Genomic DNA, 136986 nt, shown 5'->3' on the forward strand with positions numbered 1-136986 from the left:
TTGCCTCCAGCCTCTGAGGAATTACAAACCAACTGCCAAGGCCAGAGCCCCCTCTCTAGGACCCCATGGTGGCTGGTTCCTGGTGTGCTGATGGACTCCTTGAGAAGGGGCTGTAGGACAGCAGGCAGCCTTAGGGGGGAAACGGGGAGCTAGACATCTCAATTGAAGATGGAGGCCCAGAGAGAACCTGGAAACATCAGGTACCAGAGAATAAAGCAATGACCATGTTTTATAAGTGGGGAGTCTGAGGCCAGAGGGCCAGGGACTTGCCTCAAAGCCAGTGGCTGTCTGGGCTTAGCCTAGGACCTGGCCCCAGACTCCTTGCCCAGGCCTTTGTCCAAGGTATTGGCCACATCTTAGCGGGACCAGTGCAACAGGGAATCTCATCCTGCCCCCAGGAAACTGAAGCCGGCTACAGATGCCAGGATGGGTATGGTGTGACCTTGGGCCTCTCTCTGCCTCTGTCAACTTCTGGAAAGTAGATGGGCTTCTGAATTCCTACCCTTCTTAGTCTTCTCAGAGCTATTGTGACAATGTGAATGGAAAGTGATTTGCAGCAAGAAAAGCCTCATCAACCAGGGCCCGGGGCCTTGTCCCCTCTGTGACAGGACATGGCATTGTCCTTTTCTGGGACTAATTAGCTCCCATGTCATTTTGCCCTGTTTCGTCTTCCTTCTGCCTCCAGCATAGCAAATTCATGATAGGTGGTAAAAGGAATGAATCTCTACTTGCAGTCTCTGTGAATGTCCCTGCCCAACCTCCTCCTCCCCTCCCCTCTCCTCTTTATGCAGGTGTTCCCCTTTTCTGTTCAAGTTCCCCTGGAACCAAGTCTGTGAGCTATTTTGGGGTCTCTCTGGAGGAACTTCTCTGTCCATGTTGTCATGCATTCAGCACGCAGTAGGTGTTCAATAAATGTAAGTCCAATTGTGTCTGGGGCTGTATTCATTCTCTGATGCATCCGGTGGAAGTATCTTAGCTCATACATTTTTCCCCACTTGGGGTGCTCTCTCCCCTTGACTCTATTCCTTCAGCACAGCCCAGTCAGAGCTCAGCTTGGGTTCTGTCCCCTCCAGGAAGCCTTCATGGCTTCCTTTCCTCTCCTTTGAATTTCACTTAGCAGTCAGAGGGCTGACGTTCCTCTGAGCCCCCTAACTGTCAGCAACTGAGCTCAGGACTGGTCTGGTCTCCTGTGGTGTCATCTCAGAGCTCAGCATGGAGAAGGGATCAATGGATGAAATAATGATTTAAAAATCTCTTGCTGATCCTGAGACAGGCAAGATGAGGAGCCCCCATCTACACTTCACACAGCCTCCCAGAAAGGTGAAGTGCTTTCCCCAAGGTTGCACAGCTGACCCAAGCCTGACAGTAGCTCGGGTTTCCTGCTCATCTTCTATGCTGCAGCCCTCCCAATCCTAGGCTCTCTCTCTGTAGAGTGTGACTAGGTTAGATCCCAGGGGACCCTGTGGGCAAAGAGTTCAAGCGTTCAGGGTTTCCTTAGGACTCAGCAAATGAGTCATCCCAGCCCCACCCAAGCAGAGTGACTGCCCTTTGCAGGTTGAGAATCCCCCCATGTCAGCTTCACTGGACCTAGTTCTTGAATTTATTACCACACTAGGCTCCAGAGCCCCTCTCTGAGCCTTCCAAGGCACTCTCCTCTCCAAAGGCCTTGCCCTCTGTAAGGTCCACTGAGCCTTGGCAGGGAGCCTGCAGAGGTTTGGCAATTTCCCTGAGGTCACCCACCAGGTAGTCCCTTCCCCACCTGCCTCCAGTTCCATTTGTCCATCAGAGGTGTCTCAGTGTTCCAGAAGTCTTTAGGCAAGTCTGCCTTCCCAGATCTCAGTTTCCCTGTCTGCAAAAAATGTGTGTGTGTAGACAGGATGATCTTGGAGGGCTTTCAGTGCTGTGCCCCTTGACCTTTTAGGGATGCAGGTCATGGAAGGGAAGGTAATACTGTGATTTGCCCAAGTTGGTGAGCCCACCTTGATGTGTGACCTTGAACTTGGCCCCATCCCAACTATATAGTGCTGATGTGTGACCTTGAACTTGGCTCCATCCCAGCTATATAGTGCTGTAGCATAGTCTGGTGGGGGAGAACGGTCTTCCTAAGTCTGTAGCAGCCTGTGATATCTAGGGCCCCTTTATCTTGGCAGACTCCCTTTTCGTCTGTTCCCCCCTTCCTCTGAGGCAAGTGGAGGAGCAGCTGGGCAGGGCTGACATGACGAAGCTCAGTCATTAGGTAGTGGGGGAGGCCCCAGGTTCTCTCCTCTACTGTAGCTTCTGCACTGGCAGGGAGGGGAAAACTCCACTTCAGGCTTTGCTGTTCCCATTTTTCACTCCCCTCCCCCCCCCCCCCCCCCACTGACTATGAGACACAGGAAAATCCATAGGCCCAAGATTCATTTTCTCCATTGAGTCAGCAGAGGCCACGCTCTGCTTTTGAGGGGCCAGCAACTGGCTTTTAAATAACTCTCTGATATTTAATACCCTCCTCCTCCACTCTGCAGCCTGGGCCTCTGGGGAAAGGCTAGAATAAATGAGCTGGATGAGTCCTCTCAAAGTCGTAAGTGTTCCTGCCTCCACCTCAACCCACCCTCCCCCACCCAGACTCCCAGGCCATTGGGGAAAACCTGATTCTTTATTAGCCTTGCACTGTGCTTTACAGTTTTTAAGTGGTGTCCCAGTCTGGGTTTGTTACCCCCAGGTTAGAATTGAAACCTGAAGTTTAGAGAAAGGAAGTGACCCCATTTTGCTTTTGGTCTTGGCCTACTAGTGGATGGCTGTGTGACTGTGGGCAGGTTCATGTCCTTCTCTGGGCTTCTAATCCCTTCACTGTGCTACAAGGTGGTTCAGCCGGTGAGTTGCTGCTGGTCCCTCTAGCTGTAAAGTTTTCATGAGTTGCTGCCCTGATCTAGGTCTCCTCTCACGGAACTACTTTTTGCCTCCACACTCTTCTTCCTGGGGAAGCTGAAAGGCAGAGCAGACTTAGGCTCAAGGCCAGCCAGGGTTCCGGTATAAACTCAGTTGAGTCAGGGGCAGGAGTTGGTAGGAGGAAGGGGAAGGAGCAGGGTTGGGGGTTTTCCTCTCCTCTCCTCCCCTCCCTTCCCATTTCCTTTCCTCCCCTTTTCTTCCTATGTTTTTCAGGTAGAGGTTAGGACAGGTCAAGGGCAGTAGCCTATTTAAATCTTGATGTCCTTAAAGCTCAAGGTCTCTTCAGCTATAGATGCACTTCGAGGAGGTGAGAGCTAAACTCTCTAAGCTGCACCAGGTTCAGGCTCCTGATAATGGAAGTTAGTGAGACCAGTTCTCCTGGCTTCACCACTGTTCTGTGTCATTCGGAAAATAGGAATTGATACCTCTGTTGGTTGTAAGAGTGATGCTTGGGGGCCACCCCAAATTAATGATGCAACAAGCCTATTTTATAGGTTTTCTGATTCCCAGTTTGGTGCTCATGCCACTGCCTTGCCGTATGCAGGAAGTTGGGGGCTGAGGAATGGGAATGGGAGAGGCAAATGGGTTCTTGCTTAGATCTAGAAGTGACCTTAGTTTGTTTGGCTTCCTTGTTAACTCGGGTCCTCATGATCCTCCTCAGCTACTCCAAGCCTTCTACTTCTAGAATTATAGGATCTTGGAATCAGAGCACTGAATATAAGAACCACAGAGTTTGAAGGCCATAGAACCATGGTCTGTTTGAATCAGAATGTAAGACTCTTATGGTGGTAAATGAAACACTTAGAACTTGTGGAAGGTTGTTATATTAATGTTCCCCTGCAATGAATCCTGCCTATTTCTATCTATACTTTTATGATGTCCCTTCCCACACTGACTAGTTTGGCCAGTTGAACTCCTTTGGCTATTGAGACATCAGCAAATGTGATGCAAGCAGAGGATTTAAAAGTGCTTGTGCATTGGGGCTTTCCTTCTCCTGGTCCCCTGAGATCTCCATGTGTAGATACCCGGGCAAGCTTCTTAGGGGAAGAAACCAGAAATGAGCCACCCCAGCTGAAGCCCTCTAGACCAACTGGCTCCCAAGTGATCTTCCAGCCAGCTGCCTGAGTGACCATAGAGAAGACCAGGAGAACTATCCGGCTGACCCAAGCCCAAAATTGCTGACTCACAGAATTGTGAACAAATAATGTCGATGCTGTTTTAAGTCATTATGTTTTGGAGGGGGGTGGTTTGTTACACAGCAGTAAATAACTGATTCAGAGGCCTAGAATTAGAATTGTAGAGTCTTAGTCACAGATTCCATATACCCCTACAAGCATGTATCTTGGTTCCTGGCAGCAGAGACTGGAATCTTTGATGTAGCAACTGAGGACTAGAAGGGCCCTGACACCTCTAACCAGTGAGACCCACTCCTTTTCTTTATCGACCGATGGGGAGACCAGTTGACCCACTCACCCTCTTACAACCTGGAGCCTTCCCTCCACCCACAAGGTCTTTTATTCTTTGGCATTTTGTTCATTCTGTCACAAGGTCTTCTTGTCCTACCCCTGGGCTGGCTTCTCAATCCCTTCCCTCTGCTTTAGGAAGCTGTCTCATGCTGATCTGCTTGTTTTGGTCTTGGGGGCTAAATGTGTATGTGGTGGAAACTCGTCTTCATATTTATCCCAGTGCCTGGTACAGTGTGAGTTAATGAACATGTATGTCCTGAAGAAAACTACCACCACCACCACCACCAACCTTCTCGCCTTTCCTTGCTGTGTCCCCTTACTACAGAGTTCCTGGATCTGTCCACGGTGCTGAATGTCTTTATCCTTCTTGCCACTGCCTGCCTCAGAATGGCTACTTCTAGAAGGTAAGAATCATTTCTGTGTCCTAGAATTAAATCTCACAATCAATGCCCACCTCTGTCTCCTTCCCTCCCTCTCCCTGCTTCCCTGTCTTCCTCTCCTTACCTCTGTCCCTCCTCTCTCCATCTCCTCCTCCCTGCCCTCCCCCATCACTCATACAGATCATTAGGCTGCAGTATTTAATGAAAACTAATATGTGGTGATGTATACTAATTAGGATTAGATTAAGTGGTATGCATCAGAATGCCCAAAAACAAGGGTCTCTTAAAGGATAAAAAAATAAAAGTTCATTTTTCATTTAAAAAAAAAAGTCCAGATATAGACAGTCCAGAGTCTGAATGGTTTCTCCACATTCATGAGAACCAACACTCCTTCTAGCCTCCCATTCTGCCTTCTCTAGGGTATAGTCCTCATTCTTTGGTACAAAATGGCTGCTAGAGCACCAGCCATCACATCAGATAGCAAGTGGAGACAGAAGATAAATAAGGGGGCCACTTCCCTTTTATCCAGCACTTTCACTTACATGGCCACATGTAACTAACTTCAAAGAGCATGGTAAATAAGTCTTTTAACTTGGAGGCAATGTGCCCAGCAAAAGGTTGTAGTCATTACTATTGAAAACGAAGGAAAAATAGCTATTAAAAAGTAACTGGATATCTCTGACAGTGGTATTGATGGCGACAGTGACTGTGGCATCCTAGTTGTGGTGTTGACGGTGGTAATGCAACGGTAATGGTGGTGGTAATGGTAGTAGAAGGGGTGATAATGGTGATGGCGGGCATGATAATAGTGATGGTGATGAACAAAGAGATAATGGTGAGGATGGTGATAATAAAGCTGGTGGCCAATATAAGCTTTGGTCCAGGAACACAGACTCACTCAAGCATCAGCCTGGCCCAGGAGAATACCAGAAGATGGACCCAAGAGACTGCAAGGCATCTGGAGCTTGGAGTCTGCTCCAAGCCACAGGGGCACTGCTACTTTTCAGTGCATCAGCCATGAGCCTCTTGCCTTCTTAAGGCCAAGTCACCCCCGAGCAAAGCATGAATCAGATTCCTCCCATTTAGGCTGGAAATAACTCTGGAATGAAAACTTAAGGCCTCGGGGAAATGAAGCAGCAAGAGTGATACTGGACTTCCATTTATTAGACAATAAACACTGATGGAATTTGTTGTTGCAGTCAGAGTTGGCTTTGCTGTGAAGTACACAGGGAAACACGTGGATATGTAGTCTCAAAAACAGGAATAAACGGTTCCAAGGACAGACATACAGAGAGAGTTACAGATTTGCAGAAAGAAACAGCCCATAGTCCTGGAGACGCACAGACACATTTAGTATCCTAAGGAGGCACAAGGCCGACCCCTCTCCCCAGAGACACAGGCCGTCCAGCCATCTTATTCCATGGGACAACTTTCATTTTACCCCTGGGTCCCTTGCACTGAAGGTACCAGGGACCAGAAGTGACCTTGATGAGGGGCTCAGAGCTCAGCAGCCAATCAGAGAAGGAAACAGTGTGACCTTTGATACCCATCCCACCTGCAGTGAGGTTGCGCCGGTGTTCCACAGGCGTGCCCCAGGCCGGCCCAGGTTCTGTGGCTGAAGGTGACCAGAGCAGTGGGACTTGGGTTGGAGGGGGTGTGTCCTCCAGGATGTCTCCCCCAGGGGCCCAAGGACACACCTGGAAGCCATTAGCAGAGGAGCCATCAGGCAGCAGGTTCTGGCTCCAGGTGAGAAGGCGTGATGAAAACATGTGGCAGCCTCCTGCCCGCTGGAGATGGAGGGCGGAGGACACCTTGGCCTGAGTAATTCCAGCATCACTCCCCTGGCACCCACCTAGAACGTAAAGGTCACCACAGGCTTTGGTTCTCAAGACGGTTGGTGAGCCCACCTCCTGAACCTTTGACACCATATTTCTTGACCATTCACGGTGACACTTCTCTTCTAGGAAGCCTTCCTAATGACTCCTCTGCCCTCTGCCTCCTTTGTCTCTTTCTCTGCTTCTGCTCAGGGCTCCTCCATGACATCCCCCTGACCTGCCTACCCTTTCCACTGATGTGTGATTCCTTATAAGTGGCACCCCTGCCTGGCTCTAGCTACTGTGGCCCTTCTCCTCTCCGTCCACTGGGAGCAGCTTTACTTCACCGTGGTTTCCATTGTTTCTTAGCGATTGAAGATGTTCAGGTCCCACCTTGGGTCTTGGCCCCATTTGCTGCTAATCCCTGGCCTTGGGACTCCTGACTCACTCATTTCCCATCTCTGGTGTGCTGGAGCTCCCAGCTCATGAAGGAGCCTGCGGTTAGACCATCTATTACCGCGAGACTAGGCCCCCAAAACTGGAGGTTCTTGCCACCCCAGAGCTGCTTCTGCCTTTCTAGCCTTACGTTGGTCTTTTATCAGGATGGTCTAGTGCTGGTTTCCCCCAGTAGGTCAGGTTCTAAGTCCCTAGATTTCCCTAGCTGTGTCCCAAATGATAGAGAAAGCGTTCAGCTTCAGGTGCACTGGGTAGTTTCCCCCAGCTCTATAAGGGCACAATATCCCTGGGGATCATTAGGAGCTCGTCACTCTCTGGAAGTCTGTGGGTGGGCAGGAAGACCTTGAAAGCTGGCCAGAACACTGATTACTGGACGCCCCACATATTCCTGGACTTAAGACAGGAACCTCAGGACAGATGGGTGGACAGCAGCCTGCACAGTTCCCTGTTGGGCCAACCCCAAAGTCTGTGCCTCAGCAGCTCCCATGGCACACCCAGGATAAACAGCTCTCACCTCTCCTTAGTGCATTGCCTGCCTATGGTGGGGGCTTCAGCTTGGCTCTGCCAGTATGTCCCCAGCACTGCCCTGGGAAAGGAAAAAAGAAGCCAGTTGGAAGTTCAGAAAAGGAAAGGCTAAAAAGGAGCCCACAATCGGCCCTAATTAGCCACTGGGAGAGAGAAAAGGAGGTCAGAGGCCTGAGTCTACTTCTGAAAGAAAGCACCTGGCAGGCAGAGGCATGGCTGGTCTGTACCCCCACACTACACAGCACGAGGCTTGGCCCCACGCAAGCCCATCCGACCCTGGCTCTTAGGACCCCCAGCTGGGGAAGGTCTCGACATCTACACGCCTACCGGTAGAACTGTCATGGCCCACTCCTCTGAAAGAGGCAGCTGGCTATGGGGAAAGAGGGAGGAAGACGGGAGGGAGGGAAGGCAGTCAGACGTGAGTGAGCATCCACTGTATGCAGTGTGCTGAGTTGAGAGGTTTACATACATGATTGTATTTAATTTTCACAGTGGTCCTGAAATGGAGGTACTTTGGCCTCAAGTTTTAAATAAAGAACTGGACCCTCAGGTTAAGTAGTTGACCCAAGATCACACAGCTTAAAAGGGGCCGAGTGGAGAGTCCAGCTTAGGCCTGTGCTCGGCAGCCTGTGCTCTTGGTGCTATAAAATGAGTGCTTGGAGGGCAGAGCCCTCGCCTGCATCATCTCCTGTGCCCCAGTGCTCGGCCCGGGGAGGGGCAGGCACGTGGCAAGTGCAGAGAAGAGCTGTTGTACTCAACAGGCAGGACAGGCTGAACCAGGGAAGGACATAAAAAGGGGGGGAGAGAGGGATGTTGGAGGCAGTACAGAGACAGATCACTTCCATCCCCTGGGACATCATGCAGGGGACCCCTGGGGCAGCTTTCCTGGGGCTGAGGACAGTGCCGGACTGAACACAGCTTGTGCCTGGCCGTGGGGGAGGCAGGGGAGGACGAAGTGAGGGAACAGTGCATTTCTCTTTCCCTCTTTGCCACTCCTCCTACCCTCCCGCCCACCCCAGATGGTTAAGCTGAAGCAGAAAACAAAATGAAGAACCTTTAGCCCCTGCTGGAGCCAAGCCACCTCTGCTTAGCTCGGACAGATCACCAGCAGACCAGCTGGGCCAGGGCCAGGCTGTGGTCCAGAGCGGGCTGGGGGGCATTGAGGAGAGGATACACTAGGCCTCAGAGCAAGGCCACTGTGGGCACAGCACCTTTCCATGCAGGCTGAATCTTCTGGCTGAATCTTCAGGGGCAGCAGGATGGGGAGAGGGAAGAGGACCCTCCTTTGGCCCCGCCTGTGAGCACCCCAGCAGTAACTGGGGAGTAGGAGAGAACACATTTTGGGTGAGGCAGACTTTACATAGCTGCTGTCTTTACAGCTTTACATCCTCAAAGGTAGTGCCTCTCAGTCCTGATTTTAAAGATGAGGAAACTGAGGCCCAGAGAGGGTAAGTAACTTGTCCAAGGCCACAGCGTGAGTAGGAGGAGGACTGAGATTCCACCCCCAGCCGTTTGGCTCCAGGCCTGCTTTTAATCATCATCATCTCCTGAGAGGAACAGCAGAAGCTTGCCTGTCTGCACCCACCAGCAATTAGGGGCCCCTCGGTATTGTGAAAAATGTCAGTGGAGTGTGTCTGATTAGGCTCATCAGTGCCCAGCATGGGACACATGTGTTTTTAAGATGGATCACCATTATCCTTGGCTGAAGAATTGCGTGGGGTTTTCTAATTACAAATTATTCCTGCTGGATTTCATTATGCTCCCTCTTGTCTGGCTTTTTATGTTCTCCATCTTACAAAACTTTGAAAATCATAGTTGGCTAAGCTTATTTTCTTGGTCTTAAAATATACAGCTAAGCTTTTATTAAGGCACAATGTTGTTATATTTTTAACAAGTGAATGTTTGACTCAATATTACAAGAAGGCAGCGATTATTTGAAATTCACCATTCTACATTTATAACAAGTCGGAAGAGCAGGATGGAAATTTACCTTCCTGTAGAAAACCTTCATTCATTTGGAAGGCAGATTTCCACCTCCCTGTGGTAGAGGGAGGTTCTCATTTAAGTGTTTTGCACTGCTTTCAGCCAACGGCCAACTGTTGTAGGCAAGTGGCCTGTGTTAGATCATTTCTAAGTGAGACTTTTCACTGAAGACTAAAAATTCTTCAGACTTAACAGCATTAACAAAGACAGAAAAAGAATGGCTTGTATCATTGAAAAAAGAAGACAAAAATGCAGTGCTCACCAGGACCCAGCAGAAGTTTACTTAAAGGAAGTCAGGCTAATCTCCCCTCTCTCTTCCTTTGGGAGACCCTGAGTGATAAATCAGGGGTCTGTCAGAGTCCTAAGAATCTTGATTTCAAAAAGGCATTTGGAACATCTCCCAAGGTGTTTTTATGGCAAGACAAGGGGCGGGATCAAATAGCGATACTCTAGGGGAATCCCTAGCTGCCTGGACAGCTGGTGGAGGAAAATTGATTAGTGGATCAATGGCAGTCTGGAGGGCAGACTGTAGCTCTACCCATGGCTTAGTCTTCCGTGCTGACATGCTTGGTCTGATGTATTTTTGAAGGACTTAGATGAAACCAAATAAAACGTGTATCAGATCTGCAGGCAGAAGGGTGACGATGTCAGGTGGCAGGACTGGGTTTCAAAATGATTTGGATTGACTTGATATGTAGGTGACAGCCATAGGTTCAAGTTCATGGAAGTAAATGCTAGGTTCCTATTACGGCTCAAAGGTTGGGGTGGGGAGAGGGAAGGGAATTATTGAGCACATACTGTGCTCACATACTGTGCCATAACTTTTGCATAAGGTAGCTTAGTTATGAAAACTCTTGGAGGAGGACATTGCTCTCATTTTTTTAAACATTTCTTAAGTTTATCTATTTTGAGAGCGAGAGAGTGTGAGAGTGCCACCAGGGGAGGGACAGAAAGAGAGAGAATCCCAAGCAGGCTCCATGCTGTCAGCGCAGAGCCTGATGTGGGCCTTGAACTCAGGAACTGGGAGATCATGGCCTGAGCCGAAGTTAAGAATCCAATGCTTAACCGACTGAGCCAACCAGGCGCCCCTGTTCTTGTTTTATAGGGGAAGAAACTGAGGCCCCGAGAGGCTGAGCATTTGCTTGAGGTCACAGCTAATAAGCAGAGGAGCTGAGGCTGGTCAGACTCATAGGCCCACCTTCTCACAAAATGTCCAAGACAAAGGAGACGGAGCTTAACGGCAATTATGTGCAAAGAAAAGAAAAACACACGTTTATGTGATGTTAGTCCCATATTGTAATGCTGAGCCTTTTCTGAGCCTCTCTTTTGGGGCCACCCTGGACCCGGGCTTGGGGCGCAGAGGGAAAAACATGTCCCTCCTAAGCAAGTAGAGCTGTTAGGGGAGGAGAACCCAACACAACAACAGGCAAATTGGTAGCGCCTGGTGTCCTCCATGCCACGGGAGCCCTGGGAAAACGGGACTCCTGCTTCAGGGAGTCCTGGCACACTGCACAGAGGAAGCAGTACCTGGCCTGAGGCCTGAGGATGACTGGCTTGTCTGGGAGCCCAGGGAGCACATGGCTTGCAGGTCCAGATGGAGTGTACCCGTCTGGGCACTTCATTTCTTTCATCCTTCAGCTCTGAGCCCCACTGTAAGGCCCAGGAAGACTCTGGGCTGAGGAGATGGGGAGGTTTGCCCATTCTCCACCCCCAGGTCCCAGACCAGGAATGGAAGAAGAGAGCAGGAGGGGAGCGGGAGATCTGGAAGGCATCTGGGAGCCAGAGTCAGGGCTTTTCCTCTGGGAACGCTGGGAGGTTCTGGGACCTTGGGCTCCAAACCTGCCGGTTACTTTGTAACCATAGGCTGTGTCCACAGCTGTTCCTTCAAGGGCCAGAGATTGGTGCTCAGGGCCAGGGAACATGCAAAGAACAGATGTCCTGGGTGTCATTTGGAAGAGAAAAGGAGGGCAACCCAAGTCTTTGAACTCATGGGGCATCCATGTGAATAGCACGTGCAGAGGCCTGAGGTCAGGGGACAAGGCTTGATGGGCCAGAGATGGGAGGGCAGGAGATGGAGGAGGGGGGTTGCTGAGATACAGTTGGCGAGGTCTGCAAAGGCCAGGCCTTGCAGATCTTGTCAAGATTTTAACCTTTTATCCCAAAGGCAAGGAGAAGCCACTGAAGGCTTTTAAGCGGAGAGGTGATCTTTCAGGATCTTTCAGGATCTTTCCTTTCAGGAAAGATCACTGTCACTTTGTGACTGGAGGGGGCTGACTGTGAGAAGACAAATGCGGTGCCTGGGGTACAGGTGGGTGACAACAGCACTGGAGCTGGGTGGTAGTGTGGAGGCAGGAGGGGTGGTAGGCTTGTCATTCGGGGCCTGGTGACCAGATAGTGAGGCAGAGGAGGGACGGCTCCAGGATGTCTGGCCTGTGGATGATGGGACCATCCATCGTGAGCAGAAAGACCAGGAAAGGGGTGGGCAGAGAGCGTGAATTCGGCCTTGGTGCTGATGAATTAGAGATACTGAGGCATCCAAGTGGAGATGTTGAATGGACAGTGGGATATTTGTCTGGAGTTCAGGAGCTGTGTCAGGGCTGGAAATGCAAAGCTGGCGTTGTCAGTATTTAGGTGGAATTGAAGCTGCCTGCTTACTGAGAGCCCCCATGGGTCCGTTGTCTGCTCTGAGAGGCAGACCCCCCCCACCCAACCCTGCCCCAAAGCTAGCTCAGGACTGCCTCTGGGCTTCCACCGCTTTTCCCTGCAGCGTTTGGTCGCGTCTGTCTCCCCACTTCAGTGGCAAGCTCCATGAGGGCAGGAACCAGATGTATCTCTGCATCCCCATCAGCACAGATCCTGGCACAGAGGAGGCATCAGTGGCAATTTGATAGTTGATGCGTGAAGCAGCTCTCAGAGGAATAGGCTGCCATAGAAGGGAATGAGCTTCCTGCCCCAGAAGGCACATGAGCATGGGTTCTATGGGGCTGTGGGGAGTAAGGGAGATTCCTATACCCAGCAGGTGTCCTCTGGGGACCCTCTCTGCCCTGGATTCTAGCTTCCCAGGACCTGAGTCATTTCCCCTAGGGAGTAAGGAGTGTCATTTCCTCTTATCCCTGAGTCCAGAGTTTGGGCTGGGACTCTCTGTGGTTTCCTCCTCCTCTGGAGAGGTTTCTGGAGGCTGTGCTGACCTCAGCAGGTGCTCCCCTCCCCCACGAGCCTCTCAACTCTGGAGCTCCACCCAAGCGTAGATGCCTTGCTGGGGTTTGCAGAAGCTGCTGAGGTAGCTTTGGCCTCGGCTGCTAGGACTGGCCGCCTGCCCTGCCCAGGCTCCTCGACCTCAGCCTTGGCCTGAGCCCTCCTCCCTCCCTAGCCACCTCTGCTCTACCCCACTGCATTCTTTACTGCAGCAGCTTGGTCACTGCAAGAGCCAGAGTGGGTCTTAGCCTGGAGATTCTGGGAGCTTTATAGGAAGGAGGCATACCTGGAACCTGGAGGAAAGGGAACAGATTAGTTAAGAAGCTGGGAAGGGAGTGGGAAGGGGAGGGGTCTGGAAAGGGGCTAAGGAGACACAGAATGTCTCCATTGCTTTGGAGCACCTTCAAGAGTATCTGGCTCCCTCATTTAGCTCCCTCATTTCTCAGAGAGAAACTGAGGTGCAGGGGAGGCAGGTGGAAAGACTCCTCATGGGGGAGATTGGAGTGGAGGATGCATGGGGCATAAGGAAGCTCCATATGATTGGGGAGGTGGAGAAGGGGAGGGAGCAGAGGGCCCTGGAGGCCAGGGAAGGCCATGGTAGTTGACTGTTCCACCTGGAGTAGGTGTTGGAAAGGTATGGGAGTCCTGGGACAGAACTTTCTGGAGTCAAGGCTGGCTGAGACTGATTTCCTCCTGTATGAGAATCAGCCCCGCTCTCCTGTCTTTTCTTCCCATCTCACTGGGAACTTCTGTAAAATAAGGACCCCCTCTTCCATCTGATTGAGACATTTCTAAGGCAGGGAATAGTCTGGAGGCTCCCTGAGATTGGAGGACTGCCTCCCTCACCAGACTGGGGCCAGGACAGGACTGAACATCCATCCTCCGTCCATCCACAGCACTGGGAGCTGGAGCAGTGCAGGGAAGAGAGGGGACTGGGGGCTTGCCCCTCAGATACGGAGACGCAGAAGGCACCTCAGAGGGGCTTAAATTTGACACAACTGACCAGCACTGCCCCATTCAGAGAGGAGAAGGCGAACCTTAAAGCCTGTGAGATGAGAGATAAAACCAACAGAGAGAATTTCAGCTCCGGGGGCTGAGTCCTTACCTTACAGCGTAGCAGGGCCTGATAAGGTACACGTTGTTAGAAGAGGTGGGAATGTTGAGTTGTTCTCACCCTGGCTCGGAGCGCTCAGCCTGAGATAACTGTGGTGACCGTGGTCCATGCCAGCTGGGCTAGCTCTGGCAGCAGACACTGCAGGGGACTGCCAGGCTGCCCCAGAAAACCCAGAACTACGTTGACTTCCAAACCACTACAGGACAGGACTACAGGAACTTAAAGAACCAAAGCACGGCCTTGCCATCTCTTTGTTAATATAATTTTATGCCTGTTTTTTTAAAGTTATTTTGCTTTTTTTTTCCAGAGTGTGCTCACTGTAGAAAATTTGAAAAATGGAAGGTAAAAATAAACACACCTATGATCCCACTATCCAGAGACATTTTTGACAAATTTCCTTCCCGTCTTTTTTCTAAGCGTATGTTCTCCATAATTGTGTTAACACTGCTCTAATCTTTAAAACTTTTACTTTTATTTTTTTCTTATGATTATTAAGGGAAAGCATGCTGTTAGTTTAAATCTTTTTTTAATGTTTATTTGCTCTTGAAAGAGAGAGCGAAACAGAGCATGAGCGGGGGAGGGGCAGAGAGCAAGGGAGACAGAATCCAAAGCAGGCTCCAGGCTCTGAGCTGTTAGCACAGAGCCCGATGTGGGGTGAGATCATGACCTGAGTCCAAGTCGGACCCTTAACCTACTGAGCCACCCAGGTGCCCCTAGCATGCTCTTAGTTTAAAAAAAAAAAAGTATAGGAAAACATGAAAAAGGAGGAAAAAAAAAAAACCTACTCAATAATCCCATTATCCCATCAATCATTTTGTGAAGACATTGGAATATTTACTTCTTGACATTTTTCTGTGCCCCCACATGTTTTTGTTTTTGTTTTTGTTTTACATGTTAGGAACCATAAGTACAGTGATTGGTTTACAGTTTGGGAGACAGCATGATGTCTTTATAACAACAACAAAAACCCACCTGTATTCAAATCCTGGCTCTATCACTCATTAGCTGAGTGGCTTTGGAAGTTACTTTCACCTCTAAAACCTTAGTTTCCTCAGCTATCAAATGAGATCAACCATTATCCAGTTAGAGAATTGCCTTGCAGATCTGTGTATATAAAACATCTGGCAGTGCATCCCATACTTAGTGAGTCCTCAATAAAAATGTAGTGGACACTTGTCACATTTTTTGCTGCCTAAAACGAATCCATTTTTATATTTTGAATGAATCCCCCAGGAGGTGAAGCCTTTGGGAGCTAGGACCCCACCTTCCATTTCAAAGCCGAAGGGGGCCAGATAACTCTCCCACCATCACCCCCTGGCAGTTTGGCCAGCCATTCCTGGCTCAGGACTTCGATGTGACAGTTAGTGAGGCGGGGAGGAAGATTCATTAGAATATATCTGTGCTCATGCCATGCAGCAGTGCAACATCTGGAGGTGTAGTGCTGTGGAGATGTTCAAAGGCCATGCCAGTAGAGGCGTTGGGACCAGCTGTTCCTATTGTATGACCTTGGCTGTGAATTCAGGTGCCCACTCTTTTGATTCTCCAGCTTTCTCATCCACTCTGAGATGCCCAGTGGAACTGCTAATAATTTTTTTCTGTTTTGCTTCATCTGAGTCCATTGCTGTTGCTTGCGACCACAAAGGTTAGTTCCTAGATCTTTCAACAGTGAAATAAATTTCAGGCACTGGCTTTAACTACCAGCCAAAGTTTTAACGCAGACAATTCCTGGATATGCTAGAAGTGTTGGGCTTACTGCTGGCCCTTTGGACAACGAACAGGGTGATCCTAGATCTGTGCCTCACTGCTCAGCCCAGAGCCTGCCTGGAGAGAGGAGTTACTCAGAGCTGCTGAAGGCAAGAATGAAGGAAAGGAGGGATTTCTACATGCCTGCTTCCTATAGGCAGCTTGTATGTGGTTCACTTGGATTCCTAAGGCTCCTTGGACCTCCACCTGCTTTATCCTGTGACTTAAGCAGCCTGAAAGCTTTGCAGCTCATTTTCTTCCCCTCCAGACCTGGGTTTCCCGTAGGATGGCATGCTGGAGGTAAAAACCCTGGCTGTTTCCTTCCAGTCCAACCTCCTAAACATTTCTTAATCCATACCTTACCTCCGTCTCCAGGATATCATCTCAGCCCACCCTTATGGGGCCCTTACTCACCATTGGGCTGGTCTTCAGGAGGCCAGTTAGGTATCAGGAGAAGGCCCCCAGGGGCCAGCTCAAATTTAACCAGTAAGACTGCTTGTCTGGGTATCTTAGGCAAGGGGCTGCAGGCAGGCCCAGCCCACAAGTGGAACTCCAGAAATATCAGCCAGGCCTGAATCCCACCTGGAGCCTGGCATACTGTCAGTGTTCAGGAAGCGTGGATTGATCAGAGACTCTGGGATTATTGCTTCTGTCCTTTCTTGGCATGCCATCGGCAGTGAGACCTGGACCTGGCTATCTCTCCTGCCTCATCTCCCCCATTCCTGCCTTATGCTGTAGGCTCCATCCGCATCAACTAGTTCCCTGAGTGTATGCCAAGCTGTCTCACTGCCGTGCCTTTGTACATGCTGTTCCCTCTACCCAAGGCCCTCCCTTAACCAGGTCAGCCTGAAGAACTCCCACTAATCCATCCTTCTTATCAGGCACACTGAATGCAAGTATTGCCTCCTCTAGGGAACCTTCTGGAACTGGCCCTGGGAGGCCTCCCTCACTGTGCCCCTCGGGACCCTGCCCCTGCAGTCCTCTGTTATACTGCTTGGCACAGAGTGTTGCAGGTATATGTCTTCCTCAGAAGGCAACACTTATGAGGGAACTGGACTTGTTTCTCTCTGTACCTTCAGTGCCTAGCCAGAATCTGGCACAGAGGGAAATCCAGGACGTGTTTGTTTCCTTTCTACACACCCCCACTGCCTTGGAGGTAGGAGATGCGGTGGGAGAGGCTGCAGGACCTTAAATGCCAGCTAAGGAGAGAGGCGTGGTCAGATTTTCACTGTTGAATGATTCTAGTGGCTGGGACCCCTCTCATTTGGGGTAAGAAGAGTAATTTTTCAATTTGGCTCTCTCTCAGCCCAGAAAACAGGGGGTTAGTTCTCAGGAGGAACACGAAAGATGGGCCTTTACCTGGGGTCATCACTCCTTCTTTCCCTGGACCCCCTTGCCCTTTCTGCATTCACTTTTAACTCTTGAAGTCTCTCCCCAAAGACCTGGGGTCTAGGACCCACACCCACTACTCAAGGGCCAAGTGCAAACCCCAATCCCCTGTTATGTAAGTGAATTATCCTCTGTTCCCAACCAGCGCCAGCCAGATCTCCTCCTCCTAATTGATTTAATCTTCTCATACCAGAGAGTTGGGCGGGGCTGGGGAGACAGCACTGATCAGAAGCCAACACGTCAGTGACGTAGGCTCATTAATTACAGGGAATCTAGGTCATGGATTGGCTCTGCGTGGCTCTGATCCTCCCCCTCCCCAGTCATTTGGGTCTCTGAAAGGACATTTTCACCTCCTCCTCATTTCTCAAACCCAGTCCTACAGGGACAGAAAGTTGAGGGTCCCATAAGCACTACCTTTCTCTCAAATCTCCCCAAACTCTCAGCTCTGGCCAGCATTCCAATATGAGCACAGGGCACAGCCTAACATAATTTATTGAGAAATGAAGAGATGAACAGATGATATAATTTGGGGGTGGGAAGAGACCTTGGCGTTGCCTTTTTAAAAAAATTTTTTAACGTTTATTCATTTTTTGAGAGACAAAAGAAGACAGAGTGTGAGTGGGGGAGGGGCAGAGAAAGAGGGAGACACAGAATGGGAAGCAGGCTCCAGGCTCTGAGCTGTCAGCATAGGGCCCGACATGAGGCCTGAACACAGACCATGAGATGATGACCTGAGTCAAAGTCAGATGCTTAACCGACTGAGCCACCCGGGTGCCCCGGCGTTATCTTTATTTACTTTCTACACCAAGCAAATCTTCACTTTGCAGCTTCTCTGATAGCGGATGTCCAGATCTTACTTGTGTACCCCCAGCGATGGGGGGGCTCACTCCCCTGAGATAGCCCTTCCCTTGTATGATGGCCTTTCTCAAATGGGGCTGAGACATCAGCCTTGTGACTTCTGAGACCCAGCTTTGCCTCTGGGGCCACAGGGCCTGCCCCAGAACAGGCAGCCAGATCCTGAGACATGGTGATTGCTCTTCTTCAGGCTGAACACCCCTGGCTCTTTCACTAGTTCTTTATTTGGTAGACTTTACAAATTACTCCCCACTGTATCTCTTCTGTGGACAAGGCATGGAGATCATCATCTCCCCAGATGCACAGAGCAGAACAAAGACTCCAGGACAGTGTGAACAGGTCAGGGCAGGACTGTCACCTTTTCTGATGTTGATATTAGATTTCCATTGATAGAGCCTGAAATTGACGGAGATCTTTTGAGGCTGGATAGCACACTTTTGACTCAGCGTACACACAGAGTCAGCAAATCCCCATCATCATTTTTTTTTTCTGACATTAGCAATGGAAAGTCTCCATGAAAATGATCTTTGTGATAATTAGGAACATCTCCATGTTTCTTCCCCATAATTCTTAACATCCACCCTGACATTTCTCATACAATCATGCAATTATCCATCTACCCATTCACCCACACTACTATCTATATATTCATCCATCCATTCACCAACCTCACTCTCTGCCTACATACTGTTCTATTCAGCTGCCCATAGATTCATTCATGCACTCATTCACCCGTCCATCCACCTACCTACGAACCAACTCATTTACCCATTTATACATTTCTATCCACCTGTCTGATCATCTACTTAACTGTTCATCCATCCATTCACCATCTACCAATATAAACCTCCTATCCATCCACACATCCATCTCTTCATCTACTCCCTCTCCCAGTCACTCATACATCTATATTCATCATCCATCTGTCCATCCATCCAGTACTTACTGGGGTTTTATTATATTTTAAATCCGTGTTGAGCATTCTGAGTGATTCAAAACTGAGTAAAATACAGGTGCTCATTCTTTGGGAGCAGTTAAAGCAGATGATGATGAGTACTGTAAAACAGGAACAATGAAAATGCTTTGGGGATTCAGAGGAGGGAGAAGGGGTATCTGGATAAGGCTATGGATATCTTCTTGCCAGAGGAAACTTTCGGGTTGGGCCTTAGTAGAACAACAGTATGTGGACATACATAAATGCATTGGAAGTAATTCCAAGTAAAAGAAGCAGCATATCAAAGATACAGAGAACAGAATTCATGTCTTACTCCTTATGCCCCAACTAAAGTACCAAATACAGAGCTGGGCACACTTTAGTAACCTGATACATATGCAGTGATTCATATTGTTCCTTCTCTAACAGGGATACCCCCAGTAGTTAATCAAGAGTTTAGTCTTTCTCTTTAAGAGGATTCTACAGTTGCCTTGTTGGATGGCCTTGGAGAAGTAACAAAGCCTCTATGGGATTCTCTGAGTTTGGAGTTGAATTTCTGTCTCTATCAGGTGGTCCTTTCCCCCTAATTTTAATTATTTCTACTATGTTCTCTGCTCTCTTCAGAGACATCAGCATTTCCACATATCTTAAATTTTATTTTCTTTTGTTGGCACCAATAATCTCAATCCCACCCCTCTTCAGCTGCCTCAGCCACATCCCCAGGCAAGAAATTCTGTAATATGGAGGAAGGGAGAAGTTCTGTGTAAAGGAAATAGCACTGAAGTAGAAGCCAGGAGTCATGAATTCAAAACCAGCTTTGCCACGAGCTTGCTTTGTGACCTTAGGCAAGCCTCTTTCCCTCTGTTTTAATCCTCCCCATAGAATCTAAGCACTGAACATAGCATTTGAGATCCTCTCATCCAATATCCTCATCTTATAAATGGAAAAAACAGGCTCATAAAGAGCATGTGACTTGTTCTAGATCCTATCTGGATTAGTGGCAAAGCCAGAACAAACTTAAGATTTCCTGACTTTTGGCTCAAGGTTTTCTTTACCCAACCACAATTTTTCAGTCTCCAGTCACAGCCCCTGTATATCTCAGGAAGAGCTTCCTCTCCCACTTCCATTCCCCAGGAAAGAACGTGTATCTTCCAAATGTTTTGACTGTGTATTATTGACGCATGCCTGGGTGGGGGCTGGAAAGGCACTATTTAAGAGCAAGTATTCCCAGCCTGACGGAGTTAATTATGTTCATCAGGAAGAGAGAAGAGAAAGGAACAATGCGCTCTGCTTATCTACTGGGCTTTAATCAAATTGAGAAACGAGGAAATCCATCACCCAGAGGCTAAGGGAGTTGGAGAGCTTGGCTTCCGCCGGCTCTGAGAACTGTAATGGGTTGGGCGCTGTCCAAGGTGCTGACATCTTCACTTACTGCTCTGAGTTGCTAGGAGAGGCAGAGGGACAGCAGCTTTTAGAAGATGGACCAGGATAGAGTAAGAAAAGGTCTGGACCTGCTGGGGACAGGCTTGAGTTCCTATTCTGTCTTCTGAATCTTCCCTTTTCCATTTATTTGTTTATCATCTTTAGGAAAAATATCTCTTATGGCTAGAGTCCTCAGCTGGGATTGAAGAAATAGGAAGAGAGGGAAGAGCCCTAGACCCTTTGCTGTCAGGGAGATGGACCCCAGTATGAGGGTGGAAGCCCTTTCTTGGCCTTGAGGACTTTCCCATATTAAAGGGAGATGTGAGTTATCCTTTTATAAAATCCTCAGTCCAATGATAGTTATGAACTACCTTTGAGAATTTGTTAAAGTGGTGGAGAAACATCACTGTGTCTTTAACTCTAACTCGAGTATGATATAAGGGAGGCATGGACCATGTCTACATGGAGCCTCCAGTCTTATGAGGAAGACCTGGTCTTCCTCTGGAAAATCTCAGTTCAGCTGAGGAGACATGTTCTTGATTTAGAGGGAAACCTCAGTTATAATCAGGGAGACAGGATGGACAGAGACATTAAAATGTGCACAATAACCTACCAAAGAACTCAGATCTTCACGCTTCTGATTGAGGTTTTTGGTGCTAGATATTTTGTATTAATAAAGGAAAATTTGCTGGTAGAGGTGAGCTTGAGCTGAACTTAAAGGAAAGCAAGAGACTTGGGTCTCTAAATCTTAGGCCTCCTGAGAGTCATGACCATGCCTTCTCCTTCCCTTATATCCCCTTTAGAGTAAGCACAAGTCTTGGCACAGAGCAGATCCTTGTTCAGTGTATAATTGCCAGAAGATAGAGAGGGAATGTACTTCCTCAGTGTTTAGGGAGATAGCAGAGTGAGGATGGTATAGAGATCAAGGAGGAGGGTTGGTTGGAATGAAGAGCCCGAGGCTAGGGTGGGGGGATAGTGGTGGAGTGATAAGATGGACACAGGGAGTAGCCCAATGTATGTCCAGGTCACTGAAGTACAGCATTTGGAACAACTCCTTCATATTTCTGGAGCTTCTGAGAGACACTTTATTGAATCTTGGACTGTTAAAACTAGAGACTATTAAGGTACAAAATCATAGACTGCTCAGCTTCTAGAGCCACGTGACCATGGATAGTTGGAATATTAAAACCGTACCAACTTAGCAAGGCAGAACACAGTGTGTTGAAGTTATAGAAATACTATGGAATACTAGAGCCAAAGAACCAAAAGTCCATATTAGGGAATATTAAAATCCAAGCATCTCAGTGTCAAAAGGGGAAAGAAACCCCAGTTTATTGACTCCCACTATTTGTATCAGTTATGGTGCTGAGAGTATTCTAGTATATTTTCCTATTTAATTTCTACTATAAGGTTTAAGCCTTTTATTCCCATACCTACTCAATGGAGTACTTCTGTCAAAAGTTTATTAAACATATACTTGCATAAGTTTCATGACAGGGGAGTCATTATCTGTGTGCATACCTCTACTCCCTGCTGAATGGCAGATAGAAAGTTCTCTCTTATGTAAGCTGCACTCTCTTCCTGTAGTGTCCCCACACTGGTCCAGTTCACGTCCTCTGAGCTACACTGAGAAAGTCTAATCTCCCACTCACATGACAGCTTTTCATATGGCTAAAGACAGTCTTTATTTCTTTCTTCTCTAGGATAAGCTGGTTTGTTCATCATGTAGCTAGAAATGGGACAGCAAATCAAAGAATATCTGAGCTGGAAAGGCCCTTAGAGGTCATTTTGTCCAGAGACTTCCTTTTACCGCTGGGTGGTACAGCATCATGGTCAGGAGCCTGGGTTTTAGAGAGAGATGAGCCTGAATTCAGAATCCAGAGATCCAGCACTAATTTCGTGTGTAACCTTGGGTAAATTACATAATATGTCTGGATCTCAGTCTCCTTATCCATAAAATAGAGAGAATGATAATATTGACACACTATAGTTGATGTGAGCATTGAATGAGATAATGTAAGGGAAGCTCTTAGCGGAGTGCTTGGCACAGAGTAAGCAGTCAATAAATATTAGCTATAATTATTGGAGGTCCAGAGGGGCAGGGACTTGCTCAAGATCACAGGGCAACTCAGAGGCAGAGCTAGGGTTAGACCAAGGCCGCCTGCCTCCAAGACCAAGTCACTTTCCCATTTACATTTCCTCTCTATCTGCCTTGGGAAAAGGAAATAACTCTAGAGGGAATTGGAATACTTTGCTCACTAAGTCAGTTAGAATGCAAGTAAGAGAATACCTGATTTAGAGGCTTAAACCTTTTGTTTTCTTAACAAGGAGAGGGGAGGAAGGTAGGTCCAGGTTTGTCTGGTGACTCAACCATGTTTAATGATCAAGGCTTTTCCAATTCTAAGCTCTGAGAGGGACTCCTCTGTGATCACAAAATGGCTGATATGGCACCAAGCATCATGTCCTCCCAAGCAGGAAGAAAGGGAATGGGAGCATAAAAGTTCTTCTTCTCTCATGCCTGTGTCATCCAGGAGATTTTTCCAAGCGGATCATCCCCTTACATCTTATTGACCAAAATGAAGCCACATGTCTACTCTTAGACTACTCACTGGTGAAGAGGAAGGCATTTCCATGAATGGTTTGGATTATCCCTGTGGCTAAGTACCTTGCTACTAAAACAAGGAAAGGGAATTGGCTATAGGAAGGCAACCAGTAGTTCTTGCCATACTTAACTCTGTCTCCTCTATGGATTGGCCTCTCCTGTCCTTTTCACCTCTGCTAGGGATCCTGCCCTGGTTTCCACCCTTGTCCAGCACACCCTCTTCTACCACATAATTGAGCATCACCCAATTCAAGTCTACTTTGCCAAGCTCTTCCATCTGTTCATGTTCAAGTCTTGTTGTCCCACGCAGTCTGTGAGCATTGGGAAACTAATAGCAGCTACTAATGAATAATTGTGTGCCAGACACTCCTCTGGCCACTTGTAACCAGCTTCCAATGGCTGGTTCCAATGCTCCATATCTCCTGGTGTTTACAACTTTTGTGTTCCCCTCCCACATTGTACCAGGGTTAGTCTGTGTGACCAATAGAATATGAAAAAGTTATGGCATATCACTTCCAAGATTGTATTAGAAAAGACACCATGGCTTCCATCTTGGTAGCACACATTCTCTTGGATCATTCATTCCAGGGGAAGTTAGCCATCACGGCAAGAGTACCCTTATGGAGAGGCTTGTGTAAAAACTAAACCCTTTGACCAACTGCCAGCAAAAAATGGTTGCCTGACAACAACCACAGAGTGAGCCTGGAAGTGGATCCCCGTTAAGCCTTCTGATGACTGCAGGCCCTGGCTGACACTTGACTGCAACCTCATGAGAGATCCTGAGCCACAATCTCACAGTCAGTCCACTTCTGGGTTCTCAATCCTCAGAAATTGTGTGAGATAATAAACATGTGTTATTTTAAGCTGCTTCTGGGTTCTCAATCCTTAGAAATTGTGTGAGATAATAAATATGTGTTATTTTAAGCTGCTAAGTTTTGGGGTAGTTTCTTACTCAGCAGTAGTTAACTGCTGTAGTGCTATATTGTCACATTACACCCTCACAACAACCTGAAAGGTGGAGTTTGTGTCTTATGTGTCTGTGTGTGTGTGTGTGTGTGTGAGAGAGAGAGAGAGAGAAAGAGAGAGAGAGAGAGAGAGAGACAGCAAGCATATGCATACACAGAGGGAGAGTGAGAGAGAATCTTAAGCAGGCTCCATGCCCAGCACAGAGCCCAATGCGGGATTCCATCCTACAACTGCAAGATCATGACCTGAGCCCAAATCAAGAATTGGATACTTAACTGACTGAGTCACCCAGGCACCCCATTCCTTCCATTTTTAAGATGAGAAAACCAATGCTGAGTGCAGTGACCTCTCACACCTGGAAAGTGGCACAGCTGGGATTTGCCCTCATGTTTATTGGATTCCAGAGCAGAGGGAGAACCTGGTTCTGTTTTCTCTGCTGGAATGTCTGCAGGGTGAAGTTTGAGGAACAGAAAGAGGAGGTCTCTTTCTCTGATGTGTCTCCTCTCATTTTTTTTTTTTTATTCCATCACATTAGTTAGCAGCCACTACATCATCTAGTGTGTATATGTGATTCTGTGGCAAGAAGTTTTATTAGAAAAAACAGTGGAATTTTGAGAGGCTCTTGAGCAACCTTGGACAAATGTTTGTGCTTTTCTAGGCCTTAGTTTATTTGTCCACTATATGGGAAATATAACCCTTGTCCCACATGCCTCACCAGGAAACCGTGAAGATCAAGTGTGAAGGGATTTTGTAAAATGTGAAGTGTTGTTGAGTATGGAAAGTTGTGCTTTGAGGACAGAGCACCCCTGACCCAGGGCCCTCCCAGTACCACACAACTACCTCTGCACAGGTGGCCAGCACTCCCCCTCTTCTCTCCCACCTGAGTTTTGCTTCCAGAGACAGAATATTGAGAGAAGTTTAAGGCCCCGACTCACTTCTTTAGCCTCATCCCTCACCATGACCCCTCTCTTAGGCCACACTGCAGCCATGCTGAACTAGTGGAAATTCCCCAAGCCTGCCAGGAGCTTTCTGTATGCTGAGACTTTATCTGTGCCCTTTCTTTTCCCTAGACACCGTTCCCAGCTTCTCCACCTGGTGTGTTCCTACTCATCTTTCAAGACTCAGCTTAGATGTCCCCACTTCTAGGATGCCTCTCTTGACCCGGTTCAGGACCTCCTAATTCTCCCCTTGATTAGCGCACCAGCCTCCTGCCTGAGCTCTTGGCCTCCAGCTTCCCTTTACCACTCAAAGCCCCCATGGTGCAGCCAGCAGCCTTTCTAAAACACAAATCTTGTCATGTCACTCCACTTAAAATAACCAGTCAATGGAATTATCCATCAATCAATGCTTCAAGGGCTTCTCCTTGCCCTCAGGAAGATATCCAAAGCCTTCTGCTGGAACTCAAGGCTTAGTCCCCAGTGGTGTCTCCAGCCTCAGCTCTCCTGTCTCTCCTGATTGCCCCACCCAGCACAGTACACCCCTGCCACATTGCTCTTGTGTCATATCTCAGACGCACCTGCACCTTGCTCTCTCATGTCTCCCTATCTTTGTGCATCCCAGTGTTTCTCATGCCCAATCCCTTCATCTTACCTGGGAACTTCCTGCCTAATCTCCTAAGCCAGCTCTGATCTAACCTGTTCTGGAAGACTTTCCTGATGGCCCCAGGAAGAGTTTGTGGCTTCCTCTTCTTTATTCCCTATATGACTACTCATGCTTTTGTCACTGTGTGTCAGCTTGTCTGCTTACACTACGAGTTTGCTGTATCTGACACATGACTGTGTCCCCAGCAGTGCCAGCACAGGTGCATAGAGCAGCCATGTAGGATTTGTTGGTTGGGTGGGTGGTTGAACAAACAGACGAATGAATGAATGGTGAATGAATCCATCCTTGAACCATCACTTCTTGGTCAGCCCCAGAACTACTGTTTCCCAGGGTAAGCCCATTTTATAGCAAAAGGGGCAGCAGGGGAAGGGACTGCTCTAGAAGGGAGAAAGAAAATCAATAAAAATGTAAATCTAGTTGAGAAAAGCTGTCCCAGGCTGGCTGTGGGGAGAGATAAGGCTGGGCAGGCTGAGCCCTGGCTGACAGTGGAAGAGAGATTAGGGGACAAACAGAGCTGCAGCCAGGGCAGTGTGTCTCCCTCCTTGGTGGCTCCTCCCTCTGTCTTCACCCCAATCCTGCCCCCATGTTCTATGTGTGCCTTAAATTCTTTCAGGGACAGGGGAAGGAAACGTACAAATATTGGTCATCAGGTGCACTGCCTGTATGTTATTATTTGGTCTTCACAACTTTTGGGAGACAGGAAAGAGGAAGGATCAGCCTCACCTTACAAGTGAAGAAACAGATGCAGAGAAGTTAAATCACTTGTTCAGGGTCACATTGTGAGTAAGTGGCAGTCAGGATTTGAACCCAAATCTCACTGACTCTAAAACTGTTCTTTTCACTCCACTCCACCAGAGGTCTACAGCCAGACTTCAGATGGTCCCCAGCCTCTGAAATCAGATGCACAAGTGTTTATATGACTGTGTGCAATTTTAATGGAGATATATCTTTTTATCAGTGTCTTTAAGGTGGTTGTCATCCACCCTCCATTACCTCTACCAGGCTTTCTCTGTAGAGGTGGTGGCCTTTGAGTTGAGTCTGGAAGATTGGGTGGGACTTCATGAGGTGGGATGGAAAGCCAAGCAGTGGGGTGGGCATGAAGCAGGCCTACTAGGTAGCGGGAAGTGCCCGTGTTGGGGAATGTTAGGGGGAAAGAATTCAACGTGGCCACCAAAGAATGCCGAAGGTGCTGTGGGTTCTTGCTCTTCATTTATTTGCACTCCAATCATGGCTCCTGGCTCCCAGCTCCAGAGAGGCATCTGCCTGACCTGCAACTTTCCAGGGTGGGTCTGCCAAAGGGCCTCTAGGCCAGGCATCAAGATGTTCATTCTGGTCCCAGGAGAAACTGCTAGATTTTACCACCAGTTGACACTAGCATGGAGACTTTAATGACTTCTCCCAACTTCCAATGGCAGGATGAGAATAAAGTGAGCTCACAGATGCAATAGCTTGTGGCTCCTCATTGGCCAGAGGCCATAAGAGCATGGCTCCCTGGAATCCATCAGTCCCTGGGAACCCCTCCAGCCCTGACCTGTTCCACCCCTGGCTCTCAGCCCCATGTCTCTCCTGCGATGACTCCTGGAGTCTCCTCGCCCTGACCAGCCTGGGAGATTTTAAACACAAGGACCTCATTTTCTCCTTCAAAGCTGAGCTTGACCCAGAGGCAGATTCAGCATGAAGCTAATGCCGCTTGAGTATCCGGGTCTCTCTCTAGGCCCAGGAAGGGGCCTCTGCAATGTGTCCAGGTTGTCATATCCTTGGGAAATCTGCAAAAGTAAGATGCTTTAACCACAAGCAGTTAAGATTGCTAGTTCCTTCTACTCCAGCTACTTGTGTCCCAGTTTCTCTTTATGTGAGGTGGTTGCAGGGGCCATGGGCATTTCTGGGATCTGGCTAAGGGGCAGTTGAATTTGGGATCACCTTAATTTGGGCTCATTGGGATATATTTATGTGATTCTCAATCTCCTCTGTATATAGATAAATCATTGCTACCTACCTCTGTATAGAGAATGGCCTCTAGGAATCTTCCTCCTCAGTCCAACTCACTCAGCATTGTGACATCAAGGTATCATATCCAGAGGTCATCTCATAGCATGAATGTGTTTTATGCTACCTGGCCCTGGAAGTACATGGGCACTAGAGAAGAAACAGGTTTGCAGTGACAGAACCAGAAGCGAGGCTGCAGAAAATCCTTCCAATCGTCGGGGGGGGGGGGGGGGGGAATGTATTTTAGAGGTGTGCACAAGAGTTAGTAAAAAGCATGCTATTTTCCTGAATTGTGTGATGTATTTTTTTGACTTCTTTTCTCATTATTTTCAAAGAGGTAAATTTTCACTCTTTCTTACCAATTTTGTGTTCTTTTTTCTTTTAAAGAGGGCTCCCCAAAGTTTATAAGCTTCAATTTGCACAAAACCCTGGCTTCACCATTTATGTTCTGTCTGATCTTGGCAAGTTGCTTAATTTTTCTGAACTGTTTCCTTTTCTGTAAAACGTGAATGACAATTTGGACAGGTGAAGCCTCACAAACTTCATGACCTGATCCCATTTCTGAAACCATGACTAGAGGAAGTAACCCAGTCAAATGAAAATTAGACCAGAATATACAGACAGGGAAAGATGTCATATATAAGAAATAATAGTGAATAATGAATCCAGTAAAACTTAAATCTAAATAGCTGGAAGTAATGTGGTTGTTGCAAACTCTAATGCAGTTTGTAAGAAAGGAATTTTGTAATAGAAGAGACATTATGCAAGAACAAATTTAATAATAAGCTGTATCTATAACTCCAAATTATTTCTGCAAAACCTGGGAAAAGGAATATAAAACGTAAACAGCATCCTCTTGTTGGAGGAGAATTTGAAAATCTTGGCATTGATAATAACAGGCTCAGATAGATGTTAAACATTTAAAGATACCAGCCAATAGAATCAAAATGGGAGTGAGAACTTCTGTACCTTCCCCTTCCTCTTTCACATGGGAGAGCCTCAAAGCCCTGCCACAGGGAGATGCTCAGAGGGTCAGAGCTGCATTGCCCTCCTGCCCCCCGCCTGCCTCCCAGCTTCTCCCCTGCCTCCAGCACAGGGCTTGGGAAGCTGCTGCTGACAGATCTGTCTCTTGCCTCCCAAGCAGCAGGTCCCAGCCAGGTCAGGTATGTGGTGGCAACAGAATGGGCTGGAGTAGATGGGGGAAACTCTCTCCCCCTCTCAGGGAGATAACCAGGCCAGATAAGACTAGCCATAAAACAAGACAAGGCCACTGAAGATAAGGACCAGTTGGTTCAGACACAAGCATTCCACAGACCCGCTCATTACATAGAGCCTGGCATTAACAAGTCCCAGCATTCTAGGCCTGGGCCTTACAAAGAACAGGTGCTTACACCAACTCAGGCATCACAGAGAACCAGATGTTACCCCCAAAACATGGTTATCACAGAACCAGGCACCTATACAGCCCCAGGCCACAGTCAGGCACCAGGAAGGAAATGGTGAAATTAGGATCTAGTCACAAAAGTAACAGTGACTTTGGTGGGCCCTGGTCATAGTGAAATCTTGGCAATGCATAAGTACCAGTGAATGTGTGCAGAGTGTGTTTGGCCTTTGAAGTCAGAAAATGCCCAAGTGTGGGACCTGGGTCTCCCTCCCCACTGGAGCCCTGAAGGCAGAGACTAGGCCACACCCAGACTGTGGTTCCCTGAGGGCAAGGACTGGGACTTCCTGAGTCCAGAGAGCGAGCCTCCGCCTCAGCTAAACTCCCCAGGGGCCCTCACACCAGGTTTGCTGGAGACCCCGATCAGCTTGGATGTCCTGTGAGGCCAGCTCCCTCCCTAGTAGGTCCCGCTCAGAGTTCAGGGCTCTGCCTCCAGGGGGCGCCAAATGGACACTTCTTGACGGAGGCTGTCCTGGCCCCACCTCCAGGCTGAGTGGGGCTGGGGATGAGACCTGAGTCCATACTGACCACACAGATGGTCATAGCTGGAAGAGGCCTGAAAGCTGGCAAGTCCATTTCCACCTGACAGAAGTGGTGGCTGAGGCCCAGAGAGGGTGCTCCCGGTGAGTGGCAAAGCTAGGCTAGGACTAGGTGTGCAGGGCAGCCTGGCCTACTGTTGTCTACTTCTCTATCTTAGGACCTGGGAGAAAGATATGCAGTCCTTCCACCAGGAAAGCCTAGTCAGGTCAGCCTGTCTGGCTGGGGGAGGAAGGGGGAAGACCATCTTGCATTAGAAGTGGCCAACACACCAAACCCCTAGACAACTCTTTGGTTCAGATGAGTCACAAAAGCCCAGAGAGGGTCAAACTTGCCCAAAGTCACATAGCAAGTTAGCAGAGGAGTCTGAATTAGAAAACGGGGTTCCTGACGCCCAATATTGGGCAAAGAGCCCAGAGGAGGTATTCCCAGTGGCGGCCACTCTGGGACCAGCTCACGCTCTGAATTCCTCAGGCTTCTTTTCTGGCCCTGACACTAATGGCTGCTGTTGCTGTAGGCCAGGGATGGATACGGTGACCTGGGTCCTCTCCTCTTTGTCCTGCTGCCTTAGGATGGCCAAAATCAAGGCAAAGCAAGCCAGGGAGCCTGTCTTGAAGAAGAACTGGAGGCCGACAAACCTGGAAAAGAGCAAGAGACCTGTCAACTCAGGACCTCCTTTGTCCAGGGCTTGGATGGCCTTGACCTGGGGCAGAGTAGGGTCAGCAATCATCACCCATTGTGTGATCAGAGACATTGAGACATTGCGGGTGGAAAAGAGGCTTCCAGCCCCAGGGCAATGGACCCTATCACCATGGCCTTGGTTGGGGAGATGGGGAAGCCCCTGGAATTAGCCCCTTCCCTGGAAAAGGGGGAGATGCTCTGCAGAAGGAGTCCTGAACAGGGAGGCAGAAGCCTGGGCATCCTCCCTGCCCTGTCCCCAGCTGGCTTATAGCCTGGGACAGTCCTGTCTCTCTAAGGGCTCAGGAGGCCTGATAGTTGCAACTTGGGATCACCCCACCTGCCACAAGAGGATTCCCTCTCCACTCTTTCCCTAACTCACCAAAGCTCTTATTTGATCTTTCTTCCTATAGAAAGGGCACTAGTCAGTCCCAGCCCACAGGAGCCATGCCCTCCTCAGAGCTGGAAGTGACCAACTCCCTGCTCCCAGCCCTGTTAGCGAGTCCCCTTCAACCCCCTATCCCATCCCAGCAGCTCTCTGCCTTCAGGTTTCTTTGGGTTCCCCATTGCACAGATGGGAAGACTGAGTTCCAGAAAAGACAGGTCTCCCAATGAAAGAGACAGAGCTGGGCTGGATCCCAAGCCTCTTGTGTCCTAAATTGGCCTTCTCCCAACCCCACCTCAACTCCCCATCTTTCTCACAGCTGGGCTGCTCCCCTCATCCTCCCCCATGGTCCGCCACGGTGACACATGTTCCTGCACAGATCATAGTTAGACCATTTGGGTTCAAGGCCCAGCTTTGCCTGTTATCAGTTGTGTGACCTTGGGCTGCTTTAATGGGTCACTTTCCTCATCCAGAAGAGTTGGGGGACAGTGGCTAGCTCGCAGGACTGGTGAACTGGATATAGCACCTGCTGCCTAGCAGGGGGATATCGATGGGCCTCTCGTCCCTGCTGCTGTCCCACCTGAGACCCCAAGAGTATTTCCGACAGCCTCCCCATGGGGCCCTTGGCACCCCCCCCCACCTCAGGTCTCACCGGTTTCGGAGCAGGTCATGGTCATAGTAGCGACAAACGGCCCGCCGCCCACAGCTCTGGGCCCAGTACACACAGGTGGTGTCGATGGCGCTGCCGTGGATCACTGGGCTGGGCATCCAGGCTGGAGGAGGACATGCTCAGGGGACAATGGGCCTGGCATCCTGCATTACCCAACCCCCCTACTCCCTGGCATATGCAACCCCCCCAGAGCCACTGGGGCCTCTTGTCCCATAAGTCTTTGGCCCTCAAGCCCACCCCTCACCCTGATGTGAGATGCTGCCTCCCTGGACGGCCCTCTAGCTGCTTGCACACCCACTTCCAGGGTACCAGGTCCAGTTTGCCCAATGGGCCTGTGAACCCTAAGGTCAGGACCTGGGTCCCGCTCATCCCTGTGCCACAGACCCAGCACACAGTGGGTGTCTAAGGGTCCCATGAAGGTTCTTTACCCAAAACTCTCAGGAGCATGAACTGGATCCCCACAGCCAGTGTCTTGTCTTCTTTCTTCACTCCCCTAAGAAGCAGAAACACGGTGACATGAGGATTGAGAGGGTCTCGGCCCTCAAGGGGCTCTCACCATCCCCTGCTCTCTCACCACCCAGGGGCCAGCCTTCTCCCAGTCTGAAGGTCTGTGGGTTTGGGGTTGGGTGGGCTCAGGTTCCATACTCCATTTCCCTTCAACCTATCGAGCCCAGTACCCATGTTCCAGGCACCCCCACTGGCCATCAGGGTCCTGTGCTCCCTGTGTTCCTGGCCACAGACACCTCCCCTCTCCCTACCCCTGAGTCCACCAGATTCCCCTCTCCTCCTACACTTGGCAAAACCTGAAGCTAGGCAGCCAGACATGGCTTCCAACTTCCCCAAATGCCGTGAAGCCCCAGCCTAGTTTGCCCTGGAAATCACTGGCTCCTCGTTCGTAGTAATACCAGCAGCTGGTGTTTTGGGAGTGCTCCCTATGAGCTCATTTTGTACTGCCACCCCCGCCTCACCCCCATGAGGTCGTTTATGCCATCAGGCCCATTTTACAGATAAGGAAACTGATGAATGTTTAGACAGGTTGACTTGGCCAAGACCCCACAGCTGGTGGGCGTCAGGGGGTCAGAATCTGTGAGGGGCGTCTGGGTGGCTCAGTCGGTTAAGCATCCAACTTCGGCTCAGGTCATGATCTCACGGTCCGTGAGTTCGAGCCCCGTGTCGGGCTCTGTGCTGACAGCTCAGAGCCTGGAGCCTGTTTCAGATTCTGTGTCTCCCTCTCTCTCTGACCCTCCCCCGTTCATGCTCTGTCTCTCCCTGTCTCAAAAATAAATAAACGTTAAAAAAAAAATTAAAAAAAAAAAAAAAAGAATCTGTGAGCACACCACCTGCAGTAACTCCTCTTAAAAGGGCTGCCTTGCGGGGGCATCTGATTCCTCTACCTTCTTTCTTTTGGCCAGGCTGCTTTACAGATCTACATGTCTTGTCGTGTTTATGATGGTCTCCATCCCCCTTCTAATTTTCTTTTTTTTTTTTTTTTAATTTTTTTTTTCAACGTTTATTTTTGGGACAGAGAGAGACAGAGCATGAACGGGGGGAGGGGCAGAGAGAGAGGGAGACACAGAATCGGAAACAGGCTCCAGGCTCTGAGCCATCAGCCCAGAGCCTGACGCGGGGCTCGAACTCACGGACCGCGAGATCGTGACCTGGCTGAAGTCGGAGGCTTAATCGACTGCGCCACCCAGGCGCCCCTCCCTTCTAATTTTCTAGAAAACAGATGGGGAACCAAAATAATCCCAACATGATGAAAATTTAGAATTGTCCTGCTCTGAGGTCCCTTTATTCCAGCCCCCACCCTAGGAATGCTGACTTTGGCCTTAGGTAACAATTTGTCGGTCCCAGCAGGCACCCTCAGGACAAAGGCCAGAAAGAACATGAACCAAGAAGCAGTGGTCTGCGTGGGCTGGTCCACAGTGGACACACAAGTGCTTATTGACTTGAAGGCTCATGAGCCACAACTTACAGGGCTTGGTTTTCTGGGTGTACCTCCTGTGGCCCACTCATCACATGTAGGGTGGGGGCGGGGAGTCGGGGGACACTCCACTTTCTCCTTGCTGTGACTGGGTGGCCAGGGCAGGGCCTTAGGTGTGGCCTCCCATCCCCTGAGGCAAGTGAGGACCTGGGCTCTGGTGCTGGCACCAGTACTATTCCGCCCAGTGGCTGTGACAAGACCTGGGGCTGACATCTGACTCTCTCTGAACCTCGGTTTTCCTATCTGTAAATGGGGAGGAAACTTCACTTTAGCAGGTTGCCATGAGGACGAAGATGGGGCAGCGAGAGCCTGGCCTGTTGCGGGGGGCCCAGCACACCCGAGTGGCCTCCTTCTTGGAACCCCTCCCTCAGGATTCCTTGTCCTGCCTAGGGTTAAGGACTTCTTGGTATCCACCAGGTGTGGCCTGCCCCTGCTTTCACCTTAGGATGAGCATGAAGGAGGGTGTGTGGGTGAGACTGGCCAGTGCCGCACCCAGGCTGACCAGGAACATGAAGGGCAGCACCAGGTGGCTGCAGGCGGAGTCGCAGGAGCCCGCGGGCACAGGGCCTCCCCCTACCACGCAGCTGCAGTTGGCGTAGAAAACCTAGGGTGGGGAGGGGGCAGAGAAAAGCCTTCAGGAGCCTCCAAGGGCAAACAGCTGGCCCAGGCCCCAGAAGGCCCCAGAAGGCTCCAGAAGGCCCCGGAAGGCCCCAAGGGCACGAGCCAGCTGGGGTGGAGCTGGCTGGAGGCTGGGATTTCTGACCCCTGCAGCCAAGCACGACCCTGGACACGCATGGTTCACACACACATGGGCTGAGGCTGCCGGGAGAGGGAAGTGGTGAACAGAAAAGAGAGAGGGGCCTGGAAGAGCATCAGCCCCACCACACCACACTCGCACATTCACACACGCTCACATACACCCACATTCACACAATCATACACATACACACCACACACTGTCTCTCCCACACACCACAGTCCCACAACATACACTCACACACCCACCCACACACATACATCCACACTCAGCCAGTCACATACACACACGCACACATACACATGTGCACACACACTCTCTTTCTTTCACCTGGTAATGCCAGAGTGTTCCAAATTCCCGACTGGCTGCACAAAGAATCAAAGTAACAGAGTGTTTTGGGGAAGGAACTCTTCCAGGGCACTGGGTTCCAGACTAGACTCTCAAGGGAAAATGGAGATTTCTTCTCTCCAAAAGGATGGAGAGATGCAGGCAGCACAGCGGGCACCCTGGCTCAGCACGTGAAGGGCAAGGAAGGCTTCTTGGAAGAGGGGCGTTGGATTTGGGTCTTGAGGAATGAATAGGAGTTTTCCGAGAGGAAAACTGAAATGAGCAGAGGGAAGGTCAAATGCAAAATCCCATGAAAGTGGAAGGAAAGAACCTAGCAAATCTTTCAGTGAGCCTGGAGCAGAGCGTGCACGCGGGAGAGGGCAGAGGGGAGGCGCTCCAGGATTGCGTTGGGAAGACACGGTGACCAGCTTGGGACACAAAAGAGGAACCTGGACTGCTGTTTCCAGAAACACAGTGCACCAGCACCCTGCCAATCATACTGCCAACAACTTAAAATGCTGGATGAAGTATTGAAAACATTGTCCTGAGTGCATCCATGAGCTGGCAGAAAGTGAAAAACTCGGGTTAGAACTAAGAGCCTGGAATCCAGGGAGGTGAGCAGAATCCGGAAATAAGCTTTGGCCGCGATATGTTTGCGGAACTTGTACTAGGGAGTACAGCTTTCTGAGGTCTGGGGGCTTCAGGGCCAGAGGATAAATCTTAGCCCTCCCTCCTGCCAGAGTGAAGTCTACTAGGAGACCCCCAGAAAACTGGGACCCCTCCAGAGGCTGAGCTCTGAGTAAAAGCTGACTCCTTTTCAGACTGTAAGGAATGGCCCCTAGGCTGGCCCAAAGGTGTGTCTGACTGTAGCCCAAATTCCCACCCCCTACCGTGGCCTGGAAAACTTCCAGCCTAGGATTCTTTCAGAAGTGGTCTAGACTGCCAGTGCCCTCAGGCGCCTCACAGGAGCAAAGCAAGCCAGGAAGCCTGGGCTTCTCTTCCCCATAGATCAGAGTTTCTGACCGGGTGCCCCAGGGACCCTCGGCCTCTGCTGGGAGACAGGCGTGCAGGGGTGGGTCCCATCAGCCCTCGAGGGGGTCTGGTCGGCCTGGGGCAGCCTCTCACCTCCAACCCTGGCGGCCTCAGACACTTCCCATTGTGGAAAGGGTTGGGAGGCCCTGAGCTGGACCCTGGGACCCTTGGGAAGATTGTAAGCTTGGAAGGGACAAGACCTGACAGTACAAAAGCTGCTCTGGCCCCTGGGAGGGGACGGCCCGGGGAGGGGGAGGGTGGGGGGCACGAAGACAGGCCAAGATGCCCAATGTGGAGAGAGTGGTAGGGAGGCAGGAGGAGGGGGCGGAGAATACAGAAAAGGGTTTTGATTTGAGAGATATTTAATAGATAAAATTAGGGCAAGGCAAAATGAGGAAGAGAGAGACCTGGGATTCAGGCTTGGGTAACTGGGTGCTCTTTCCATTGCCTCGCAGAGCGCCTGCACACGCTAAGGCTGAGCACACACCATTTGGACCTTTGCCTACAGGCTAAGCAGCCCACCCGGTTCAATGGAAGGACAGGTAAGGAGAGAAATATGCGAAGGCAAGATTACTGGAAGAGAAATCACCTGCCCCCGTGCCTTTTCTGGGGAGCAGAAGATTGCAGGGGTGGACACAAAGTGAGAGGCCTTTCTCTTGGGGTTTTCCCAGCCCTCATTCACATTCATCTAATTCTGGCAGGAAGTTCTTCCTATGGATGACTTCAGTCTCTCCAGCTGCCTCTGATTCTCACTCCCCAGGGGGATTCAGCCTTACCCCCTGAGCCCCAGATCCCACCAAGCACCCACCTCTTTCCATCTTTCTCCTGGTCCTTTACGTGTTCATAAATGGTTACTGAGTGCAGCCATGCTGGGCACTGACTGACGCAGCCCTGAGCCCATGAGCTCACCATCAACCTGGAGAGGCAGGCCAGAGACTATTCCAGGCCAGGGCGACAGTTCCTGATGCTGACCAGGGCCCAGCTGCACCTTCCCCCCAATACTATACCCAGACACAACCTCTGAGGATGCTCTGGGGAGGGGGCTGGGCTGGGAGGCCAGAACCCTGGGTTTTAATCCCAGCTCTGGCACTAAGGCTTTGGGCAATGCCTAATCCTTCCCTGGGCCTCCATTTCTCATCTGTATAATGGACTTAGCAGGAGTGTGTATAACCTAGTGCTTAAAATGTCCCAGACACTAGGCACGCTAACTGCTTTTCGTAGGTTATGTCATATGGCTCTTCACTTGCTATTCAATGAATTCAGCTGAGGCAAGCATTTGGCACAGTGGCTAGTATACAGTGGGTACTCATTATGATCACCTACATTTTATAGACCAGGAAACTGAGGCACAGATCAAATAATTTGCCTAACAGAGCCAGTTATAGGTAGAATAGGGATTCGAACTGGGTGGCCTGGCCTTAGTGCTCAGGGGCCCATATCCACAAACGTTTACTGTTCTCTTGGGGATCTTGCCTCAGCTGGAAGGGCCTGGGGTCCTCTGGAAGGGTCTTAGGGAGATCAAACCAGGCAAGAACAGTGAGTGCTAAGGAGGCCCAAGGCCTGGGATTATGATTATTGCAAATACGGTTTGCACAGCCCGGGTGGCTCCTGTTGGTTCTGAAACCCCATTGACCAGGTGCTTTACTCTGCACTAGCCGTGGGGTCCAGGTCTCTCTACTTGGAGGAACCTTGGGCTTAGATGCTGATACCCAGCAGGATGCAAAGGCAGGGGTTCCGCATGACAAAGGTGGGGAGCCCTGGAGAGAGGGACATGGTGTCATAATGACCAGCCTGACACTGTACCCCCCCAACACCTCCCCACACACACACATACATACATGTTAATCTACAGCCTGGGGGCCTGAGGAAGGCTGATATTATCCTCATTTGTCATTAGGGGGGACTGAGAAGAAAGGGAAAGAGGAGTGGCTAGTCTCGGTGACCTTTTTAAGGTTCACAGTGTGCACGTTGCTGATTATTCTGCCCTCTCTTCCCTGCTGGGAGTCCCTTGAGGGTAGGGCCTCTTGCCTCTGGGTCTTCAGTCCCCAGCACAGGGCCTGGCACAGAGGAGGGATTCTGCGAAGGTTTGTTGACTGACTTGTTGACCGACCGGGCTCACTGTGCCAGCCGTCCCACCGTCTCCCTGTCTCCTAGCCTGCACTCTGCTCACCTTCCTCCACACTGTGGTCTCAAGTGTGATCAGACACAGATCAGACCCTGTCACTTGCCTGCTTAAAACCTATCCAAGGCTCCCCGTCACTCTCTTGATAGGGTCCCTACTGATGGCCTGGCATTCAAGGTTCTTCTTTGCCTGGGCCTCGCTTTCCCTCTTTGAAACCTTATGCTTCTGTTCCAATAAGTTCTTTGCAGTTTCTTGAAACGCTGTGTGCGTGTGCCATGTGCACGTGCTCGCTCTCAGACTCTGCTTCTGCTGCTCCCCCTGCCTGGAAAGCCCTTTCTTAGTTTGCTCACTCATCCTTGAAGATCCAGCTCAAAGGCCACTTCCCAGAAAGCCTTCCAGGACCCTTCCAGGCAGGATGTATCTTCTTCTATCCTTGTCTGTACTTGTGGGGACCCTTTTTCCTGCCTACCACCAGCCCTGGAATTCCTGACTTGTTTCCTTTTGCCTCTCCCCTGCACAGACAGGTGGAGCCAGATCTGGTTCACCCCTGTGCTCTGGGGCCTGGCCCATGGCTGGGCCCAGACTGGCGATAAAAGTTTATTGTGAGAATAATGTTCTACATCGACCAACAGAAGGAGGCAGACTGGCCAACAGATAGATGGAAAAGCCACAGAATGAGAATGTTCAAAGATGGAGAGTGTGATGGGTGCACAAAGACAGGGAGGGGCGGAGAGCCCCAGGGAGGCAGAGGGAGCCGTCAGAGGCCGGACCCACCTGGCTTTTGTCCAGAGCCTCCTGGACCACCCGGCTTGTGCAGCCTGCCTGGCAGGGTGTGAGGTACTCCACATGGGTGCTGGGGTCACAGATAGGGTTAAAGTCGTCCAATGGACAGGAGCAATTCCCTCTGCAGGCTGGAAACTGTTCTAGTCCAGGCAAGTTGCTGGGGGGAGAGAAAGCTGGCAGAGTTAGCCTGGCTTCCTGGCCGCCTCACCCCTGCAGCCCAGCTCCCCACCCCAAGAGCAATGCCCACATGTTTCAACTCCACGCAGAGATTTGTTCACTGTCAGGGCTGTTCCATGAAGGTGCAGTGGTGGGCACCTTGCAATGGAGATGTGCAAGCAGGGAGATGAACTAGAAGCTGCGGGAGGCCTCCCAGTGGGAGAAGCAGGGAGGACAGTCGGATGGAGGCCTCTGAGACCCCTTCTAGCCCCAACAGCCTACAAGCCTTTGAATTTTTGCAAGCATCTCCACTCTTCAGTGGCCCTTCTTTAGGGAACACAAGATAAACTCATCCCAGAATTTAGTCTCAGATGAAAAGTGCTTTTTTTTTGATGAGCTGGATTGCTTCCTCTTCTTAGAAAATTCGAGTTATGTGTGTTGGGACCAGTCAGGGCACCTGACTAGCTGCAGGGTCACTGACCTGTCCCTGCCTCTCACTGGGCCTCAGTGTCTCCCTTAGCTCAGCTGGGGACCCCCTCCCATCACCATCCTGTAGTTTCACAACCTCTCAGCTCACATCACTACCCTGTTCACTGTGGCTACTGCAGGCCTTAGTCCCGCCAATTCCCTCTGGAGGGCCTGCCCCCAAGTCCCAGGAGTGCCCCCACTCTAGTCAGCTGGGGCAAGATGGGGTGGATAGGGGCAGGAGATCAGAAGAGAGGATGAGTCCAAGGGGTAAGTCACCCTGGGAGAGGTGCAGAGGGGGCCCCTGGGACTCAGAATGTGACCTGACTTCATAACTAAGAGGGAGAAAACCTGCCAGGGAGCCTATGGCCAGGCTACAGAGGAGGCCAGAGTGGCCAGCTGAGGGTCCTGTGGACTTAGGGTGGGTATGGACAGAGTGGCAGGCCTGGCCAGCTTTGTGCCATCCCGGTTCCCTGGAGAAGAGGCCCAGCAGGGGCAGGGGAAGTGAGTAGAACAACTGTTGAGTCAGCCAGCCTGTAGCCAGAGTTGGGAGTGGGGTGGGAGAGCATCGGGGCAGAGGTGAGTTCTACTCCTTCTCCTTCCCTCAGAGTAGTCTCCCTCCAACAGTGTGTGTGTGTGGGGGGGTGGAGATCATCTCTCCCTCCTTTTCTGCCAGGCAGGGGAGGGAATGGGCTGGCACTGCTGGAACTGAGGCTGCACCAGGGGACTCCATCCAGGGGCAGACCCTCATCAGGAAGGCCGAGTGGATGAGAGCTGGGGGCTCTTCCTCGGCCCCTTGCTCCTGTGGGGAGAGCCCTGGCTTCAGGCTCGGCCCCTCCCAGCTGGACAGCCCTGGGTGGGTGACTTCACCTCTCTGAGCCTCTCTATCCTCATCTGTGAAATGGGGATAATGGTAGGACCCATCTCAGAGATCCTGTGAAGATTCAATGAGACAGAATATGGGAAGAACTGGGCAGGACGCTGGGAGCATGGGAGACCCTCAGTTCTTGGCGGCTGTAAGTATCATTAGTTGGGCTGGAATATGAGAAATTCTCCTTAATTTGCTCAGTTTGTCGCAAAAGGCTTCTTCAATGAATTAGAGCCCAAAGCTCAGTTGAGTGAATTGCACAAAGAGGACAACACAGTGAGATGAGATGTCAGAGTCAAGGTGAGAGGCAGAAGGGAAGGGAAATTGGCATGTGTGCTAGGTGACTTTTTTCCATTTCCTTTTTGCAAAACTGGTGCTAAAATACCCATTTGCTCTTTACAAATCATTTAAAGGCTCTGGCTCGCTCCTCAAACAGGGGACTTTAGAGGGCCTGGCTAAAGCTCCACCAGCCGTGCCTCGAACAAGGGCTCTGCAGACAGGAGGCAGCAGAGTCGCCTCAATGGGAAAAGAAGGGAGAAGGAAGGAGGGGAAGGGAAAGGGAGATGGGGGAGAGGTTTTATTGTGGGACCAGGGACAGAGGGAAGAGCTGAGCATTTCTGGGCCCTGAGCTGTGCCTCCTGCAGGTGGGGAGAGCTGGCATGTGGGTGGAGAGAGGAAGTGCCCAGAGAGAGGTGGGCACGGAGACAACTGGGGAATTCTAGCTGCATCTTGGGCCAGCCTGAGCCTGGAGCAGTTCCCGGGAAAAGTGAAATCATTCTGAAGAGGCAGCAATGTATCTTCCAACATCCTCTCGAAGACAGACCCCACTGGGAGAGGGCATTTGCCTGAGGCAGGGTGGGGGGACAAAGAGATGGAGAAGGGAGATAGGCATCAGAGGCTTTCCTCCTGGTACTGCCCAGATGTGGAAAAAGAACTCTATAAAGGTTTAAGGTCGTGGGACAACAGAATTTTAGTTGCCAGGCTCTAAAGACCCCAAATCTTTGAGGTCTGTAAGCCAACTCTTTCCTAGAGCTTAAGCCCCTTCTGCAGCATCCATGATAGATGGCTTCCAGCCCTCTGCTCACCCCCTCTCTCTATACTCCTGCCCCCCCTCCCCCAGGGATGGAGAGTATGCAGGCTCCCAGGCCAGCCTTTCTTCTGGCCAGAAACAAAGTGTTCCTCAGGCTGAGCTGGGTCTTGCTCCCTGACGTGGCCTCTGTCTCACCTCCCCTTGGCTCACAGGGCTTGGCCACTCTGGAAATGCCATCCCCACAAGTGGCTTTGCCCTGCCTTGGCTTCCATCTCTCCGCAGACCCAAACTGTCCTGTCTGTGACGTTCCCTGCCCCTTCTAGTGATGTCTGACACCTTCACTGGAGATCCGGAGACAGAAGCCCCACTGCTCTGAAGGTAGGTGGGGAGGGGAGGAGAAGGTGCTGGTGGAAAGTGAGATTTGAGGTAGATGGGTCCCCTAATTCATCTGGCCTTGTCTTGGCCCCCTCCCTGACACGTCTCCCCGCCTGCTTATGCTCACGTGCTCTCACACACACTCACCCAGGCTCGTGGGTGATGCCTGCAATCCGGTGGGTAGGGCAGCCCATGAAAAAGAGGGGCAGGCTGAGAAGTAGGCAGAACAGCGCCCCCAGCAGGCAGAGGGCTCCACAGCGCATGGGGCCCAGGTGGAGGCGCTTGACCAGCATGCCCCCGACCACGATGCCTATAATGGCCGATGGGATGGTGAGGCCGCCTATGAGCAGGTTGGCGTAGGACGCTGTGACGGAAAACTGGCGCTCCAGGAACTTGGGCAAGAAGGTGGCCATGCCTGCCACCATGGATGACATGCACACCTGAGACAGGACCACCAGCAGGAAGATGGGGTGGCGCAGGGTCCGCAGCAGCACCCTGGGGAACACTGTTGGGGAAGCGGGGAGAAGGTCAGAGTGGGCAGGCCAGCCATTCTTTCATTTGTGTCCCATCCTGCCCTGTTTGGTTTAGACAGATCTATTCCTTCCATCCCATCTCATTTAATTCTACTGCATTCGCTTCTATCCCATTACAATGGACTCCTGTCCATTTAATTCTATTCTGCTTTTGAAACTGTTTCATTACATTCCATTGAGTTAGATTGCACACTATTTAATCATGCTTCTTTCCGTTTGATCCTATCCAAACTTTGATTCCATGTAGTTCTATTTGATTCTAGTTCATTCATGTCATCCCACCTCATTCCATTTCTACCCATTCATCGTAGTTTTCCCGCTTAGTCCTTTTCATCCTGTCCTACTCTAGCTCTTTCCAAGCCAACCTGGCCCTTCGTCTTCCCTCTGGTGTCCCCAGCACAAAACAGAAATAGTTTATATTTCTCCATAGCACTTTACCTAACATACCACATGTTTCACTCACTCAGCCATTTTCTAGTCCCTCCACTAGAATATAAACTTCTTTTAGAGCAGGGGGATTTTTGACTGTTATATTAATTGCTGAATCTCCAGAGCCTGGGGCATAGCAGACGCTCAATAAATATTTATGGAATAAATGAGGGAATGAACAAATGGACAAACAGGCCCATATATGATCAACTACCAAGATGCTGGAGCAGGACCAAGACCTCCAGAGAAGGTGAACACTGAGCAGGCTCAGTGCTGGGTGGCTTCTCAAAGCAGGACAGGGGTAGGGCCTGAAGAATGGGTCTGAAGGAAAAGGAATCCCTATAGGGACGCAGCAGGCACAAAGGCACAGAGAAAGGCATAGAAGTGACGGGTCTGGCTTTGACGACCTCCCCGGTCTCCTTTTAGCTCCTAAACTGATGTCCAGCATACAGGTTTCCTCACTGCAGATCTGCTAACCCAAAGGGCATATAACATGGGGTAAGTCTGAAAGAGCTTCAGGGCCTTCATCAGCTGGGGCAGCCAGGGTGACAGCCAAGAATGCTTCCTGTTCTAACATGCGCAACTCTCTCTCCACTGACATCAAAAGAGAAAAGACGTGTTTCTGCCTGCAGGAGGGGAGGTGGGAGTTAACTGGAGGCGTAGGGGAGAGAGGAGGAAAGGCCTTTCCAAGATCAGAGGAGCAAACCACCTGGCAGTCTGGGACTGGTAGGGAAAGACAGCCATGGGGCTCTTCTGGGCCAAGTGGGGGGCCCCTTTTGTTCCTGCAGTGGCAGGACCAGGGCCTCTGTCACTTGAGATCTCTATCTGTCCTTAGAGCATGGCCAGAGCCCAGTCAGCTGGCCCTCTGGCCCTCTGGCCCTCTGGGCCAGGCCAGGAACTGTTTCCTTAGGCACCAGAAAATAAAGACAAATAGTCTAGGCAGGGTGGGTAGGAGCTGGGCTGTGGAATCCCCCTTCCTTGTCCCAGGCCTGCTTCCTGTCCTGAGTCCCTGCCACGCAGCGCATTCAGCCAGCACTTGGTATGAGAAGGTATCACATGTGGCCTTTACCCCAGACAGCTGCTCTGGCCTCCTTCCCTCCCATGAGCTACCCTGGCCAGGACTGGCCTCATTGTACAGACGGGTATCATAGAACTCACCCAAGTTCACCTAGAGAGGCTGGGCCATGGCCAGGAGTTTCCAGAGGTTTCCTAACTCCGAATGTAAAGGTCATTCTGTCTGCTATTACCTCCCCTGCCTCTCCCACATTCCTGTGCCCCTCTGGTTGCCTGACTCCAGAGGTCTGTCTCCTTGTTTCTATCCCATTCTCCTGTGCTAATCATGGCAGTGCACTTTGTACCCATCCTCTATCTCTCTTCAACATCTTCAGCCTATCCCTAGAACAGATGGAAAATTCCTAGAGGCAGGGCTATGCCTTTCACTTAGATAGGGATACCTAAAGGGGAACTCCAGGGGCACCTCCATTAGGTAGCTACCTCCCTTAGCTTAGTACAGTGTCTCCTCTATCACATAAGCTAGGGCTTCTCCCCATTCAGAGACCATGTCTTTCTTATCAGACAGGAGCCTCTCACAGCTCAGAGACCAGGTCTTCCCTCACTTTAGGGACTATGTTTCTTCCATTTGTCAAGGGCCTCCCTTAACTCAACAATAGTATCTCTCCCATCAGACAGGGGCCTCCTCCAGCACAGAGGCCAGCTCTCCTCCATTAGACAAAGCATTTTCTCCCTCCATTCAGGGTCTATGTATCCTCCATTAGACAGCCCCCCCCCCCCGCCCCCCAGCACAGAGATTGTGTCTCTCTCATTGAATAGGATCTCTCCCAGCACAGGGACTATGTTTCCCCCAGACAAGGACCTTCTCTAACTCAGGGACTGTTTTCCCCTAAGAGGTTAGGCCTCCTGCAGCTAAGGGCCATGATTCCTCCTCCCTCTGGCTCCCCCATGGTCCCATGCGGTCAAGGCCAAACCTCAGGTCACGATGATCTCCCCAGAACTCAGCAGTAAAGCTCAGAAGTCAAGCTTACTGACCAACTTCAGGGCCTATGGCTAGCCCTGCCTCAGTCTCCTCTAGGCTCGTGGAGAAGCTGAAACAGCCAGAGACTATCTGCCCAGGACACCCGCTCCAGGATCCAATTTCAGTGATTGGCCCCAGCTTCCCTCTGGGCAGAAGCCAAAGCAGTGATTAATAAACTCTCCTATGGAGAGTGTGCTGGGGCCTTCCAGCAGCTGTGGGTGATCTGAGGTTAGGAAGTCAAAGCCCCTCCTGTCTCTAGGCCCAGCCCCATGGGGTTCAGCCCCCTCCTCCCCGCCCCCACCCCCCCACCCCCCCACCCCCCCCCCCCCGCCCACATTCCCTGGGGATACTGAAGAACTGGGGGCTGGATTACTGGCATCCCAACAACAAGTCTTAGGACACACTTCCAAGAATTGGGCCTAATTTACTTCCTGTTTCAAAAGTCCCTCAGTGGGGGCAGGGATGGGTGTTGAAGCAAACCCTGTGGTTATCACCCTCCTAAACCATAGGCAGCTCACCTTACTGTCCCAGGACATGGTCAGAATAATAGCAATAGGGCACGGGTGGTAATCGAAATAATAATTGCACCTTATATAAGTAAAGTTGTTTTTTTTTTTTATATATTATACAAAAGGCTTTCCATTCATCACCCCATTTGCTTCTCCTAATAGTCCTTGAGAGAAGCAGAGCAAGGATTATTGGCCCTGAGGGTTCAGAGAGCTGAGAGGAGGGAGAGCCAGGCTTGTTGGGGGAAGGAGAGGAGTAGCACTTGAGCTTGACCTAGAGGGACAAGGAAGATTTTGATAGATAGCAGTAAACACTGATGTTCCAGCCAGAGGGGATCATATAAGCAAAGACTTACAGGAGCGTATGGTGCTCATGAGGGGCCTGTAGGTGTGAAAGATAAATCAAGAAGGGCAGGAAGGGGCTGGATCCCGTGCAGCCTCAAATGCCCCTCTGGTCCCCCTTCCCCATATCCTGGCCTGAGCTTTCTTACCTTTGATAAACTGGATCACAGTCAGGTCTGGTGCAATCTGGACTAGGCCATCCTGCTTCTCTAGAGGTTCCCGCAGACTCTGCTCAGAGGGAGAATCTTCAACCTGGAAGACACACAACCCAGGCAGTCAGCTGGATGCCAGACATTCTGCCCAGATATGCCTGTGGGTGCGGAAACACTCTGAAAGAGAAGAGGGTATGGGGCTGTCACCTCATCGGGAGCAACAGGGGCCAGCAGTGTTCCATTTGTTCTTGGCTCTGAACAGGCCAGAATGGATTGTTGCTGATGCCTGCTGGTTGGGGGTGAGACCTCTCCGGTGCCTCAGCACCCTGTAAGACCTCAGGACCTTTGCTTCACCTTGGTGGAGGAACCCTAAGAAAGGCTGAAGTTGAGTGTCTTGCTAATCCAGCAAGATGGGCATTCAGAGTAGAAGGTAAGTTGATTTGAAGAGAAAATAACGATCTTACATATACATGTACGTCCAAGTCAAACCTTGTTCAGGGTCTCTCCTCTGCTGGGCTCTGAGCTCTGCAAGAGCTCAGGGATCATCTTTATCTTATTCTCTGTTGAAACCTTGGTGCCTAGCATAGGGCCTGAGGTAAAATAGTGGGCATCTGATAAATATCCATGAAAAGAAGAAATGCAACAGATGTCTCTAACAGGCAATGGGTGCGGCCAATGCTGGCCTCTTGGAAGAAAAATGAGATCAAAAGGAGATGCTAATGTGATGCAGGCAAGAAGTGGGTTCAGTTTGGTTCAGAATAGGGCAAAACGTCCACACTGAGTACCCCAGGGGCCTAGCAGAGTGGGGATTCCAGGATATGCCAGGCCACCAGTATGTGGGCTCCTGTTCCATCCTCCCTGGGACCTGCAAAGGAAGGGGTCTTCCACTTCACACCTGAGCAAAGAAGCTGCAAAGTGAGGTAACTTGCTCAACATTGCACAGAACTATGATCTGAGCTCAAGCTTACCTGAGTAGAAAACTCATGCTTTATCCACTGAGCCCTGTGAGTTGGAGGCCCTGATGCAAGACAGGCAGAATTGGGAGGCACCTTTGTGGTGTTATGTGGAGGGGCCTGAGAGCCCACACTTTGGGTCTTACCCACTCTGGGTAAGTTACCGGGGGTCTGTTATTCATTTATACCTTCGAGTTGTGCTGACACAGCAGCCACCGGCCATGTGTGATCACTGAGCACCAGGATTGTGTCTTGTCCAAACTGAGATGTGCCATGAATACCAAATACAGGCTGCATTTCAAAGACTTCGTATGAAAAAGATGGGAAAATACCTCATCATTAGTTTTTTTCATATTTATGATATGCTAAAATGAGAATATTTTAGATATAGTGGGTTAACTTAATTATTAAAATTAATGTCTTTAACTTTCGAATGTGCTGCCAGAACATTTAGAATTACATATGTGGTTCACGTAATATTTCTTTTGGACACACTGTCTTCAAGAAAATCAGGGAATCTCCTTATGCCTTTCTTAGTCCTAGCTAAGCTATGGAGGGCGGTGCAGGAAGGTCCTGGGACCCCAGGGAGGGGTACTAGGCCTGGGGTACTTCCCAGAAACAGAAGCAGGAGGGGCTAAGGTAAACTATTAACTTCCCAGCATTTCTTATCAGGGATGGAAGGACAGGCTCGACCTTTGGACAGGCAGAACCTTGTGAGTTCCTTGTTTTCATGTAAACAGTAAAGTCAACCACAGTGTCTGCATGTACAACCCTATATGGTCTACCCAGCACTTTCACATCCACTGTGTCATCTGATTCCCGTAGCAGTCTGGTGAAGGGGTTATTACCGCACCTGTTTCGCAGAAAAGGAAACTGAGGCCCCAGAAAGGGAAGTGTCACCTAGGGAGCAGTGGGCAGAGCAGGTTCTCAAATGTGGGTCCTATAGTACCACACTGTCTCATGCTGTGAAAAAGAGCATGGGGTTTGGAGACAAGAGGGGAGGGGCAGACCTTCAGGAGCTGGGAGGCCAGGGAAGGCATCCAGGAGAAGTGAGGTTTGAGATTTGTGGACTGGAAGGAAGAGGTTATTTGAAGCAAGGGCATAGTCTAGCAGGAGTGTGGCTGGGGGAAGGGGTCTATCAGTGCAGAAAGTGATGGGGAAGCCATCCTGACTATGGGTAAGAGTTGCTGGGGCAGGAGCTGGGCGGTTGGGAGGGCCATGCTAAGGGACTTTACTTGGGCCTTATCTGGTAGGTACTGGGAGCACTGACCTAGCTCCAGTCCTGTGTTCTCCACAAGTTCCCGCCTCTCTCTCCAGATCTGTTCGGAGGACTCCTGACTAAGAGCCAGCTCCTGAAACCGAAAGCCTTGTGATTTGGAGTTGGACACATCTGGTTGTGGTTTGCCCAGGTCAGCAGGCCTGCGCTAGTGAGCTGGTTAGAACTTCCCCTCTCGGGGCCGTGTGTTGACTGCTGCAAGCCTGCGGGACGCCAGACACCATGCGTGGTCCCCCACATGAAAGGACCCTGTCTGCCGGGCCTCCAGGGAGTCATCCTCAGAGGAAGCTGGGTTCCTGGAAAGCTCTATGTGGAGCTGTGACCCCAGCCCCACGGAGCCACGCTGACCCTGGCAGGTGATGCCCTCAGCTTCCATCACAGGTGGCCACGGCAAGCAGCCACAGGGAATGGGGTTATCTGCTAGACTTCCTACCTGCTGCGGGAGGGAGGTTGTGTTTCTAGCAGAGTGCCTAGAGATGTGAGCTTCACAGAAGATTGTGACATGCTTCGGGCTTTCTCGTATTGAGATCCGTGCAACAGGCCATGCCTCTCTTTTCCCTTTGACTACCAGAAAGCTCAGAACCAAATAAGTGGTTCAGTTATAACAACTGACTTCATCTTTGTGGTCCATGCTCCTATGTTTCTCTCTCTCATTCTGACAAACTTTTGCTGCTGTTTCTATTTTCCTGCTTCTTGGTCTCGGCTGAGTGATTCAGCCCAGGTCCTGCAATGCTCTTCCTGGGTCTGAATCCCAGCTCCACCATTCACTAGCCATGTGGTCGGGTTATTTAGCTGCATCTACTTCATGGGTGGATTACAAGGATTAAATGAGATAATACATACCAAGGGCTTAGAACAATGCATGGTACAGAGTAGGCAATAGATGTCAGCCTAATTCCCCACTCTTTTATTAGCACTGTACGTGAATTTGGTGTGAGCTGTAAGAAGAATATTAGAAAAAAAAAAGATAATTTTTCCATTATTTTTCAAAACTCTAAAGAGCTGGCTGGAGCAAGAAAGATACTAAGAACAAGCATTCCTGGTTGTCAGGCATTGAACAACCCACTTCACACTTTGTTTCATTCTTACAAAACCCCCAAGATGTGAATGTTGTGATTATACCCATTTTATGGATTTCAGAATTATAAGTGCAGAGGCAGGATTCATACCCAGGCTGGTTTGGTACAGACACCATATGTCTAACTCCTGTTGCTGGCCTCCCGGTAGGCCGGCACTCAGACACCTCAGGCACCAAGGAAACTCTTGGGCCAGATCAGCTTCCAGTCAGCTCTCTTCTTTAGCCTCAGTCTCCTCGGCAGTCAAACGGAGGTACTGGACTAGATCGGTGTTTTGAAAACTGGGTTTTTAGCAGCAAAACCCTTTCCCCAATTGAAACCTCACTCCAAAGACTGGTATAAAAACACATAAAAGTAGAATCTGTCTGATTGAAGTGTGTGTGTGTGTGTGTGCGCGCATGCGTGTGCATGTGTGTGTTCAGGGAGGTGGAAGGCCCTTAGTTCTACTGCGGACACCTCTCTTCAATCTCCATATGGTGGCAACCTTGGGGTTCTCCCTATGGTGGCACCTTTGGGGTTCTGTTGAAACCACTCAAGCAGGTCACCCCAAAGTGCCTTCCAGCCCCAGTGTTTGAGGAAGCTCTGATCTACACCAGGCCATGAAGGGGGGAGGACTCACTTTAGCCCTTTGGGGCCAAGACCTGGCCTTATATAGACTGGTGCAAGGTGGGGTGGTACTGGTCCAGCTCTGGGAACAACCTTGACCCTCTCTGGGCCTGAATCCCTCCATCTGTAAGATAGAGTGGGGGTTGAACTGGATGATCACACAACACCTTCTACTTTAGAGAGTTGAGGAGGGGTGGGGGGGTGGGTAGTCACAAGGCCTGGGTTGCTAGGGACATGAGCCAGCCTAGGCTGCTGGCAGTTACTGCAAGGGAGAGGTACCAGGCATAAGAGAGACACAAGTCACCTTGGACCTCACAGGGGCTGTAAAATGAGCACAAAGTCCAAAGGGAACAGAAGCCTCCTAGCTGGCCGTAAGTCCTAGGCTTTAAGGGCCATTGCCACTGCCCACTCCTGTCCCCATCCTTGACCATTCTCCCAAAGAAGCACATCAGGTTAACAATTGGGAGGAAACAGATTTCACAGACTCCTAGACTCATAGGCCCAAATTGTAACCATGTAGAAATATGAATTTTTGGAGTCACAGACCATATGAGGCATAGAATCTTAGAATAATAGAACACAAGTACTTGAGAATCTTTACTAGAAATACAAAATTTAGAACTTTATAATATTAGAATCCCAGACTCTGAGAGACAGCCTAGAATGACAGACATGGAGACTCCTGGGAAATTGGAACCAAGAGAAGGTGACAGAAGCCAGCGGTGCTCAGAGGCTGGGCAGGGACAGGGGATCTCAAAGGATGAGACCTTTGTCAGCCCCTTGCCTAGACCCAAGGGTAGGCACTAAGAGGGACCTGAGGGTGTGGAGGGCAAAGGAGTGTTGCTGATTGAATGGGGTCCTAATGGGACCGGATGCCTGCTGGGGAGCCCCTGAGAGGCCATTTCTACTCCACAGGCTCTAGAGAGCCATCTGCCAGGAGTCCTGGGGCTTGACTTAGAGACTGTCTGGTTATAGACAGGGTCACTGTGGCTTGCAGAAAGGTAAGACCTGCCCTGGTTCACTTTGAGAAGGATGTCTGGTAGCCACCAGGAGGCCACAGACACATGGGCAGAATCAAAGGCAGGAAAGCAGAGCTTTTGCCCCTTCACGTCCGTGTAGCCTCCCCCATCTACCATCTTATAGTCTTCTCTGTGGAGACTATTCATGCTCCCCTCCCTGTAGGCAGAGAACTCTAAGCACCGACCCTGGAGAAACCTGAGCTGTCAGTCAGTCTGTCTGAGTCTGGCCTTCCTTCATTACCTGAGAGCTTCTTGGGGCAGAGGCTGTGGACGGCACCGTTTTCTCCCACAGGGAAAGGGATCATGTACTGCTCCAGAGATAGGGAGCCATTTAGAGAAGACGTCCTTGAATCTGGTAAACCCTTGTCCAATCTTCTGCCCGTTTTAGAGATAAGGAGACTGAGGTCAGAGACCTTCGCTGGGTCACACAACCCTTATATTACATACCATCACACCACCTTTAAAAGCTGCATTTACTATAGGAGGGTATTTAGGGGACCCCTGAGCCTGGGAGAAGATGCTTGAAGGGATGTGAGAAATAGCCTCCCTTCACTTTTCCCCCTGCCTGTTCCTGCTCTCTACAGAAGCTACACTTCCCATGTCTGTGGGCCTGGACTTTCTGCTGCCAGTTCTGCCTAATTGGGCCCTTCCTCTTCGTCCATCTACCTCCTCTTCAGTGGCCTGAGTGGGCTGGGCCAGTCTGAGTAACTGCGAGCGGAGCTGGCCAAGGCAGCTTCAAGGAGGCGGGGGAACAATTCCTCCCACATCAATATTTATTGCCTGAGAGCTGCTGGAAGCAGATCATCATGTTCTCAGCCTTCGGTTCTTTTTTAAGAACCTCTCACCCCCTTCCTTCCTCACTCCCCATGCCCAATGTGCTGACAGAATGAATCCAGACAGCCAGACAGGTTCACAGCCGGGGAGCCAGGGTTTCAAAGCATCACAGAGATGCAGCTCTTAAAACCCAAATCTCTGCATCACAGCAGCTTCAACTCCAAAAACTGTGCCTTCTTAGACTTCGAGGCACACAGAATATTGCTCCAGGAATCCAACCTCAGTGTCTTCCATGACAGAACAGAATGGGGAAGTGACTGGCTCAAGGTCACACAACTGACACATGCCTCACCCTTGCTTCTCCCACAGATGCCACCCCATGGCTCAAGTGGTTGTTCTCTGCTCAGATTTAAGGCCCAACTTGGAGACTGCCCATAACCAAAAACCCAGGTTCTTCTCTTCCTCTATGACTACCCCTACTTCTAAGAACTCACCTCCAAGTTCTAGGAATCCTTACCTTGTTCAAATTCTGGCCTGAGCTAGGCAGAACCAGTAAGTGCCATCTGTGATTTCAAACTGTCTTCTTCCCATGATACTGGTCCCTCTGCAGGGCCTGCCTTCCCCTGCCTCCAAGCCCAGCATCAGCCCAGCCCTGCACTATCCTGGATGCCCCATAGCAAAGCAGCATCGGGGCCCAAGCAGTCTCCCTCCTGGGAGGCTCCTGGACTCCTCCCTTTGGCCTGCCTCACTGCCAATGCACCGGTTCCCACCTGGACCACAGCCATGGCTGCTGCATCAGTCTCCCTACCCCCAGCCACGCCCACACACTTCCTCTGTCCCTTTCTCAGCTTAGAACCTAGTGATAGAGCCACAGGACCCCTGTTTACCCTCCTTTCAGGGCTGCCTGCTGCTCTTGAAGCTGGCAGGCAAGGCCTTTCCTGTTCTGGCCCCTACTGGCTGTTCTAATATCAATTCTCGTTGGTGTCCCATGTATATACCCTCTGCTCCAGTGGTGGTGGTGCTGGTGGGGGCAGAGGGAGATGGGTCATGAGGGCCATAGAACAGCCAAGTTTGGGGTCAGACAGACTTGGGCTTAAATTCTAGCCTTTCTAGGTGAAGACATTTTCAGCCCTCTCTCCAAGGCCCAAACTTTCTTGCTCACATCACAGCAAGCATATTCAAATGCACCGACCTGCCTCATGAAATAGAATTATTCTTGTTGCAAAATATTCAACAGTCTTTTTTACAAATCATCTCTTTGAAATTAGAACTACTTAGCAACAAATAATTTATGATTGTGATTTCTCCACAATTACTAATAAGAAATATATAAACATAAATAAGCAAATATATATATGTGTGGTGTGTGTGTGTGTATATATATATATATATATATATATATATATATATATATACCTGACACAGAGCTCCTAAAACTCTTGTAAATAAGAGTGCTTAGGAGAATCTTCTAATACTTAGTCATTGACCCCAATTCCTGACATGGAGCCCTAAGATCTGTATAATTTCCTAAGTGCTGGGAGCATCTATCACCAAGCTCCTAAATCCCTTGGAATTCCCTGGATGAGAGGAACATCTTTTGTTCTAATGAGATGACTCTCAGTGGGCTCCTGGATGGGAAGTGGTCACCAGAAAGACCACACCATGATTATAAGCTTAGAACTTTCAGGCCCTCCACCCCCACCCCCAATTCTTCAGGGAGGGGAGAGGGGCTGGTAATGGAGTTAAGGACAATCATGTCTATATGGAGAAAGCCCCCACAAAATCCTAATAGTATGGGGTTTGAGGTTGGTGAACACATCCACGTGCCAGGAGTGTGACACACCCCAACTCCACTAGGGACAGAAGCTCCTGCATTGGGGACCCTCCCAGACCCTGCCCTATGTAATCTCATCTGGCTGTTCAGCAATGCCCTTTATCATATCCCTTGTTACATAATTAGCTGGTAAATGTAAGTCCTTTCCTGAGTTCTGTGAGCTGTTTGTCTAGAAAATCATGGAATCCAAGAAGGGGGCTGTGGGAACCTGATTTGCAGCCAAGTAGGACAGAAGTTGTGGGTAACCAGGGGGTGAGCCTATTGTCTGCAAATGAAGTGGGACTTCAGTTGTGAGTCTGAGCCCTAACCTGTGGGATCAGATGCTACCTCCAAGTAGACAGTGTCAGGGTTGAGTGGGACACCTTGTGGGTATCGCCAAGAATTGATCGGCATGAAGAACTCCACACATTTGGTCACAGAAACGTTGTGTGTGTGAGAACTTGGGAAACAAGAAAATCAAATGTACAGATTTTCAGAATGTCATGAAATGTGTGTGAGTATTAAAGAAAACCTGATCAGGCTGACATTACTTGTATATTGAACTTTTATGAAACGTTTCTACTTTGTCATTTTCTTTTGTACTTTGGAGCCAATGTGTTGTTTTTAGGGCCTCGTGTGTTGGTGAGTCTGTGGAAAACAGGGAGGCCCCCCGACCAGTCATCTGATCTGCCCAGTGGGTCTCTTCTGAGGAAAGACCACCTGCCCCACAGCCGAGCAGGGGTTTCAGCGAGATGTCCTCCAGCACCTCATGGCTTGTTACTTACCTATGAATCTCTGTCCCCACTAGGCCATGCCTATTTTAAGGGTAGAGGCCATGTGCTGAGCTCCAGTGTCGGCCTGACATCTGGCCTAGAGGAGGCACTCAATGTGTGTTTGTCCCCTCACTGCTTCTAAAAAGGCCAGATTCATTTCAACAGCTGAACTCTTTGACCTACTGTGTCCACACCTAGAACGCCCTTCTCTAGGCTCCCACCATCCTTCAAAGTCCAGCTCAATTTCCACCCCTTCAGAGAAGTCTTCTCAGACCCTCCCACCCATTCTCCCCTCCCCCTAGCTCTCAATATTACTCTGGCACAGCACGGTTAGAACTCACAAAAACCATGAAGTGATGAGCAAAGAGGTGGAAAGTGTAGTGTTTAGAGACAGGGCATGGGATCAGAGAGGCTGGGGTTCTCGTCCCAGTGATGCCCTCAGTGGCCTTGTGGCCTTGGGAAGGTCATTTCCTCCTCTGGCTCCTAATCTCCTCAGCTGTGGAAGGGGCCAGACATACTCACTGCGTGGGGCTGTAGGCGGATGCTGTGGACCCTGGACAGGAATGGATTTGCAAGTTGTGAAGTGCAGTGCCGGGGAGGGATGAAGTTTAAGGTTACAAAGGAGAACAAGTGGGTGGGGCTGGAGCCTGGACCCGGGTGGGGATGTGGAGGGGGCTTACTTTGCTGACAGGTGAGTCTGAGACCGTCAAGACCTTTCGCCAAAAGTGAAGTTCATGCTTCTCCTTGGGCATCTCCCTGGGGAAGAAGAAGTAGGGGACGGCAGCCAGGGCCACCGCACCAGCGGAGATGAGGAAGCCCAGCCACCAGGCACCCACCCATCGGGGGTCCTTTGAGGTCAGGCTGATACCACCTGAAAGAGAAGACCATAGTGATGTTAGGATCAGGATCCCACCATCGTGGGACTGGCTTCTGAGATGTGAGGTGACTTGGACCAAGAGTCAGGAGACCTGGGCTTCAGTGGTGGCTTTGCCAGTTACATCGCATCTGACCTTGATCCTTCTTGGACCTCAGCTTTTTCAACTACCCAGGCATTGGGTGTAGTGGTCGATGTTATGGACTTTGGAAATGGACCGTTGAGTCTGAATTCCCATTACTAACATAACAACCTTGGGCAAATTACTTAACGTCTTTGTGCCTCAGTGTCTCCCTCTGTAAAATACAGACAGTAGTAGTACCTATATCACAGGTGATGAATCACAGAAACTGACTCATGTAAAGCATTTAGAATAGTGCCAGCACACAGTATGTGCTGTATAGGAGTTTGCTCATCTTCCTCATCTTACTGTTACTGTTGTGATTTATTATTATTATTATTATTATTAAGTTATGGTCAGGGTTACTCCTGTGCTTCTCAGCACAAGATTCTCATCAAAATCACCAGAATGCTGTCAAAAATACCCAAGACCAACTTAAAACTACCACGGGGTGGGGTAGGAAGGTGACCCAGGAGTCTTACCTTTAACAAGTTCCCCAGGTGTAATCAGGACTAGACTATTCCAGATGTACCTCCTGGCTGGAATGCCCACATCCCCCATCCAAGCCCTGACCTCAAGGCTGAGTCAGATACCTCCTCCTTCAATTGATATAGCATCCGCAAACACTTTATAAAGACACAGATGCATAATGACACCAACCCCATGAGCGGGGCTGGTTCCCAGGTGATTGGTCCTGAGCTTACCTGGCCAGGGGCCAGAGTACACAACTGGCACTCAGCAAATGTATCTGTAAAGCTGGGAATGAAGTTGGTTTTTGCACTAAATCCCTCCTCCACCTATTATTTCCCCTGCTTCTGTGCCAGCCTGGCGAGCGTCAGCACGCGTATCTCCCTGACTCCTCCGCTTCTCACACACCCAGCTGTGCCTGCAGCAGACACGCCACGCCCACCCCTGAAATCCCCCATAGAGAAAGTGTAGGGAGGTCAGTCCACAGGAACACCACATCTGCCTGTGAAGGTGCCACATCTGCCAGGATGATGTCAACAGAGCCAGAAAACACACACCGCCCTTCCCCGGCACTGGGACGTGTCTGGGAAACCTAAGGACAATAACCAGAGCTCACGCTTGGCTCCTGGGCCCAGCTTTCTAGAAGAGAGGAAGGTGGGGCAGGGCTATTCCTAGCGAGACCTGTTCAGAGCTGCCCAGACCTGTCCTGGAGGCACCCTTGTGCAAAAACCAGAGAACAAGAAGCAGAATCTGCGTGTCCACCCATTCATACGTGTGTGACCTTGAGCTTTCTAGAGCTTGCTGAAAATCTCCAGGTGAGGGATGGGACTTCTGAGTAGCAGGAGGTAGAAGGCATAGGTTGGGGCTCAGAGCTGCTTAGATGTGACAATCAGGCAGCTGAGATACCACAGTGACCTGTTCTAAAAGGAATCCTCTCCTATTCCCTGTAGGGTGCCAGAGCAAGAGGACCCCTACCACTGCCCTCTCCTGGCGCCTTCAGGCCAAGCTTCCATCCTACTCTTTGGCCCACCCCAGCTACTACCTGGAGTAGTGACTGAGGTTCCCTAAATGGTGCCCTCGGCACAGTTTCCCAGACCCTTAAGTGGTCAGAACTAGAAGGGTCCTTAGAGGTCAACCCAGTAAGTTTCCATCTGAGGTAGGCCCAAGGTAACTGAGTCCTGCTCCAGAACTTCTCTCCTGCGTGCTTCTGCATTCCCCTGTCTGATGGTGCTTTACAGCTTATCTTCAACTTTCATTGGATTCTGATTGCAGCTCTGGGAGGTGGACAGGACAGAGAGTATCTCAAAGATGAAGAAGCTGAGGCTCAGAGAGGTTAAGAGGCATGTCCAAGGTCAGTGGGGTTGCTGGGATTTGAACCTGAGTCCCCTGGCTCATTGTCTCCTATTAGACCAGCAATCCATAAGCTAGCTAGCATCTGTGTGCCCCCAGGGACAACTGTGCGCTCCTGAGGCTCACCTTCTGGCATCCGGTCGATGTCTACATAAAGGCGCAGCATGAGACCGCCCAGCCCATAGGCCATGCCTGGCCCCATCATGGTTACTGCAAACAGGATCCCTGCAACACAAAGGCTGGGTTAGTCTCCTCTGACCCTGGCTTCCCTCAGCAGACCAGTGCCTGCCCAGTCTCTAATAGGCAAGAGCAGTTGGTTAGGCCCAGGAAACCCTGGGTCTTCTCTGGATCTTTACTGGTCACATGGAGCAGAGGTCAGGGACTCATGCCCAGCCCCTATCTGGGCCTCTCATCCCCCTTCCTCTGAGCCTGGCCCTCCCTCAGACCCCGGTTCTCACCAAGGTAGAGGGGCGAATTGCTGTTGTGGGCAAAATCATCGATGTAGGAGATGCCGAAGGGCTGAATGGGCACACCGCCCACGCCGAGCAGGGTCTGTGCTGTGAACATTATCCCCACCACAGCCAAATGTTGGGTCTCCGTGTAGCTTGAGCAGCTGCTGTTGGAGGGAGCTGGGGTTGGGTCTGGGACCAAGGTTTTGGACTGGCACAGAGAAGCCTCAAAATCCTGTGGCATGTCCACTAAGAGATGATAAAAAAATATTATGGCAATAGCTAAGACTTACAGAGCATGCACCAGATGCAAGGTAGCATTTTAAGTGATGTATGTATAAATCATTTGACTCCCTCCCCCAATAAACCTAGAGGATGGTTGTCCTCATTACTCCCATTGTACAGATGAGGAAACTGATGCTCAGGCAGCAACTGGCAAAGGCAGAGCTGAGATTGGAACCCGGAAGCTCAACTTAGAGTCTATGTCCTAAAACCACCCTATGCCACCTTTTTGAGCAGAGGTATGTAGAAATACCATGGTCACCATGGCTTTTGGGTAAGGAGGGGCTGTCAAAGGAAGTAGAGTTTGAACAAGGCCAAGAAGAACAAACAAGATTTTCCAGAAAGAGAAGGTAAAAAGGGTGTTCCAGGGAGAGGTCACAGCATATGCAAACCCAGGGGCTTGAGAAATTCAGCATGGCTGGCTCACAGAGGGTGAGGGGCAAAGCCAGGGCTGAGGGCAGGGCTGGGCAGGGGAGGGATGCTGGGCCTGGACTGTGGAGGGCTCTAGTGCCCTTGGCCTTCATTTTGGGTGGGCTCAGTGTCAGCTCAGGACACAGATGCAGAGTTCAGTAAAGGGGAATTTCTTAATTTAGTACCAGACAGTTGTTCCCTGTAGCTCACCAATATTTGGTGAGCAAACTTAAAGAGACCCTCATGCTATTATTATCCCAAATGTGGGTGTAGAAGTGGCTTTCTCTCTGTGGCAGGCCCAGCCCTTTATGGAAGCCAGGACTCTGAGAAAAAGCCACGTGAACCAGGGTCAAGGACCCTGACCTTCAACCAAGGTTGCCTGGGTAGAAGACTGGGAGACTTTGACAAGAGGCCCTCAGCCCGTCTGGGCCTCAGTTTCCTCATCTGTCAAAAGAGTCTCCTAGAATGGAAATTCTACAGGAACTCAGAAGCACAATAATTCAGTGGCTCAGGGACTCTAGGGCCAAGCTACCTGGACATGTCATGGCCCCACTAGCTGTGGGCCTTCGGGAAATCCCTGTCTCTGAACATTGGTTTCCTTACCTGTTAAACGGGCTACTGAGAGAATACCTGCTATAAGGCTGTAAATGTTAAGAGTGGTGAGTGGTGCCCACACACAGCACCTACTAGACATTAAATGTGATGATTGTCATAGTGCCCTGTCTTCTTTGGCCACCCCTAGTAACCCTAGTGCCTATCGGGGGCCTGGCACATAAGTATTAACAATAAATTAATTAATGTTGGGTGAAGAATGAGTGAATGAAATAGCCTGGAATAGCAGAGCAGGATGGGGGCTCAGAGGTCACTGAGCCTAGTCTCTCATCGAAGACAGGCTCAGGCAGGAGAAGGCTTTACTCAGGGTTTCACAGAGCTCCTGTGGCAGAGGGGTATTGTATGGCAGGGAGGATGAAGAAGAACGTGTATAACCCTGTACAGAAAAAGGTCTGTGAAAGTGGAAATTCTGGACACAGAAATTTTTTTTTTTCAGCCTTCCAATCAAGCCTCTTGACCGCTTTCCACTCAGGCCTAGATAACAGCTCTGAGCTCTTCATGCACACTATCTACTTCTCTACTTCCCTTGCCATTGCCCTTGTGGTTCCTTCCACTCGAAATGCCCTCCTTCCCCCACACTGCAGTCCACTCAGGGCTCTAGTGGCTCTCTCTGGCTGACTCCCAAGGAGTTGGACTCTTTCCTAGGGCTGGTGCTACAGAGTGGGAGCCCCAGGATGTGAGCTGATGAGAAGGCAGGGGAGGGAGGGAGGGAGGAAGGATGCTCTTTGAGACACTCCTCCCCTGGAAGCCTTCCATGATGCTAGGCTGGGGCATGGGTTCCTTCAGTCCCTGTGCTTCCCTTCTCACACAAGGGACACACTGTAGGGTTTTTCCTTACCCGTCTCCTGTCCCAGACTGGGAGCCCCCTGGAGGCAATACTGAGTCCCCTGAGAGGGCCTGACACAAAGTCTGAAGCACGAAGGGTTTCTTGGGTGGATCACTGGATGGATGGATGGATGGATGGATGGATGATGGATAGATGGATAGATGGAAGGGTGGATAGATGGGTGGGTAGTTAGATGGGTGAATGGATCGAAGGGTAGATGGATGGGTGAATGTATTGATAGGTAGATAGATGGGTGAATGGATCGATGGGTAGATGGGTGAAGGGATCGATGGGTAAATACATGGGTAGATGGGAGAGAGAAGGAATAAAGCTCAGGCTTCTTAGGTTGTTCTCCAAGGGAGCGGCATCTGTCTGTCCAATAGGCCCTCAACAAAATCTCACTGGGCTAAACAGGGGCTTCACTACTCCTCTCTAAAATTCTTTCATTTTTTAATTTGTTCATTCACTCATTCATTCTTTCATTAACATCTTGGCTTCTTGTGAGGACTAAATAAATGCATGAATACACCTAAATACTCAGAACAGTGTCTGGTACACCATAAGTGGTATGTGACACCGTTATTACTATTTCGCAAACCTTTCCCGAGGACTTACTACGTGCCAGGCCCTGACGGAGGCTGTGTGGTAATTCACCCCACCTCAAAAATACAGTGACATATAAGCATGCCCTCGCTAAGAGAGGATCAGAGGGTTTCAGCCCTCCGCCCCAAGACAACCCCACTCTCCAGGACTGCCAGAAGGACCCACCCGGACTGGGACTGAGGGAGTGGAGAGGAACAGAAAATGCCCGTTCTGACCAACGGGCCTGGGGATGGGCCCTGGTGCATGGTAATGTGGCTCCTCACGTACATCTCCAGCCCAGCCCTTCCTGGTCTTACCGGGGCTGGCACGGTCGTAGCGGTATGGCTCCGAGATGAAGTGTGGGAGACTCATGAGCAGGCCTGCCAGGGCCACAAGGACAGCCCCATAGCCGATCAGTCGGGGCCGGTGGACTCGGCTGCCAAAGTAGCTCACAAACACAATCAGGGCTGTGTTCCCCACCTGCCGAGGGATGAGGGGACTCATTCGAATGGAGCAGAGCCGCCAGAGGCCAGCACCACCCTCACTTCTGTCACCAATCTGGGGTTCCCATCCGAATAAAGGACTAGCTGGCTGAATGAGAATCATCTGGGCCCCTCTTATGCAGATTCTGGGTCCCCCTAGGAGGGTGCCCACTGTCCCATTAGGGGAGAGAAATGAGGGCAGAGCGGACAAGGCTAGCAGTTCAATTTCATTCTGGAAAATGGGTTGGACCCCATGTTAGAACATGGAAGAGGGGGGACAGTTAAGGAAAGGGTTGTTAAGTTTCTGGGATATCACAATTGAGGCAAACAAATAAAATCTAAAGCCAGAGGACTAAGAATTTCTTGGAATTTCAAGCCTTAGAATAAAAAACTTAGGATGTGGGTACTGGAGGGGACTTGAGAGCTTGCAGTGATGGGGCAGGCTCTACAACCAGAAGCTGAAATGTGCTGCCCATTGCTTTTTGGCTGTGACACTCGCCCTGAGCCCCAGGCTCCTCGCTGCTGGGGGGGGGGGGGGCGGCGGTGAGGCAGTATCTGCAAGAGAGTTGGTAGGTGGACCAAGTCTGAGAAGGGTAGCCACTCTCCATTTTATAGACAGGACACTGAGGCTCTGGGGGGTGGGGGGGTGGGGTGAGTGGTGGAGTGGCTTCCCTAAGGTCCCAGAGCTAGGTAATGACCTTTCCTTCCCACCTCTGACATCTGGAGGTGGGGTCTGAGAGATATCTGAGGGTGCCGTGTAGTCGGCAGGCCTTGGGTTGAATGTGACACATCACCCCAGGGGGAGACAACTGCACAGAAATCTGCTGTGGGGAGGGGAGAAAGGGTACTGTGGACAGTGGCCCTTCTCTGAGGTGGAAAACATCTGGTGGAGGGGGGGGGCGCTGGGGCACAGCTGGACCCTGATCTCTAAATCCCCCCAAAGTAGCTTGTCCCCTCCTCGTCGCTTGGCTGTCGGCCCCAGACTTGTGGATCTCTGGGCAACTCTGAGGAGACACTCATCCCATGGTATGGCTCCCTTCCCCCACCACCCACTGGTCCACAGTTCTGCCTTTGATCTAATTTAAATCTCTCCCTCTACTATTGAAGTGACTTCCTCTGATTCCTTCCTGGGACAGGCAACAGCCAGGTCCCTGGAAAGGTAAAGGAACCAAAGGGAGAGTGGGTGGACACGGGAATTCTGACTAGCTCTAAAATACCCCATACCCCCCGTTAGAGTGCCCCCGAGGGCAGGACTGCCAGTGCTCTGACGTTACAGGGAGGCAGAGGTCAGTTTCTCTAACGGAACATGAGGAAGGAACTGGCTGAGGAGAAAATCTTAGGGGAGGAAGCTGTAATGGGGTCACCTGTGGGCACCAGGAGGGGAAGGGCCTATGTCAGGGTGGTGAGAGAGGAGGATGAGGAGGCCAGGTGAGAGTCGCCCTCAACGCCCACCCCTGTGACTGCTCCAGGGCCAGTACCTCATTGAAGGCAGCCAGCAGCCCTGAGGTCTGACTGGAGAGGCCGAAGCGCTTCTCCACTGTGGAGATGGAGCTCTTGAGGTAGCCGGAGATCATGAGCTGTGCCAGCTGCAGCAGGCTGTGGCACAGGACGAAGAACTGCCAGAGGGGCCAAGGCGGTGGCAGCCGGTGGGGCAGCAGGGAGACAAGTGGGGATGCAGTTAGAGAGGGTGGTGGTTGGGAGACAGAGACGGAGTTGAGGGAAGGGAGGAGCAAGGAATAAAGATGGGGAAATAGAGTCAGAGGAGATAGACACACAGGAGAGAGAGAGAGTAAGGGCGGGAGGGCCAAGAACAAGAGGGGCGAGAGAAAGAGAGAGAGAGTTATTGGAGTAGCCCATGGCTTCTCACACAGGCCTGAAAACTACACAAGCTGTCCTGGGTGCCACCTCAGACCCACATGACTGAGAGTAGGGTCTTTGTGGGGCCAAGAATGATGGGAGTCACTCTGACCCTCAGAGCCCACCTGGGCTAGACTGGACCGTCCTCCCTATTCCACCACCCTGTCCCCTTTCTCCGGGAAGTTCTCCCGGATCCTTCCCTACTCACTCCACCCGGTCCTCCCCTTAGAGCTCCTCTGGGAGACCACGTGCACACACCGAATCCCCAAACTGCCCACCCCACCCAACTCCACCCTAAAAGTCTGGCCTCCCTCCTGGTGAACTGGCAGTATTCCCAGGAGAAGGAAAACTTGCTTCAAAGAAGGGTGTTTATTCCAGAGCTTAAAAACAGTCTCTCTGTTCCTGAGTCTTGGTTTCCTCTTGCACACAGCAAGGACGACATCCCTGCCACTCAGGGTGACTGCGAGGACTAAACAAGACGTCACTCGGCACAGGCCCCGACACCCAGGGGTCACTTGCATTTTTAGGGCTGCCCTTGGTGGAGCCAGAGCTCCCGGATATTCATACAGATAGGATCTCTGGGGTCCTTCTCTTTCCTTGCAGGGACATGGGGAGGCAAGGAGACTGGTGCCCCACTGCCTCCGGGGCAGCCCTTGTTTCTTCTCAGGAAGGAGGGAACACATGCCCAAAACTAAGCTAAATGCTTCGGTAGGTTGTCCCTTTGATTCTCACAGCCACCCATTCTACAGACGAGGAAACTGAGACTCAGAGAAAAGCAGCAGCTTGCTTGGAGTTACACGGCCTTCTCTGCCAGGTCCGGACACCCCTGCTCCCGGCAGGCCCTGAGAGATACCTTGATGCTATAGAACACACTTCGTTGCAAGTCCTGAGAGTTTGGGCTGGCCTTGCCTTGAGGTATGTCTTCTGTGCTCATCATGGCCTTGGTGTCCTTGTCTGACATCCGGGGCTCCTCACCCACTGGACCTGTGGGACAGACATCCAGGAGGTGAGGGTAGAGATGGAATCCCAGAGGATGTCCCTGACTCAGGTCGCCCAAGGTATTCCAGGCGTTGGTGAGAATCTGAGAGTCTGAGCACCTTCAGCCTCCCTGAGTCCCAGTGATGGGAGGGCCCTTCCTAAGAGGGTATGTGCCCCACATGCCCATGCTGGCCAGATCCTAACGGGAACCACCTATCTCACAGTGACTTCATTCCTTTCCCAGCATAAACCTTCCTTCTAGGGAGGCATTGCTGGCCACACTACATAAGTTTCAAGCAAGGTCTCCAGGAGTAAGAATGTGCAGACTTAGACCCCCTTGGGCCTGTAGCTGTGAGACATTGGTGCTCATAGAGGCTGAGTGGCTGTGGGTCTGTCTGGCTCGGTGTGAGATCACAGGTTCAGGGTCAGGTGCAGGGTCAAGGCTTGGTCCACGGTCAGGTAAAGGCTTTTCCTGGGAGTAGTTCAAAACAGTTACCAACACCCCCACAGGGCACCACCCTGCATGTAATCATAGAGCTAACTAGCCCAATCTCTAACTCATGAATCAAACCATATTGCTAATTGGTGCAGAAATGGCCCTCAGAGGTCATCCCATTTAACTACCTCCCTCACCCTGGACAAACTGAACTCCCCAAGTGTTGTGATGACTCAGGAAGCAGAGCTATGGTTAGAACCTGGACCCTTGGCCCCATCAGACATGTCTGGGTTTTTCCACGGAAACCGGTAACATGTCAGCATTTTACTCCCTGCAGTGAGAGGAAAGCTGAACCCCCACAAGGGCATCTCCTGGGGCCTCCTGACCTTCTTTTGTTTTGTTTTTTAATTTTATAATGTTTATTTATTTTTGAGAGAGAGAGAATGCAAGCAGGGGAGGGGCAGAGAGAGGGAGACACAGAATCTGAAGCAGGCTCCAGGCTCTGAGCTGTCAGCACAGAGCCCGATGCAGGGCTCTGACCCACAAACCATGAGATCATGACCTGAGCCCAGGCGCCCCTCCTGATGTTTAATCTCGGTGAGGAGCTTGAAGTCCAGCCTTGGGAGACTCCCTGCCTCCACCTAGCTGGAAACCCCCACCACCTTGGCCTTCCTCCTTTCCTGGGGCCCCACTTCCTGCGGAAGCCTCCTCCATTGTTTCTTAATTTTCTCAACCTGGCAGGAGTTTCCCCTCATTCAACAAGCTCCTTCTAGAGTCTGGAAATGGACTCAGGACACCTCTGACCCAGGTAGGGGGGTAGGGACTCTCCATCTCCAGACCCAGAAGGCAGAATCAGGGAGGGGCTACAGAGGCCTGGAACCACCACAGCCAAGGGTTTGTGCTCCTCACACGAGGTACCTGAGAGCCTGAGGAATTTCTTTTTAATTGGGATATAACTCATATACCATAAAACTCACCCTTTTAAAGTACGCAATTCAGTGCTTTTTGGTATATTCAAAAGGCTATACATCATCACGACTAAGTCCAGAACGTTTTCATCATCCCAGTAAAGAACCCTATACCTGTTAGCAGTCCCGCCTCCCCTCCAGCTCCTGGCAACCACTAATCTATTTTCTGGCTCTCTGGGTTTGCCTATTCTGGATATTGCATATAAATTCATATACACAAAATAGTACAATATGTAATTATTTTGCGCCTCGCTGCTTTCACATAGCGTAATATGTAAGGTGCCTCCATGTTGTTGCACGTATGAGTACCTCCTTTCTTTTTATGGCTGGACAACATTCTATTTTGTGGATGTAAATCACATTTTGTTTATCCATTCATCTGTTGAAGGACATCTGGATTGTATCAGGTGTTGTGAACATTCATATATCGTACACATTTTCGTGTCAACATGTGTTCTCAGTTCCCTTGGGTATGTAGCCAGGAGCGGAATTCCTGGGTCATGTGGCAACTCTGTTCAACTTTTTAAGAAACTACCAAACTGTTTTCCAAAGTGGCTGCGCTGTTTTATACTCCCACCCTCAGCGTAGGATGGTTCTAATTTCTCCACATCCTTGTTAAGACTTATTATCATGTCTCTTTGAGGATAGCCATCGTAGTGGGCATGAAGTGATATCTTGTATGGTTTTGATTAACATTTCCCTAATGACTAATGATGTTGAGTCTTTTCACTTACTTCTTGGCCATTTGTATATCTTCTTTGGAGAAATGTCTATTCAGATAGCTTGAGGAATTTGAGGAAATGAAAGTGTGTATGGCTGGGGAGGAGTCCCGATGGGGGATGTAAGTATTCAGAGGAAACAAGGAGATATTGAAACAAAAGTGACACCTGACCGGGAGGAGATAAGGGGCTGGCCCAGTGAAGTGGGGGTGGGATGGGCTCTGCGGAGGTCACTGAGGAGAAAAGGAGGTGAGGGGTCTCCAGGTGAACTTGCCCAGAGGAGGCTGATAGGACGTTTGCAAGCCCTGGTTCCACTCACCAGCATAGACAGTCACCTACTACAGCAGAGATTCTGGACTACACACTTTATATGCAACTCAGCCTTCACATGCATGCAAACTTCTCCATAGCTCTGTGCCTTTGGTGCTCTCGTTATCTCTGTATCTGACGAGGACAGAGGCTCAGAAGTAGCTAGCTCTGCTGATTAATGTTGGTGCAGGGACTCAAGCCCAGGTGTTAACCTCAACATCACTCCATGTTCCTTGCACAGTATGGATGAGGGGGAGATGCTTTTCTCTGTCTGAGCCCAACCAAGCCTAACCAGGCCACCTGAAAGGGGCCAGTGCCCACCCAATAACATCAAGGGGTCAGGCCAACCAGATGATGAGGCTGGAGCTGAGTTGGGGGGCAGGCAGAAGTCGCTGACCAGGAGCCCCAGCTCTGAAAGAAGTCCAGGATATGGATGAGGGAGGGGGACAGAAGATCAGTGGACCAGCTTAGAATGTTCCACCTTCCTGTGGTCTAGTAGAGGGAAGCTGTGGCCCCTGGGATCTGAAAGCAGCCACCAGTTAGTGCGCAGGGTGGTCAGTTGATCACGGAACACTGAACGGGGCTGGTCAGGCAGGTAGCCAGACCTCTCCAAGCTCTTCCTGTGGGCTGAGGCCTCTGAGTGAGCTGGCAGGAAACAGTCCAACTCTGTGAATAAGGACAAAGCTCCGCTCGACAGGAGGATCCTGAGACCAGGAAAGTAGGTCCTCCTCATGTGACATCTCTGAGGACCTTCCCATCCGGTGAAAACTTTGTCAGGGGTCATCCCTGACAGAAGAGCGGGCAGCTGTGGAGTTGAACCTGGGCTGGGACTGGGTATCCTGTGGGAATGAGGGGAGAGGCAGGAAGTCAGGCTCCAGGAAAAAATCGGAGTCTGTTTCTCTCCCAGGTGAGCAACCAGGTTTGGGGGCTTTAGGTAGGCCAGGTGGTTCCCAGGGCTGGAGCCCACGCCCCTAGAGTGGCAGGCAAGGGGTCTGTGTGTCTGTCAGTTGGTTACATGGCTGGCCACTCACACAGGCCAACTCATGTCCATCAGCTGGTAAGTCATTGGTCTGGCTGTCTCTCAGAAGACTTGTCTGTTCAGACAAGCTAAACTAGCTAGCTAGCCAGTCAGGCAGTCATCTTGAATGTCTGTCAGGCAGAGACCTTCAGTTCACTGAAGGGGAAACTCTGAATGTCTGCAAGGCAGAGGCAGGCCTCTGGGCTCTGGCCTGGGGTCTCGCTGTCCCCTCCATGACAAGAGTCAGTATTCTTCACGCCAGCTGGATCCATGGTGATGGGGACCGAGGTTTCAGAGAGTAGCCTGACAGGGAGGACTACCTTTCTCTGCCTGTTCTTTGCTGGAAAGGCTCAAAGTCTGGCCTCCTCCAGCCACCTCCCAGCTGCAAAAAAGAAAATTCCAGGCAGGTGTGGGGCTGAGTGTAGGTTTCAAAGTCCTCAGACCTAGGCCCGAACCCCAGCTCTGCCACCAGCAGCTGTGTGAGCCTGGACATGCCCTTTCATCTCAGAGGAAACATCTGAGCAGTTTCCTCATCTACGTGAGGCATCTAGGGGGGCTGGCTCAGGCCTGGGATACAGTAGGCCCCACTGAGGACGATTGCCCTCCCCTCTCCTTATAACCTTCAAGTGCTTCCGAGGCCACAAGGTCAAATTGAACCCATTCCCTTCCATGTGCACCTGACCCCTCCAAGTTAACACCTCCTTCTTCCATCCCTAGATTGTCTCTCCCTTTCATCCAGGCCCCAATTTACCACAAGACCTGAGGACCTGAACCCCTTCCCTCCATGCACACTCACTGGCTTTAGAAGCAATTGCCCAGGTTTCAATCCCCCCTGGCTGCAATCCTGCTGTGTGGTTTTGGACCAGTGGCCCCTTTGCTTTCTCATCTGTGACAGGGCCTGTAATCCCTACATCCCAGTACACAAAGCACCCACCGACAATCAGATCCTTCCACCCCATGTTTAGCCTGGACACTGAAAGCCTGGAACCACATCTTATGGTCTGCACTAACTTGACCTTGCAATTCCATTGTCTTCATTAGCATTTTTTCTTCTTACTCTTCCCAGACTGACCAGCTCAAGCAAATGGCTTGATTGTTCATTACAGGAACTTCCTGAAAGTCTGCTCGACTCTTCAAGGGAAACCATCAACAGAGTGTGTGCCTCTGATTCTTTGAATCTCTGTGCACAAAATCCTTACCTTCTGTTTCCACCAACAAACTGTTGTATCATGATTCCTACCCAATTCCAGTCAAGCCTCCCTCTTCCACCTCCCTCCCCATACTAAAGGACCTGCCTTAAAACAAACTTTCAATTCTCAACAAATATTGACCTTGCCTCCCCACTCTGAATCGTGCCAAAGCTTTGAGAAGTGGTATTATCCCTTATCATGGTAAACTTGGTCTTACCAACAGGTTATGCCAGTAATATGTGGGGAGCCAGCATGGATACAATACATAGCAGATGTTCAGTAAATGTTGTTTTATTCCCCATCAGGCAGCCAGTCTTTCCGTTAGCTGTCTATCCTGACACAAACTCCCGACAGGCCTCCGTACTTGCTTTGTGACTGCAAGGAACATTACCACATCTGGAACTTGAGAATTCAGAAAAAGTTCAACCCAGGAAGGCTGGAAAGTTGGGAGGCTGGGAGACTCAGCTCTCTGGCTCACCCTAATCCTCTACAAGAAGGGACTTAGAGGAGCTTGTCTGAGGGGCTATCACAGACCAAGCAATACTATGTGCTGTGCTTGGCTAGGCTGGGCTCCCTCACCAATCCTCCAGACAACCCTTTGAGACAGCTGTTGTGACCCCATGATATAGAGGAGGAAACTGAGGCACGGAGGGAAAGCAACTTACCCAGAGTCCTGGGGCTGGTAAATGGGAAAGCCTGGACCAGACCCTGGATCTATCTGACTCCTGGGCCCCCAACAGCAACCATAATGAGGGAAGGGGGACATGTGGGGATCTAAGTCCTATACTCTGGGGGACCTAAGTATGGTGGGAGTTCAGGACTCATCACCAAGGCCCAGAATTGAACTTTCAGGAGGGATCTGCTGAGAAATGTGACAGTTTCCACATCCTGAGAACTAAGGGGGGGGTGGGGTGGGGTCAGGGCAATGACTCTTTCTCTCAAGAAAGAGCCTGTCTCCAGCAGAGAGAGCAAGATCAAAGATCACTTAGACCCAGTATGGCCTTGGGCCAGCAAGTAGACTTCACTGAGCCTCTGCAAGATAGGAATACTAAACCTTGTCTCTGAAGCCTGTGTGAGGGTCACACAGGATAACACCCTTTGTCAATATCAGGATGTCCCACAAGTAGCAATTTCGTCAGCCTCTGCCCCAAACTCACTAGGGAATCTATTTCCAGGTGTGGTCACCAGGCCCCAGAATAACTCATACTCCTTCCTGTGGGAGACTCAGCCCTGGTGTCACTCTCTCACCTCCTTCTGATCCCTGAAGCAATACAGACCCCTCTGGATGCCTCCCTCTGCCATTTCTTGTCCTCTCCCCAACCCATCTCACCAGCTGCATTCAAACGTCTTTTTTTTTTCCTAATAACTTCCCTGTGCAAGAGAACGAAAGTTCTCTCCTCCACACTCTTTGCCAAAGCCACCAAAGGAACTAGCAGAGATAGAGTATAGGGCAGAGGTTACAATGGGGAGGCCCTGGCCAAAGGCCCATGTACAGTTGTGTGGGCTGTGCACCACAAAGTGAATGGTGCCCTCTGGAGTGGTGCGGCACATGGCAGTCCTGCCTGGGGGGGGGTACATCTGACTTCTAGACATTTTGGGGGGCTTGCACAATGCTTGCTTTCTCAGTGTTTTTAAGCTGGTTGCCAACATTTAAAAACAGGAAACTTGACATAAACTCCAGATTTTTTTGCTTCTTTTTGAAAGATTAGCAGATCTGGCAATACTCGGCCCACATTCTCATATGCCAGCACTCAGCTTGTCCAAGCTTCTGGGCCTGCATGTGGCAATTTGCCCTGTTGGAGTCTCTTTGGGGGGGGGGGTGCCTTTCTGGTCTGTTTGATGGACCCTCTTCACCTGCTTGTGACTCCACAGCAACACTGGGCCTGGGGAGTCCACTGGACAGGAAGCCAGGGCTAGGTTAACGCTTTGAGGAATGAGGAAACAGGACCAGAGAGCGCTATGATTTGCCCAGGGTCACCATGTGGGAAGAACTGGTCTCTGCTGGTTCTAGAAGTCACAATGAAGATTTATTCCACACATCCTGACAGCAACCTGAGGCAGGCCTCTGGGGACCCAGAGGCCAGAAGCCCCAGTCCCTGTCCTCAGGGAGCTCCCAGTGTATGTATGGGGGTGGGGGGGGGGGGAGGCAGACATCTAACACAGAATCACAGTGAAATGTGCTCACTGATGTGATACAAGGAGTTTCAAGCCTACAGAAACAGAGCAGAGGCCCCAGCCTAGACTGCAAGTTTCTGGAAAGCTTCCTAAAGGAAGAAACATCAGAGAAAAGGGCAGAAGTATCAAAGCACAAAGAATGCTCAGGGAACAAACAGTCTGACAAAGTTGGAGCCCCGGGGCCAAGGTTGAGGGGGTGAGACTAGAGCGCTTGGAGGAGCCAGACTTGACAAGCCTTGAATGCCAGACTGTAGGGCTGGGCTTTCTTCTGAGCCCAAGGATGAGGTCCGATTTAGCCTCCTGGGAAGACCTCCATGTCTCTGCGGGGAAAGTGGAGAAGTCAGGCGGTGGGCAGGGATTAGGGCAAAGGCAGGGGTGGGGTCCAGAGCAGCAAGGGACTCTGGGGCCTGGGTCAGGTAGTGGCAGTGGGAATGGAGAGTAACAAGCCAAGGTACCACAGTGGGAAGTAGGATGGGCAGGACTTCATGGAAAATCAGCTATGGGGGGTTGCAGGAGGCTGAGGAATCCTGGGGGCAGGGGTGGAGTGGGGAGAGGCACAGCTCTGCATCTGGACATGCCAACATTGAAGGCCAGGATTATAGGGTGGTACTGAGTGGTGAGCTCAGCCTTGGCCATGGTGAGCTTGGGGTGGCCAGCGGGCACCAAGGGAGAAATGCCTAGGAGGCCACGGGCTCCAGGAGAGCCCATGAGGGGATATGGGCTGGAGCCAGATCTCTGGCTGTCTGGAGACATGAGTGGAGAGAAGGTAACAGAAACCACAAGTGGGCAACTTGCCAGTAAGAGTGAGATGCCTCTGCCATGTGCCCCATCTGAAGAGAACAGAGCGAAAGAGAAACCCGCCCTGGAACTGTGGTCAGATGCCAAGGTCAGGGGAGGGGACAGTGTTCCAAAGGCGCCAAGATGTTTTTGGAAAATCCACCAGCCTCCAGCACTAATGCACACACAGCCCCCACAGTCCAAGCCTGGGAAGGGAAATACCCCCGCGGCAAGTATTGGGCAATCTGTCCCTCATAACAATGGCAGACAGCTCTCTCTGGAAGTGCTGGGGTAGAAGGAGGCCAGTGTGGCCAACCCCTGCGTCGAGCCCTTCTTACCTCCTTGCTTTGTAATCCCTCGGCTTGCTGGTCCTTCTTGCCTAGCTCCTGCGGCCCATACCAGCTGTCTTTCCTTCCATAAAACCCCTTCCTGGGCCAGTTCCCTAAGCCCTTGCTCTGGGCCACAGGGCTGGTCAGTCTCCTACACTTCTTATGTCCCCCTGATTAAGCAGTGAACTCCTTAGGGCAGAGCCTGTCCCGTCCTGTGTCCGGAGGGATCATGTCAAGTGCCTGCTGAAACCCTCTGGGTCAGAAGACTTTGGATTCAAATATTTGCTTTGCTACATTGTAGCTATGTGACCTAGGGCAGTTTATGTAACCCCTGTAAGCCTCATTTTCCTTCTCTGGAAGTGAGAGAAGAGTGCCCGTCTCGTGGCGTATTTGTAGGATTGAAGGAAAATGCTGTGCCGGGTACACTGCAGTCCTCAACAACAGTTAGCCCCCTCCTCCTTTCCCACCCCATCCGCAACATGTGAGTACAGACACCTCAGCCTCAAGAGGGCAAGGCCCCCAGGAACTGTTCCCGCTTCATCTACCCACCCCTAGCGAACATTATTCTCTGGCCCCGTAGATGGTTGCCCTTCCCCAAATTCATCCTGTTCTTTTCACCCCTCAGCCTTTGCACGTACTGTACCCTCAGCCTGGAGTGTCCTTCCTCCCCAGCAAACCACTTCTTACCTTTCAAGACCTGGCTCAGCTTAAAAACATGGTTGTTGAATTCAGCTAAGCTGGGTGAGGGCAAAGGGAAGGCCAGGGCCTGGAGAGGAGGGGCCCAGGTTAGGGTGGGGGTGGAGTGGGCCCCCTTAGTGCTCCAGTTCCCAGCATGGCCTGGTGGGCTCCTGGAGGAGGAAGAGTCAAAGCCACGAAGGGCTTGGCTGCCATCTTTGGGAAATTCCTGCTAGCAGGACTTTGGGTGGTCTGTTGGGAGGACAATAGCATGCTTGAGGTCCAGCTACTGCAAGCCTTCCAGCTGTTGCTTCTTGAAGGAGATCCGTGCAGGGTGGGGGAGGAGGCCAAGCACTTTCTGGTGGTTTCCAAGCTGGGTCATTCACTCTGTGCTGGGACTTTCTGTTTCCAGTTCTGGCCCTGGCTATCCTATCTGAACCCAAGATGACCTTAAAAATAATGAGGAGGGCCTGGGGGGAGGGCGAGCCTTGAGCCCGCAGGGAATTCAGGTCGGTCTCCTTCAGCTTAAAACACTGAGCATGAGGCTCAGAGACAGGTAGCCACTGACTTTGGCCATGCTCGGTCCCCCAACCGTGAGTCCCAGCTCATTTCTCCATGCTTACATTTACTCCTTGGAGCCCTAGCATACCCAACCTCACTCCATATCATGAGTCTCCTGTCCTCAAGGAGAGTAGGCTTTCACAACAGGTTGGAGGGAAGGAAGGAATGTCATGGGGGGAGGCATGGAGTGAAGGAGGACAGTCTACGTACCGTGACTTTCCCAATGCCCCGCCTCTGCCCAGCCTGTGCTCAGATCTGGGCCCTCAAGAAGAGAATCAAATGTGGCCCCACCTCCAGGGAGCCCCCAGTCTGGTGAGACTGGCATTGTTCTCCATTGTTTCAAGCATTAGTGCTTAGGGCTCTGGGCTGTAGCATATGAGGGGTGGCTGGAACCAAGTTTATGTCTTTACTTCTTCTTGACCCCCGGGGTGCAGCTGAAGTTCAAGCTGGCACCCTGGAAATAGCCAGGCTCCCTTAACACTGATGGGGAGATCTCTTCCCCTACAGAGAGGCCCTTGCTGCACTGCTCCTTGCAGACACAGAAGATTGAGCTTCTCAGTACAGGAAGAGACCAAACGACCACCTTGGCCAACCCCCTCCATCTACTGCACAGAGACAGTGGGTCTCAGAAAGCAGACTGGGCATTGAATGCTTGGCACCCAATTGTAGGCTCTAGGCTAGCTTGACATCTGGTTCACAGCTGCCTGAGATCTGGCCCAGTAGGCAAGGCCTAGCCTGGGATGAAATAATCATCCCCAAACCTGCCTACTCCCCAGTCACTAGCACAGAGAATAGTTTGCTTTGTCTGGAACCAGTGGAGAAATGCCCAAATGGGTGGAGTCTCACTAGTGTGGGGTCTGTGGAAGGGAGGCGGGAGCCCTGAGGGTAATGGCAGAGAAAGGAAAGAGCTTTGGCATCAAGACAACCTGGGTTCTGGCCCCCACTCTGCTGCTCCTTTGGTGGGTGACCTTGGGTGAGTCACTTGCCCTCTCTGAGCATCTGTTTCCTCAACTATCAGAAAGGTTGAGAGATTGTCACTTCATTCTCATAAAGCCAGTGATACAGAGTTCAAATTTTAACCCAGGACTGCAGGTTCTTTCCCTTGCCCTACCTGTCTGCCCTAGATTGGCTCACTTTGAACCCAGGGGGGTTCAAAAGCAACAGAAACAATATTAGGAACAAGAAAAGATGAACCTCAAAAAAGAAAAGTGAAACAGCATATATGAGAAAGGTTACTTCCAGCTGGGAGAATTGGTCTGGAAGGCTTCCTGGAGGAGTTGGCACTTGGAGAGTTGGCAAATTTGAAGGAGGAAAATAGCAAATTTCACCAGAATGGGTGAAGAAAAATGGACAAATACCTTCCTGGTGGAGGTAAAAGCTGAGCAAAGGGGCAGAAGTAGGAAAGTGGCTTCTCTGAAACCACAAAATGGGAATGGCCTTGGAAGATCATTTTCTCCAACTCCTCCCCCACAGATGGGGAAGCTCTGCATGTTGCCTAAGGACATGTGGTGAGTTGGTGGTGGGGCTAGGCCAAGAGCCAGATCTTACCCTGACTGCTCTTTGTGTATCAGCCCCTGGCTGGTAGAGCTGCCTCCCTCCCTCAGGAAAGCTGGTCCCTGCTCTTTCCCAGGATCCAGGCTTTGTACCCAGCCCCACCTGAATTCCCACATCCCTCAGAGTGCCCTCAGACCAGAAAGAGAGCATGGAGGAAGACTAGCCTCTCAGCTTAAGTTAGAGCTCAGGAAGCAAGACTTTTGGTGGCCCAGTGGGTAGATGCTGGGGTCAGCCTCCTGTTGTATGTGTGGGATGTGGGGGCAGCTAGAGAATATTCCAGAACTGGGCCCTGCAGGGGTCAGAATAACAGTGGGGCAGGGGGCAAGCGCAGTACAGCCAAAGTCTCTAGTTTCTTCCCATACCTATAAGATCACCAACCCTCCCATCCTGCCGTGAGCCAAGGCTGATGGGGAATTTGGTTTGTCAGTGACCCATCTCCAAACCAATCCGTCCAACTCTGATCTCACTGTCATCTCTCCTGTGAGGTCCCTAGAGGAAGCATCCATCCCACCCTTCCTGCCATGCCATGGTCCCCAGGTGCGTCAGCTTGCCCACAAAGCCCTGACTGTCGCGTGCACGAGACAGGGAGCAAGTTCAGTCTTGCCTGAGTGGGGGTGAGGCTCACACAGCTGGAGGAGGACAGACAGCTAGAAAGAGGCCAGAAGTGATCACCACAGGGCAGCCAGCCCGGAGGGCCACCCCGTCTGAAGAACCCTTTGTTTCCTCCTCCTCCTTCGCCTGCCCAAGAAACGCTCGACTGGGTGCTCCGTTCACAGAACCGCCACCGTCTCCACGTGGTGCTTCAGTCACACTCCAGGCTTGGCTCTGCAGGTCTCTCTCTGAACCTGTTTCTCTTCTCTGCTGATCTTTCAGATTCTTCGTGGCAGGTCTCCTGTCTCTCTCCTGTCTCTGTCTCTGGTTCTCTCTCCCACATGATCTCTGCTTCTCTTCATTTCTCCCTGTCTCTGCTGCAGCCAGCTCTCTGGGGCTGACCTCCCTCCCTTTCCCTGCATGCTCCTGCAGACACCTGCTGGTCTTTGTCTTCTCCTCTGTCCTGTCGCCCTTCTGTCCCAGCCTTTGTCTGACTGCATATCTCTGGACTTGCTGTGTCTCTGACTACACTTTTATCTGTGTTTTTCTCTGCTTTGTCTGTATCTCTGCCTACTTCAGAGGGAGAACAGGGCTCAGCTCGGTGAGGGGCTCAGTGGCCTGAATTTGCACCGCCCTTTCAACATCCTTGTGTCATCAGGGAGCATAGGCTGGGTTCCCTGCCTCCAGCTGAGCAAACAGTATCCCTTCCTGCCCCTTTGGTTATTCACTCATTCATTCAATACACCTTCACTATATCTCCTTATGTCTGGCTCTGCATGGGGAACGCCAAGCCCCCCACCCCACCCGACTTCACCCCAGTTTACCCATTTTGGCTCTACAACCTCCTCACCCTCCACACTGGGAACATAGCCCCCAGACTCCCTCCCAATGCCCCTTCCTTACGTCATCTAGACTTACCTATCCTGGGTCCCATGATTTTTGGGGTGCAGTGAATTCCAGCCCGTATTTCAATTTCAAGAGTGGAGCTGAGCAGGAGAGAGGGAGTGAGACCTTATCGGGAGGCCCCTGGAGACAGCAGTCGCAAGCCACTTCTAGAAGGGAGGCGCTAATGTGGAGACTCCAGGCACCAGGCTGATGCCGCCTGGGCCACACTGGACCTCAGCCACCTCTTCCAAGATGGGTTAGGAATTCCTGCAAAACTTGACCCCACTCTCCAAGTGCCTGCCTCATGCAGCCACTTGTTCCTTCTGTCTCTGTCTCTCTGAATTCCTCTGATTCCTGGCTGGGACAGCCCAGGGCCAGAGTTCTGTGGGAGGCTGGGCTTGTTTAGATCCAGCCCTACTGATGGGAGGAGGCTGCTGTGTCACCTCCCCTCAGCCTCATGCCTCAGCATTCCCCTGGATATTTTTACTTCCTCTGTTAGCAGGAGAGAGATGGCAGGGAGAGGGAATTTCAATGATCCCCATGCCCTGGGATCACAGCCCCGATTCTCCAGTCTCTTCTTATACTCCCATTTTCAGTCTGTCCCTGACCAAGCTCTTGTCCCCCCCTCACAGAAATTTTGTCACCCTCCATAAGCCCCATCTAGAGCCCTTGTTCCCCCGCACTGTCCCCCTTCCTGGAATCCCTGTCTCCCGCAAGATCTCATCCCCTCTCACCAAACCCCCATCTCCTCTCTGAGCTCTGAGGATCCAGAGCCAAGAGGGAGTCCATTCACCAGGAATCACAATGGCCAGCCCGCCTTGGGAAACTCATGGTAGCAGCTCCATAAAGTACAGGCATCTTGGTGGAGGGGGTTGGGGAGCAGAAGGGTAAATATGACATTTCCAGAGTTTTCTAGACTGAAGGCTGAAGATGGAGACCTTGGAGCCAGACAGACCTGGGCCTCTTTCTCAGTCCTGTCATTCACTGGCCGTGTGGCCTCAGGCAGGTTTCTGCACCTCTCTGAGTGTCATTTCCCTCATCCATAAAGAAGGGACAGCTGGCCCCTCACTTGTAGGGCTGCTGTGCAAGTTCAGTGAGTGAGGAAAAAAAAAAGACTTGAAGGTCTGGAGCTCAGAGAAGGAAGCCAGGGCTCAGAACAGGACAGCAAGAGAAAGAAAACACACCTGTTTGCCTTTTCCAGCTAGTTCAGCATTCTCACACATGAGACCCCATTGGGTCCTCCTATTGGCCTCATAGGCCAAGCATTTATTCTCCCATTTTACAGATGAGGCATGGAGTCTCAGCAACTGCCCAGATACCACCCAGCTAGTAGGTGGTAGGGCCATGCATTGAAACAGGCTTTTTCCTCTACCCAGGCAGCATTTTCTGAGGAAGACCTCTGGGTTTCCCCAAATCCAAGATACAGAAGTGAACTTGAACCAATTCCAGGAATAGGGTCTTTCCATGAAATGGGGATGTAGGTTTGGAATCCAAGTTTTAGGGTGCAACGATAGAGAAATAGACATCAGTCCCACTTGGCTCCGGGGGCTATATGAAGGAGCTAGTGGGAAGTGGGGAGTATTTGAAATAATCAATGTGCATCCTGACACAGAGTGGCGCTCAATAGGTACTTGTGGCATGACTGAGTCTTTAAGAAACCAGAAATGTGAATGCATGACCACTATACTGGGAAAGGTCAATAGTTGACTCAGATTGATATAAAGACCAGGCCCTGTTCAGCTTGAGGCTCCTGCTTGAGAAAACCAACTGGGTCTATTTCTCTAAATCCTTCAGACTGAAGTCAGCGCTGTGAGTCCTCACAGAGACCAGCAGAGGTGCCACCTTCAGATTCCAAACTGCAGGTGCATAGTTAAGAAAGAGAAGGTCCCTTTAGACTTTCTGGAAGCTGGGGTGCCTCCATGTTGGTTTCAGAGGTTTGAAAAACTTCTATACATGGATTGGTCTGGGAATATGCTGGGACCAGCTTGGCAGCCTACATTCATGTCATCAATCTTTGAGTGAGACAATGTACAACACACAACACCCCACAAGGCATGGAACATACAGGAACCTCAGACATGAGTGTTCTTCATTCATCACTTCAGCCTGCAAAGGCTGACGCAGTCTGGTCCAAGAATATTCCTGAACTCAGCTTGGAATTGGAGCAAGGGTCAGGTACCCAGGAGCTTCTCAGAGGTAGGCTAACAGGTCTTCAGATGGCTCTTGGGCTAATCCTGCAGTGAGGCCCCATTGTGGGTGGTCCCAGCTTGTTCAGCCAACCTGGTTGGCACCCCAGCTTTACTACTTGCCAGCATGGGGTTTGCTGAGCCCTGTGCATTTTACAGAGCCCCATGGTGTGTGTAGATGGCAACACCATCTGTGGATTCCCACAGTTTGCAAAACTTGTTGCCTTTTTTAGAGTCCCATGCTGTTGGCATAGCCCAGCACAGTTTGCAGAGCTCTGAGGCTTCTGGGGCCCCATGATGTGTGCACAGTCCTGTGTCTCATGCCAAGCCTGATGCCGTTTCACAAACCCTGGGCTGTTTGCAGAACCCAGGCCTTTCCCTTCTTTAAGCCAACCCATGTTGGAGGTTTGCAAACCCAGAAAAATAGAGCACACTTCATTTTATAGAACTATCTGACTTTGGGTGTAAGGGAATAGTCCTGAGTCCTCGACTGGAGACTCCAGTTCCAGTCCCAGCTCTGTCACTAATTAGCTATGGGACTTGCAGCAAGTCCTTTCCCCTTTGTGGGTCTCAGTCTTCTCCTATGTTAAATGGAGATCGTGACGTCCAACCATCCCCCTTTGGGATTGTTATTAATATCAGTGTGAGAATGTCCAGAAGATGGGGGGCAGGGGTGGGAAGGGGACTGGTAGCCAGTGCCTCCTTCCTGAAAAAGGCTCCAAACTGCTATTTCAGCACCTCTGCTCCCACTTCCCTTCTGGCCTGGCAGCCAGGGAGCGGATGTCTATAAATGAGCCCTTGGCTGGGCAGACAAGCGAGGACCTCAGTCAGAGTTTCAGCCTTTCCTGCCCCTGGACGCTGCCTGGAGTCAAAACCCAAGCTACACAGACATGCTCCCATGCATGGCTCATTTAATCTGCCCAAGGAAGGCTGTGTCATACTTATCTCACCATGAGGACCCTGACACTCAGAGAGTCCATGTGATTTGCCCAGAGTTACAAGTCAAATATACAGCCTGGGCTGGGATCAGAGCCAAGGACAGCAAGGATGGACGCATGGTGCTTAGAAGGTCAGAGTGGGAAGAAACTGGGACCTCATTTAATCTATCCCTTTCCTTTTTCAGACTGGGAGACTGAGGCCTGGAGAGATGACAAGGAAGTCATTCACTCTCCTTAGGCCTCAGTTTCTCTTTCTGGAGGATGAGAAACAGACCCCTTCCTGCCAACAGTTCAGGATCTTATCCCTCTTTGTTGGCACAGCTCTTAGATCAAAACATAGGAAATTCCCCAATCATCTGAGGAGAAGGATAGGCCTACAGACAGGTGGGTACTTGGTCTGGCCATGCAGCCCCACCAGCCCTGGCTCAGCACAGCCAGCTTTGCACAGCCCATGCTGTGGGCTCTTTACAGCTTACACCACCCTGGAGGTTCCTCCCCGGGAAGACTTTTTGCCCCAACAACAACCTCCCTGGGTCCAATTGCATCCACCTCCCACCAGGTTCCCCCTTCAGCCTGGAGAGAATACTATGCTAGAAACTCTGCATCCTTCCCTGAAAGTGGCAGCCCCAGGCCCCAGAAAGAGCATGAGCTTGGCCATCAGATAGTTCAAAACTGACCCAGTAAGAAGATTTCAAAGACTCAGTTTCCTTATCTGAGATAACAGGAAACCTCCAGGCAAATCTGCAATAAACCCAACCATCTCACCCTATCTTCAACTTGGTACATGCATAGCCTCCCTATCCCAGGAGACTATAAACTCTCCCAAGGCCTGGCTGGGTGACCAGGGCTGTCATAAGGCTCAGATGAGCTAATGGATGGATTAGCGCTTGCTAAGTTCTAAGAGCTGAGCAGACGAGAGCCATTATTAATATGGTGACGATGGTAATGGGATGACTCTTGTAATTCTGGAAACAGAGGATGAGGAGGAAGTAAATCATGGCAGGTGCGTGCCAGGTCAGTCTGACCTGACTGACAAACCCCATGGGAATAAATCACCGAGAAGGCCCCCTGAGGTGGGAGGGAACTGCAGGGCAAAATTGGGGCGCAGGCAGGCAGGCTGGGTGACCATTGTTAGCAGCTATGGGCGCCGTGGGGCAGTGCCCTCTCACAGGCTCTAGACCAGGCACTGGCTGGCCCGTGGCTCCTAGCCCTGGTTCTGCCACTAACACACTTCCATTGGTCAGATCCCATTTCCTGCCTGTCCCCAGTTTCCTTAGTATAAAATGGTGGTGGAGGGATAAAAGAAAGGGTCTCACTCCCCACTCTTGTCTTTGGGGAAGAACCACGTGAGTTTATCGATGTATCACTGTTTTTGTAAAGTGTCAAGTGTGGGGCATAAGGGATTACGGTTATTAATAATTTGGCTCCTGGAAAAGAGGACGTGGGGGAAGGATGCAGCCAAGGCTGGGAGGAGAGACAGAGGGGAGCCAGCATCTGCCCCCCACTGCAGGCAGTTTGAAGCAAGGGCCAACTCTCAGAAGGCTTTGCAACACTGCCCCCTGGGGACCAGAGAGGAGGCTGCGCCCTGAGCTTTTCCTCCCAGAGACTCCAGTCAGGGAAAGGGAGTGGAAGGACCTCTGTCAGAGGAGGCTGAAGTGGGCAGGCCAGGAGGAGCCCAGTGAGAGCAGTCACAGCTTGCTCCTGCCTCTCTCCCTCCCCTCCACAACTTTCTATTTTGCTTCACAAGTCTTTCAAACTGGCCCACTTCGTCCCATTCCTCTGTCCCCACCGTGGTCCAGACCACTAGCGGCTCTTGGCTGGGACCTGCCCCAGCTTCCTCCCCACCTCCAGCTCCTCCTCCTAAAAGCCTGAGGGATCTTTCCAATCCTTAAATCTAATGCTGCCCCTCCCTGCTTAAAACCCTGCCCTTCCCTGCTCTCCCCAGCAGCCCTCAGGATAAACCCATCTTTCCCAGCCTGATGGCCAGTGCCCCAGTCTCTCTGTAGTCTTCGGCCAGGTCAATATCTCCACTTGCAGATGAGACAAAATGGCAAAATGGTCAAGAACAAGGCCTTGGGGCAGGACTTCAGGGTGTGACTCCTAGCTTCTCTACTTGGTAGCTGTGTTACTTAATTCTTTGCTTGTTTGTAAGTTGTTTTGTATCATGGTAAAATACACATAGTGTAAGATTTACCATTGTTACCACTGTAAGTGTACAATCCAGTGGCATTAAGTACGTTCACATTTTGAGGCAGCCACCACCACTACCCGTCTCCACAACTTTTTCATCTCCCCAGACTGAAACTCCATATCCTTGTGTGACTTTATGCCTCTGTTTTCTCATCTGTAGGATGGGACTAATAAGGGGATGTCTTTGCACAGGGCCTGGTAGGTGGGTAATAGGTACTCAGTCAACATTACTTGTTATTTTATCCTCTTGAGGCAACTGCTCTGGAAAGTACATGCAGCAGCACCGCATGGGTTATCTACAGAAACCCAAGGGCCCATTACTCCCCAGGATTCATTTCTGTGACTCGGGCAGAGTTTACGCCAGCTGCCGGGAAGCATGCCGCATGCTTCATCTAGGAAGATGAGTCACTTCCTCCCTGATGGGGTTGTAAGCCTCCAGATAGGGAAGACAGGAAGCAGAGCAGCACAGGCAGCTGATCTCTGCCAGGCTGGCCCTCCGCAGATGCTCCGGTGAGAATTGCTGGGGCAAATAGAATTCTGTCTGGCATTAGGGCCCAGTCTGGGCCAGGGCAGGACTCCCAACTTGCCTCTGTTCTAACTCTCAGGAGCAGCTGGAACAGGCTAGCTGGTTCCATCAGTGCTGTTTATTTGGAGCATTGTCAGTTTGCATTTTGTTCAATTCTCTCCTTCTCACGTTCCACCCCAAACACACCTACTTCTCCCACTCGGCATACACTCTTCCTAGATTTGCTCACTCCGACTGTTCTGGCACTCATGCCTAGAACACTCTCACTAGCAAAGTGGTGCTGTACTTATTTAAAGGCCTGCCCTTTTTTTGTCCTCTGGGTGAAACACACATGAGTCTTACTGGAAGAAGGGAGAGACCAGGCCTGAGATGTCCCAAATAGAGCAGACCAGCTCTCTGGCAAGGGCGGGGTGAATCTGTCTACCAAATCTGAGCAGGGCCCAGAATCAGAGCGCAGGACCACAGAATCTCTTCCTCAAGGGTCCTTAAGCTGGGGACTCCTGTCTCTTGAGTTAAAAACATCAACCATCTTCCAGAAATAGCCACAAGGGAAGGAAGTTCAGCATAAGCAAACCAATCCAGTCTTTGGAGCCACGTAGGCCTGAGCTCTGCCCACAGCTAGCTATGTGGCCCTGGGTGGCTACTTCATTTTTCTAAGCCTCAGTTTCCCCAACTATACAACTGATATAATAAATATGGCTGGTATTCATTACATGCCAAACACTGTTCTAAGTTCTTTACATGCATTGACTCAGCTAATGTTCCCAATCACCCATTATAACCCCCACTTTACAGATGAGGAATCTGAGGCACTGAGACATTAGAGACTCGCCCACAGCTGCTAAGAGGCAGAACCAGTATTTAACCTATACAGTCTGACCCCAGATTTTGTGTCCTGAATCATGGCACTTAACTATGTCAGACAGCTAGTTTGAGGACTCAGTCATCTGTCTACCTGTCCCTAAGCCGTGGGGTTGAGTAGAGTTGAGTACTGAGTTAAGCACCTTTGACAGGGGTCCAGGCCTATTCTACTGATGACCATCTGAATGAGTTTGGGTGTGTCACTTTCCTCCTCAAATCTCAGGTTTCCCTTTCACAGCAGAAAGGGCTTAAATTCCAGCAGATTCCTAGATTCTGTTCCTCCTGATGTCCACCTGTTTCTGGGGGTCACCCAGGTACCTCCAGCTCAGCAAGAGCTCATCATTGGCTTGGAGAGTTGCCCCTGCCAGGCCCCTGTTAAGCGCCCAGTCTCATTGGAGTCAGGCCCATCCCTGACTCCCTCCCCACAGCAAGTCTCTGCCCTCATATTCTTGTCTCCTTCTCCCCAACCACCTTAGCTGACTCCACTCCTAATTCCTCCAAACTCTTGCAGTCCCTTTGCTCTTCTGTGATTCCACTTTCTTTGTTCTAATTCATTCCCCCCATTCTCCCAGAGTCATCTCTAAACCCCAATCTCATGGCACCCAGCCTTGCTCCTCAGAGCAAAGTTTATTTTTTAGCCTAAAATTGATGTTTGTCATTTCGTACCTACAACCTACCTTACCAGCCTCCCCACCTGCAATGGTCCCCTGCCCAGAGCTTACCAGACACACTTACGTCTTGGTACTTGTACATGTGCAGTGCCCCCCCCTGGACAAATGTCCTTCCTCCCTTTGTTGCAGGATTAGCACTCACCCTTCAAGGGCCACTGCCAACCGCCACCGCCCCCGCCCCCCCAGCCCCAAGTGTTCCTTCTGACTCTTCCAGGAAGAAAATGGACAAGGTCAGAATCATATCCTAGTTCTCTACACAGACCTTGGTCTGTGAGCATTGAACAGTCTGGCCATACCCTCAGGGAGGTTTCCACAGCCAGTTCTTCTGCCTCCAGCCTTCCAAGGTGAAAAACCTTAGAAGAGAAGACATCCAGGGGAGTGGCCTCTCTGTGGCTATGGTGGTGATGGCAATAGAAAACTTCCTCACAGCCCTTCAGCTTGCAAAATGAACTCTCACCTAGAGTATCTCGCTAGACTTTCACTGCAGCCACTGTCGCTGGTGCTTTTACTGGTGCTCCCCATTCCCTCAGGGGAGACAAAGGCAAAGAGACCGTGAAGTCATTTGCCCAAGTGGAGTGATAAGTGAAAGAGCTAGGGTTTGAACCCCCAAAGCTAGTGCCACCCTGCCTCCTGGTGGCAGGAGGATGGTGACAGGGATGAGAATGCTAGAGGCCCCACCCATGTGGGCCCTGATTCTGGACTCTCTTCCCTGGAGCTCCATGGCCTCCTGCCCACAGCTGGAAAGGCAGCCTAGGCTCTCCCTGAATGTATTTATAACTTCCCTTTCCCCCTTGGCACCTTCCTTTTCCAGCCTCTCGAGTCTGTCAGAGCGTTGTGCCAGTGAGGGGGAAGAGCGGTAGGGGCGAGACAGAGAGACAGAGCGTCATGGACTTTCCAGGGCGAGGTGGCACAGGCAGCTGGCCTCTGCTTGGGTGGGAACTTCAGAGGGCCAGGTTGTTTTCTCTTCTGAGCTCAGAAAAGTTCCTGAGATGCACAGGCTCCTCCTGGAGACATATCTGGACCTCCCCCCTTTCTAAGGAGCAAGAGGCCTGGACTGTGAGAGTTACCAGCCTTCCCACGGCCCCAGGCGAGAGGCCAGGCAAGAGGGACAGGGCTTGTGCGATTTGGGTGGAAAATGCTTATGACAACAGCTCACACCATTCACCTCTTCTCAACCCGCACCGCACTAACACAGAGCTTGCTCTCTAGAGATACTTACTCAATGAGCAAACCCCCATTTTACACAAGAGGAAACTCAGTCTCAAGAAGCTAAATGCCAGGCTTGAGCCCAATCAGTCTGGCACCAAGATCTGAGCACAGACCTCTATAAGAGGCTCCAGCTCCCATTGCGTGGAGAACAAACTCCCCACAGCCCCTACAGCTTCACAAAAATTTCCCACCACTCTTGTCTGAAATCAGACCCCCCCCCCCCCACCGACACTGCTAAATCTGCAAACTGGCTTTTACCCCCTTCTTTTTTTAACTACCACCTCCCACCTTCCCAACTCCCCCACCACACCTGACTCACCAGGAGTCCAGACCTTGGACCCTGAAACTCCTCTTCTCCTCTGTTGACCATCTTTCCCTGTCCCATTTTTTCCCCTCCTCTCCCTCTCTACTGGCTTATTTCCACCAACAAATGCTGGGAAATCTGCTCAAATATCTCCAATTAAAAAATACAACAAGATCCTCCATGACCCCTCATTGCCCTCCAACCACATGCTTCTCTTCACAGCCAAACATCTTGAAAATGCTGTCTATCCCTCTCTGCACTTACTCAGTCCCCAACCTTCCACACCCACGGTTCCCCTGGGCCTCTTCATTCCAACGTCACCAGCAGCCTCTTCCTCGCTGGGCCCCTGGACAGTCTCTACTTCTCATCCTTTGGTCCCATCAGCGGCTTTACTGCTGCTGGCCACATGTGCCCTTTGGAACTCCTCTGTGATATCATTGTGGCTTCATGTTCTCGGGGCATTTTTTTCTCAGCAACTTTTATAGATTTTTCTTGTTCTTCTGCCCCTGTCTCATGCTGGTTTCTTCCAAGGTTCTGTCCCCCTCACTTCACACTCTCCTTAGCTCCATAAAACAAAGGCCTCCTCCGGTCCTTGTCTGCAACTCAGCTCTTTCCTGGGCTCCAGGCTTAATCCCTCAAATATTTGCTGGACATCTCCACTTGAATGTCTCATTGGCTCTTCAAATGCAACATGTCCAAAACCAAACTCATTATCTTCCTCCAAAACTATCTTCCCACCTGCACTGCCCACTGCCCACCACCATGTCCCGTGTCTCAACATCACCACTATCTGCCTTGTCACCCAAGCCAGAATGCTTGGATTCTTCCATGCACAGTTATCAAATTTTGGCCATTCAGTCCCTTGATGGTTTCTCTAATCCTTGCAGATGGATAGAATTCTAACAGTGACTCACTGTCAGCCCAGAGGAGAGACAAGAGCAGGTTTAGTTACTTAACCTTTCTGAGCTTTCTCATCTATAAAGCCAGGGTAATGAAAACCAACACTCAGATGAACTGCGATGAAGCATGTGACCACCCAGGCACATCATTAACACAAGTTAGCACTCAGGAACATCAGCGGTTTCTGCCATCAGGAATGCTGTTACTTCTCCCCATTCCTTTTCTCACCAATCAGCTCCCCAGCTGGCCTCCCTGCCTCTAGCCACTCTAGACAGCTAGTATCTGCTCTCCACCTGGCAGTGGGGGTGATCTTTCTGGAACAGGCAGCTGACTGGTAGTCCCCCACCTGAAAACTGGCCCTGGCTCTCCAGTGTCTCATGCTGAGTTCTTATTCTGTGGTCTGGAATTTGAGCTCTTCTCTCTCTGGCCCCTGCCAACTTTTGTAGCTTCACTTTTTGAGACTCCCAGTCTTCCCCTCTGTACTGCACCCCAAATTCTCTTCTATCTGCCCCTCAAACACACCTCTGCTTTTTCAGCCCTTCCTGACTTTGTCTCTGCCTCATTGGCCTGAAGGGCTCTCTTCACCTGCTTATAATTCACAACCAGCCCAAAAGATGTGTTCCATGATACAAGCCTGCTTTGTTCCCTCCTCTGAGCCCTCCAACTCTCTAGTAGTACACATCACACTGGATATGATTGCTTGTCAGTGTTGCCATTGACTACCCCCACTAGACTGTGTCGATTCACTGTGGTCAGGCAGCCAGAACACAGCCAACTTCATTCAATATGGAATGAGTGGTGATCCTCAGTTCTCTTTATTTTTAAAATGATCAGCATAGGTAGCCAGGCCTAGTTAATCCAGAGGAATGCAAGAGCACTGGGAGCTGGAGGAAATGAAATCACAGAGGGCTTCCTGGAGGAAGTTGGACTGAGTTATAAAGTGTCTGACAAAGAGCAAGATTGAGCAAGAGAGGGCAGGTGAGTGTGAAAGAGTGAAGATCTGGGAAACTGAGTGGCTCCCTGCTGTCACACTTGTTTCTCTAGCTTCAAAACATTCAAGGCCCTACCCCCATCCCCTGGCCACTAGCACAGGACTGGTTTCACATTTACATAGAGAGTTTTCACAAATTTTTCCTCATTTGTGTGGTTGGTTGGCTCAGAGACTAGTCTGAGAGTTAGCAAATGTAAGACCTCAGATCCCCCCTTTGCCCTGGGCTTCCTGTGTGACTTGGAAAATCCCTTTCACTTCTGATCCCCAGTTTCCTCATCCATCACACAGGGATACGAGTTATTGGTGAATAGCTGGGAAAATGTCCACAGACCACACAGTTCTGAGCCCCGGTGAAGACAGTTACTCTTGTTGTTCTCATATCAGCAAAGCCCAGTGGTTGCTACTAATTAGCCACTTGGGAGTCTCCAGAAAAACGTTACTCAGGGCCCCAGCAGAGTGGGATCTCAAGGGGGAGAGCCTTCCAGGGCTGGGAGGTTTAATGGGACCAGGACCAGCCCCACATGGTTCTGTCCATCAAGGCAGCGCTGACCTGGGGAGAGAAGGGGGCAGCTGAAGTGGCCTGGGTTGCAGGAGAACTGGGCCACCCTGCAGAGATCTCAGGTATGAAGGCCACAAAGGAAGAGTCCAGAGCTGGTCAGAGCCCAAGAAGGGACAAGGTTTTAAGAGGGCAGGCTTTAGGCAGGCAGGCAGGTAGAGAATCTCACCCTATTATGAGAAGGGCTCTAAGAGAAGGGAGATGGGTTAAAATCTTTCTGCCCCAATTTATAGCATTCTGGATGGGCTGGTTCTGATTTGCTAACTGTGTGATTTGCTAACTGTGTGATTTTAGCCAGGTCATAGCCCCTCTCTGGGCCTCTCCTTCACTATCAGCAACAATAAGGGAACAGGATCATAAGGTCTCCATAAAGCCAAGTGTTGTCTGATTCTGCAGGAATGCTGGAGAGAAAGCCCTGAGGTTGTGGGTGTCGACAGCCGTGCTCCAGTGTCTGTCTGTGGAAACACCGGGAAGCAAGATGGGCCCCACTGAGAGGCTGGTTTTGTAGGAGATGAGTCAGAGCCAATCTCCAGCCCTAAGGAACTTGCAATGAGGGAAACAAGAATGACAATTCCTGGAATGATGTGGGCCTTCAGACAGGCGAGCTTCAGTGCCTCTCCCAAAGTAGAGAGGCAAGGTGGCCCCTGAGTGGCTCAATCTGTTAAGCATCCAACTCTTGGTTTTGGCTCAGGTAATGATCTCATGGTTCGTGAGTTCGAGCCCCACATTGGGCTCCACACTGACAGTGCAGAGCCTGCTTGAGATTTTCTCTCTCCCTCTTTCTCTGTCCCTCCCCTGCTCACTCTTTCAGTCTCTCTCAAAATAAATAAATAAACGTAAAAAAAAAAAAAAGGTGGAGAGGCAAGGAGCCAGGAATATGGCTTCCAGTACAGCTCTGCCTTCAACCCCTGTGTGACCTTGAGCAAGCCACTCCTTTTTATTTGAAATATTGGGAGAAATCGGGATTGGACTATATTGCTTGCTTTTAAGTGTGCTTCTGTCTCTGATGTTCTGTGATTGCCCAGCAAACCTTGCATGACCAGCTTACATGGGCCTAGTCAGTGGAGGGGATAGCCTCTCAGAATTGTGGCAACTTTGAGGGAAATATGGTTTGTATCAATCTAAATCCTAAAATAAAAGAAAATAGAAAACCCTGTGGACTAGTCCATTGTGGGAAAAAGTGGAGTTTGACTCAGGTTTACCCTTTCATTCATTAATTCATTCATTAAAAAATATTTGTTTTGGGTGCCTGGGTGGTTCAGTCAGTTAAGCGTCCGACTTCGATTTCGGCTCACATCATGATCTCATGGTCCATGAGTTCAAGCCCTTATCAGGCTCTGCACTGACAGTTTAGAGACTGCTTGGGATTCTCTCTCTCTCCCTCTCTCTCTGCCCTCCCTGCACATGCTCTCTCTCTCTCTCTCTCTCTCTCTCTCTCTCAAAATAAATAATTAAAAAAATATATCTTTGGTGAGGTTTTCTGAGGAGCTGGTTTTACCAGGCATGAGGTGTATAACTTTTCTGCTCAGGACACGGGGCTTGGCTGCCATGACCTTTTCCATGCAGATGTGTGCCCAGCCCATCTCTTCCTTAAGTCATGACTTGAAAAGAGCATTTTTCTAGCCACGTAGAGCCTCTGTTTGGTAACCAGTCCATCTGAAACTGTTAGAAAATGCCCTCAAAAGAAAATAGAAGTTTAGAGCTGTCTCTGACATCAGCCTAAGAAATGGAGAGAGGAAAAATCAACCTTTAGCCTGATTTTCCCCTAGGTGGAAAGCAGTTTCCCAATTCTCCAGCTGTCCTGGCTTTGCTGAGCCAAGTCCAAGGCCAGAGCCAGGAGGCCTGCTTCACAGGACTAACTCTGGCACCGACCTGCTGTTTACCTGGGACTGTTTCCCATCCCATTCCTGCCCGATTCTTCCTTTGTGAAGAAAGGATCAGGGACTCACCTATCTGCAGGGCCATTTCCACTCTTACATATTCTGTGACCTCAGGAGGGTTTTGTTAAAAGAGAAGGAAGCTGAAGGCGGTCTGGGAAAACCAAGTGGAACTGCTCAAGTGGCGGTTGGGGCAGAGAAGCAGTGATTTGAATGTCGGCGTAACGTGGCCCTGGATCATTTAGTCCAGGTAGAGGGCGAACCAACACTTCCCTCAGCTCAGTTCTGGGGGTTGCAAAGTCTCACTTGGGTCTTGGGTGGCCAGAGTTGTGTGGGACCTTATTCAACAGCTTCCAGAGAGCACAGTCACTGAAGAGTGCTCACTCGGCCATCTCTCCTCTCCGGGTTCTGAGTCTTCTCAGTTCTCTGCAGCGCCCTCTGCAGCGCCCACTGCACAAGAAAGGAAGGCTCGGGTAATTTTGATTGGGATGGCATTTGAATGTGTAGATTGCTGTGGATAGTATCCGCATTTTATCAATATTTGTTCTTCCAATCCACAAACACAGAATGTTTTCCATTTCTTTGTGTTTTCTTCAATTTCTTTCATAAGATTTCTATAGTTTTCAGCAAACAGATCTTTTACCTCTTTGGTTAGGTTTATTCATAGGTATTTTATGGGTTTTGGCGCAATTATAAATGGGATCGATTCCTTGATATCTCTTTCTGTTGCTTCGTTATTGGTGTATAGAAATGCAACTGATTTTTGTACATTGATTTTATATCCTGCGACTTTGCTGAATTCATGGATCAGTTCTAGCAGTTTTTTGGTGGAGTCTTTTGGGTTTTCCATGTAGAGTATCATGTCATCTGTGAAGAGTGAGAGTTTGACTTCTTTGCCAGTTTGGATGCCTTTCATTTCATTTTGTTGTCTGACTGCTGAGGCTAGGACTTCCAACATTATGTTGAACACAGTGGTGAGAGTGGACATTCCTGCCACCTTGCTGATCTTAGGGGGAAAGCTCTCAGTTTTTCCCCACTGAGGATGGTATTAGCTGTGGGTCTTTCATATATGGCTTTTATGATGTTGAGATATGATCCTTCTTTCCCGACTTTCTTGAGGGTTTTTTTTTTTTTTTAATCAAGAAAGGATGCTGCATTTTGTCAAATGCTTTTTGTGCATCTATTGACAAGATCATATGGTTCTTATCTTTTCTTCTATTAATGTGGCATATCACATTGATTAATTTGTGAATATTGAAACAACCCTGCAGCCCAGGAATGAATCCCACTTGAATAATTCTTTCAATGTACTGTTGAATTCGACTTGCTAGGATCTTGTTGAGAATTTTTGCATCCACTTTCATCAGGGATATTTGCCTGTAATTCTCCTCTTTAGTGGGGTCTTTGTCTGGTTTTGGAAACAAGGTAATTCTGGCTTCATAGAATGAGTTTGGAAGCTTTCTTTCCATTCCTATCAAAATAACACCAGCATTCTTCAGAGCTAGAACAAACAGTCCTAAAATTTGTATGAAACCACGAAAGACCCTGAGTAGCCACAGTAATGTTGAAAAAGAAAACCAAAGCTGGAGGCATCACAGTCCCAGACTTTAACCTGTATTACAAAGCTGTAGTCATCAAGACAGTATAGTGTTGGTACAAAAACAGACATATATCAGTGGAACAGAATAGACAACCCAGAAATAGACCCACAAATATATGGTCAACTAATCTTTGACAAGGTAGGAAAGAGGATCCAATGGAAAATACTCTCTTTAGCAAATGGTGCTGGGAGAACTGGACAGCAACATGCAGAAGAATGAACCCAGACCACCTTCTTACACCATACACAAAAATAAATTCAAAATGGATAAAATACCTAAATGTGAGACAGGAAACCATCAAAATCCTACAGGAGAAAACAGGCAGCAACCTCTTTGACTTCGGCCACAGCAACTTCATACTTGACATGTCTCCAGAGGCAAGTGAAATAAAAGCAAAAATGAACTATGGGGATCTCATCAAGATAAAAAATCTTCTGCACAGCAAAGGAAACAATCAACAAAACTAAAAGGCAATGGATGGAATTGGAGAAGATATTTGCAAATGACATATTGGATAAAGGGTTAGTATTCAATCTATAAAGAACTTACCAAACTCAACACCAAACTCAACACCCAAAAAACAAATAATTCAGTGAAGAAATGATAGACACTTTTACAAATAAGACATTCAGATGGCTAACGGACACATGAAAGATGCTCAACATTATTCATCATCAGGGAAACACAAATAAAACCACAATGAGATATCACCTCACACCTGTCAGAATGGCTAAAATTAGGAAACTCAGGAAAGAACAAATGTTGGTGAGGATGTGGAGAAAGGGGAACCCTCTTGCACTGTTGGTGGGAATGCAAAATGGTGCAGCCACTCTGGAAAACAGTATGGAGGTTATAAAAAAATTAAAAATAGAACTACCCTACAACCCAGCAATTGCACTACTAGGAATTTACCCAAAGGACACAAAAATGCTAATTCAAAGGGGCACATGCACCCCCAATGTTTATAGCAGTGCTATCAAGAATAGCCAAATTATAGAAAAGCCCAAATTTCCATCAACTGATGACTAGATAAAGAAATGTGGTATATATACATATACAATGGAGTATTACTCAGCAATAAAAAAAAAATGAAATCTTACTTGTTGCAACAATGTGGATGAAACTAGAGTGTATTATGCTAAGCAAAAGAAGTCAGTCAGAGAAAGATAAATATTATATGATTTCACTCATTTGTGGAATTTAAGAAACAAAACAAATGAATATAGGGGAAGGGAAGGCGAAGTAAGATAAAAACAGAGTGAGGCAAACCATAAAAGACTCTTAAATACAGAGAACAAACTGAGGGCTGCTGGAGGGAGGTGGTGGGGTGGGTAAAACTGGTGACAGGCATTAAGGAGGGCACTTTTCAGGATGAGAACTGGGTGTCATATGTAAGAGATAAATCACTGAGTTCTACACCTGAAGCCAAGACAATACTGTATGTTAACTAACTTGAAAATAAATTAATAAAAAATAAGTAAATAACTAAATAAGTAGAATTTTGTAACTTAAAAGAAAAAAAAAAAGAAAGAAAGAAAGGGTCGGGGTTACTGGGCATAAAATACTTAAACAGTAACAACACCTGTCAAGCTACAGCAGCTAGGAAGAGAGAAGACATATGGAAGTTCCCTGGAGTCTGTTTTTTTTCCCACTGGGGGAGAATTCATCTCCAACTCAGATTCCATTTGGAAAATGACTCCTTCGACCGAAGGCACATACAGTACCTCTACCCTTGTGGGGTAACCAACATTTGATTTGCTGTGGATGGAGCTATTTCCTGGGACATGGGAATTTCAGTGCTAACACGAGGAAGTTCTGGGAAAATCAGTTCTTGTTGCTCCATGGAAGACAGGTCACAGGTACCCAGTTTGGAGACAGACAGAGGCCCACAGCCCCAGCTACACAGAAAGGGCGACTGTTCCTGAGTTAGGCAGACAGCAGTCTGTAGTGCTCCTTGGAGCAAGCAGCCCTCCCAATGATATCACAGTAAGATATCATAGAAAGGGAGTCCTCACGCAAATGGAAGTGTAGAGACAAGGGACACTGATTCAAGAGACAACGTCCCAATCCAGATGGTGTGAGATGAGAATGGGGTGGGACGTGGGGTGTAGAAGAGGAATTGAATCCAGAGCTATATAGAAATGGTTCTCTCAGTGTCTCTGAAGAAGGCTTCCCACCAGTCCCATAGAGCTTATGAGTTGAAAACCTTTATCAGAATCCACTGACAACCCTTAGGCTCAGAGGTATGTAAGTAGGGTCAAGGGAATCTTAGAGTAAGGTATGTAGGTTTTTACCACAGACTTTAGCTTCGTTGTTCTCTCTCTCTCTCTTTTCATATGTTTTATTTTATTTCTGAGGGAGAGAGAGAGCAAAAGCAGGGGAGGGGCAGAGAGTGAGGAGGCGAGGAGAGGATCCCAAGCAGGCTCCACACTAACAACAGGGAACCTGATACAGGACTCCAACTCACCAACCATGAGATCACAACCTGAGCCAAAGTCAGATGCTCAAGTGACTGAGTCACCCAGGCCCTTGCTTTGTCATTATCAACCAGTGATCCCATTGTCCTTACGAGGTCTCAGGTTAAAGAACTCCACCAGGAACTGCTATGTAGATATCTCTGGACCGGATGGGCTTGTGACAAATGACTGCACTCAAGATTCTAGTGCTGACAGAGAGCAAAATCCAATGAAGGGCTCATCCACATTTCATACCCAGAATGTTCCTTCACCCACGGTGGCAGGAGGTAGGCTACCACACAAGACAGACTTAAAGGAGCTACTGAACTAACTAACAAAGTAGCTACTTGATTTTTAATTGACATTTGAACTGAAATAGATGCTTCCCAAGATTTATTCTCTTGGATGGAATATGTCTGCCCACGAAACTCCACAATCTGATTGATGTGATTCACTTATGTTACTTTTTTTTTTTTTAAGAACCAATGGATCTAGGGTTAGAAGGCTGCATAAAAGTTTTGTAATCTAGCTCTTACCCAGATATTAAAACTGCTCTGTAGCATTTCAGCCAAAAAGCCCCAGCCTGCATACCTCTAGTTATATGGAATCTACTAATTTTCAGGCCAAATTTGTACCTAATGGGATAGTTCTAACTGTAAGAAACTTATTCCACGTGTGGGGCTGAACTCTGGGCTCCTGGAGCTACTAACACTAGCACTAGTTCTTGGTAAGCATGGCTGCCCTTTAACAGCCCTTCCGGTGTTTGTGTCCACTTTTCTTCCCCCAGACAGGACCAGCTCTTTCAAGCATTGCTCATTAGACACCTCATCATTATGGGCATCTTAGATGTGAAATGAAATTCTAGACTCAAAGAAACTATTGGGATTGAGATCTATGGTTGAAAAGGGAAAGATGAATGTTCTAGCTAATGTTTCCCTGATTGTTCTGGTTTCCAGATATGTGCTGATGGAAGCCATCTGTAATGGATCAGAGAACTACTCCCTGGTCTTCTACGTGGTAGGCATCCTGTCTCTGCATGAATCTTTCTTCCTCCCTGTCTTCTTGATTTTCCTCTTAATCTACCTGCTCATCCTGCTGGGAAATGCCTGATCCTGTTGGCTGTGGTGGCAGAGCCCAGCCTCCACAAGCCCATGTACTTCTTCCTGATCAGCTCTGAGCCTTGGACATTCTACTACAACCGTCGTCCCCAAAATGTCATCCTTATTCTTACTTGGGGACCACTTCCTCAGCTTCCCTGCCTGCTTCCTGCAGATGTACCTCTTCCATAGCTTCTCCTGCTCAGAAGCCTTCATCCTGGTGGTCATGGCCTATGACCGCTATGTGGCTGTCTGCCACCCACTGCACTACCCTGTCCTCATGACTCCACAGACCAATGCTGCACTGGCAGCCTGTGCCTGGCTCACTGCTCTCCTCCTAGCCAACCCAGCAGTGGTGCAGACTTCCCACATGGCTTTTGACAACACTGCTCACATCTATCACTGCTTCTGTGACCACCTGGCTGAGGTCCAGGCCTCTTGCTCGGACACCATGCCTCATGGGCTTCTGTATCGCCATGGCAGTATCCTTCCTGCCCCTTGTCCTGGTGCTTCTCTCCTATGCCCACATCCTGGCCTCGGTGCTTCGCATCAGCTCCCGAGAAGGATGCTCAGAAGTCTTCTCCACCTACAGCTCCCACCTCCTGGTGGTTGGCACCTACTACTTATCCATTGCCATAGCCTATGTGGCCTACAGAGCTAACCTGCCACTCGACTTCCACATCATGGGCAATGTGGTATACGCTATTCTCACACCTGTCCTCAACCCTCTCATCTACGCGCTGAGGAACAAGGATGTCAAAGCAGCCATCACCAGAATGGCATGTCCCCGGGACCCAGGGCATTGGAGGGACCCTTGATTCTTAGATGTAGTTAATTTTGTTCCCAGGATACCGGTGTGCTAAAAATAAATTATGTCATCAAAAGTGTTTTTTGAAGGGAAGAGTGCCTTAGAGTAGGGCCCAAAATATACCATTGAGACATCCATTTCCATTAATGATATATTGGTTATGAAATCAACCCTTCTGTGGAAAGAAAAAGGTCAGATAAAACAGAAGAAGTATTTTCTTAAAAGTATCAAAATTATCACCTTCTTAACATGCTGGGCAGTGAGTCAGTCTCATAAAAGTATCAAATAGATTTTTTAATATAATAATGCTAAACTAGTAATAAATATGAGAACACAGAAAAGTTAGTTATTAAGGCATGAGTAGAATGTAGATCAATAGAACAGAATAGAGAGCCCAGAATCAGACCCTTAAATATATGAACATGACACAGCAGAGTGGTGTGAAAGATGGACATATAATAAATGGTATTAATACCATCAGGTATCCACATGAAATTTGTCCCTTACCTCAAGCAAGCATTAAATAATCATTAAATATCTAAATATGAAAGGCAAAACTATAAAAATATATACAAGAGTATAGCTCTCATCTTGGGATGGGGAGGTATTTCTCTTTTTTTTAATGTTTTTATTTTTATTATTTTTGAGAGAGAGAGAGAGAGTATGAGCAGGGGAGTGGCAGAGAGAGAGGGAGACACAGAATCCGAAGCAGGCTCCAGGTTCTGAGCTGTCAGCACAGAGCCCAGTGAGGGGCTTAAGCTAATGAACTGTGAGATCATGACCCGAGCCAAAGTCAAACACTTAACTGACTAAGCCACCCAGACGCCCCAGGGAGGTATTTCTTAAGCAAGATTTTTCAAAAACTCTAGACCTAGGGGAAAAAATGATAAATTTGACTGCTTTTAAAATGTAGAATTTCTCTTCATCAAAAGGCACCAAAGAGAGAGTGGAATGCTGAGCTCCAGAACAGAAAAAGTTATTTGCAATGCATATCACCAAGGAAAGGACCCAGGATTCATCCAGAATACAGAGAGAATTAATTCAGGTCAATTTTTAGAAATAGTCAAGTCATAAGGAAAATTAGCAAGATGCTTCACAATCAGGTGACCAGTAAATCTAAGAAAACACACTCAACCTAGTAGTAACAGGAGAAGTGCAAATTACAACAAAAAATAGTTACTACTAGAAAACCCATCAGATGGGTTAAAATGTCCAAGTCTGACAATATGCGATATAGGGAGCATATGCGTTGATGGAACCCCTCAACTTTGATAGTGGGAGTGTTCGTAAGTACAACCACTTTGGAAAACACTTCATCACTGTCTTATCATGTTGAAGATCCACATACTTTATTATCTGGCATGGCAGCATTTCTATAACTTGTAAAATTTTCCTAAGATGTAACACTGGATGCCAATAAAATATGGCATACATATGAACTATGTATATGCACGACAACATGAGGAATCTCACAGTGTTGAGCAAAAAAATTATGACTCAAAAAGATATATATGATATGATGCCACTTACATAAAGTTTAAAGACAGGCAAGGCTAAACTACATTTTTTTATATTAAATATAATTCATTGTCAAATTGGTTTCCATACAACACCCAATTCTCATCCCAACAGGTGTTCTCCTCAATGTCCACCACCCACTTTTCCCTCTCCCCAACCCCCCATCAACCCTCAGTTTGTTCTCAGTATTTAAGAGTCTCTTATGGTTTGTCTCCCTCCCTCTCTGTAACTTTTTTTTCCCCCTTCCCCTCCCCCATGGTCTTCTGTTAAGTTTCTCAGGATTCACATGAGTGAAAACATTTGGTATCTTAAACTACATTTTTTTATACATGCATACAGATGGCATACATTGTGAAGAGAAGGCATATTTCTTATAAAAATGAAAAGTGGGGTTCTTTTTTTAAAATTTTTTTAATCTTTATTTACTTTTGAGAGAGAGAGAGAGAGAGAGAGAGAGAGAGACAAACAGCATGAACAGGGGAGGGGCAGAGAGAGAGGGAGACACAGAATCTGAAGCAGACTCCCAGCTCTGAGCTGTCAGCACAGAGCCTGAAGCGGGGCTTGAACTCACCAACCGTAAGATCACGACCTGAGCTGACGTCAGATGCTTAACCAACTGAGCCACCCAGGCACCCCTGGGGTTCTTTTTTAAAAAATTATCTTGTTTATTTATTTGTTTAAGCTTACTTATTTTGTGAGAGAGAATGTGCAAGCACGGGAGGGGCAGAGAGAGGATCCCAAGCAAGCTCCTTGCTACCAGCACAGAGCCCGACCCAGCCCAGAGCTCCACGCAGGGCTCGAACTTACAAACCACGAGATCATGACCTGAGCTGAAACCGAGAGTCAGATGGGCTTAACCGAATGAGCCACTCAGGTGCCCCAGGGTTATTTCTGTAAGAGAGGGAGGGGGTTGTAATCAAGGAGGAGCACCTGGGGCCTTATGAGGTGTTGCCAATGTTTCATTCTCCCATGGATGGTGATGACATGGTGTTTACTTTACAATTAAACTGTATATTAGACTTTATATATGTTTGTTCTATGTGAATATTGTATTTTATAATAAACTCTTACAAGGCATCATTCCATTGGGCAGAGGCTGCCAAAGTATTTCTCAAAGTTCGCTCCAAGTCTTTCCGTGGGTATGGTGACTTGAGGTGGTTTTCACATTCACAGTAAGCATCAAGCTGCTGAATACAATTTTCCCCATGTGTCCATTCACTTAAGAAAATTTTAATTGGCAGGGTGCCTGGGTGGCTCAGTTGGTTAAGCATCCGACTTCGGCTCAGGTCATGATCTCACAGTTCGTGAGTTCGAGCCCCGTGTCAGGCTCTGTGCTCACAGCTCAGAGCCTGGAGCCTGCTTCAGATTCTGTGTCTCCCTCTCTCTCTGCCTCATCCCTACTCATGCTCTGTCTTCTCTCTGTCTTAAAAATAAATAAAACATTAAAAAAATTTTTTTTAAGAAAATTTTAATTAGCCTTTGGAAGGTGCTAGACCATGCTAATAGAAGCTAGAGATGCAGAGAGAAATCAGGACAGTCGCTGCCCTCAATTTGTTTACGAGATCTAGTGAGGAAGACAGACAAGGGCAGAAATAGCACAGTGTGGTTTGGGAGTCCTCATGGAGTTAACAACATGGTGGATGTGGACTGATTGAACGGAAGCCCTGAGCTGCTCCCATCAGAGAAAGAGAGGTCTCATTCTAGAGCTGGCCAGGAGGCTGTGTGGCATGCCGGTTGCTGTCTGTCATGGGGTGTTGATTTTTAGCTTGGACCCCCTCAGCCAAGAAACGGAGTTCACAATCAAACCCAAAAGACTTTGCCACTCAGTTTTCTTCAGGAATCACACAGGTCAAAAAAAAGGTCTCTGGAATGGGCAGAACTACAGCGCCCCCCAAAAAGGCAGGAAGGAAGTCCATTCTCAGAAAAGTGAATGGTACAGACAGTGACATTTTTGTTGCATGTGTTAAAGGGAAGAAAACCTTCCTTAGAAAATTGTGATAAAGATGCAGCATGTGATTTAGGCAAGGGCATTAACAGAGAGTGAGAATTTCAGTAAATAGCAAATAGTAAATAGTAAATAAGCAAAGAGTCTTTAATAGACTTTTAAAGTCACAATGATAACAATTTTAAGTCAAAATTATGAAACAAGGCATCGTTAGTGAATTCTCCCCTCCATTTCTGCTCCCTCCATCTGTTTGCATGCCCTTTACATAAATTGTTTTTATTCATATTTTTTTCTTTCTCATTTTAATAGAAGCAAATCTGTACGCTTACACACATATGTATAATATATAAATATGGCTATATTATCTCTTCCTTAGGGAAATAGTAGCATTAGCATACTATAAGACCGTTCTGCACTTTGATTTTGAAACTTTAATCAAAGGTTTGCAGAGATCAAGTTTTTGTTCAAGGTAAGCAAAAAAATGGGTGGTGAGAGAGAGGGGGCATTGCTGGAGTGACCAGCTTTACGTAGAAACATGAAGAATTAGTCCATGGGAATAGGCGGGAAGACAGACTGTGGGCATGGATGCTGGCAGGTGGGCGGGTGTGCAAAGGGACTCTATGCATTTCCTTCCTGTTTGCTGGAGGGACAATGGGAAGAGGTATTGTGGATCATGGAGAGAAGAGAAGGTTTGAAAAAGTCATCTGGAAGAGGAGAGGAAGGAACAAACCAGGGACATATTGAATGACCTGTCAGAGGTCACGATCTCGCGGTCCGTGAGTTCGAGCCCCACGTCAGGCTCTGGGCTGATGGCTCAGAGCCTGGAGCCTGTTTCCGATTCTGTGTCTCCCTCTCTCTCTGCCCCTCCCCCGTTCATGCTCTGTCTCTCTCTGTCCCCCCAAAAATAAATAAACGTTGAATGACCTGTCAGAATCAATGTCTGTGGAGCCCTTTTACATTAAGCTCAAATAAGGTACACCTACATCAGGAAAATACTTTCTTAAAATCCACCTCACTTTTTCCTAAGGGTGCAGGGCTCATCCTGAGTCAGGGTATGTATGACTGATATCCCAGTGTTATGGATTCTTCCCAGTGGAGTTTTTCTGTTTTTGTTTTTGTGTTTTTTTAACCAATCTTTAGGATAATTACATAGGCCAACTCGTTTTACAGGCAGCAACGATTTGATTTTTTTAAAAATCTGATCATTTATCTGTCCTCACCAATGGCTACCTATGCTTCTTGTCAAGATAATAAAATCCATCAGCTAAAAGACATAAGGTCATTTATATAGTAACTATATATGTCATGAGTGTACTATGTGCTATATTGTATATCTCAATGTTACAGGGAGAAGAAGGAAGAAAAAACACTAAAAAGTGAATTCTAAGATTTCAAAAGCTAGTTTAAATCACTTCTAAACTCAATTACAACGTTAAGCTCTAAAGCTGGCTCCACTTATCAGTTACACGTGGTGAAAATACTTAGGTAGTCATGAGATTATGACTCCATTATAAGAACGATATTTATGGTAATACCATTTCCTCTGCATTAATTCCATATATTCTTGATGGTAAGTAAAATGCTCCTAGTATGCTAAATTCTTATTTGGGGCTGTTTATATTTCCAGCAGCGTGGTTCAGTTTAATCTCTTTTATCTTCCTCTTATGTGTTCTTCAAATATATTCTGAGAATTGTCTGTGCTACCTTGTCTAGTTTCAACTTTGAAGCCGTCATTATTTCTAAACTAGATTTTTTGGTTCCAAGCCCTATGTGTTTTAAACAACCTGCCCTGGGGCGCCTGGGTGGCGCAGTCGGTTGAGCGTCCGACTTCAGCCAGGTCACGATCTCGCGGCCCGTGAGTTCGAGCCCCGCGTCGGGCTCTGGGCTGATGGCTCAGAGCCTGGAGCCTGTTTCCGATTCTGTGTCTCCCTCTCTCTCTGCCCCTCCCGCCGTTCATGCTGTCTCTCTCTGTCCCAAAAATAAATAAACGTTGAAAAAAAAAAAAAAAAGAACTGTTTAAACAACCTGCCCATTTTTTTCTGTGCTATCTTTAAAATAATAAACTCTATCACTGAATGCTACTTCCATAAATATATGGAAATTAAAGAGCACACCCCTGAATAACCAATGGGTCAAGAAAGAAATCACGAGGAAAATTGGAAAATATCTTGAGCTAAGTAAAGTGAAAACACAGCATACAAAAATCATAGGATATAGCTAAAACAAGTGCTTTGAGGAAAATGTAGAACTGGAAATGCTCATTAGAAAAAGAATAAAAATTTCAAATTAATAGCCTATTTTTTTCAAGTTTTTATTTTAATTCCAGTTAGTTAATACATAGTGTAGTGTTAGTTTTGGGAGTAGAATATAGTGATTCATCACTTACATACAACACCCGGTGCTCATCCCAACAAGTGCCATCCTTAATCCCCATCACTCATTTCAACCAATAGTTAATAGCCTAATTTTTAACTTTAAGAACTTATAAAAGAGGGGCACCTGGGTGGCTCCATCCATTAAGCATCCAACTTCGGCTCAGGTTATGATCTTGCCGTCTGTAGGTTCGAGCCCTGCATCAGGCTCTGTGCTGACAGCTCAGAGCCTGGAGCCTGCTTCGAATTCTGTGTCCCCATCTCTCTCTGCGCCTTCCCTGCTCTCTCTCTCTCTCTCTCCAAAATAAATAAACATAAAAAATTTAAAAACAAGAACTTAGAAAAGCAAACTAAATTCAAAGCAAGCAATAGGCAGAAGATAACAATATAGATTAGAGTGGAAATAAATGAAAAGAGAATGGAAAGAATTGACAAAACTAAAATTTGTTCTTTGAATACATCAACAAAATTGACACACATTTAGGTAGAGTGACAGAAAAAAGAGAGAAGATCCCCAATTACCAAAATAAAAAATGAGAGAGAGAACATTACTATGAACCAAAGAGAAATAATTACAAAATGTTAAAGGAAGAGACCACCACGCCAACTCTGAAACAAAAGGCTGAACCTAATCATTAGCTTAAGCATGGGAATGCTATCATTTATGGCACAGTCTGGTTTGGAGCGACATGGCGAGCTGATCTTACACAGGGTTGTGGACAACACAGAGATGAGAGGCTGCTGGACCTTCAGGGGTGCCAGCATCGAGGGAATGGTTTGCATGTAGTGGTGGAAGTGTGGTTTGCTGGAGTGAAGCTGTTGCTGGGCGGCTGACTTTTCAACTGGCTGGCTTTCAGGAGCTTGCATGCTGGTGGGAAGCAGTCATTAAACAATACAACAGGTTTAAAACAAGTTCTGAGGACTATGTGTTACCATGGCTATAGAACAGCCTGTCATTTCCTAGAAGCCTGAGAACACTTTTCTTCTCAGAGGTAATGAAGTAAATCATATTTTATCCTGTGATGTTATACTAGTAAGTCTTAAAATTTTGGCTTTTTACAAAGAAATCCCAGCCAACAGTTTAGCTCTCCTGTTTTGGGCTCACTTTTGTAAGTAAAACAAAAGAAAATTGGGAACCTAAAAGGAAGCTAAGTCTTGGTTTTTGTTTGTTTTCTCCTACCTACTGCAGTTCTACTGACCATTGGGCTCCATGTGACCGCTTCCCTCCAAGAAATCACGCCCCTTCGTTAGTTTCATCGGGGATATCCTGGAAAGCCCTTAGTCCTTCTCATGCTGCCAAAAGCTGGCTCTGGGTGGTTTTTTGTTTTGTTTTTGTACAGACCTGGTTAAAAAAAATTTTTTTTTGAAGTATAGTTAACACACAATGTTATAACATAGTGATTTGGCAAAGTCTACACGTTATGCTATGCTCCCAAGTGCAGCTACCATCTGTTGCTATACAACACTACCATGGTTCTGGGTGTTTGTTAAGGAGCTCTGTAGTGTCTGAACAAAACAGAACAGAACAAAAGAATCCACCTAACAGTCCGGTGGTTCTGCGGGATTCTTTGCCTTTAACTTAAGAGTGGTTAGATCTTCTCCTCCAGAAAAACCTTCAGCATTTACCTTTATGGCACTGAAGCAAAGATCCACATATACAAATTTATCCCAAACCAAAATTCCTCTCTTCAGTCGGAAGAAGAAGAGCTGGAGAGGACAAAATAGCAAAAAAAGTTCTGGTTTGTTATTCAAAGAAATTTCCAAAACCATCTTCAGTCCCATTGTGACATTGGTTAGATCAGAAGGGGCTGTAGCCTCTGCTGTATCATTCTTTTGGTTTCCATCAAGCTGCCAATGGCTTAGTAATCTTGCATCCTGCAGCTGTGTATCTACAGTCAACATCTATTATGCAGGTCCTTTCTGTGGGCTGAAATGAATCGCTTGTGCATGGTCTTTCTCTGTTCTGGGCAGCAGCATCAGGCGCAACAAGGTCATCTCAGTCATTGCTGAGGTTCGTGGTCTCGAAGCCTCTATGTCTGAAACCGGGACAGTCCCTGCACATGCACACCCTATTATTATTCCATTTTAAAATGTGCTTGCTGCTTGGCCCAGAAGTTCTACTTCTAAGGATCTGAGACAAATATCTGGGTGCCCATCCCCCAGATTCATGTTAAAACGACATTAATAATAATATTGTTCATAATAGCAATAATTGTGCACAACCTAGATGTTCGTTGGCAGGGAAATGAACAGTCTATGTCATATCCATATTATGATGTTATGACAAACATCAGATAAAAAGAATGAAGTATGTCAGATGGAAAGGTTCCAAAACTTAGTAATTTGGAATATAAATGATGCCATCAAGAGCAAAATGATTCTATTTATGTTAAAAGAAAAACAAAACAACCCCCTCCCCCCAAAAGAAAAACAAAACAACTCGCCCCCCCCCCCCCCCCATGCTTAGAAAAGATCTGGAAGGAACACACCAAATCATTACCTCTGGGGAGGGGAGGGGAGAGGAAATATGAGGAAGGGCTGGTGTGAAGAAAACATTCACTTTTTACTCCATAAATAAATCTCCATATTGATTAAGATATTTTACAATAGGATCTATTTATTACTTGTGAAATTTTAAAAAATTGTTTAAATTTTATACAGATTAGTATAAGAATGACAAGAGTCAGAAACTGAGAGCAATGGAGCTAAAGGAAGGAATCTGAAAGACTGAGGTACAAAGGGTCGGCCTGGCACTGGCTGGGGCTAGGGCACAGACCCCCACCTCACATTCTTCCCATAGAACCCCCAAGATCCTCATTGCGCCCGAGGAGTAGTGTGCTCCAATCATACAACAGGGTTTTACTATTTTGGTTGGTCAAAATCTCAGCTCTGACTTACTGGTTTACTGTGTGGAAGGCACTGAGCTAAGTACTGAAAGCTTCCCAGGAGCCTGTGGGTTAGGCAGCATTTTTATATACCCTTTTCACAGAAAGGAAGTAAAGGCCCAGTGAAGCTAAGGGATTTGTTCAAGGTGACATCACTGGAAAGAACTCAGGTGTCAGCCATTAATTGATGTGCTGCTGAACCACTCTACAGGAATTGGGTCCAAATCCCAGCTCTACCAGCTGTCACTCCTGTGACCTTGGGCTAGTAAGTCACTTCACTTCTCTAGATCTGTTTCCTCAAACGTCTGATAGTAGGGACAATCCTGGCTCTGCTTGTCTTCCCTGGCTGTTGTGAGGCCTGATGGAAAAACAAGAATTAAACTGTTCCATTGCTGATAAAGTTCTGGGACCCATGAGGGTTGTTAATGATGTTGTTTCCATTACCTGCAAAGCCCAGGGCCAAGTCCCCTGCTCCACCGAGGAAGTTGTTCCCAGCTGGCGGGCGTGGGGTCTCTTAGAGGGAACAAACTTGAGGAAGGGGCCCCAGCAGGCCCTGACTCCAGGGTTTAATGGGCCATGCATGGCCCAGCTCCTACCTGGCTCTTCCCCCAGGGCCAAGTGTGATGACTACACAGAAGACACCAAGGTGGATCAGCCTTGAAGGTGAGCTGAGCCGGGGATGGAGTGTCCAGAAGCAGGCAAAGGCTGGGGTGAACGGACAGCCTCAGAGTGGCCAGGGATGTGTACAGCCACAGTGAGGAGCCCAGGGACATGTACTGATGGGTGAACATCAGGATCCCAGTGTGCACACATGGTCTGTGTGTCCCTGGGCTAGACACCCTGATGGGACAAGCAGGGTTATGCAGTCACAAGCAAGAGGCTGATGATCTCGTAAGAGAGCTTCTCACAGAGAGGCAAGGTCGATGACAGTGAAGGAAATGGAAATATTTAGTGAGGCATCTGTAACACTATGAGTCACAGAGGAGGGAATTACAGTGCAGAGAGGGAAAGTGGAAAGTGCTGAAGCCAAAACGGAAACCCAGGACTTTCTAACTTCAGTTAATGAACACAAATTCTGTCATGCACACATATCCTGCTCCTCGGCTATGGGAATGACAGAGGATACTGGAAATATTGTGAGAGGATGGTGTGGCTTCGGGAGTTGTAGTGAAGCACAATGACACAATGGCTGTAAAGATCAAACATGCCACAGGGCCCTTGCTTTCCTTCCTTAGAGGCTGGACTCACGAGATGGCCATTCTGACCTCTCACTGGGCAAAACACAGAGGGCACACACCAAAATGCTAGCTGAGCTGGAGGAGACCATCTCTTCCAAAGCCCTCCTTTTACAGGTGGGAAAACTGAGGCTCGAGGGTCCAAAGTCACAGCAGGCTTGTGGCAGAGCTGGTCCAAGAGCCAGCACTCTTGGTTGCCAGGCAGGGCTCAGTCCTTTGCAGCAGGCTGGCTCCAGAACTCCTTCTGCTCTCACCCTCCCCAGCCCTGACCTCAGACTGACCCTCAGTTTCTCCTTTGTTCAAGGGGCATAACCACTCCCTGGCAGGCCTGGAGGATGAGAGGAGAGGGTGTTTGTGAAGTGCAGCATCACATTGGACATTCCAGTAATAGGTTTTTCTGTCCTTCTCTGTCCCCTGCCAGCACTGTAACTCGTGGCCCACAGATAATCCCGACCGAGGAAATGTCCCCTAACAATACCTTTGGTGACCTTAAGCACTGAAACACCCCTGTGATATATATTCAAAATAAGTCCCCCAATCTAAACTACAAAATAAAAGTAAGGAAGTCCAGAAAGTTCCTGATTATTACCATGATGCTACACCAGTGTTTCTGAAAACTATCAAATACTAAATTCTGTCAAAAGCCTTTTTCAGGGCTCCTATCTAGTTGGCACCTAAGCACATGTTTGTTTGTTTTTTTTAATGTTTATTTATTTTTGAGACAGAGCGAGACAGAGCATGAATAGGGGAGGGGCAGAGAGAGAGGGAGACACAGAATCTCGGAAGCAGGCTCCAGGCTCCGAGCCATCAGCACAGAGCCCGACCCGGGGCTCGAACTCACAGACCAGACCATGAGAACGTGACCTGAGTCGAAGTCAGACGCTTAACCGACTGAGCCACCCAGGCGCCCCCCTAAGCACCTGTTTTATCTGTTGCATGGATGCACTCTGACAAAATGAAAGTTTAGGGAGGTGCTTCAGTGCCTTTGGGGTGACCAAATAAGTCACTTGGTTGGTCTTGCCTCTGGTCCCACTCTGGAGGGCAGGCAGAGCTTCTGCTGAGGCTCCAGGTGATAATCCGCCCCTCCCCCACCCAATAGTCTAGTTCTGGTTCTGTCACCCACTTACTGTGTGTCCTTGGGCAAATCACAGCCCGTTTCTGACTCTCCCTTTTGTGTGCCCTCTGTGTATAAGAAAAGGGTTAAACTAAAACTATTTAATTGCTAACGACCCCTTCTTTCAGTTGTCTGATTCAGCAAGCAACAGAAGGCCTACTGGGAAAGCTGCCTTCTGGCTCCTGTCTCTGGAGCACTGAGCTCCTGGTAAGGGTGGGGTCACTTTTCAATAGAAACAATCAGGCTCCATGACAGCCCTCCCAGGGCTGCCAGTCTGATGGAGCCATGGACACACAAAGTAGACAGAGACAACCCAGTATGATCGTAGTGATGACAAAGGAAGGCACAGTAACTGTGAAAGCCCAGACAAGAGGGCCCGGGACAGCCAAGCCCAGCCAAGCCTCTTGGAAGAGGGAATATTTGAGCTAAGTTAGGCAGAAAAACAAGGCAAGAGCAAGGAGTTGCCATTTGACCAAACTAAGAAGAAATAAGGCTGCAAGAAGATAGACTTTGGATGGCAGGCTAGGGAGTCATCTTTCCTCAGGAAAAATCCTTAGGAACACTGGATAGGAGCCAGAAAACTGGGTTCAAGACCCATCTTTGCTGTGAACTTGTTGGTTGACCTTGAGAAGACACTTTGTTACTCGACTTCAGACTCTGAATTCATCCTCCCTACTCCCACCCACATTGTTGAATAAAAGTGGGACAGAGGAGGGATGACAGGGGTACAAATAGATTTATGGCTCTGAACTTGAGCACCGCAAACCACAATTCAGCTTAACTCAGTGATAATCAATCCAAAGTCAATTCCTCTGAGCTGTAACATCATGTAGGAAAATGCAGTTGGCATCAATTTGGGTGTGAGGAAAACCTGGTGAGTGGCTCAGACAGGTTGTGTCTGGTGGTCTGGTCAGCTGAGAATTAACTCTTTTTAGTTGGGGGCAGCAGGTTTGCTTTCCTGGCTGGGTACTGGGGCACTGACCTTCAGCACACTTTTTTTTTCTTTCAAGGAAGCATTCACAGTGGAGTAGTTTGTTCCATGCATCTTTCAGAAAGACGTTTATTCAGCCTTCACTCCCTAATGAGGAACCAGGCCACCCATCACACTTAAGAGACTAAAGAACAAACTGAAATTTCTGATTGTTGCTGACAATTTCAGCTTAGAAATGGAGAAGAAAAGAGAAAACCTTTTTCCCAATCTCTTCCCACATGAACACTTAAGCTTCCAGATGATCTAGAGAAAGAGCCTGCGTCTGGAAGTCAGAGGCCTGGGTTCTGGTCCTAGCTCTGTGGCTGACTGATCCCATGTGATCTTGGGTAAGCCCTTGACCTTCTTGTCTATAAAGAAGAAAGCTGGCTGGACATTTCCAGGTTTGGTATTTTTATGATTTAATGACATAAGAGAGGTTTTGTCACAAATAAGAGAAACCGGACAGTTCTGGGAAAATCAGGGAGGGAGTAGTTTTAGAATCATCGGAGTTGATAAAGCAATGATATAAACGTGACCATGGATTTGCTCATGGGTCGTTTATTCAGAGGGACATCGCAATGTATGAGAGGAGTCATTAGATCCCCTCAGTTGAAGATCTCCAATTCTGTGGGTGCTTGGAAGCACACATCCCCCCTTGCTTGATGAAGGGACCCTCTGGGGTAGGGACTTGTGCCTTTGGCACTGTCACAAGAATACAGTGTTCTTCTCTGCAGCAGTGGCTCCTAAGACCCTAAGTTTCTAGTTTACTGTAATACCTCCTTAGCTGGAGCTAGGGAAGCCTACAGGCTAGTGGACATGAAGTGACTCATCAGGAACATCTGCTCTGCAGCAGTACTAGTTAGGAGGGAGGGAAAAAATCATATTACACAGGAATGCCGTCCAATCTCTGGTTCTGCCATTGGTTAGAGTATACCTGTAACTTTGACTCCTATCAGGAAGTGACTCCAACAAAAGGCATCCTCTGCCATTCCTTTCATTGAAGGAGGACAAAAAGCTATACCTTGTTTATTCAAGGTATAACTCAGGTATAATAAAGCCTACAAATATTAGGTACAGATATAGGTCTAGCTGTAAATATAGATAAAGATATAGACATCATAGACATCCACAGATATTGGTATAGATACATAGATATATAGAGATAGATATAGATAGATCAGCTAAAGATATGGCACATTTCCAGCAACCCAGAAGATTCCCTTGTGCCCAGCCCAGTCAAATAAATCCCTCCACAGAATTTAGTCACTGTTAGGACTTATATCACCATAGATTAATTTTTTTCTATCTTTGTTCTTCAACTAAATACAATATGTAGTCTTTTGGATATGGTCTCTCTCATTCGAAACTGAACTGTGAGCTTCATACATCTTGTTGCATGTAACAATAGTTCATCCTTTTTCCTTGCTATGCAATATGGATGAATATACCATGATTTGTCCATTCTACTGATAATGGACATTTGGGTTGTTTCCATTTGGGGATTATAAGTAAAAGCTGTAATGAATATTTTTTATCAAAGCGGAATTCACCAATCATAAAATTCATGATTTTAACCATTTGAAAGTGTGCAATTCAATGGCTTTCCATGCATTTACAGTGTTGTTCAACAATTACCACCATCTAACTCCAGTAGCTTTTCATCACTCCTCAAATAAACCCCGTATCCATTAAGCAGTTACTTCCCATTCTCTCCTTCCCTAGTCCCTGGGGATCACTAATCTTTCTGCCTCTGTAGATTTGTCTATTCTGGACATTTCATACAAATGGAATCATACAATATGTGACTTTTTTATCTGACTTCTTTCACTTAACATAATATTTTCAGAGATTACCCACATTGTAGCATGGATTAGTGTTCCATTCCATTTTTGAATAATACTCCATTGCATGAATATACTGCATTGTGTTTATCCATTCATTAGCTAATGGGCATTTAGGATGTTCTGCTTTTTGACTATTATAAATAATGCTACTATGAATATTCATGTACAAGTCTTTGTGTGACATATGTTTTTAATTCTTCTGGATTTATATTTAGAACAATGCACATTTTTATACATGTATCTTGGTGGACACAAGCAGTCCTATCTCTTGGCTTTGTGTCCATATGTGTAATTCCTGGGTCACAGGTTTTAGAAGGTGTACCAAACAGCTATCCAAAGTGGTTGTATCATCTGCATACTCATAAGCAATGTATTGGAGTACCCCTTGCTCCGTACCTCACCAACACTTGGCAATCCTTTTCACTTTAGCCTTTCTGGTGAGTATGTAATGGTATTATTTTATTTTAATTTACATTTCTATGACAACAAATAATGTTGAGCACTCTTTATATACTTTTTGGTCATTTGGATGTTCTCTTTTGTGAAATGCCTATTCAAGTCTGTTGCTCCTTTTCCTGAAGGGTCATCTATCTTTTTTTCTTAATTTATGGAAAGCTTTTATATGGATATATGCTGGATACACATTCTTTGATATATGTATTAAAAATATGGAAATATCTTCTCCAAGTCTGTGTCTTACCTCCTCATCTCTTCATGTTGTATTTTGAAATTGAGGTAAAATTTACACAGAAGGTAATTCACAGATCTTAAGTGTATGACTCAATGAGTTTTCATAAACATAAACACCCATGTAACCACCACTCCACTCAATACAGAAATGTAGAACATTTCCATCACAACAGGAAGCATACTTTTGCCTATAACTTGCCAATCCTCACCTCCATAGACAACCACTGTTTTGATTTATAACACTATAAATTAGTTTTGCCTGTCCATAAATTTAATATTAATTAAATCACATAGTATATATTCTTTTATCTTTCTCTGGGCTTTACTTTTGATATTTTCTACTGATCTATTTTCCAGGTTTCTAATCCTATCCTCTTCTGTGTCTTCTTGATTGTTGGTCACATTTTCCTGCCTTTTTGCATGTCTAACAATTTTTTTATTATGGGATGAACATGTTTATAATAGGTTCATAGAGGCCCTCAATGATATCTTTCACCAGATCAATTTTTCCCTTGCTTTTATTTATTTATTTTAATTTTTAAAATATTTGTTTATTTTCTGAGAGAGACAGAGTGTGAGTGGGGGAGAGACAGAAGAGAGAGAGGGAGACACAGAATCTAAGCAGGCTCCAGGCTCTGAGATGTCAGCACAGAGCCTGACACAGGGCTTGAACTCATGAACTGTGAAATCATGACCTGAGCTGAAGTCAGCTGCTTAACTGACTGAGCCACCCAGGCACCCCTCTCCCTTTGTTAGGAAACAGGGTAAGGGCTGATCACCTTGAGCTAATCAAGGCTTGAATTAGGCTTGGTTTTAGTTTTCATAAGATTTAGTCTAACTTTGGTTCTCCTGGGCCTTGGGTTGATAGCTTGGCTGGTCTCTGTCTCCTCAGCCCTTAAAGTTTGTGGAAGATCTGTTCCTATCCTTTGGAGGTTTTGAACTTATGTCTTTAGCAAGCTTACCACCCACCTTCTCAACACACACACACACACACACAAACACACAGCTTCAAAAATTTTGAAAATGTTTTAAGGTAAGACTATTGTATATTTAAGGGAGGGTCTTTCTCTCTAACCTCTTAAGCATTGTGAGATTTGTCTTTTAGAAGCCTTCAGTCTAGCTTCCTAGCCTCTTTTGTATGGCCCCCAAATTCAGAAGCTGTCCCACAGGGAAAACTTGTTATGCATTTAGAGAGTGCTTTACATTTCCAATATGTTTTGCAAATCCTTTTTTTTTTTTTTTTTTTTTTTTTTTAAATTTTTTTTTTCAACGTTTATTTATTTTTGAGACAGAGAAAGAGACAGAGCATGAACGGGGGAGGGGCAGAGAGAGAGGGAGACACAGAATCGGAAACAGGCTCCAGGCTCTGAGCTGTCAGCACAGAGCCCGATGCGGGGCTCGAACTCCCGGACCGCGAGATCGTGACCTGGCTGAAGTCGGACGCTTAACCGACTGCGCCACCCAGGCGCCCCTTGCAAATCCTTTTTGATTGCCAAAAAGCATTGCTGAGCTTTCCTTCTCTCATCTGCGTCGTCTGCCTGGGCCAAGTCCAAGCTGCACAATGGTCCCCAGATCAAATATTCCCAGAGAAGAAAAGAGCTGGCGATTGACCGTTCACTTGGAGGGGCCCTCCTCCCTGGAGTTCTATTCATCTCGTCCTTATTGTAGCCATGTTTCTCTAACTTATTATTTTTTAAAAAGTGTGATTTGTGTAATTTATCCAGGTTTTCCTAGTTGTTGCAGCACAAGTGTTGGGTTTTCACGACCTATTATATCCTATACAGGAGTAGAGGTCCAGACACATAGCTAAAGAGGTATATGGAAGAACCACTGGTCAAGGCATACAAGCAAGAAATAGGTTTAATAAGTATGTGAGCAGCAGCATGTTGCAGAAAGCTTGGAGAAAGCAGCCCTTACAAAGCAAGATGGTAGAACTTTGAGTGAGTGCAAAAGAAGAAACACAAGCTTAAGGACTTGATTTGGGAGATCTGACATCCCAAACCAAACAACATGGAACCTAAGATGAAGGTCAGAAGAAATCTTTCCAAGTACTTTTCACAATTATAATTCAATAATCAACTGTTTAGATCCGACTTTCCCAGTAAAATGTAAACTCTAAGAAGGTAGGAATTTTGCCTGCCTTCTATACTTTCACCACTGTATCACCTGAACATAAGTGTAATGATTTCCATTTGGTAGGTTATTAGTTAAGTAGTAATTAATATTTGTCCAAAGAATAAAGGTAGGAATTTTGGATTCACATGGTAGAAATCAACACCACAGCCTACCGTCAGTCTTCTAGAGTTGGTTGTAAATAATTGTGATTATATTAACTATATATATATATATATATATATATATATATATATATACATTTATATTAACATTATAAAATCTCATTCCAGAATCCTTTGTTTCTATGATTTCCAGATATTCCATTGTCCAGATGTTCCAACTGCCTATCCCCCAGAAATCCAGATCTGCCTTACTATGGAGGCCACAACTTGTAATGGATCAGTGGATGGATCACCAGTCTTCTATCTGGTGGGAATCCCCACTTTGCCAGAGACCTTCTTCCTCCCTATGTTTTTTATTTTCCTCCTCTTCTATCTTCTCATCCTTATGGGAAATGCCCTGATCCTGGTGGCTGTGGTGGCAGAGCCCAGCCTCCACAAGCCCATGTACTTCTTCCTGATCAATCTCTCTACTCTGGACATTCTCTTCACCACAACCACTGTCCCCAAGATGTTGTCCTTATTCCTGCTTGGAGACCACTTCCTCAGCTTCCCTGCTTGCTTATTGCAAATGTACCTCTTCCAAGGCTTCACATGTTCAGAAGCCTTCATCTTGGTGGTCATGGCCTATGACCGCTATGTGGCTATCTGCCGCCCACTGCACTACCCTGTCCACATGACCCCACAGACCAATGCTTCACTGGCAGCCTGTGCCTGGCTTACCGCCCTCCTCCTGCCCATCCCAGCAGTAGTCAAGACCTCCCAGATGGCATATAACAACATTGCTCAGATCTACCATTGTTTCTGTGATCATTTAGCTCTGGTTCAGGCTTCCTGCTCTGACACCATGCCCCAGACCCTCATGGGCTTCTGTATTGCTATGGTGGTATCCTTCCTGCCCCTTCTCCTGGTGCTTCTTTCCTATGCCCACATCCTGGCCTCGGTGCTTCGCATCAGCTCCCGAGAAGGACGCTCAAAAGCCTTCTCCACCTGCAGCTCCCACCTCCTGGTGGTTGGCACCTACTATTCATCCATCGCCATAGCCTATGTGGCCTACAGGGCTGACTTGCCACTCGACTTCCACATCATGGGCAACGTAGCATATTCTATTCTCACACCAATCCTCAACCCTCTCATTTACACTCTGAGAAACAAGGATGTCAAGGCAGCCATTACGAAAATCACATCTCTCAAGACCCAGTCCGGGATAAGAGCCCTTGAGCTTTAGATATAGCTAATTCTGCCCTCAGGACACCAAATAACTATGCCCAGAACAGATTAGGAACTCCGTAAATACCGCTGAATAAATAAATTAATGCATACAGAATAGTAAAAGAGAATGCAACTGAACAGACACTTCCAACAGGCAAAGTCGGGTAGACAAGATGATCCATCCATGGATTTCAGTCAAACTTTTAATGAAAATAAAGTCTAACCATTGGAATAAAGTGCTGAGTCCTTCAGGACTGTTAATGATGCTCTTCTCATTATCAGCAAAGTCTATGAACAAATCCTACCCTCCCTCATATATGTTCTAAGAGATGCCAGGGAATTGATCTCTGCAGGGTGGTGGGTACAGTGCCAACAGGAGTACCATCTTGAGGGGAAGCACCCCAGGAGACCTGCCTAGAAGCAAAAAGCTGAGGGTTTAGTGGACCATGGCTCACCTCCCAACAAGGCCTTGTATGGAGACACCGCAGGAGCACCAGTGTGGACCAGGTTTAACAGGTGAGTAGGGCTAGGGATAAAGTGCTCCAAGACAGGCAGAGAATGCTGGGGTAGGGAAACAGGGTAGGTAGTCCAGAGCCTATAAAGGAGGACCAGGGATCAAGAAGACACTAGACACAGGCAACCAGGATCCAGGTTGACTGTGCACATGTAGTCTGTGGGAACTTGGACCACATATCCTGGCGGAGCCGGGCAAGGGGGTGCACTTAATGGGTGGGATCCAAATAATCTTGACCAAGGCTTTCCCACAGGAAAGCAAGGCCGATGATAGCAGCCACCACTGGACACACTAGCAAGCCCTGAGTCCTACGTGTTCTAGGCTTGTGTAAATGATGTCTGAGCGTTCTTTCTGTAAGCATCACAACAACCCAGGAGGTCACAGGTGAGGAAAATGAGCTCTAGGAAGGGAAAGTGACTTGCCTAAGATCACACTGCTAGAAATAAGAGCTAGGATTGGAATCAGGTCCTTTCTGACTCACACTTGACCACTAAGGTCCATGTGATAAGATGAAGGGAAAGAACCCAGCTGGCAACAGGTGCTCATGAGGCAAGATAGTCCCTGATCTCTCCCTTTGGGGCATGGGCCATTGTGCCATCTGATCAGCCAACCACAGAAGGGACCCTCAGAAGAGGGCTCATTGAATTGGAAACCCCCCAGAGATATTTTCCTCCAAAGCCGTCACTGTCCAGATGAGAAAACCAAGGCTCAGGGGCCCAAAGTCATAGCAGGCAGGTGGCAGAGCTGGTCCAGGAGCCAGCACTCTTGGTTGCCAGGTAGGGCTCAGTCTTTTGCAGCAGGCTGGCTCCAGAACATCTTCTGCTCTCACCCTCCCCAGCCATGGCCTTGAATGGACTCTCAGATTCTTGCTGGCTGAAGGGCATAGCCACTCCCTGGCAGACTTGGATGATGAGAGGAGAAGATATACGTGAGTGTGGCATCAGGTTATGTGTTCCAGTGACTGATTTTTTTGTCCTTCTCTGTAACTGGCTGGTGGACAATGCAGAAAGGGAGCACCTGCCAGGGCAAGTTCTGTGCCCTGCCTGAGAAACAGCAACTTTTGGGCCCTGAGCACACGACTGCAACACTCAGATATACTGTGCAATTCAGAGTAAAACAAGGACCCTAACCTGTAACTTAAGTGTAAGAGGGTCCAGTCAAACTTGGATATTTCCTAGGATGGGCTAGTTGAACAATGCTTTGAGATACCAAAAGCGAAATTCTTTCAGAAATGATTATTGGTGCCCCTGCTGGTGCCAGGTGGTGGCCCAGCACCTGCCTGGTGTGCCTGTTGGACAGTCCAGCTCCGCGTGGCAGTGAGAAGCCACGTGCCACCTGTCCTCCCAGGTCATAGCATCTGTGCTTCCATTTGCACAGCGGTGGAGCAGAGGAGGGAAGAGAAAACAGCTGGAGTTAATGGCCCCTTAGGACCCCTCTGGCCTTGGCTCTCTGTGTTCCTACCTCTCTGATGCCCTACTCTGCCTCATCTGGGACTGTCAGCCACAGCTGCCTGAGGACAAAGGTGCCCAGGGCAATGCGGTTTACATCCATTTGGGTCTGAGAAAATCCCAGTGGGCTATCATCTCAGGATGGGGTTAGATATCAAGAGATAGCCCTCTCAATTTGGGACAAAGAATTTTCACCCTTTTGCTAGATCCTTGGGTCTGACTTCTGGAACATTTCAAAGGCGGCTTTGAATTGACAGATACCAGGTCTTGATTTAGCACTCACCATATAGAACTCAGATAAAAATTTGAAATATAGAGTGCTTGGGTGGTTCAGTTGGTTAAGCGTCGTGATCAGGTCATGATCTCACAGTTCATGGGTTTGAGCCCTGCATCAAGCTCTCTGCTGTTAGCGCAGGAGCCTGCTTCGGATCCCCTGTCCCCCTCTTTCTGCCTCTCCCTCACTTGCACACTCTTTCTCTCTTTCTCTCTCTCAAAAATAAACATTTAAAAATATGAAATATAGATTTATCTGTTATCAATGAAAAAAAAAAAAAACAAAAAGGGAAATAGAAAACCTTAGTCCTAGTATTTTTCTCCCTCTAAAAAGTTGAACTTCTGGATCTCCAGGAAACAAGGCATAGAAGAAAGAGCCCTGTTTTGGGAAACAAAGGCCTGAGCTCTGGTGGGGGCTTTGCAACTTGCCTGTGGCACCTGGGAAAGCCCCTGCCCTTTCTGTGCTCAGTCTCTGGCCTGTGGGGGGAAGTGGTGGGACTTGAAAATAAAAGTGTTTTTTCCAGTTTTTATATTGGTGGTCTTACGCATGAGAGGTGTTTTAAGAAGAGGGGCATCTGGGTGGTTCAGTCGGTTAAGCGTCTTTGCTTCAGCTCAGGTCATGATCTCATGGTTCAAGAGTTTGAGCCCCACGTCGTCAGGCTCTGTGCTAACAGCTCAGAGCCTGGAGCCTGCTTCGGATTCTGTGTCTCCCTATCTCTCTGCCCCTCCTCTGCTCATGCTCTGTCTCTCTCTGTCCCTCAAAAAATAAATAAACATTAAAGAGGTGTTTTAAGAAGAAAGAGAATTTAGAAGTGACTCCAGAAAAATCATGGGGACACCACTCATGGAGTCACCAGGATCAACCAGACAGGAATACCAGTTATCAACATGGATTTCTCAGGGTCGCTTAGTCCAAAGTGGAGGGTGAATCAGTATTTCTTTTAGCTCAACCCCCCAGATCTGTGGCTTGAAAACATTCCCTTCTGATTCCTCTGAAAGGGATTCTTTTTTCCTTTGAGCTGCTACTGCAAACCAGTTTCTCTTTATGGACAATGCCTCCCAGGGCACATGACAACTTCTGCCCAGGCACGAGTCAGCCTGCTGGGTGGGGGGCGGGGGGCAGGGGGCATGCAATGGTTAAACAGGAGCACTGCTGAACTGAGGCAGCCAGTGGGAAGGTAAGTTCAATGGAGTCACACAGATATTGTCTTGGATTCTTTGTTGCTGCCCAATTGCGGGAGAATCCACTATCTGTTCCGACTCAGGAATGATTCTTCCCATCAAGAGCATTTTCAGCATTTCCCTTCACTGTAACCTAACAAAGAGCCCCACACCCAGAGACAGGATATGGAGACAGGCAGAACCACTGCACAAAGCGGCTGAGAGAGAAAGGAGCGATTCCCTGGTTAGTAATTATGGTGGGAAGACAGCATGTTGCTATAAACCTTGGAGAAATCAGTTCTCCCTAGCAACTTGGTAACAAAGATGTCACTTTTTATTTTTAATTAATTAATTAATTTAACAGTTTATTTATTTATTTTGCATGAGAGAGAGGGAGAGAGAGAGAGAGAGAGAGAGAATCCCAAGCAGGCTCAGCACAGAGCCTGACTCAGGACTTGATCCCACGAATCATGAGATCATGACCTGAGCTGAAATCACGAGTCAGATGCTCAGCCAACTGAGTCATGCAGGTGCCCCAAAGATGTTACTTTTTAAAAACTTAAAGCAAATGCTGGGGCGCCTGGGTGGCCCAGTTGGTTAAGTGTCCGACTTTGGCTCAGGTCAGGATCTCATGGTTTGTGAGTTTGAGCCCCACGTGGGGCTCTGTGCTGACAGCTCAGAGCCTGGAGCCTGCTTCGAATTCTGTCTCTCCCTCTCTCTCTGCCCCTCCCCCACTTGTGTGTGCGCTCTCTCTCTCTCTCTCTCTCTCTCTCAGAAAAAAATAAACAATAAAATAAACATTAAAAAAGCAAATGCCAAAAGAAAAAGGAGCTTAGGGACATGGTTTAAGAGATCTGTTATCCCCAAAAAGGATGATATGGGACATGGGAAAGAGAACCAGTTCTTCCATAACACTTAACCCAACTACAATTAAATTATGTGATTCAGGGGTGCCTGGGTGGCTCAGTGGATTAAGCATCCAACTTCAGCTCAGGTCATGATCTCATGGTCTGTGAGTTTGAGCCCTGAGTCAGGCTCTGTGTCAACAGCTCAGAGCCTGGAGCCTGCTTCGGATTCTGTGTCTCCATCTCTCTCTGCCCCTCCCCTTCTCTCTCTCTCTCTCTCTCTCTCTCTCTCTCTCTCTCTTCCCCTCAAACATTAAATAATTGTGTGATTCATTGCTTAATGTCTCTGCCACTAGAATTAGCTCTATCACATTGGAGACTGTCTCTGTCTTATTCAACTGTCTACTATATACCCAGCATGTAACACACGGTTTTGTATATTGTAGATATTTTTCCATACTTTACTATAAAAGAAAAGAGGGTTTCCTTAATTATTTAGTAACCATCACATAATTATCATTCCAGAATCACTGATTGTTCTGGTTTCCAGATATGCCTGGTTCCCAGATGTTTCCCCTACCCACTTCCTTAGCATCCAGATTAACCCACCATGGAGACTAGAGCCTATAATGGATCAGAGGACTCCTCAACCATCTTCTACCTGGTGGGAATTCCCTCTCTACCCAAATCTTTCTTTCTTCCTATCTTCTTTGTCTTTCTCCTACTCTACTTACTCATCCTGCTGGGAAATGCCCTGATCCTGGTGGCTGTGGTGGCAGAGCCCAGCCTCCACATGCCCATGTACTTCTTCCTGATCAATCTCTCAGCCTTGCACATCTCCAAGATACTGTCCCTCCTCTTACTGGGGGACTGTTTCCTCAGCTTCCCTGCCTGCTTCCTGCAGATGTACCTCTTCCATAGCTTCTCCTGTTCAGAAGCCTTCATCCTGGTGGTCATGGCCTATGACCGCTATGTGGCTGTCTGCCACCCACTGCACTACCCTGTCCTCATGACTCCACAGACCAATGCTGCACTGGCAGCCTGTGTCTGGCTCACTGCCCTCCTCCTGCCCACCCCAGTGGTGGTGCAGACTTCCCACATGGCTTTTGACAACACTGCTCACATCTATCACTGCTTCTGTGACCACCTGGCTGTGGTCTAGGCCTCCTGCTTAGCCCCAGGCTCTCATGGGCTTCTGTATCGCCATGGCAGTATCCTTCCTGCCCCTTGTCCTGGTGCTTCTCTCCTATGCCCACATCCTGGCCTCGGTGCTTCACATCAGCTCCCGAGAAGGATGCTCAGAAGTCTTCTCCACCTGCAGCTCCCACCTCCTGGTGGTTGGCACTTACTACTTATCCATTGCCATAGCCTATGTGGCCTACAGCGCTAACCTGCCACTCGACTTCCACATCATGTGCAATGTATATGCTATTCTCACACCTGTCCTCAACCCTCTCATCTATACGCTGAGGAACAAGAATGTCAAAGCAGCCATCACCAGAATGGAATGTCCCCAGGACCCAAAGAATGCTGGGGAACCCTGATTATACTCACAAATGTCAATAACAATAGAGGAAGAAGTAGACAATTCAGATAGCCAGATAGAACAATAATTCTCAAAATACAGTCTTAATTGTTCCTCCTCCGTTGCAATAATATAATGATTTTCTTTCCTTAATTCACAGATAAAATGTATAGGCTTTTTCTAGTCAATTAAAAATTTTTTTAAATGTTAATTTATTTTTGAGAGAGAGAGAGAGAGAGAGAGGTGGAGAATGAATGGGGTGAGGTCAGAGAGAGGGAGACACAGAATCTGAAGCAGGCTCCAGGCTCTGATCTGCTAGCACAGAGCCCAAAGCAGGGCTTGAACTCATGAACTGCGAGATCATGACCTGAGCCAAAGTTGGACGCTTAACTGACTGAGCCACCCAGGCACCCTTAGATTTTTCTACTCAATTTTTATGTTGTGAGTCCCAATCTCATAAGACTATGAAAATAATTGTGGTCACATTTCCATTAGTTCAAACAATTTTGAATCTCAGAGATTTCAAGCATTTGACTAGCAAGAACTTCAGTCTTGCCCCTTGTATCTCTTTCTATCTATTCATATTTCTAGCTTTCCCCGGGACTGCTGACAGATAGTGTGAATCAGCCTTGCCCTCTCTGCTGTGGTAGCAACTTAGAAAGCCCCTTCAAGGAGAAAGTCTGAACCTGCTACCATCTCAATCTTTGTTGCCTGAAAGTTCACTGCTGCTACAAATATTTTAACACGAGTCACACAGGAAGTTTACCTCTGGTATGTAGACATTCCTGTCAGAAAAGTAGAGTGTGCCCTTCCTCTAGCTGATGCTAAAGCAAGGGTATTCCTTCCCAGACCTGTGTGAGCATCAAAGCATGACAGTCCCTTTATTTCTCAGCCGTTCCACAACAATGGGGAGCTAAGTAGAGAAGTGTGACCTTATTGTTAGTATGCTGTGTCCACGACCTTTACTCTTTCTCAAAATACAGTCCCATGTCTCCTCTTTCTGGCCTTAGCAGCCAGTCCAGGCTCCTCATTCCCTTCCCCTACGTCAAATTGTCTCACAAAGACCTGCCAGGTTTGTCCAGCCAGGGACATGCAGACCATACAGTGAAAGTGTCTGGGGGACCCAGGTGACAGATACCCTCATCTCTGGCTCATCACAGATAGTCTTGTTCCAGTTTCCAGGATTCAAGTTTCTGACACTCATGGCACGAACTTTAACCATTTTCCTGTTGCACAAAACCCAGTGCAGCTGGGAATTCAATTGGTGATGCAGGTCAGCAAAGGGTATGGTTTGTTCCTGGACTCTGCGTTTGGCAGTCTTGGAGATCCTGCTACAGTCAGAAAGGGTTTTCAGTCTCCTGTTTCAGTCTTCAGTTTCCTGGCCCTGGGCAACTGGATTCAGGGCTCACATTCTTCTATTCAAACTGTGTTCAATCTGCAGCGCTTCTTTCCCTCAGTCCTTGAACTTGGTGTCCAGACTTCCTTGGGACCGCCATCCTCGAGGTATAAAAAAGACAACTTAGTAAGTTGCCTTGCCTCTGAGTTCCGTAAGCTCTTAGAATTTAACCTAAGGACATGGAAAGGATTTTTTTCCCCTCCTTATTCCACTACCACCTGGTAAACAACTCCACAAGTATCACCACATCACTACTGAAGTTCTGTCTTGTGTGACTGCTCTTCTCGTACCAAATTCAGTTTAAATTCAGTGCTTTGGTTTCCTGTGTCCCTGGAAGAGCCTCATGACATCTTGTCATCTTCACTTCCCCTCCTAGATGGAACAATGAATGAATCACACGGGGGGTGGGTCAAGATGCTACAGAATCCTAGGCTAGTTCTACCCCACTCACTCTGTCCCTGTGGTTCCTCCTAAACATTTTTCAGGAGTAGACATGAAACAATAACAATAACAATACCAATGTTTTCCACCTGTAGCCTCACCTGCCACGTGGCACAATCTCTGTATCTCCCAATTAAAACAATAGTTTCAACTTAAGTGCAACAAAGGGCACTATCAAGAAAGGGGAAAGACAATGCCAAGAATGGAAGAAAATGTTTGCAAAGCATATATTTGACAAGGGAGTAGTATCAGGAATATATAAAGAACTCTTACAACTTAACAAAAATGAGCAACACAATTCAAAGATGGGCCAAGTAATTAAACAGGCATTTCTCCAAGAAGATATATAAATAGCAAATAAGCCCATGGAAAGACACTCAACATCACTAGTTATTAGGGAAACTGCAAATCAAAACCAAAATGAGAAACTACTTCACACAAATTAGGATGGGTATTATTTAAACACACACACACACACACACACACACACAGAAAATGGCAAATGTTTGTGAGGATGTGGAAAGATTGGAACCTACGTGCATTGCTGGTGGCTCATGAATATAAAAGCCTAGCCTAGGGTCCGGCCCCTACTGAATGCTCAGTGTAGGACAATACTACAAAGGTGAGGGGGATTTCTGCAATGATGATAATGCACTTCATACAGTGCAACACTAAATTCCTGCTCATAGATGCTGAAAACTGTTCTGTGATTATCTTTGCACTTGTACTTTTCCTGTAAGTGGACAGGGTGCCTCTGAGACCTGGTCTCCCCCAGAGGGACCCAGCCCAGCACAGGATGGATGGGCCTCCCACTAGTACATAGACACATACCTACCTTTCCTCTCCCAACCTTCCAGATGCCCTAATTGGCCTCCAGAGGGGAAACGGATCTCATTGTAGGGCCCTAATTAATCCCTAGGAATTCGGTTCCCCACATTCTCCTCTTGCTCCACTCCAACTCCCCAGTTATTTGTTCCAGACAGGAAAGGAACTTTGCAGACTCCCTGAGGAAAGAGAAGCCTTGGGACGTGATCACATGTGTGGTCTGGACTGACTGTTGTAATAAGGCCCTAGGAGATCCTGACTTATCAAAGCAGATCCTGAACTTGGAAAGTGAATGGTAAGGACCTCTTCCCCTCCCCTGTTCTGGATGCATGCCCACGCCCACTTTGCCCCACGTTAAAGGCATTTGTGTTGTCGCCAGGCTCCCCATGGGCATCTCTGCTCATACTGCTCTTTCCGTCCCACGGTTCTGGAGGCAGGGTCTGCCTGGCAGGTTGTCACTGCTGGAGGTCTTGCCCTGACAAGATCTACTTCTATCATGCACTTCTGCTCGTCCTTCAAGGCCCAGAGCTAATGCTCTTCAGTAAAGTTTTAGCCCAGTGCCAGGCCACTTGGCCCTCCTTGAGACACCCAGGGCTTGTGGCTCCTGGCAGAGCTCTTAGTGCTGAGGGCCTGGAGCAGAGCTGGTTGTGTGCTTCTGACCACAGCCCCAGGTCCATAAGTGAGTAGACAGATGCTGCATCTGAGGCAGAGGAGGCCTCCGACTTAGTTTTGTCTTACCATCATCTTTAGTCCAAAGCGGATGTTCTGCATTGTGTTTGTAGCTGTTACTTACAAATGGCTTCTGTAGTCAAATAAAATGAGGAAACAAGACATAAAGACTTCTTTAAGTGCAGGACTCCTCAGAGCCTTTACTATGTTCATATCCACTGTGAATCTCTGAGAAGGTTATGAGGCTGCAGCAGTTCCTACACTTTTTAGACTACAGACCTTGTTGACTCCTGAGCATCTGATGGGACCAGTACTCTGTTGAATCACTCGTGAAGCTTCTAACATAGATTACAATTCACACTGTAGGAAAATCATTTCAGAGCCTCACCCTGTACCATATGCCAAAATAAACCCTAGGTGAGTTAAAGAATTGAGTGCAAAAATGAAACCATAAAAACTAAAGAAAATGCAGGCAAGGGCTGTGGATTCCCAGAGCCTGGTACGGAGCCTCGCCCAGAGGGCTCTGTGATTATCTGTGGAATGAACGCGGGGTTTATGGTGTCACTGACAGACATGCTATGGAAGTAACATGCGATTTTGGGTCTTAAATAGGCTGTTTCAGTTGCTAGATTGATGAGGATTCATTTGGGCCATATTCCTCCTATGAAATTACATCTAGGAAACTAATAACCTCACACCTGGAAAAGCTCCCTTATGGCACCACTTAATGTGACCATCACATTGAGCCTGCATTAAATAGCCTTTCATCCAAAGCAGTGCCTTCAGCCCTGAGACAATGGTCCCCTGAAATATGGAAAGGGACCTGTACTCTCTCAGTCTTTCCCCTAGTAGGGACCAGTCTTTCTCATCAGGACTCATTCCTGAACAGGGCCCTGTGGGTCTGAGAAACAACCCAATAGAATGTGTATCCTAAGCTCAGATCTGGCCACCATCACCCCTGGGCACCACATGTCCTCTTGCCAATTCTACCTCTCTGGCATCCTTCCGTCCATTTCCATCCACCACCACTCCAATGATTTAGCCTCATCTTCTCTCCCTTCAAGAGTTGCTGTCTCTTGTCTCCAGGCCTATGAGCTGCAAGGGCGAGGACCAAGTGTCCCTGCCATCCAGCCAAGGAGCTCATTTTACTGAATGGGTGGCTACAACTGGTAGAAAAAGTCTTAACCAGAGATGCACATGATATTGGAACAGCTGGGGCAGGAAGCTGAGCCCCTTCCAGTGTCCAAGTACTCACCACCCCATGCCACAGGGCAGGAACATGGTATGCTGGGTGATCGCCTGGGGCCCTAGATTCTGGTGTCAGGTCTGGTCCTAACATTCTGGGGCAACTGGGCAATCCTACCCTACCTAACCCGTGCCTCAGTCAAGTAAAGCATTGAGACCTGCAACCCCTGATGTGACAGAACCATCAGGGGCCCCAATGAGAAACTCAGTCAACAAGAGCCTCCCCATCCTTGATGCTTTCCTGCTGAGCTCACCCTAACCACTAGGGGAGAGGTGGGTTGGCCAGGATGTCCCTTTCACCCAATCCCCCAGAGTGTTTTGTCTCTTTCCCAGTTCTGCTCCAGCCCTGTGTCCCCACCCCAGACGGCAGGCACTGGAGGAGCCCTAGCCCTGGCTCTACACTGACTTGCTATGTGGTCACTGCCCCTTTCTGGGCCTCTGTTTCTCCATCTGTACAAAGGGGGATTATAGGAGGTCACCTCTGGGCCCCCTGTGGCTCAGACATTCTCTGGTTGTCAGCAGCAAGAGGGAGAAGTGGCAGTGTCATTCACACCTCAGGCTGTAGGGACTCCGTGGAACAAGTCACCTGTGGGGCTTGGAACTTCAGAAGCTCTGGAGAGGCTGGAGCAGGGGCCAGTTGGGGAAGGCCTGGTGTCAGAACTGAAGAGAAAGTAGGGGAAAGGTCTGGAAGAACAGTTTGAGCAAAGGCACCGAAGAGACAAGTGAAGAGGTCAGCCTTAAAGGTGCAGATAGGTGGGAGACAGGGGGATAAGATGGGGCCAGGTCATGGAGGATCCCAAATGTCAAGGAAGCTGAAGAAGGGTTTGGCGCAGGGTTAGATATGTGCTTTAGAAGGGTCACTCTGACCAGAGTATGGAGAAGGGTGGGCAGGAACTGGGACATCAGCAAAGAGGTTCCTGCATTGGTCCAGGAGAAAAAGGAAGTACTTTTTCTTCCTTATTTACTCTTTTTCTTACTATGAGGTGAGGTAGTAGCCACATTAGGAGGAGGGAGGGTGGATTGGGACACTTAGAGGGAGAGATGGCAGAACTTAGTCACTGACTGGCCCTGGACTCAGAGACCTTAGTTAACTCATAGATCACATATAGAAGCAGATAGGGAAAATGAGACCTGAGGATGGTCAAAGCCCTGCTGATAGTCACACAGCAAGATAGTGGTGAGGCTGGTCTAGAACTCAGGCATCCTGGCCCCCAGCCCCAAACCCTTTCTCCACAAAAAAAAAAAAAAAAAAAAAAAAAATAGAGGTAGGGCTACATAGGTTTCACAGAGCCTTGAATGCCAAGCCTGGGAATTTGGACCATTCCCACAAGCATTTGGGAGCCAAGGCTGATTCTTACCACTTGGCAACATTTCCTATTTCTTTGCCTTCCCACAACAGGGGGCCTTCTAGTGCTGTTGCGAAAATGCATGACTTGGCTACTTGTAGGTCACCCCAAGCCCCTGAGTCTTCACATGGAAGACAGAGGCATCCCCTTGTCTTTACTAGGAGAAAGCACAAAGCTCAACAAGTAGAGATTCACCTAAAGCCACACAGCAAGTTAGTAGCCTGGATTTCCTCAAATCCCAGGGCAGCTCTTCCATTCTCTGGTAATGAAATGCAGAAGCCTGAAATGATGGGTCCAGAGAAGGAAGGGTCTGACCCAAGGTCATCCCAACTAGGTGGCAGAAACAGGCCCTAGAGCAGGGGCCAGACCCCCCCCCACCCCCCTAACCCCCCCCCCACTTCCCCAACCACCCCCCCCCCCAGGGCAGCTAGCCAGCGGCCTCCCCCTTCTCACCCCTCCCCTCCATAGCTGCAATCCCGTGAGGATGTCTACGTCCTGACTCCCTCCCTCAGCCATCATTGTGCCCCCATCTGTCTTGCCGGGGGCCAATTCTGGGACATCTCCAGGCTGCCTTCAATTATGAGCCAATAAATATGAGATGTGCTGTGTGAGAGCTGCCGCTTGGGCCGCCAGCCCCACCCCCTGCACCCCTGCCAGCCTCTGCGCCAAGGAAGATTGGATTTTGTGCCGTTCATTTTTTATCTCTAGTCCATGTCGGATGGGGAGATACAGGACGTGGGCTGTAGATAATTTTATCCTTCGCCACTTATCAGGATCAGGTGCAGCACCGAGATGGGGTGTGTGATGTCCTCAGGTCGCCTGCTGCCCTCACGTGGGGGAGGTCCCCCACCCAAGCCACCAGCCCTGGGCTGCTCTCTGCTGGGGCAAAGTGACTGTTGTAGTGCAGAGTCCTGGGAAGGAAGACAAGGGACTGAGGTTCAAGCCTGGGCCCTGCTGCTGACCCACTATGTGACCTTGGGCAAGTGTCTGAAGACATTCTGTGAGGCCCTTCTCTATGGCAGGCCCTGTGCGGGCAAGCAGGGGTCACAGAGCAGAATCAGACCTGACCCCTGCCTTCCAGGAGCAGACAGTCAACTACAAGTAAAACAGACATTCCCATGGAAGGGTGGGAGGCATTGGCACTGGGCATGAAGGGTAAGGATGTGTCAAGCAGGGAGTGTGGAAAGGGAGGGGCAGGAGACATTCAGGCAGAAGCAGAAGGAACTAGTTGAATAAAACATGGCAGAAGGGGGTGAGTAACCAATGTGTGCTCAGAGGCCTGTGAGTGTGGATGGGACACAGTATAGATGGAATAGGGGACCAGAAGAGTTTTAAGCAGGTACATGTCATGATAAGATCTGCATTTTAGAAAAATCTCTACACCTATTGTCAGAAAAGCAGATTTGGGGGTGGTGATGGAGAATGAAGGCAGGGAGTTCTGTGACGAAGCTGATGAGATCAGTGGTCCAGGAGAGAGAAGACAAGTCCTAGATTAGAGCAATAATGTGAATCCAGAAATGACAATAATCACTACCATCGTTCTGATGAATCCTGCCAGTAAGTGTTACTACGGGATGGGCACAGAGTAAGTATTTACATCAGTGTTTCTAATCCTCAAAACAACTCTTCAAAGTCGGCTATTATCCCCATTTTGTAGGTTAGGAAATTAAGCCTTGGGTAAATTAAGAGTCACGTAGCCAGGATGTGGCAGAGGCAGGATTTCAACCCAGGTCTGTTCAACCCTAAAGCCCCATACCCTTTCAACTGTGCTCTACAGTTTCCAGAGAGTCAAAGAGAGCATAGGATCCATCTGATTTCTGCAGTTGTTTGGATGTGGAAAGCAAAGGACAGGACTCATGGAGGCTACGCATGCTTCTGGCCAAGGAGTGGCTGACAAAAGGGTAGTCATAGTTGTGTGAGTGGATTAGGTCATTAGAAGGTATGTATACAATGGACGGAAGATCAAGGCTGGAACTTAGGAGAATTCCAGTCCTTAGAGGATGAGCAGCAGGAAGATAGATAAGGAATCAGTGTGGTTCAAAGTGATGTCAGCCCCTGAGGAATGGAATTGCTTCAAGGAGCAAATGATTGGTAAAATGAGAGCTAAAAACTGGGCTTGGGCTGGGCAAACAGCAGTGCAGCAGAGAAGCTCCATACAGCAGTCATTGGGAACCTTGGCAATGGAGTCTTCATGGACACATGTTACTGAATGGTTTAGAGGTCTATACACATCCTACCCAGGACTCTGAATTCTCTCTCTGCATTAGGCCCGGGGACATCTTTTGAGGCTGGCACACTAGCGACTCCTATCCAACCTTTCCCAGAAATCCTGAGCTAGATGATGAAAGGAAAGCTTTAGGAAGAGAGACAGAGGGGTACCTGGGTGGCTCAGTCAGTAAAGCATCTGACTTTGGATGGGGCCATGATTTCATGGTTTGTGGGTTCGAGCCCCACATCAGGCTCTGTGCTGATAGCTCAGAACCTGGAGCCTGCTTTGGATCCTGTGTCTCCCTCTCTCTGTCCCTCCCCCACTCATGCTCTGTACCTCTGTCTCTCAAAATAAACATAAAAAATGTATTTTTTAAAGGTTTATATATTTATTTTGAGAGAGAGAGAGAGAGAGAGAGAGAGAGAGAGAGAGAGAGAACGAGCATGAGTAGGGGAGGGACAGAGAGAGAGAGAGAGAGAAAGAGGGAAAGAATCCCAAGCAGGTTCTGTGCTATCAGCACAGAGCCTGACATGGGGCTCGAACTCACAAACTGTGAGATCATGACCTGAGCTGAAATCAGGAATCAGACGCTTGGGGTGCCTGGGTGGCTCAGTGGGTTGAGTGTCTGACTTCTGCTCAGGTCATGATCTCGAGGTTGACGAGTTCAAGCCCTGAGTTGGGCTCTGTGATGACAGCTCAGAGCCTGGACCCTGCTTTGGATTCTGTGTCTCCCTCTCTCTCTCTGCCCCTCACCCACTCAAGCTCTGTCTCTCTCTGTCTCAAAGTAAATAAACATTAAAAAAATATGTTAAAAAAAAAAAAAAAAAAGAATCAGACGCTTAACCAACTGAGCCACCCAGGTCACCCAAAAAAGTTTTTTTAAAAAAGAAGAGAGACAGAGGAGAGATGTGAAGGAAAGAAGATTATAGGAGGAAGAGCTGAGAAATGGATTATAAAGATTATAGGAGGAACAGCTGAGAAATGCCTAAAGACCATTAGGGAGGTATGATAACAGCAAAACCACCAAGAAGAAAAGGAGACTTATCTTGACTGTTTTCCAATAATCATAGTTACCAAGAAAGAAGCCACATGAGCCAAGAAGAGTAAGAACTGCATGTATGCAGTAAAATGGGACAGTGCGAGTATTGGTCTGTTGCCTCTACACTTGGATGCCATGTTGGCGGCTCTGACATTAGAGCACATGTGAGCAGAGGGCAGAACTCCCGCGTGATGGAGAAGACTCGGCCCAAGTGCCATCATCAGATGGGTTTTACCAAAGTCTTCAGTGTTTGCCTTTGCTCCTGTCTTTAATTTTGAGGATGACTTTGTTGTAGAAGTACTAGATCTGTAACACGTTTTACAATTTGCATGTTTGATTGATGGTTTTTTTCAGCTGTTGATGGGTACACATTTTTTCCTCTGGAAAGGTGAGGGCACCGTCTCCCTATGCTTAGGGCAGAGTGGGAGAAGGGTAAGTCAGTTTGAAGAGGGCTGAGGAAGTGTGGACAGCAGGTGGAGAAACTCCAGAAAATGGGCTGTGATGACCAGGCGAGAAAGAGGAGTATCCACAGCAGAACCAGGGATGGGGGAGCTGCTGGCATGGGAAAGTCGCAAACATGTTGAGTACTTGAGGAGGAGATAGAGAACTTAAAGGTGTCTGGGGGACCAAAGGGTGGTGATTGATGGAAACTTCTGGAGGAAACAGGCAGAAAATGGGCTCCAGGGCCTTGAACTGCAGTGGGGGCAGCTCTATGGCTACTATGCTATAGCAAAGGGTCAAGAGCTTGGGGTCACCAGTGAGAAGTCCTAGCTGTAAAACCTGACTCCACCAGAATGATGTGACTGTGGTTAAGTTACTTAACATGATGCAGAAGTATCAGGTCCTTGTTTTGGAAACAGGGATATTGACAGAGCCTATCCCATAGAGTTATAATGAAGATCCAATGAACTGGTACATGCAAAGTGCTTAGATCAGTGCCTGGCACATATAAAGTGCTTGATAAAAGTTAGCTGTTAGTAGTCAGTAAAAACTAGCTGTTAGCTAACTCATCTTGTAAAGCCAGAGAGAAGGTGGGAAATACCAAGTGGCCTATGGAAATGCCACTTGGAAGGGATTCATGATGCTGAGCTCACACCAACAGCTTGCCTCATGGCTTCACTTCCTCTCATCATGACAAACCACAGTATTTCCATCTGGACAAAGCTTTGACCCAAGGGGAACTCTGAAGGGTTCATCACACAAATGGGTAGAGCACCAAGCACAGGGCCAGGCATGTAGAGGTGTTCAGTGAATACTTCTAGTTGTCACCTACTCCCTTCCCAGTTACATAGGCCTTGGCAGGAGGTCTGGGAAAGAGGGCAGAACTGGGGTCTGGAACTTTAAGCAGAAGAAGGTTTGCTGGGATATGGGGTGGGGAGTGCAGGGCACCGAAAAGGCTCTGGATGGGACAATCACCCCATCCCAAGTCCAGGCTGGCCAGGAGAGGAGGAGAGGGAGGTCAAGAAAAGTTGCAGGGGTGAGGGAATCCAAGGTTGGAGGCCTCCATGAGGGTGAAGGCAAAGGGAAGGGGCCAGGAGAAAGGTCTGTGGTGTGAGGGGGATTTCTGAGTTTCGAACTCTTCCAAGTACCTACCATGTGCCAGGCACCCTGTGGGGCCCTTTGTACGCATCCAACCTCAACCCTCATACGCTAAGAGGTATGGTAGTCCAGAGGCCTGTACCCACACCACAGATCTATGAGGGCCTTGTGACCTCCTGATCATGGCCAGATTCCCTCTGTGATGCATATGAATTGGGAAGGGTGGGAGCATCTGGCAGTAAGAAGTAAAGACTCCAAGGTGGACCAGAGGGAGAAACCATGGAGTTGGTTGTAGACATGAAAGGTCACATGCAAGCAAAAGTTGGACACAGCTAGCTGGGTTAGTGGCAGAGCTAGAGTTAGAATCCAAGAGCATTCTTCCTCCAGAGCCCACTCCTTCTGCCCCAAGTGAACCAGGACTGCTTCTCTTCATCCCCAGCTCTTACCCTCAGACCCTGTTGCTCCTGAGAGAGGGGGATGATAAATCCTTGAAAGCTCAGCCATAGCCCTATTAAGTGGGAGCAGAATCAGATGCCAGCAAGAGGCTCTCCTAGCTGCAAGAGATGGTTGGACTCAGGACTGATCCATTCATTCCCCAAACCTGCCTTCCCCTCAGGGTCTCTTCTTAGGATTCCCCAACTCCTAGTCCGTCTTGGGTATCCCCATCCCACTGGGGACCCTTGATGTTCATGCAGAAAGTGCCCACAGTGGCTGGGCACCAAGGTTTAGGGCTCTGGGGGGATAAGAAGGGGCATGCAGGACCCAGACAGTGGGGAAAAGGGCCAGACCTGAGCAGTGAGGGTGAGCATAAAAGCTTCCCCAGAGTGGGTCCTGGGTCTACAGAGGGCTTAATAATCTCTTTGGATCCTCACAACTTCCTAGTAAAGTCAGCACCATCCTCCCCATTTTACAGCTAGGGAAACTGAGGCTCAAAGATATTGCCACCTTTCCAAGGCTACAAAGCCAGAAAGTGACAAAGTTGGAATTACCCCTCTGACCTCCTGACTCCAAGCCCAGGCTCTTCCTGCTGCTATAGCTGCTGGTCCTTCCCAGGAATAGGCTTCCTCCCAAGGAGCTCCCACCCCACTCTGCCATGAAACATGGAATGGCGATTCTCTGGGCCAGTGGTCTCCCTCTCTGGGTATCAGCTGAGTGGGGAGGGGTCCACCGGCTTGCTGAGGTCTGGCTGCCTACTCTTGCAGGGGGTTACAGATAACCACCACCAGGCCAGGCATCATCCCAGCCACTCCCCCTCCTCCCTAATAATTAATCTCCAGCCAGCAGTCCCAGCTGCAGTGCTTTCATCATCCAATTACCGGAGCTGCTGGCACAATAAATCTTGGTCACACAAATGCAGGCAAATCTGCAGCTATTTTCATGGCCATTACTGTGCATAGGACATCAAGACTCAGGTCATTTGCCTTTCTGATGTGGAGTCCTGCCCCCACTTCTTCCCATCTTCTCTGTCTTTGTCATTTCTCATTGGGAGATGCCCCCCATCCCCCTTCACTGCAGATCCCCTCTTAAGCACACATCCTCCCTTCCCCTCCCCTATCTGTAAGCAGAGGGGTCAAGATGGGAAGACTCTGTGTGACCTTGGCCAGGGCAGTTCACCTCTCGGAGCTTCTATTTCTTCACCTGTGAAACCAGAAATGACATTACTGACCTCATAGGGTTTTGTGAAAAACGAACATCCCAAGTTTGGTACATACGTCACTGGTGGCACATAGGTGTTTGTCAGTGGTTTCTGCTAATTTTCTTTAATAGCTACATATTTATTTTAGGGTGTATTAGGAAAAAATAAAACATATGAAACCTTTGATTTCATGAGTACTATTAGGAGATAGTGAAATTAGGCATGTACACAAAATATGCTAAAGAAAAATATTAAGAATACATGGATTTAGCAAAAATCACCGAGGAGGCATGAAAATGAGAGAAGCATGGAAACCCTGAAGTCACAGCTGTGTGGTGTTGCATCCATAAATCTTTGTTCCGTTCCCCATCCTCCCACTTCCTGCACGGAGGAATGTGGGGACTACAGAGGGAGATGACGCATCCTGCTCTGAGAGATGACGCAACCTAATATGGGGGGGGGGTCACCTCAGGGCCCCTCACTCACAGGAGAAACCTACCCCAGGCCTGCTCCACGCAGGCCCTGTGATGGGTGCTGACAGCACAGAACTCAAACGGCAGGTCCCTGCCTTCGTGGAGCCCCCAGTCTCCCTCACTTCAAAACTAAACCTTTTCAGTGTTTGCAAAGGTAACTGCCATGACCTTTCCTTGACAGGATGTAGAGCAGGACTTCCCCTGAGGTCTCAGACTTGTGGGATTGCAGAGGAGGCACCCAGCTGAAGACAGGAGGCTCTAAGACCACACTCCGTGGAGACTGTAAAGAGACTGTAAAGAGACACATGGAGGACTTAGGAGGGAAAACGGAGTTGGGGGGTGGGGGACATCAGTGTAGCCCTGTGAGGAGTGCTCTGTTCCTGTGGAGAAGTTACTGTCATGATGGAGAATGGGGACTATTCCAGAGCTCCTCAGGGTAACTGGGCCTGCCTGCTAGAGGGGAACCTCCCTCCCTTACCCAGGCAGGAAGCTTGCTGAGCTGGGAACCCACAGGCCCACCTTGGGACTGCCACCGAGCAGCACAGAGACTGGAACGAAGTTTCTGGTAGAGTGATCCTGTGGCAGGAATCCCACTGAGCGGGGGAAGGTGGTGTTCCAGGTAGGATTCAGAGGACCCCCTCCTAGTTCTTTCTGACTGTAGGCAGGCATGGAAGAAGATCACAGAAGTTCCCGTGTTCCACACAAAGAGCACACAGGTTGGAATAGGGCATGTATACGTTGGGCTGTACAGACTGCCTTAAGCCAAGTAAGGGCGACCCCACCTACAGAAGAGACTGGGCCTTGGACCTCTGACAGAGTCAAAGGACAACTCAACTGCCACCACTGAGCGAGGCCTTGACAACACAGGGGGTAGACAAGTGCCAAGGAAATCATGGCCACTATCTCTCAGCTAACAACAGACAGGTCATCAGGTTCATCAGTCTCAAATGGAACTGGAGTGAGGCGGATCCTGTGCTCAGGCACACACACAGGACGTCCTTCTCTGGAAAGCCATGGCCCCTCTCAGGCATCAGTTTCCCCTTGGGAACAACAGGTACTAAGTGGTGCTTCAGAGCAGTTTTGACAGACCAGGAAGAGACTGCTGGGATTGCCAACCACAGGCTTGTGGTTGCCTGTAGCCCACGGCAAGTTGGGGGAAGATTGCCACCTGGTGGACGATGTTGGCAGTGCCACAGGGCTTCAGGTGAAACCCTGGTCTGAGAGCACGCAGGCTGAGGTGAGCCTGACTTTGTATGACCTTGGGCAAATCACTGCCAATCCCTGAGCCTCACTTTTCTCATCTAAATGTGGGGTAGTGATGACAGTCTCACAGGGCCATGGGGAGCATTAAACTAAACAATTGCACTGATGTACCTGTCTTGGGCAGGGCCTCAGTAAAGGTTTGACCACCTGGATCTTGTTCCAGCAGGACTTTGAGCAAGTGTCAGGCCCAGGAGACCAGGAGAAGGTGAGGCAAACTCACAGAGATCCCTGCTCCTCAACTTTCTCTCTTGGCCCCCACTCAGGACTGTCATTCTGTGCGTGGGGAACTGTTCTCAACCCAAACCTGGATAGTTCCTGGGGTTACCAAAGTGCAAGAAAAGTGGGCTGCTGACTCCAGAGAGTCTCTGGACCAGAAAACCTGGTTCCAGCCTCAGTTCCATCACTTGCTCTGTGACCTTCAACACCGTACCTGCGCAAGTCTAAGCTTCTATTTCTTCTTTTATACAAAGCAGGTAATCTCTCCCACCCCAGAGGAGTGGAGAAGACTGACTAGACAGCCTGACAGGACATGGTGGGGGCTACTGCCTTCACCAGCACCAACCCTCCCAGTTGCCAGTAGCCAGGCTTCCTCCGTGGGTCAGCATGGTTCCCTCAATACAAGGGGGACGCCTTAGGGCTCTAGACTCTCTGACAAACTGCCTCAGGCCCACTGGCACCACCCAGAGATGAATACAAGAGGGGAACAAGGCAGGGATGGAGAGGATAAGCTTGCCCATCCCTGTCCCATTGCATCACATAGACACACTCTGAATCCTCTCAACAACCTGAGGTTCATGTTATTGTGCCCACTTTACAGAGAGGAAATGCAGGCTCAACAAGTTTAATGAATTGCCCAAGGTCTCACATAGCTAGTTTAAACAAAACAGAACAAAAAGAAGGAAGAAAGGAAGGAAGAGGGAAGGAGTGAGAGCTAAAAAAAGAAAGAAGACTAAGAGCCTTTACTGCTGCTCCAAGCTTCCTCTTGATTCCTGGCATAACCCTAATTTCCTATCATTTTGCTCTGTTCCGTAAGTTTCTATTCAATGAATTACATTCTCTTAAATGTCATTTAAGTGTTACCCTCCCTCCAGCCAAGTCCTTTCACAAAGTCTTTTACTAATCCTTACCCACAGGCCAGAGGTCCCACTGCCAAGTACACAGGCCCCTTTTGAGAATTGTCTGGATACAGAGCAACCATATCCCAGGCCCAGGTCACCCTCTCTCAGACATGGCAAGGAGGAGAGGCAACTCTTGGTCCCAGCACCTCCCAGAGATGCCAGGTATGGGCTCCTCAGTCCAGAGATCTGAGGAAGTCATTCTTATCCTCAGACACCCAAACCCAGGGGTTTCCATGGTCTACCCAGTACTAATTAGAAAAAAGGCATTTGCTGCCTTACAGGTACATGGCTTGGGGAGCTCCATGCTGGTGGATTTGGGGCCCCACTTGCCTCCTGGCCAGGCACTTTTGTATGATACATGAAAAGCAGCAGCCTTGCCCAAACATATCACCTACCTGAGCTCCTGAACCTGGAACTCGTCTGTCCCTAGCTGGTGGGATCAGCCTCAGCTCCTGAGAATGTATAAGTGTTTCTGCAGCCTGACCTTTTTGTCAGGCTCCATAGGGTTCAGGGAGGTCTGATGAGGGAGGATCTGCCCTACCTTCTGACTTTGGGCTTAATATGAAGGCCTGTCTCCTCCACTCACAACTTTGGAAGCACTGGGTTACTCACTGGCCTGGAAAGCAAACATGGAACCCTACCCGCGATCCCCACCCCTATCCTCCTGAGTGTTATAAGGAAACTTACTTTCCAGCAAGAGGAGACCTTCCCATGAGAGATGGAAGGCAGTTGCCACACCTGACTCTGGCGTCAAGATTCGGCTTCTGCTTTAGGTCTTCTCTCACTGATTCCTGCTACCATCACGCTGACCTTGGGAGAGAGCATCACTCTCAACTTTCAAGGCTCCAGGCCAAATGAGCTCACCCAAGCATCTCTCAATGCTTGACAACACAGCAGATGACAGTCTTCAGATCAGGCTCTAGGAAAGGTTTTCCAGTAACAACATAGACCGTGGAGCAAACCTGGATTACTGGAATGACAAAGAAGGTGTTCCTCAGCCCCAGCCTAGGATCTTCTTAATAGTACCTCCTTGAATACAGGGTTCACTATAACTTGGGCTACCAGGGACCATCTTCTGGGTCATTTATATGCCATCAAGTCTCAAACCAAAGGAGTGAGGTCAGGAAAGGCGAGGGTGTCATATCCTAATATCCACCTCTGAGTTCTCAATTTTGGAGGATTCAGTGTGGAATGGCCATTCATTCATTCAACAGATTTTTATTGAGTACTATGCCAGGGGATGGAATAATATGGTGAACAAATGGACATTGTACCCTCCCCTCAAAGCTCATACCTGCTCATAGGACTCGGCCTTAACCCAAACTCCATGGCCTATAACCATCTTTCAGTTTCAATACAGAAATCTCAGCTTCAAATCAGGCACATAGAATAGCAAAAAGGGCACTAGAACTTCCTGACCATTTTCCAGTGTCTCAATCCAAAGAGATCTGGGACTAAGGCCCTTGAGGGGAAGGAGCTAAGGAGAGGTTATCAGGAGACAATAAGGAGGACCTTTGCCTATGGCCACACACAGCATGGCCACCTAGGACAGAAAATGACCATCTATACCACACATAGGGTCATTACTGTCTGCTTGATGGGTACCATGTAGCCCTATCCCTTATCCCCTGAATTTCACATTGGACCCTCATACTAATAGAGTTCAGCAAGCTCTAGCTTGGCAACTCTCCAGGCTTAACTGTGACCCTCACTCTCACCTCTGCATGTATAACAAGTTCGTCTTCACAGGGCTGAGTCCTCAGCCACCCAACTAACGCAAGGCCTCTTTTTCTACTTCTTCCCCAGTACTTGGCTAAGTATAGGAGTCTTGCAAATCTGCTTTACAGATGGAAAAAGCACCCTGTGCCAGCAGGCCTAGGTCTGTGCCCAACCTCTGGTGTCACCTTTAATCTCCATGAGACTTGGCAAGAAAATCAATAGGAATCCCAGGAAATTATCATGCCATGGGAAAGCTAAATTCCTGACCCAGGAAAAATACAGCTCACTGGCAAGCTAAAGAACCAAGTTAGACACTATTTGGGAAATAAAAGTTGGCTCCACATGGACATTAGTAGCATTGTATGTTCCTCCTACATCATGGAGCTGGTAAGGGTGTGAGTAGGAGGCAGGTGGGACAATGGATGGAGAGGTGAGTACTGAAACAGGTTATCAAAGAGTAGTCTGTGGGCCTGCAGCATTACTTGGGAGCTTGTTATAAATGCAAATTCTCAGGCCCAATCCCAGACCTACCAAATTAGATTCTTGCGGTGGGGGCAGGAGCCTATCTTTTTTAACTTCTCCAGTTGATTCATATGCACACACAAGCTTGAAAAGTACTGCTACCACACTGTGCACACTGGATGGGCTAATATGATTACTACAGGGAAAAATCATAATAATCACGACAGATCCCACTTTTTGAATATCTGCCAGGCACTTTTTAAATTTTTATCTAAGTTTAAATACATTTTCTCACTTAACCCTCACAACAACCCTATGAGATACTTTTATTATCCTAGTTTTTACAGAGGAAATTATAGTTAAGATATCTGCCCAATCATTTAAACTTTCCAAGGCTCAGTTTCCTTGTCTGTAGGCTGGGGACAATAATGTCTTGCTTCCATGGTGGTTGTGAGGATGAGAGACAATGTATGGAGGACCATCTACATGGCCTGATGGGCTCAGACCTGGCCACTGGGTACGGCTCCAGGGACTGGCCCACAGTGGGGAAAGGCAGAAGTAGAGTTGCTATCTCGAACTTGTGGCTCAATTGGAGACCAGCCCGGTGCCTGCTGGCCCGGACCCTTCTCATTCAGCACTAAGTCAGCTTCACCTGATAAAATTCTATGTTTACCCCTCAAGAGAATCCATGCTCTCACTCTGATTCTATTCCTAATTGATGACAGCACAATCTACATTTAGCATGACTGTGGGTTGTGGGAGGCAGCTGTTTTGCTGAAGTTTGGAGGTCCTAGAAAATAATCTCCAGCTAGATCTGGGCTTCCAAGCAAAGAAACTAATGCATTTCTCTCTTGGGTGAAATAAAAGGGGAAGACCTTTGGTCTGAGAAGCCACTTTAGTGCAAATGTGAGACGTGTCATTATTACAGGAATCATCATCACCAGGCTCTTACCAGCTGCTGAATGCCCACCATGTTCCAAGGAATTAAGAGGCACTGTCCCTACCTCACATCAACCGGCAAGGTAAGCATCACCCACAGTTCTGCCACTTATTTGCCATATGACAAAAATATTGGTTTGGAATCAGATCTGACTTTATCATTTACAGGTGTGTGACTTTGGAACACGTCATGTAACCTTGTTGAGTCTCAACGTTTCCATCTCTAAAATGGGTTGTTGAATTAAAGAGAGAATGTATGTATAACTCAACCCACACTAGGCACTTTACAAATGCTATTCCCCTTCCACACTTCTTTTCCTATAGTCTTGCCATGGCTAGCACTTTGGTGGGCACAGAAAACAAAGATGACTCAGCCCAAGTCCCTTCCTACCTGGGTTGAGATTTCCCTCTTCTATACACAGGCTGGATCATTCCTCGCAGAAAGGGAACAAAAGATCTGGGGCAAAATCAGATGGTTGGGCAAAATCATGGGCCTACAGTTTGCTAAGCACATGAGAGAGGTGAGGCAAGATGGCTGTCCACCCTTGAAGTGCCCTCCTCAGTGGACCCTGCCTTCTTCTGCTCCCTTCCATCCATCACCTTCATTTTCAGCATTTGACTTTCAAATGTTGCCAATGCTGATGAATAAGGGAGATCAACGGGTGAACGGTAACTTATCCTCTATTTACATGACACAGCACTGGTTCCTAAACCCTTTTGAGGATTCACTACCTCATCAGACCCACATAACTCCCAGTGAGTGCTAGGGCAAGAAGTATGCTCCTGCTATATAGCTGAATAAATTGATTTCCAGAGAGGGCCAGTGGTTGGCACAAAGTTGCCCAACAGGTCAGTGGTAAGCTCTAGGACAAAGACCCTGGACTCTTGATCCCTCCTAGCCTAGTCCTTCCTGCATTCTATCCCAAGGTCTCTCCTGGTAATGTACCCTTTAGGCAATGCTGTTAACTTGAGTAGACT

General features: G+C 48.8%; 3 protein-coding genes, 2 long non-coding RNA genes and 1 pseudogene across 14 annotated transcripts; 5 read left to right on the plus strand and 1 right to left on the minus strand.

The window, feature by feature from the left end:
- Positions 1-2865: 2865 nt before the first annotated feature.
- LOC123601162 lies at positions 2866-23669 on the plus strand. The gene is made up of 3 exons (XR_006714006.1): positions 2866-4437; positions 4720-4798; positions 23395-23669. It is a non-coding gene; the product is annotated as an uncharacterized LOC123601162 (long non-coding RNA).
- On the minus strand, positions 18053-75100 carry SLCO2B1 (solute carrier organic anion transporter family member 2B1). Of its 10 annotated transcripts, none has more exons than XR_006714004.1 (15): positions 74767-75100; positions 62422-62552; positions 61190-61327; positions 59547-59709; positions 56526-56765; positions 56194-56292; positions 53935-54125; positions 44962-45064; positions 41118-41475; positions 38068-38233; positions 33496-33659; positions 31500-31564; positions 31054-31174; positions 18795-19515; positions 18053-18244 (listed from the first exon to the last, which is right to left on the minus strand). XR_006714004.1 is itself a non-coding variant. In XM_045484005.1 (15 exons), exons 1-14 carry the CDS (start codon positions 74780-74782, stop codon positions 19437-19439), a joined length of 2034 nt encoding a protein of 677 aa, XP_045339961.1. In that variant the 5' UTR covers positions 74783-75100; the 3' UTR covers positions 18053-18904; positions 19429-19436. The 10 variants fall into 10 exon arrangements, 8 of the variants coding, with proteins under 8 accessions (XP_045339961.1, XP_045339960.1, XP_045339962.1 ...); XM_045484005.1 differs by having other exon boundaries at positions 18053-18904; positions 19429-19515; XR_006714005.1 differs by lacking the exon at positions 18053-18244 and adding an exon at positions 26098-26264 and having other exon boundaries at positions 19418-19515.
- LOC123601163 lies at positions 35586-47810 on the plus strand. Its single transcript, XR_006714007.1, has 4 exons — positions 35586-35713; positions 40878-40973; positions 45227-45394; positions 47235-47810. It is a non-coding gene; the product is annotated as an uncharacterized LOC123601163 (long non-coding RNA).
- A 17865-nt stretch (positions 75101-92965) lies between the features above and the next one.
- LOC123600402 lies at positions 92966-93914 on the plus strand (annotated as a pseudogene).
- Positions 93915-110950: 17036 nt separating this feature from the next.
- On the plus strand, positions 110951-111939 carry LOC123600403 (olfactory receptor 2AT4). The gene has a single exon (XM_045482468.1). It carries the CDS (start codon positions 110968-110970, stop codon positions 111937-111939), a length of 972 nt encoding a protein of 323 aa, XP_045338424.1. The 5' UTR covers positions 110951-110967.
- Positions 111940-116774: 4835 nt separating this feature from the next.
- Positions 116775-117708, plus strand: LOC123602408 (olfactory receptor 2AT4-like). Its single transcript, XM_045486901.1, is given in 2 exon segments — positions 116775-117337; positions 117339-117708. Coding segments are annotated over 2 exon segments (933 nt in total).
- The last annotated feature ends 19278 nt before the right edge of the window (positions 117709-136986 follow it).

The sequence above is a fragment of the Leopardus geoffroyi genome, chromosome D1 (assembly GCF_018350155.1).
Source record: "Leopardus geoffroyi isolate Oge1 chromosome D1, O.geoffroyi_Oge1_pat1.0, whole genome shotgun sequence".
NCBI lineage: Eukaryota > Metazoa > Chordata > Mammalia > Carnivora > Felidae > Leopardus > Leopardus geoffroyi.

Bases quoted from the DNA above. Each gene is read 5' to 3' on its own strand.
- LOC123600403 (XM_045482468.1), top strand. From the start codon at position 110,968: ATGGAGGCCACAACTTGTAATGGATCAGTGGATGGATCACCAGTCTTC.
- SLCO2B1 (XM_045484000.1), bottom strand. The intron at 61,328-62,421 runs GTATCTCTCAGG...CCCCTCTGGCAG, and splicing joins GTGTGTTCTATAGCATCAAG to TTCTTCGTCCTGTGCCACAG. The intron at 56,293-56,525 runs GTGAGAACCGGG...TTTGTGTTGCAG, and splicing joins CAATTCGCCCCTCTACCTTG to GGATCCTGTTTGCAGTAACC.